This window comes from Triturus cristatus, chromosome 9 (assembly GCF_964204655.1).
Source record: "Triturus cristatus chromosome 9, aTriCri1.1, whole genome shotgun sequence".
In the NCBI taxonomy this organism is placed as follows: Eukaryota; Metazoa; Chordata; class Amphibia; order Caudata; family Salamandridae; genus Triturus; species Triturus cristatus.
Window position 1 is genome coordinate 1,053,858,213 of NC_140592.1, and position 144,179 is coordinate 1,054,002,391.

Here is a 144,179-nt window from a genome sequence, read left to right on the forward strand (position 1 = left end):
CTGTGCATTATGTATGAGGGCAAGGTACGGTTCCATACCTTCTACTGTCTTTACCATTAAATGGGCGCGGACTGTAGGCTTGCTTTCCTCAAGGACCGCTCTTCGTGTAGTCTCTTTTTCGAAGAACATTCTTTTAATTCTAATTTTGTCCTCGGGAATTATTGTTAGTGGGTTATAAAAAAGACCCTTACACCCTAAACTCTCCAGGGTGACCCTAACGTAATTCAGCCATGGTATGCACATTCCCTTATCCCTATCCATGCAGTCAGTGACTATTTGTCTACTCAGTCCCGCCTCTGGATTGGTCCAAATTTTTAGCCAGGCCATAATAGGTCTGATTTTGATCAGATCTTCCATGTATGCTCTACCCAATTCGTCATGACAAATATGGGCCGATGTACTTTGTGAGGTTTGGAGAATCTTTCTCAGAAATTTATTCTCCTCAATCTGTATTTGCTGGATACCTACGAAACCCCACACTTCTGCCCCGTATAATGCTTTGGGGCAACAGATTGAGCCATATAAGTGCATAACCTGCTCAGGGGACCACCTGCCCAGCCTGCGCCCATAACTCATTATGGCCCCTGTAGATACCGCTAACTTTGACCTCCGCTCTTCAGTTAAAAGTTTAAAATTTAAAAGCCCATCAAAAAGTATACCCAGATAAGAGAAGGTTTCAACCTTTTCCATTTTATGTGTGCCTATTTTATATGAAAATCTTTTACAGGGTTTGGACCCAGCCAGCATCACATAAGACTTGGTTAGGTTGGCCGATAAATCTAAGCTGGCCATGAAGCTAACGAACCCATCTAAGAGGCTTTGAAGACCTTTAGGTGTGCGGGCTAAAAGTACCGCGTCATCAGCGTACAATAGCACGGGAACTGGTCGGGAACCTAGTCTAGGGGTGTCCACATTCAATTCACACAGTGCTCGATCTAACTCATTTATGTACAGCGAGAACAGGAACGGGGCCAAGATGCATCCCTGTCTCACCCCACTTGTACAAGGGAAGGATGCTGTCGTATCACCCTCCAAGTTAAAACGCACTTTAGCAGAAGTGTTCCAGTGAAGTGCTCTTAGGATATCCACTAGGCCCTGCTCAACCCCTAATCTAATCATCAGAACCCAGAGCTTTTCCCTATTAACATGGTCGAAAGCGGCTGAAAGGTCCATAAACCCCAGATACACCGCCTGATCACTTGCAATAGTATATTTGGCCACTATTAAATAGAGGTTCAGGCATTGGTCTGTTGTTGATTTTCCGCTCCTGAACCCATATTGCAAATCCGTGATTGTCTGATGTTCAGTGGCCCAGTCTAATAGGCGATTCAAAACTACACGCCCCAAGACTTTAGCTGTCACATCAATTAGGGATATAGGCCGGTAACACTGCGGGTCGTCCTTTTTCCCTTTTTTAAAAATTGGAACTATTGTCGCCTCGGACCAGGATCGTGGCAAACCGGTTGCTATTCCTGCATTTATTACTCTTGTGAGGATTGGGGCCCAGAGCTCAACCCTACTTAGATAGAGGTCAGGAGGGATTCCATCCGGGCCAGGGGCTTTATTTTTTGTAAGACCTTTAATGCCCTCTACTATTTCCTCCAATGTAAATTCGATATTAGATGCCCATGGGCAAAGATTTCCATCGCCCCTCGAGTTCGCATTCGAGTGATTGTACAGTTGTTCAAAGTGTTTGGACCATTGCTCTGGGAGAATAGATGTGCCAATTACTGGGGCAGCGGTGTCCTGGAAACAAGGTTTATTAAATATTTTCCAGAATGCACTTGAATCTCTTCTATCAGCTGCATCCCGCAAGTCTTCCCATACCAACAATCAATATTCGCAGCCTAAGCGTGCTGTATATGTAGTGCTTGTTGCTGGGTCGCCGGTGCCTTCCCACATGACCTTCCACTACACGACGACTAATATTAGACAGTGAATATAGATTTCTTAACCAGATCCTCTATCAGCTCTCCTTTCGATAGCCGGAGGCCCAGTCAATGCCCTGCCAACTCCAGACAGCCCACAAGGGCAGTGGAGTGACAAACTACATTAGTTTCCATTTCTGCACCTTAGCAAGTCTTGTCTTCTGTGAAAGAAAAATACACTATTAGCATGGTTGTTGAGCATAGACTAAACCCTATATCCAATCCTAACACTAACCTTATTCATAATAAGCACTCTTTAAATTATCTTTTTGCATTCCTCACCATAACCAACACTAAAACCCTTGCGTACTATGATAATCTATGAGATTCCATGTAACAAAATTCCTGTTTGTAGGATTTTCTCTCATGATAACACTAAACCTACTTGTAGCCAATAGCCTATACCTAAATCTATTCCTAGCCACAAACTTAATCCTAACTCTAAAAATAATCAAACGTTTTGCCTTCTGTTACATAAAATGAAAATAATCAGTTGATCTTTATGTGCTTAAATGTGCTTTCATGACTTCCTTGAACTCTCTTTATGATGATCTTTCAAATGGCCACCTTCTTTATCCTGGGTTCGGGGTTGTACCTTAATCCTCTATATGAGAGTAGGGTGTGGAGTCCAGATGCGATCAGATCCCAGGATCTGGTGAGTAAGGAGCCCAGGAGCATGTCATTGGGGCTCAGCTGACTGAACAGAAGGTGGGTCAATAACCCGGATTTACTAGGAACAAATCAACAATTTAGCCAGTGGATCACGTTTGGTCCCTCTGTTAACTATTCGTTACAGAGTTGTAAACTCAAGCCCAAATGCATTCTAGATGGCTTAACTGAATTACGGGCCCTGATTAGAATTGGGTCAGTCTATCCCATTGCAGGTACAAATGGCACAGATGTGGAATTACAAGTCGGGCACAAATAACCAGTGCTGTAGTTTGTTCATGCAATTTGTGTACAGTAAAACCTACCACAAATCCAGGTGTTTCCGGTTTGCTCCTCCTAGATTGAGAGAAATTACTCACAACTTGCATGTAATTTCACATTCATGGGAATGTAAATTGATGCAAATTTCAAACATTCTAATTGCTGCATTCAACAGTAATTAGCAGGTTCGCATTTTGCAAACACAATGTAAGCGAGTAATGTAATCAAATCTGAAGGCGGTGACAGGTATGCAACAGTTTAGATTGAGACATGTGAGAATTTAAGAAGAGAGCTTGTTCTGCCAGTCCCCAGGATTGGTAGTGAGGATTCAGTCCCGATATAGTGCCTTTAAAGAAATTTGGATGTATTCGTTTGCATGAACTTCCATCAGCATTAAAGAAATCAAAGCGAACCTTAGTCACCCGTGTCATCTAATTGTCCTCATAAAAAAAGGTCTGAGTGAAACAAAGAAAAACAAGACACTCTGTGAAGTTATGACCTAAGAGTCAAACAGGCATCTGTGCTGCTATATATCATAAAGAGGGTGACTTCCTCAACATATATTTTGATAAAGCAGATATGGGTAGAACAGCTGCCAAATAACTCCTTGTTCGGCTACCTAGAGAGAGCTAGGGAAGAGTCCAGAGGGATTGCAATTGCATTTATATAGCGCACTGCCCCTGACAAGGCATAGGAATACTCTTCAGTGAGTAGCACACTACTCCAGAACCCAAAGGTGGATTTGAAGGGGGAAATATAAATTGTTTTTGGGAGAGGTAGAATAGGATAAAGGTTGGCTACAGGAGGTAAGAGTTAAGAAATGATGTTTAGGGAGTTCATAGCATTAAAAGAGGTTTGGGAGAAGTCACAGAGCCTGCTAGTTGAATGAATATGATAAAAGATGGATAGAGGGGGGTAGAGTTTGTAAAGTGTTATTTGGGGGTTCATAGTAGTAAAAGAGGTTTGGGAGGAATCAAGAGTAGAGGTAGGGGATATTTTGGAAGAGGAATAGGATGAGTGGTTTGGGGAGATTAGTTTTTTTCTCTATAATGGTAGGAGAATATAGAAATATGTAGATACATAACCACACATACGTATATATACACAGAGATTTTAACATGGTACACATACGGAAAATAATCAGGAGATATAAAATTGTACTAGATAAAGTTCCATTTGTGCATGCATGAATAAATATTTACAAACTCAGGCTTTCCATTTTTTGCTGTAAGTTAAAGGTTTTAAAATGTATTATTACGCTGTATTTATACTATGCTGAAAATTCAAATTGCCCTTTCCATTTAGAAGAATGGAATTGGGAAAAGAGCTAAAATAACAAACTCTTGTCTGAAGGTATACAAAGGCCTTGGCACCTAAGACTGCAATACAAAAAGTGAATGTTGTCCCTTTGAAGGAGAGCTTTCGTTGACAATATATCCATATTCACTATTTCTCTCAAGTCTGCAAATACCAAAACCATTGTTGCCAAATCGGGAAGGAGCCTGGTGGAAACTCCTGCGCAGAAGCAAGTTAAAACAGGAGCCATATTGCGATGGCAGAAGGATATACATAGAAGAACTATATCACCCATTTTCCCTACTCTTGCAAATCTCAAACAGGCCTGTAGCTAAATTCTGAGAAGTTCTGGATTTCACACACTAAGGGAAATGATGATCTAACTGCTGGTTACCCACCTGCCCTGGAGCAGTTGTGGAGATATATATATTGTAAAAGTACACAGATGTGGAGTTAGGTATAGAAAATCTATGCATACATAACTTTCAATATTGTTTTTCCGTTGATTTTATGTCTGCGAAAAATGAAAGGGGTGGAAAGAGACAACTATTGCTGAGGAGAATGGAATCAAGATTGATAATTTTAATGGGAACAGAAATACCAATGGGACACAATCTGGATGCAGAATTACACGTACACCTGTAAAATGGTTTCCAGTTGCAGTAGTTAAAACATTGAACTCATCTGGATTTCCGGAATTCTATTTGGTTGATGCTAGTTATATGAATTTTTAAACATCTAGAATATATAAAATATTGTTGATGCATTTCCACTTTAGAAAGGATTTTAAATTTCCTAAATAAGGAATAAGAACAAAAAATGAATTCGTTTTGTATGGAGAATAAAATAGAAAAGTCTCCATTCCAACTATATACCAATTATGTCAACTGTGAGGGCAATGTGAAATGTAATGCGTGTGCACTTTATAATATATGAAATGATGGTGATATTAAAAAAAACAAAACAATAATGAATAACTACTAGGGCACCAGCACTTTAGATTAGTACTGTCTGCTGCTTACATTGAATGAGATGAAGTTCCATTTGAGGACTTTTATGTGTTTTTGGCATCATCCTATGGCATAACTTGCACAACTTAGCTGCTGTCACACTTGCACTTTACATTGGGGAGGGGAAAAAGAAAAAATATCTCCTTCTCAAAGGAAGTCCACATATCTGGCTAACTGAACCTTAATAATAACACCCTCCTTCCTTTTTCACTCCTCTCATCTCTCTTCCTTAAATTAATCTTTTGTCCCCCTTGTACGTTCAAATGATAGAAGAAGTAGCTTATTACAGACTGTTAATTTGTTTGGTAACAATATTATAACATTGTATAAAAACTGGGTTCATCGTTTACAGTACTTCACTGTGATTTAAAATTGAGAGCATTCATATTTTAAACAAACGTTGTTCGTTTTATATACAATGACGGCAGGCAGAATGGGAAGAAGGAAAGAAAAAAAAGAAAGGACGGAAAAATAGAACGAAAAAGAGACAAACAAAGAAAAGAAAGAAAGAAAATTAAATGAAATCTGCCGCTACCGAAACAGTCCCGCAGGAGTTTGAAACCTGGGGAATAGGAGGCATAATTCCGGAGCCCATTTATGCACTGGGTTTCCTGCTGGCCTAAGGTATTTCCCCCTTGATATGCCGATTCTTGGAACCCTCCGCGTCTATGCTGCCCAGCCTATGTAGGCATTCCGCGCTCGGAAGTTCCTCTGAGTTTTCGTGGCCGTGACACCGCTGGCGTTATTTTGACAAGGTGAAACCGGAGTCTGTTTCCTATCACCAGCTGCCCTTCAATGTTCTCGGAAGGTTGCCTGTTTTTCCGAGAACAGCGGAGCCACACTGTGAGCTGCTCCCTTCTTGGGAAGTTGTTCCTGTTTACACAGATCCCATCACCCTCTTCGGAAGGTCCCGGAAGCGGCAATCCCTTCGCGTGGTGTTTTTTGACCACAAACCCGGATCTCGATTGATTTTGGCTCTCTGGTGAAGCCGGAAGTTGTTGGAAGAGGCTGCACAGTGGCGTCAGCTTGAGCATCACACCGACTGCTGCATGCAATGAAACAAGCCCTAGAAGAGCGCAATAATAGCCATATGTGAAGGATGCTCCTGTACAACTGCGCGGCACCACGACTGCTGTGTTGGTATCGACAATATGAGGGTATGTGTGTGGTGTCTCTCTGGCTTTTTCAGTTGACCGTGGCTTGACCCACCTGCTATCTTTCCAGGGTTTGTATGTATCATTCATAATCCCAGGGTTGGAAACATGGCCGATTTCACATGAACAGCATTGTGGCTATAAACATGCAGGGCCTAACTTGAAAGCAGAAGGGCTGAGGAGCACCGGGGCTGCCTAGTTTTGATTCCACCTCATGACTCTTTCTTACACTTTCATTCTCTTGATCTCTTGTGTGGGTTCTTAGTGCCAATATCGGCAACGCTCACCATCCCCCCCATACAGCAATCTCTTAGCGAAATAACCAGACAAGACACCTTTGAAGGGAAAATTGCTGCAGGTTTACTAGCATTACAACAAGGCCAAGATTGGTGGGTTAGCTTACGGGCGATCCCAAGGCAGGCAGCCCCTCGCCGCCTGCCACCTGATGAGCCAGATTACACCGTGGCCAATCCAATCAGTGTTAGTCAGATTTGAGGGAGGGGCGACCCCCCCCACCGGTGGACCGCCAGTCCACTCCCTTGCTCACGCCCCAGAGAGGGGCGGAGACTTCCAGGCAACCCCCGGTTGCTCAGGTCCACAACCGGCCGTAGGACTAAAGGGGCGCCGTCGCTCCCCCAGGGTCCAATGTGAGGACCTCCCTGGGGATATTTGGCTTTAGCACCCTTACTGTGCTCGTGCAGAGGGTACCCTTCTGTACCTTACAGCCTCTGGATCGCCCTGTAACTCCGCCACAGCTCTGGGTGTGGCCACCGTCACCCCAGAGCCCCCCCCCCACCAAGATAGCCTTCCTTTCTTACACCCTGCTGCCTCTAAGGCCTCCTCCAAATCAAGTAAGAACAGGTCCATACCAACTCTGGACAGGTGTACCCCCTCTTCCTCAAAAACACCCTGTGGCCACAGTGTGCAGTAGCCCATGCCTGATCAAGCCAAATCCCCTTTGCTCGGTGAATTTACGCATGGCACTGTTAGCTCTCCTGCAAGAGGCTTCTACAGCCTCCCCTGACTGGGCCCCTCGCCTCGCCACTCTCAACATGGGGTTATCTCCGACCACCATAACTCACATGCCCACAATTGTTGCTTAACTTACACCTGGAGAATTCCTTTTTAGCAGCACTGCCTTCCACCCATGGAAGTAAAATTATTGCCTTCCAGGTGTGTGACCAGGATGTAGGGAGAGGAGACAACTCCCACCCCCCCCCCCCCCCCCCATGTCTATGCCGCAGCTTCTTAAAGTAAAGCATTGCCATGTTGCTAAACACAATTGTAGACCAAACATCCGGTGCCACACCGGGGTGCCTTCAGTATACTTACAGGCCTGCACCTAATACGCCTAACCTGTCTTCCGGCCACTCCCCTGTGTGGCTTACGGTCAGCTGTACCTCTTAAAACCGTATGATTCCCATCGTACCCCCTTCAAGGTGTAAACTGCTGACAAGTCAGCCCTGACCGCTGTGGTCGCTGTCCCTATCCTAACAGAGTGACTGCACCAGCGCTTGTCTGGACCCACATTGCCTGACCTGATTAAGCATGCCTACATTCCCTGTACCCTGAAAATCGGAAAGGAACATACCAAGTATTCTTAATGCATAGTAGCCTCTATGTGCTTTACCCCTTGTTGCAGAGTGCCGGGGGGGACTAAGTAAATGCTGTGGAACATAAGAGCCAATTTACTCTCCTTATCTAAATATGACTGCAAATGTATTATGGTAGTAGTCAGCCTTGGTGCTCCAAACGCATATTTTCAACACTCTTGCAGCAACAGCACCTATCTTTGGCATGAAAATCTAACGCAACCCACCTGGCTGACATGGAGATCTAATGAATGTAGCCCATAAGCCAGCGTTAGCTAGAGGTATACAAGTATGTCACGCAGGGCCAGAGCTCCTGGCTGGTGGCGCCCTGGCGTAATAACACCCTGGAGGGGACACCCCCCCCCCCCCCCGGTCTGGCCGCAGCTATCTTCGGCAAGCTGTTCCAGTGCTGGCATAGGCCCCCAAACCAAAATAACTCAGAGGAGGAAACAACACATGCCTCCGTTTCCTGCATTCTGCCCCTCGTGCCACCCTCAAGATGCACAAAAGGCCATATACCCAACCATTGATCCTGGCAAAATAAAGAAATGCTGGGTTGCTTAACCCTTTTAATTGAGAACTGCACACCTATCGACACTCTCAGAACACCCTGTGGACTGGCAAGCTAAACTCACATGCCCCCAAGTAGCCTAGCTTACACATGGAGGACTTCATCTCTTGCAACAGATCCCTCTTCCCCAAGAGAGTCAAGTGGCTCATGGCTAGAGAAGCCCTGTAGTAAATCATCCAAATAACTTGCCTGCCCTCTCTCTTCGATGCAGGAGAGGAAAAGTAGGAGCACTGATACACTGGTAACCTGCAATCCCTTTTGATCAAGGGACATGGAGTAAGCCTATGAGTAATGCACCTGAACGCTCAACTCTGACTGCAAAGTGTGTTCTGGTAGTTGTCCGTATTAGTGCTCCATCGACTCCCTATCAACACTATCAAGGCAAACCACACCCACTTGGGAATGGCACACTCACGCCCCAGCTGACAGCAAGTGCCTATTCATGTGTAGCCCATAGCCTTACGTTTATCACTGACGGTATACCAGGAGTATGCTGAAACTTGGCTAGCTTTACTGCGGAATGCGTGTCGCACAGTCACCGGTATGTCATTGCCTATTCCGTTTCTGGCTGCAAAGTTTGATGACATTGCCAGCCCCATCCCAGGTGAAATAAAAGGAAGCTTGACTACTACCCATGTGAGCCACTGCTGGTGCTAATGTATGGCCAACCTACTCACAGTATGGCAGAGACAAGAGCGGCTGTAAATTTAAAGCCCATTGAGATGATAGTTAACCTGAGCAGTGTCCTGCAGTCCCCCTCATGCTTCCACTGGACACCTCTGCCTGATGTGGGTGACCTAGGTACATAGTCCCCTTGCATGGCAGCCTGCGAGTGAGATAATACATCACATACCCCATAAGTACCGCTACCTGCTTTCGCTAGAATCTTGCCTGGCATTCCTAGATGCCCAGACATACTAGGCGATAATGGCTGTACTCGGTCAATTGACCCGACCACACATCAAACCCGCAGAGACAAGATGCGGACCGTTAACCTGCCCCAAACTCTGAGGAAACAACAAATGAGCAGGATCTGACATAATGAGGGGATCCCCAGTTGTACTTGGAAATTTTTTTGTACTGCCCCGCGAAGACCCTTGAAAAGCTAACACACCCGCTTTGGATTTGAGCCTCACCAAGCACAAACTTTGATGCTAGGCCTACCTCCAACATGCCGTGTATTTGAGCGCGCTGTCCCCCTTGGGGTCTACCGTCTCTGACAGAGAAGTGACAAGATGAAGCATGCTAACCTGCCCCCAAACTCAGCAAAATACCCACATGTGCTAGCTTGCCACAAACATCTGTAAAAGCATGCCAACCCATATAGTGTTTTACTTCCCATAGCTCGGTGTGTGTATTGAACAACATGTGTCCTGGAAGTGCCTATGATTTGAGTACAAATGTCACTACTTCCTAGTACCTGGTGTGTTAATGAAACCAATAACAGGTCTAACAAATCCATCAGGCTTCCTCCCCTTACTTAGGCGTGTTGGATTGAGGGGATCCAGTGAAATATGGAAGATATCCCCCTTGGCATGCCATCCTTTTAGCACAACATTTACAGCTTTTAGGCATGTAACTTAAATCGTCCCCATCATGTGTTAAAGGCTAATTAGTTTGAGTTCTGCTCTTGACAACATCCCTTCTAACCGACAGTGTTGAGTAACCAGTCCTGTTTGTTTCTTGTACAAGTCGTTCCCGTTAGCCTGGCACTGTTATACCACATTAAGCATTAACAAGCTTCCTATCCAAAAGTATATCATGTTGCGCAACTTGGGACACTATTAATCCATCACAACGTGCATTCAGGCTGTTTCCTGTTGCCTCGTCATCCTTTTGTTGCATTCGCTCTCTTTCAAAGTCTAATGATGAAAAATAAGCCTGGTCTCCAAAATGAGCGCAAATCAATTGCAAAAACGTTGACAAATTAACTACCCATATGTTGCTGCAGCACTTAAAATGTCTGCCTCTGAACGAGCATGGATTGCTGACTCATTTATATGCAGGACAATTTATCCGTGGGGAGGGCGTCAATCTCTGCTCACTATCAGATCTCAGCTGTCTTTGCTGTCAATTTAACATTGAATGGGATTAGCTAAAAGTACCTTTTTTTTCTCCATCAGCAGGAGACGACCTCAGTGGTTCAGCATGCCAGCATCCAGTCAAGAAGCTGAATGGTGCACAGATGTCCCAGCACTCTCCTGTCTGCCTCCTGCCTTGTAAAGTGGGCACAACAACTGCAAAGTGGTCCCACTCTGGGACCTCAAAGAAATGTGTACAGTGAGCTTCTCTCCTGGATAAAGCAGACTTCACTGTGGAGTCTGCCTTAGAAGCCCAATACCAGTGCTTAGTTTGTAAAAAATAATAAGTCCCAGGGCTCTCACCAGGAGTCCACTGCTGGTTTCACCACAAATTGTCGCTCTCAGAGCTGCCAATGGCAGTACCAACACAATAACTTATCATCACACTCCTACAAGTGTGACAATTCAGCCTATTCCAGGCCCATAAAGGTATAAGAATAGCTTGGGCGGCAGTCAATCGTCATTGTTAATGCATATTGAATTAATAAACTGTTGTTGTGCTCATCTTTAAATTAGACAGACAGCGCCACCAGGTGGCAGACTGTTTCAAGCCCGGTGTCGACAGTTAAGAGCCAATGCCGAGCACCGGAAACACCTGGCTCAAATTAAGCACTGTCCGATACTGGTACGCGGTAGCAGTGCAACGCGGCCGGGTGAGCTCCCCGTTTATTGCCGGAGTGAGAAAGCCTTAATAGTAGAGGTGGGTAAGCCATGAAATTAACAGGGAGAGCCAGAGCAGAGCCAAGGGTCTGGTTCAGCTTTTAGAGCTTGTTTGTGTTCTGTATTTGTTGTGACATATGGCACAAGTTTTAGACAATGATCTGGACTGTTTTATTTCATATGTTGTTATGTGTTCTTCTGTGCCATGGAGAAAAAGGGTGTACAAAGCAGGCGCGCAACCCATACGGCTAAAAGGGCTTCAGCGCTCCTCCCCATTGTGCGTCTCAGCCCAGGTCGCTGCTGCTGTGGGCTCGGCTGGGCAGTGTCTGGAGTCTTATCTCAGGCACGCCTGAGTTTTTCACAGGTCTTTAAAGACCATTTGCATATTTACATATCTTTGTAAACTGGTTACTGAGGCTTACTCTTTCTTTCTGGTTCCAGTGCCCCTTGGGCACCCACTCTGCCTACTCCTTACATTTGCATTTTGCATTTACTGCTGTAGTATGAGAATGCATTTCATAATATAAAGTAGGGTTGCCAAAAGAAAAATGCCAGCCATGTGTTGCTTAAAGAGCCTGCAAAGACCTCATCTTGACACTAAATAGGGTTATATAATGTGACTTTTATCTCTTTGTTCCCTTTAATTATCAGTCATGGATCATTCAGGCAGCCCTAGAACACAATTAAAAGTGCTTTCTAGTTATATTTGCTGTTCGAAGTATACACAGATAAGTGCTGAAAATAGGGCTTTAGGTGACTGCTTATTTTTGTACCATCTGGGACATCAAAATAATGAGGTGGCAACCCTAATTATAAGACTGGAAGTTTGTTGCAGAATCAGCAAATTATTTCCTCCACCCTCAATTCCTGATTAATTCCATATTAGGAATAGTTTAACTTATATCTAAAACCCTACACCGCTGTCAATAACATGCTGAGCTACTTCAAGTGACAACTCACTCCTCATTCTCGCCCTTCACTTTCATTTATGCTCATCCTGCACTCACAGCGATCACAATGCACTCACAGCGATCACAATGCACTCCCACTGATCACCATGTACTCCCACCATTCACCCGCTCACCCTGCACTCACACTGATCACTCTGCACTCGCAATGCACTTGCGCTGTTCAACCTGTACCTCAACCTGCAGTCACATGAGCACACTACTCATCCTGCACACATGTGACACTTCACCCACCTGTCCCCCTCACTGCTTAATCTGCAATCTCACTCAAACAGGCCCACCACTAACCATGAATTCATTTATCCCACTCTGCACTTACATCCGCACCCAAATTCATATGGTCACCTCACTCACCCTGCGGTCACTCATCTTACCCTACTCTCACACTGTCACATCGCTTACGTGCAAGCACATGGGCACTCCTGCCACCCACACAGTGCAGAGGGTTAATGTGCCTGCTACAAAGAACGTGTACCATGCAGATCACAGAACTGAGTGTGAGTAAACTATGAGTGGCGCTATAAAAAAATGAAATGTTTGTCAGAAAGGTGCTAAAGAGAGGTGAGGTGCATTGTTGGTGAGTGGTAGTGAGGGAGTTTATGGAGAAGGGGGAAATGGGGGAGGAGTACCAAAATGACTGTTGCAGGGTGTGCGACCAGTGCTAGGGCCAGCCCTGGCTGGGAGTGTTAGCCCCCCTGAAGTTCGGGTCTAGTTGCGCCCCTGGTACAAACCTACAATGCCCTCAAACATTAACCAAGTTAGCCAACCGCCACCAAAACCTGTTTCTAGAATTCAAGCACTAGCTAAGGTTGTAGCCACACAGGCTCTCACTAAGAATTATGTGATGTTTTAGCCCAACTCATTCCAAGCAAAAAACGTAACATTCATGTTTGAAATGTGAGGCCATTGTCACCTCAAATGTATATCTGTAAGACAATGGCAGACATTTCTTAAGGATGTACGACTATCAAAGAGGCTTTCCTCCTATGGTTATTGTTTCCCATGCACAGATTAAACCAAAAACACTGTGCTCCATCACAGTGCAGAGTGATGTGTTGTACGAACTGGAGCAAATGGCACCGTGTAAGAGTCATCCACACATGACTTTCTTTGTTGCGCACCCACTAAAATATGCTGTATTAGTGCAACGCTAGAGGGTTGCACCATGTTCCAAAAATGAGTGACAGGTGCTCTATGTGAGATTTGTACTTCAGGCTCACAATCCAGAACACATTTCTAAGCGCCCTAGTATAAGCCACGTAAAAGTGTAATCACACAATGTTCATCTCGCCAGTCGCTTCCACATGGCTCCATTTGGTTTGGAGGTAGAATATCCCACCAAGACAAATTGCATCATCTTAGGCCTTGTGTAGAATCCTAGATGTATTTGTGTAGTTCCAGAGCCCAGTGGCGCCCAGTTTCCATGTATTATTAGACATTTCACTCCAAACAAGGTACTGCTGTTTTGGTACGGCGCCAATGTCAATTTTTGGTGCAAAAATCCTTTTGTGTTCTAAAGTTGATTGATGTTGCCTTTGCATCACTCTGCGTCACACAGCACAGCTTTGCTTCACATGAACACCCGGGCGAAAGTTGAGTGATTCTTCTCCCCAGGTGGGTACCATTTTTTTTAATTCTGGGACAATGTTGTGTCCTGTTTTTTTTTATTATTATTTATTTATTTATTTCGTGACGTACAGTAGCACAGGCATACACCATTGCTCGCCTACTACCCGGAGGCCGGCTGGTTCAATTCTTATAGGCATTACACATTGCAGCTTATCCCACATCCCGGGGGCCAGGCATCGCTGTCTTCCTATGCAGTAATATGGCAACTCTGTCATGATGTATAGCCCATCTCACCGTTCCTATGTAACCTGGTCCCATTGAGGGACAACAAAGTTTTATACTTAAATCCCCGCAAAAAAATGTTGTGTCCTGTTAGTAGAAGGATATCAGCTCAACCGTAGGAGGACATCAGTTTCCAATAACATCTATATGCCTGGGGCGTATGTGATTTAGAATTCCCATCTCTGGTATTGGCCATGGGACCATCATGTTCCCCTTTATGATGCTGGTCAGTGTGACGCAGCGGACATGCTTTCACAGTAGCAAATATCGAGGGCTGCTTTAAAGTCTAGGTCCAAGAGAAGGTTGTAATTGTTGCCTGCAGGCCTCAGAAATGCTGGCTGATGCTCATCATGAGTTAGCATTGGCATATCCTCCTTTCTGGTCCCAGTGATGCGTATTACAAACCGTTTATTTAAGTCGGAGCAGAGCTTTCTGGTCATCCCGTGCACTCCAAGACACATCATTTGAACCCGCCCTAAAAAAGACTAAATACAAAACATGCTCTTGTATATTAGGTAGAATTTATCATTAGTCATTTTCTGTGTCAAAGACAAATCTATCAAACTCGTGGCCAATCGATGGGCAATACGCCAATGCTGTAATAACATTACGATAATCTCAACATCTGGTATTACGCCTCAATTTAGAGTCCAAGCGGAAAATAAAGTGATCCACAACAGTGTAGAAAAGACCACAGCTGCTGTTCTAGGTGATACCACATTTACTTGTGCTTTACTACAACAAGGTTTTTACGGCTGTATCAACGCAGGATTCTGGCTGCCCTGTGGTAATAGCAACAAGTCTTCAAGTTTGTCTTCTATAAATATGCTTGCAAATTACACAAGTAGAAGGATGAATGTTGACCTGTTTTTTTTTAATGTCTGGTGAAGCCATCTCTTGTGTTCAATACATAAATGTGGGTCTTGGGACAGCCTCCTGCAAGACATTGGATTGCTAAGGTGAGCCACTTTAGCCATTGGCTTGAGACATTTTCATTTCTATCTTGGATCAGCTTGGAGGGGTATTTTAGTCTCACTGTCATGAAGTTAAGTGTTTTTCTTTTTTCATTTCAGAATTATTTAATTACATTTTCAACAAAAACAATGCAACATAAGTAATTGTCTGGCTTATTGGGGAGGAATAACAATTTTTGGGTTGACATAAATATGTAGGGGTAAGTATTCAGTATATTAAGCATGGTCATGAGAGCAAAATTGTACATAAACCCCAATTCAAATTAATAGTCTAGAAAAGAAAATAGTAGGTCACAAACCAAGGGATAGAGAAGAGAAATTTAGAGGACAGAGGTGGATAAGGAGTGTGGGACAGGTGGGAATGTGGAGAAGGGATATGTGGAGAAAGGGTGGGGGAGGGCATCTAAGGAAATGGAGGGAGTGTATGTGTGGGATGTGTTGTGAATGGGGACAGACGAAAGTATGTGAGCTACCGCTATGTAGGCTCTTAGCAGTTATAGGGAATGGGAAGAGTTTATGGGGGCATGAGGTTGTTGCAGGGATTCTGCTTATGCACATAACTATGCACAGGAAACAAGGACCTCAGTGAATTGCGGTGTACCAAAAACTCACCTCAGAACCCAGAACCCCTTATCCGACCAGCATCAGTGTCCCATTCGTTATCCGAGTTTTATCTCGGCGGTCCCAATGTATAGACAACCCAGAACAAGCGACTTAGGGTATTCTCAGGAATGGTGGGAATCAGAAATACCTGTTCGTAATTATTCTCATATCAGTCCACAACAGAATACACAGAGACACGGTAAAGTTTAAAGAGTTTATTTTATAAACCTTGTGTCCTAAGATGCAGTACTTTGGCTAACATAAGCAGACAAATGATTAAAATCAAAACCATCAGCATAGTTACAATACCATAGAAAATGAAAGGAGGAATCATACTAAAATGACACTGGATCTCAGCCACCTTCCTTTCATTAGCAAACTAATATTATTATTAGACTAGTAAAAGGTCTCTAGGCTTGAATGGGGAACCCCATACCGTAAAGATCAGCTCAGTGAGATCACATCACAGGATCAGCTAGGCTCTGCTCCTGGGAAAGCTCTTCTTCCGAATGTAATGTAAAACATGTAACACTGCAATATTAAAAGCACCCGACTTTCAGGTATTTGCAGCTGCGTGCGTGTTATGGCTAAATAGTGGGCCGATCAACCTGAACCCAACAACATGCACCGTCTAGCGACCCAGACTGTTTCTTTACACGATGTGCAGACCAAGGTCGCTGCTCACTGTTTGAGATGTGAACAACAGACAGTTCTCATCTGAAGCAAAGTCAAGCAAGCATTTCTCAATTAATAACATGTGACTACAGTGTCGTGTGCAAAAGCAGCAAAAGCGGCAAGATGGCTTTCTAACATCTAACGCGGTTGTGCTAACTTAGCATTGTACGTATATAGATAGCAATCTTCACTACACCCCCCCTTGATCGGACCATTAACCAGTAGGGGCGCACGTGCAAGAACGCAGAGTTCAAGTTTGATAGAATGGAACCAAGGGCATGAACTGTAAGTCCATATAAGGTAAGTGAAAAAGTTCGAAGAGAAAAAACAAAGAAAAAATAAAAAGAATTGAAAAAAGCCCATTTAAAGGATAAAAAAAAACATCATTGAAGGACGTATGACGAAATGAAAGTGCACAAAGGTCAATCCATCAATGTATAAGCACAATAAGTTGCAACAGCTTCCAAGAGGAAATCATTGGAACGTTCTGCAAAATTATCTGCCATCCAGTTCAGCACGGGGAAGGAACATACATGCTCCTCGACCACCGGAGCCTCCAGCACCATTCGAGGACAACTGGCGTGCTCTTCCAGATAACTTCTTGCTAAGAATTCAGTTGCAGCCGTTCCGATGTCCCAATTCCCAAGGACTCCATGTGCTGCTCCACAGGCCATAATCCCGACGCCAGAACAGTCCAACTCATGAGCCACTAAGGGGCTCATCAGCCGATCATAATCCGGGGCAGGAGACACCGAGTTCGACAGACATAAATCCAGAGCCCATTGGAATGGACAATCTAGGCAATGAACGACGGGCTGTACACAAGTAAAGTAGGGAAACCGGAAGGACAATCCATAGGCTATGCTTAAGGTCGCCAGTGGTAAAGTGCCATAGTATTCAAGCATCCGGTTACGAAGATGTAACAGCCGGGACCTGCTGTCGTGAGACGCAAGTTGTGCATCCATAGCGTAGTGAGCAGATCAACAAAAGTACCCCAGCTACGAGGGCGAGAAGCAAAGGGAGACCTCCGAAGATGCTGGAAAAAATAGAATGAAAAAATGCCGGGATCACACCACAAATAGTTTGAAAGGAGGTCACGAGGCCGGAGCCCACAATTTAAAAAAAATGATCCAGGCCACTTAAAGATAGTCTGAATCAGGGTCCCAAAATGAAGTGGGAGATCAGTATTCAAAAGTGCTTGCACCTAAGTGCGCGTGTTTGCTACGTGAAGGACAAATGTTTCACGGGATGAAGTCAACGCAACTTCTTTTTGAGACAATAGAGCCCTTATTCTGCTCATCTTTTTGAACTCTGCTTTCAAGGTTGGAATGGAAGGCCAGATGGATACATCGAGCCGTCCATGTGGGGGTGGGAAAAGGACGTTATTACAGCAAACCACTCTCTGTGATACAGTCACTATGTAGGGAATTCCCACTAACATCCCACAGCAAGCTTCATTATCTAATAGCAAATAACTACCGTTAGCAAGCAGCGTAAAAGACGGTGTTATAACTGGAACAGGGATCCCTTTCAGGACACAAGCTAAATTAGGAGCGTGCACATTACATGCACCATGCAATTGAATGTGCCTACACACAACAGAGTGATCCGGAGTGGAAGTGCACTCTTCACCTTTTAAGTATACCTCTGTTCCGTCTCTCACACATCTATACATGAATGGGAGTGACCAAACTTCGTGCAGGAAGGCAGAACCAAGTTTTTCATATCTGCCAAGGGCATAATGTTTCATGCACAAACTGAACTTAAACAGAGGGAATGGTAACGTGATCAACCCGTGGATAAGCCACAAAGCGGAATTTAATTCAGCAACAGAGAAAGGTAAAGGTTCTAACTTTTCAATGTGTAGCAATGACTAAGTCGCATCTTTCATGGACATGAACTGTTGTTTAGCTGTTAAATTAAAAGGAAGGAACAAAGATGAAGTATTCATGTAATCCCAAGGTACTTTCCCAGTCTTTAACGTCTGCAATGTCTATGCAAACTGCATAATAGAACGCAATTGATTCTGACCATGATATAAAACAGACAAATCATCCTGCACAATTTCTACCACAGATGAAAAAATATTATCTAAGGTATAAATTCTGGAAGACAGGGTGTTAATGCTATTATCTATTACAGCCAACACCTTTTCCATATTGGCTTGATCAATAGCACGTAATCTGGATGCAGCCTCAATTTGTGATAGCTTCCAAACGTCATTATAAACAGCATATACCTACCGCAGGACCCTTAACAAAATCATTCAAATCTATTTTGTCGTTTAATCGTGCTAAATGAAGTTTAACAGATGCCAAGGTGGAATGTTGCAGCCAGGATTGGCATAACTTCCCTACTGAGTAGGTAGTTACAGTGTGAGAAGACTCAAAACGGGGGTCTACACGAACTTGTGTATACCCCGGTACCAAATCCAGAAACCGATGTTGACAGGAATCCGAACTTGTTTGCCACACCAACCACCCTTCCGGATTCAATTCAGAAATATTGAAGGATGTGTTGGAAATGTATGACTGCAACGTAGCAAGGGACAGATCCGTATGATTACCCCAATTTGGATAAGCACCGAGACCCGGAATGGAGGGAAAATTTAATTTTTTAGAAGTAGCCAATCCAAAACAGGTGGTCTGAAAAATGGACGAATTTAAAAATAACATGTGATTGGGGATAAGACAGGCACGATGCAAAGCTTCTGTTCCCTGTACCTGCCACGGTTTAGAACCCCAAACCGATTTAAGATCGATAGTAGCTTTCCACAGATCATATCCTCCAATTGCCAACTCGTCCATAAAGGACTTGGAATACAACAATTTGGTGTGTGTCAGTCTAACTTTAGAAGCAGACTCAGGCGCAACCTTAAAATAAAAGGAGGCCGGATTTGACACACTGAAATCAGAAAAATATGTGAATTTGCCCACTAACGTGGTGGAGCTGCCCAGCCTAGGGGCGGGACAGTGTTCCCATTGTGTATAATTTATGAAATTTCTAAACGTATTTGCTTTGTGTAGGAAGTGCGTGCCATAGTGTTGATAGCAGAATTGCTCATCATAATTAGCAGTATCTAAATACAAATCTTCAGCATCAAATGCAGCATAATATTTCAAATCAGAAACAGTGCTTCTATTGCTTGGACATCCCAATCATCTGAGTGGATGTTCTGCTTAACTACATCACCCATAGAAACACGAAATACATTTGGCACATTGATTACTTCAGTGGGGCCATGTATTTGAAATTTTACAGCATCCCAAGCGATCCCATCACGTACAGGCCAGGCAGTAATGTTCACAAAAGTCTGGTCCCTTTTCATGATATGTGATGAGGAGTGGGGGGCCAAAGTTCCATCAATTAGTCGAATTGTAGATCTTTCTTTCAGGTAGTGTCCATTGATAAGTCTAAAAAACACTACCACAAAGCCAATGGACATAAACAAAAAAATACCTATGAGCACCAGCCAAATGTAAGTCCAAGGGCGAATTAAAAAATGTCTTTTGAACCAGGCCACAAAAATCGAAACTTTGGACGGGGCAATGGAAGTCATTGAATTAGAGTCAAAAGAGTATTGTGACTGGGTAACTGTGGTGGATTGTAAAACAGGCAATGGAACATCCGCAGGATAAGCATACTCAACATCTTCAGGTAGACCACCAGGTGTCGGTGGCAATAAAGGACCAGTAACTGTATGCATCTCGACGGCAACATCAGGCACGGTGTTAGGAGCTTGGGCCACAACAGAATTTCTCAGCATCGAAGGGCAAGAAACTGCTGGTGTCATACTAAGAAGAATCGGCCACTCGTTGTAGCTTGACATTGTCAATAGAGATGTACCTGTTATCCTTTCGACCAGAATGTGTAGGTAAAATGACTGTTCGTGTACCCTGTACTCTAAGCACTGGAACTGGTGCACGATAAGAGGGACCGAACTCCTTCTTGTTGTCCACCTTCTCACGGACCAGATCACCAACTCGAGGTAGCCAGCCGACTACCGGAATCTGAAGCGCAGCATCAGATGAGGAGGGTACGTGTTCCTTCGCTAGACTGTCTCTGGCTTCTTGAAGATTCTGTAATACAGCACAGTGATCATCTAAGTCAAAGGGTGCGGCCGACGCCGCCATGTCTACACCATCAAGGTCCGGGACAAACATTCGTATGCCAAAGAGCATCATGTATGGGGTCCTCCCACCCAGAGACCTTCTAGGGAGATTATTAAGCGCACGTTGCACGTCATATAAGTGGGCTAGCCAGATCCGGCCAGTACCTAAAACCCTGGCTGTCAAAGATTGCTTTAAGTCACTGTTCATTCGCTCCACTACACTATTACCCTCAGGTCGGTATAGAGACGAAAATTTGACTTGGACCCCCAAATTTCTCATGGCATCTTTGTACACCTTAGAGGCGAACGCAGGGCCCTGATCAGAATGAAAGGTACCACATGCAAAACTTCCAACAAAGACACGCAAATCCTTTATGATAGTACGGGCATCAGCACTCCTTTGTGGCCACACCCACAGAAAACGTGTGCACGAATCCACTGCAACCAAGATGTATTTGTACGCAGTATCAGAGGTAAATGGACCGCAATGATCTAAATAAACACAACCTAGTGGTTTATTAGATATGTACAACTGAGTTTGTGGTGGGCGCGCCGCAGTTGAAGGTTTTATCTGCTGGCAAATGTCACAATTAAGAACATAAGCTCGGGCTTGTTTATATAAACCGCACCACCAGTAATGTTGTTGTAACAGAGATACAGTAGATGCAACGCCGGCATGCGCAGATGCCATGCCCTCGTGAGATGCTAATATCAAAGATGGTTTGCAGTCTGCGTTGGGAATCAATCTGTCACCAACGTTATTAATCCTCACTAATGGGACGTTATCAGGACTTAAGCGATAATGGTAACGAGAAGGGAAACCTCTTGGAAATTTCGTTCCCTTCTCTGTAGCAGCAATAGCTGCCAAGATTAAGGGTGGGAGTAGTTCGCGAAGTAGCACTTCGCGAAGCTACGCAAAGTGAAGTTCGCACTACGCGAGCTACGCGTAGCACTTCGCGAACTGCGTAGTAACATGTTGGCACTGTGCAAGATGTTGTTTTCAATGATGCACAGTGCGGACAAGCAACCGGCACTGTGCAATCATAGAAAATGGCATCTTGCACAGTGCGAGCTGTAGTTTTCTGCTGCTCGAGTAGATTTTTACTCGAGCGGCAGCTTTCTCGACGCGAACTGGTAGTTTCTCATCGCGAGCAGTCGCGAGCATACGCGACCCCTCGCAATGAGAAACCTGACCTCCTCGCGTTGGGAATCTCGCCGGGAGGTTTATTTTCCATGCTCGCGATCGCCAACTTGATGTTGTTGATCGCGAACAAGGAAAAAGTCTCGCCGGGATGTCATTTTGCTTGCTCGCGGTCGCCAACTTGACATTGAGGACCGCAAGCAAGCAAAAAATGACCGCAGCACTACGCAACACTACGCTACGCGTGTTCGCACTGTGCTACGTGCAGTTCGCGTAGTGCGAAGTTGCGCGAACTTCGCAAACTACGCGAGCGTAGCGTAGTGCTTCGCCCAGGCTTAGCCAAGATGTCATCATCGATCTTACTTTTGGATCTTGTAACTGCTGCTACTAAGTATGTTGCCACTGCTGTTTTGCTGCCTCGTCAGCCAGGCTGTTGCCGACAGCATGGACACCAACTTGTTGGTGACCAAGAGTGTGAATAACATTCACGAGAGGCAGATGCTCTTTAAGTTCTGCCACTCGAACCCAAAGCGTTTTATGCTTAATCGTACTACCTTTGGAATCATGGTAATCATTCTGAGACCAAAAATGTAGATTTTCGTTGTATGATTGGACACAATAAAATGAGTCACTCACTATAAGGGTAGTGACTCGGGGATCAGCAAACTCTAGCGCTAGCACCAGAGCACGAAGCTCCGCCAACTGTGTGGTACAATCACCCAATGACTGCGTATGCACGACATCGGATTGGAAATCACCATTTACGTAAGTACCGACCACAATTGTGCAGGCCGCTGAATAGGCATGCTTTGATCCAGTTGCTGGTTGCGCAGAACCGTCAGTGTAAATGACACAATGGTAATCCTCGAGCGGGCGCAAAGACAGAGGAGCTGGATGAACGAATTCATACTGCAAAAACTCCTTAGTCTGAAGTGCCGCGTCAAAGGTATATGTGACGTCAGGCGATGTCAAGGAAGTGGCCCATTGTATCCACCTTGGATGCAAAGCCTTAGAATTTGGTACACTTGCTTTTGTCACCACCTCAAGGGCAGGATATGGTGTTACCACCAGCATGCGTTTTCCTTGCGATAGCGCTCGCTCTTTCAGAATCGCCATCTGTACCGCTGTCAGAACTTTCTCGACAGCGGAAAATCGCAGTTCAGCCGAAGTGTACAAGTGAGATTTGTAGGCAATGGGGACGGTGTCGCCCTCATTGAACGTCAAGTATGTGAAACCCACTGCGCCTGGCACAATTCTTATGACCAGGTTAGTGTGGTTATCACGCGTAAGGAAGTATTTTGAAGCAAGAAGATCAGCTTGCAATGATTGCAATATAGCTGAATGCTCTGGCAGCCAACATGATTTGGAAAAAGTAAGTTGTATCAAGGCATAAAGCGGCTTGATACGCTGGGCATAATCTGGAATGTAAGTTCGACCGAAATTCAGAAAACCCAGCAGAGATTGTAATTTCTTCAGTGTCGTGGGAGCACGTAGGCATGCGTATTTCTCTAGGAAGTGCGGAACCAACCCTCGATCTTCATTGTTGAGTTCGTACCCCAAGAACAACACTGTATATTCCGCAATGTGAGACTTCGCAAAGTTGAATTTCTTACCGAAGTCTGCAAACAAAACAATAATGCGATCAACGCGACTGAGATGCGGTCCCAACTCGTCATCTGTGAGATAAATATCATCCACATACGAGTATGCATCAGGGTCTATGCTCTCTAACAGAGAGACCACGCGAGCGGCGAAGACACCAGGGCTGTTTTTATAGCCCATCGGTAATCTTTTGAAATGTTTTTGTTTGCCACCCGAGGTAAATGCCGTCCACTCACTACTAAGAGAGGACAGATTATGGCTGTAAAAGCCATTGGAGATGTCAAGGGTGGTTTTAAACCGTTTTCTCACGAGACTATCGACGAGAGCCGAACTGTGGGTATTCTGTACTGCGCATGTCCAGCAATGAGAGTTTAAATGCCGGTAATCCAAAACTAAGCGGTACGACCCGTCAGGTTTCGTCACAGTGAATAAAGGATTATTCATTGGTGACACACAAGTTTCAATTACCCCTTGATATTCCAATTGTTCAAGGATAGCCGCGACGTGAGGTCTTGCTTCGCGATGCATGGGATATTGGGGTTGTGGCTGGGGCGTGGACCGCAACGGAATTTCATGGCTGGGGGACAATTTATCCCAGCCTACCTGATTACGATACAGAGCAGGTGCAAGCACCAGAGCCCACTCCTCGGCGAACATTTTAGCTTGGTCCCTTGGCACCGTGTGCGCAAAGGACGGGAGGATTACCTCCTCCCCTCTAGGAGCATCTAAAACGAAAGCCGGGGGCCAATCTGCCTCTGCTAATAGAATATCATATGAAGTGGTCAGATGATCCCAAAAAATCCCTTTAATCGTGCGTTGTATGTCACCCTCAATTAAAAGGACTATGTTATAGAGTCTGTCAGGGGGGGCCACTCTAGTGTCAGCAGTTTCTACAGTTATGAACGTATCAGTTGCTGTCGCCACCAGATATGGACGCAGTGCTTGTCGCACTACTGTAACTTCCGCTGCGCTGTCGAGCAGCGTTAGTGCCCATGTCAGGTTCTGAAGCTGCGTCCGCACCATCTGTGACATACCTTGCTGTTAGCGCAGCAACTTTCTTCTTCTGAAACGGGGGTCGTTGACGCGCAGACTCATCCTGCTTGCCTTTGCCGTCAGTCTGGTGGGGTTGCTTACGACCTTGGGCACCCCTTCCTTTCCCACGGTCTCCGCCACCGGATTGTGAAGCCGATGTTTCCTGTGGAGAACGAGGAGAGCGTTGTTCAGAAACCTGAAATCTATCAGGTGACTTAATACGAGATCGCTCGCGCAGATCATATGTGCGTTCACTGGATGACTGCACGGGCGATGCAGGACGAGACCCCTGTTTCTGTTGCTGCTTACCCTGTTTCTTTGCTTGCCAACTTTGTTTAGGAAAGCTTGGGCGTTCGTCTTTAGTTGACGAGCTCACCTTAGTTTGCTGTACTATATCAGGAATAATAACGGCTGGTTTAACACCCAACGCACTACAGCCAACTTGCCTGTAGGCTTGCGCAATTATTTTTGCGAACTCCTTGGGCTTGTCGAGTTCATCCACGCTGTCCAACTTATTTAGTACTTGGAACTGCATGGCATCGCCTTTGAGGTTGCCCATTACCATGGAAGCGACCACATCGAATACCCCGACAAGCCTCATTCCCAATTCAACAGCAGCCTCCGCACCGTGATTCTCTTGAACACGTCTGATGACGGAGGGTAGTACAGACATAGACGGAGTGCCGAAGCACTTCTAGTAGGTCGCGGCAAAGACCTTGCCCCAGTTTGTGCAATCAGCCATATCTGGGACCAAGTCTTTCGGCAAACTAATGGTGAGTATCCTGTGTTTCTCCACAGGAGTTGTATGTGGAAAAACCGCCTCCAGTTGGTCAAATTTCTCAGCAAGCCAATAAGGAAAATCATCCTTATTCTGTGGGCGCTTGCCCATAACCGAATTAACCATAACAGGACTGATAACCACCGCGTGGTGGTCTGTTGGTTATCCCGCAACAGCAGGTGTCCCCACCTGCACGTTGCGCAAAACGTACTGCACCAAAGCCCTATGGACTGTAATCAGGGCTGTGTGTAGTACTCGCAACTCAGCCACCACCACCGTGAGATAGCGGGGATGAGGCGTAAAGCCGGCCAGCACCGTCCATGTGGCCCCTGCAATGGACAACGGACCCATTCTTGCCGGTGCAACCGCAAGGGGAAGGGCGCCATTAAACCAAATGGTATGCTGCCAGGCAAAGATTGGAATTTCTTGTGTCCTATACGGGGTATAGACCGCAGGCAGCTGTGTGGGAGTAAAGGTATGAAATGTATCATCGTCATCCACTGGCGGAAAATTCACCCATGAGTAAAACAACTCATACAGGTAAGACGCATCAGCGCTCACCACAAAAATAACAGCCATTCCATCATCTGGCTCATACAGGTAAGACGCATCAGCGCTCACCACAAAAATAACAGCCATTCCATCATCTGGCACCCGTCATCAAATGACGGCGTAGAGGTGCATGACTATGCGCGGCTATGTCTACCGCCATTAGGACACACTAAAGAGTATCAACGATATCAACAGTAGCACTGGGGTTCAGTAAAAATAACCTTTTTAATGATCAAGCTTGAAGGAACCTATTAGTCGAAACACAGGTAGGTTAAACCGTCACTCCTGTCAACTGGAAACCAGAGTGTGGGAGTTGTGGACTAATATAAGCACTACTAAGGCGTTTCAAATCAATAGACCAAACGTTAGGTGCGCCATGTTGCAGGGATTCTGCTTATGCACAGAACTATGCACAGGAAACCAGGACCTCAGTGAATTGCGGTGTACCAAAAACTCACCTCAGAACCCCTTATCCGACCAGCATCAGTGTCCCATTCGTTATCCGAGTTTTATCTCGGCGGTCCCAATGTATAGACAACCCAGAACAAGCGACTCAGGGTATTCTCAGGAATGGTGGGAATCAGAAATACCTGTTCGTAATTATTCTCATATCAGTCCACAACAGAATAAACAGAGACACGGTAAAGTTTAAAGAGTTTATTTTATAAACCTCGTGTCCTAAGATGCAGTACTTTGGCTAACATAAGCAGACAAATGATTAAAATCAAAACCATCAGCATAGTTACAATACCATAGAAAATGAAAGGAGTAATCATGCTAAAATGACAGTGGATCTCAGCCACCTTCCTTTCATTAGCAAACTAATATTATTATTATTAGACTAGTAAAAGGTCTCTTGGCTTGAATGGGGAACCCCATACCGTAAAGATCAGCTCAGTGAGATCACATCACAGGATCAGCTAGGCTCTGCTCCTGGGAAAGCTCTTCTTCCGAATGTAATGTAAAACATGTAACACTGCAATATTAAAAGCACCCGACTTTCAGGTATTTGCAGCTGCGTGCGTGTTAAGGCTAAATAGTGGGCCGATCAACCTGAACCCAACAACATGCACCGTCTAGCGACCCAGACTGTTTCTTTACACGATGTGCAGACCAAGGTCACTGCTCACTGTTTGGGATGTGAACAACAGACAGTTCTCATGTGAAGCAAAGTCGAGCAAGCATTTCTCAATTAATAACATGTGACTACAGTGTTGTGTGCAAAAGCAGCAAAAGCGGCAAGATGGCTTTCTAACATCTAACGCGGTTGTGCTAACTTAGCATTGTACGTATATAGATAGCAATCTTCACTACAAGGTCAAAAGCATAGGAGTCCAGTTTTGCAAACATTGTTTGTTTTCCCTCAGGGGTCCTATGGACAAAATTGTTTAGGGAGTTGTCTGCACCTCTGGTAAATTAAGTCAACGCCCACCATGTATGGATTGATAGTTTGGATAGGTCTTTCCATCCGGCTAGAATGGACTTGAGACCTATCGTGACTAGGTTATACAGGAGGAGGAGTTCCTCTTTCCTTAGTGCCTTGGTGATTTCTGGAGGGGAAAAGACTAAGGCAATGAAGGCAAGGTCTGAAGTCCATTAAGTATGTAAGATCTGTGGCATGGTTGTGCTAAACTCAGTCCAGAACTTATAAGCGAATGAGCAGATGAAGAGCATGTGTTGAAGGTCACCTGTCTCCTTCCCACAGCTCCAGCAGAGATCACAGTTAAGGAGACCAAGTTTGAAGAGGTCCAGTGAGACATGTAATCAGTCCGTAGCCTGCATTGGGCCATGGAAGAGCGATCTTGTTGGTTGTTAGTTTAGTTCAGATGGAGGGCCAGTGTAGTGTTGTAGGAAGGTGGGCATAAGGGGGATTTAAATGCATCTCCCACTTCTTCTGGATTGGTTTTAATAGATTGGAGGATTTGGCAGGTAAGAGGGTATAGATTTTAGATGCTATAGGTCTACCGGAAGCCATTTTATTGAGTAGGCATGAAAGGTCTGATGTTTTGGGTGGTCTATGTCTAGCTGGGGTTACGCTGAGTTTGGGAAATTTAAAAAAGTCTATGTTGTCTACGTTAAATTTACTTTTAATGTAGGAAAATTGTAGAGGATTTAAGGGATTTCCCAGATGCATTATGTACAAAATACCTTGTTGAGCACAACTTTCAAAATAAACTGTTTTCCCATCTTGTTTGATGCTCTCTTTATACCATAGTAAGGCCGGGGTGTAATGTTTCATTTTGTTTATTGTTCATTTTCCAGAGATCCTGGGAGGTTCCAGCAAGAATAGGGGTAGAATATTCTACTCTTATCTTCTTAGTAGTAAGTACAGGCATAAGGGAGAGTGGTTCAATGAGGTTCTTCTCTATTGCAAGCCAAGTTGGTGAGAGGTTAGGGGTTGGGTAAAGCCAGATGTGGCATTGTCTTGCAAAATATACGGTTTGGATTCTTCCATAGTGCAGGAGTTTTAGTCCTCCTAGAGGTTTGGGTCGTCTTAATTTCTTGAGAGTGATTCTAGGTTTCTTGGATCTCCAGAGAAATGTGTTAATTAGGCGGTCAATTTTAGTCAAGAAGGGATCAGATAGGGGGATGGAAGACATGCTAATTAGAAAGTTGATAAGAGGTGAAATCATAATTTTGATTGTTTCAATTCGCCCCCACCAAGTAATCAATCAATCAATCATTTGTAAAGCGCACTACATACCCGCGAGGGTCTCAAGGCGCTGGGGAGGGGGGCCGCTGCTGATTGAACAGCCAGGTCTTGAGTATCCTCCTGAAGGTCAGCAGGTCTTGGGTCTGTCGTAGGCTCAGTGTGAGGGTGTTCCATGTCTTGGCGGCGAGGTGGGAGAAGGATCTCCCGCCGGTGGTTGTTCTTCGGATGCGCGGGATGGTGGCGAGTGAGAGGTCGACGGAGCGTAGCTGGCGGTTGGGGATGTAGAAGGAGAGCCGTCTGTTGAGGTAGGCTGGGCCGGTCTTGCGGAGTGCTTTGTGTGGTTGGTTGAGGAGCTTGAAGGATATCCTCTTGTTGACGGGGAGCCTGTGCAGGTTTCTCAAGTGGGGGGTGATGTGGCCGTGTCGTGGTTCATCGAGGATCAGTCGTGCCTAGGCGTTTTGGATGCGTTGTAGTCGTTTGATGAGCTTGGTCGGGGCTCTTGCGTAGAGTGCATTTCCATAGGCGAGTCTGCTGCTGACGAGGGCCTGGGTGACTGTCTTTCTTGTATCTGTAGGGATCCATCTGTAGATATTGCGGAGCATGCGGAGGGTGTTGAAGCAGGAGGAGGAGACGGTGTTGACTTGCTTGGTCATTGAGGGCGTTGAGTCGAGGATGATTCCCAGGTTGCGTGCGTGGTCGGTGAGTGTCGGGGCTGCCCCCAGTGCCTTCGGCCACCAGGAGTTGTCCCAAGCTGAAGGGTTGGAGCCGAGGATCAGGACCTCCGTCTTGTCCGAGTTCAGCTTCAGACGGCTGATCTTCATCCAGTCGGCGACGGCCTTCATTCCTTCGTGGAGGTTGGCTTTGGCGGTGATGGGGTCCTTGGTGAGGGAGAGGATCAGTTGAGTGTCGTCGGCGTATGAGATTATGTTGAGGTCGTGCTGTCAGGTGACGTGTGCGAGCGGGGCCATGTAAATGTTGAACAGTTTCAGGCTGAGGGAGGATCCCTAGGGTACACCGCAGATGATCTCGGAGGCTTTGGAACAAAATAGGGGGAGGCGGACGCTCTGGGTTCTGCCGGAGAGGAAGGAGGTGGTCCATTCCAGAGCCTTGTCTCGGATCCCTGCGGCGTGGAGGCGTGCGCGTAGTGTGCGGTGGCAGACGGTGTTGAAGGCGGCGGAGAGGTCTAGGAGGATGAGCGCTGCAGTCTCACCGTTGTCCAGCAGGGTCCTGATGTCATCGGTGGCGGCGATGAGGGCAGTCTCAGTGCTGTGGTTGCTGCCGAACCCTGACTGGGAAGGGTCCAGGATTCTGTTTTCTTCGAGGTATCGGGTTAGCTGTCCGTTGACGATTTTCTCGATGACCTTGGCCGGGAAGGGAAGCAGAGAGATGGGCCGGAAGTTCTTGAGGTCTCTTGGGTCTTTTTTGAGTAGGGCGTTTATCTCGGCGTGTTTCCAGCTCTCTGGGAAGGTCGTGGTCTCGAGGGAGAGGTTGATGACGTTGCGCAGGTGGGGTGCGATGGAGCTGCTTGCTTTGTTGAAGATGTGGTGCGGGAATGGGTCTGACGGAGAGCCGAAGTGGATTGTGCTCATGGTCTTGATGGTGTCATCGATGCTCACGCTGGCCCAGGCTAGCAGGGGGTCGTGGTTGATGGTGTGCTGAGGGTCTGTTGTGTTGCTGTCTGTTGGGGCTGTCTGGGTGTTGAAGCTGTCGTGGATGTCTGCTATCTTATGGTGGAAAAAGGTGGCGAGGGAGTCGCACAGGGCTTGCGACGGCGGAATGTTGTTGTGTTGGAGGTGGGGTTGGAGAGTTCCTTCACGATGTTGAAGAGCTCCTTGCTATTGTTTGCGTTGTTGTCGAGGCGGTCTTTGAAGGAGGTCCTCTTGGCCGCCCTGATGAGGTGGTGGTGGTTGCGGATGGCGTCCTTGTGTGCTGCGTGGCTGTCCGGAGTTTGCTCACTGTGCCATTCCTTCTCTAGTTTCCGGCAGGCTTGCTTGGAGGCAAGGAGTTCTGGGGTGAACCAGCTGACCCTCTTGCTGGTGTCTCTGTGGGGGGGTTTCTTCAGCGGGGCGAGGGTGTTGGCGCAGTCCTCGATCCAGCGTCTGAGGCTGTGGGCAGCGTCGCCGGTGTTGGAGAGTTCGGTGGGTGAGCTGAGAGCGAGGTTTGCATGTAGTTGGTCTTCGGTGATTTTGCTCCAGCAGCAGCGGGGGATCTGTTGGGTGCAGTGGTGTGTGGTGGGTTTCTGGAAGGCGAAGTGGGTGCAGCGGTGGACGGTCCAGAGGAGTTCGGTGGTGTGGCTGATGGAGACGTGCGGGCTTGAGGAGAAGACGGGGTCGAGCATGTGGCATTGGTGTAGTGACGAGTAGCTTCAGTCCGAGGTTGGCGAGGTTATCGATCAGGGTTGTGGAGTTGTTGTCGTTGTTGTTCTCAAGGTGAAAGTTCAGGTCTCCGAGGAGGATGTAGTCGGTGGAGGTCAGGGCATGCGTGCTAATGAAGTCTGTGATGGAGTCGCTGAACTGGGGACGGGGTCCAGAGGGTCGGTAGACGAGGGTGCCTCTGAGGGTGGAGTTAGGGTCTGTGTTGATCTGGAAGTGCATGTGTTCGGCGGTGCTGAGCGCGTCGTCGGTGCTAGTCGAGACCTTGATGCTGTTCTTGTGGATGATGGCGATTCCTCCTCAGACTCCGTTGGTGCGGTCTCTGCGGGTGATCTTGTAGCCGTCTGTGATGGCTATGGCGATGTCGGGTGCGGAGGAGTCGTTCAGCCAGGTCTCTGTCAGGAAGGCGATGTCCGGGGATGTTGTGTTGAGCAGGTCCCAGAGCTCGACGGCGTGTTTGCGTGCGGAGCGGGTGTTCAGTAGTATGCATCGGAGGTGGTTGGGGTCTTTCTTAGCGGGTGGTTCGTCAGCTCTGAGGCTGGGGTAGCTGCAGTTCCAGCAGGTGAAGGGACCGTGTGTGCGTTTCGGGGCGGCCTTGAAGCAGGTGTGGGTCCGTCCGGAGTTGAGAGCGTGCAGAGTGCTGGTGCCGGTCATTGTGGCGGGTGCGGGGGCCAGGGGTTCTGGCGCTGGGCGCGGTCCAGGCTTGGACGGGCGCAGACGGGCTTGCCTTGTGGCACAGAAGGCAAAAAGGGCACAGAAATACAGGAAAAACGAGTGGCACAGAAGGCAAAAGGGCACAGAAATACAGGGAAAAAACGAGTGGCACAGAAGGCAAAAAGGGCACAGAAATACAGGGAAAAAACGAGTGGCACAGAAGTCAAAAAGGGCACAGAAATACAGGGAAAAAACGAGTGGCACAGGTGGCAAAAAGGGCACAGAAATACAGGGAAAAACGAGTGGCACAGAAGGCAAAAAGGGCAAAGTAAAACAGGAAAAACGAGTGGCACAGGAGTAAAGAGGGCACAGAAATACAGGGAAAAAACGAGTGGCACAGAAGGCAAAAAGGGTACAGAAATACAGGGGAAAAAACGAGTGGCACAGAAGGCAAAAGGGGTACAGAAATACAGGGAAAAAACGAGTGGCACAGAAGGCAAAAAGAGCACAGAAATACAGGAGAAATGAGTGTCACAAAAGGCAAGAGGGCACAGAAATACAGGGAAAAAACGAGTGGCAAAGAAGGCAAAAAGGGCACAGAAATACAGGGAAAAAACGAGTGGCACAGAAGGCAAAAAGGGCACAGAAATACAGGGAAAAAATGAGTGGCACAGAAGGCAAAAAGGGCACAGAAATACAGGAAAAACGAGTGTCAGAGAAGGCAAAAAGGGCACAGAAATACAGGAAAAAACGAGTGTCACAAAAGGTAAACAGGGCACAAGAATACAGGGGCAGCTGAGAAACAGAAAGCAAAAACGGGCGGAGAGGCACGGGGGCAGCGAGGGGTACAGAAGGAAAAACCGGGCAGAGACATGGTGGCAGCGAGGGGTACAGAAGGAAAAATCAGGCTGAGAGACACGGGGACAGCGAGGGGAACAGAGGGAAGAAAACGGGCACGGACCACGAACAGGCAGCGGGGGAAGACGGAACAACAGCAGTCACAGACACAACAATGAAATACAGGCAATACAATGAAACAATAGAGCGGAAGATGAACAAACCTACGGCCTACCACTGGCCACCAGGGATGAGGCGCAGGTGGTAGCCTGCGGGTGTTGGAGGGCCTCAAACTTCCTCAGCGGCAGCTGGGGCAGGGACATACAGGCGGTGCTGTGTGGAGGGGGAGCGACCTACCTGGTGGGGTCAAGGCTCGCTCTCCTCACCGCTCAGCGGCCGGCATATATGGGGAGGTGGGAGGGAGGAGCAGCTGGGAGGCGGGGGCAGCGAATGGGCAGTAGGCAGTCAGGGGAGCGGGGCCACAGGGGACACAGCGGATGGGGCAGTGAGGGACGATGAAGGGAACAGAAGGCAAAAGGGCACAGAAATACAGGGAAAAAATGAGTGGCACAGATGGCAAAAAGGGCACAGAAATACAGGGAAAAAACGAGTGGCACAGAAGGCAAAAAGGGCACAGAAATACAGGAAAAACGAGTGTCGCAGAAGGCAAGAGGGCACAGAAATACAGGGAAAAAACGAGTGGCACAGAAGGCAAAAAGGGCACAGAAATACAGGGAATAAACGAGTGGCACAGAAGGCAAAAAGGGCACAGAAATACAGGGAAAAAACGAGTGGCACAGAAGGCAAAAAGGGCACAGAAATACAGGAAAAACGAGTGTCACAGAAGGCAAGAGGGCACAGAAATACAGGGCGAAAAAACGAATGGCATAGAAGGCAAAAAGGGCACAGAAATACAGGGAAAAAAAGAGTGGCACAGAAGGCATAAAGGGCACAGTAATACAGGGAAAAACGAGTGGCATAGAAGGCAAAAAGGGCACAGAAATACAGGAAAAACGAGTGTCACAGAAGGCAAGAGGGCACAGAAATACAGGAAAAACGAGTGTCACAGAAGGCAAGAGGGCACAGAAATACAGGGCGAAAAAACGAATGGCATAGAAGGCAAAAAGGGCACAGAAATACAGGGAAAAAAAGAGTGGCACAGAAGGCATAAAGGGCACAGTAATACAGGGAAAAACGAGTGGCATAGAAGGCAAAAAGGGCACAGAAATACAGGAAAAACGAGTGTCACAGAAGGCAAGAGGGCACAGAAATACAGGGAAAAAACAAGTGGCTAAGAAGGCAAAAAGGGCACAGAAATACGGGGAAAAATGAGTGGCACAGAAGGCAAAAAGGACACAGAAATACAGGGAAAAAACGAGTGGCACAGAAGGCAAAAAGGGCACAGAAATACATGAAAAACGAGTGGCACAGAAGGCAAGAGGGCACAGAAATACAGGGAAAAAACGAGTGGCACAGAAGGCAAAAAGGGCACAGAAATACAGGGAAAAAACGAGTGGCACAGAAGTCAAAAAGGGCACAGAAATACAGGGAAAAAACGAGTGGCACAGGTGGCAAAAAGGGCACAGAAATACAGGGAAAAACGAGTGGCACAGAAGGCAAAAAGGGCAAAGTAAAACAGGAAAAACGAGTGGCACAGGAGTAAAGAGGGCACAGAAATACAGGGAAAAAACGAGTGGCACAGAAGGCAAAAAGGGTACAGAAATACAGGGGAAAAAACGAGTGGCACAGAAGGCAAAAGGGGTACAGAAATACAGGGAAAAAACGAGTGGCACAGAAGGCAAAAAGAGCACAGAAATACAGGAGAAATGAGTGTCACAAAAGGCAAGAGGGCACAGAAATACAGGGAAAAAACGAGTGGCAAAGAAGGCAAAAAGGGCACAGAAATACAGGGAAAAAACGAGTGGCACAGAAGGCAAAAAGGGCACAGAAATACAGGGAAAAAATGAGTGGCACAGAAGGCAAAAAGGGCACAGAAATACAGGAAAAACGAGTGTCAGAGAAGGCAAAAAGGGCACAGAAATACAGGAAAAAACGAGTGTCACAAAAGGTAAACAGGGCACAAGAATACAGGGGCAGCTGAGAAACAGAAGTCAAAAACGGGTGGAGAGGCAGCAGTCACAGACACAACAATGAAACACAGGCAATACAATAAAACAATAGAGCGGAAGATGAACAAACCTACGGCCTACCACTGGCCACCAGGGATGAGGCGCAGGTGGTAGCCTGCGGGTGGTGGAGGGCCTCGAACTTCCTCAGCAGCAGCGGCAGCTGGGGCAGGGACACACAGGCAGTGCTGTGCGGAGGGGGAGCGACCTACCTGGTGGGGTCAAGGGTAATGAATCTAATCGTCCATTGTTCTAAAAGGTCTTTAATCTTAGATAAGGCAACTTTTCCATTATGGTCAATTGATTCTTTCAGGTCCCAAGTAAACCATATTTCTAAGAATTTTATTCTTTTTTTGTATCCACTTAAGACTTGTTTTTCCTATTATAGAGCTGTTGTAGTGGAAGTTGAGGGGAAGAATTTCTGTTTTGTGTTTATTGAAGATGTAGTCAGATACACTAGTATAATCACTGATTGTGGTTATCATATTGGGGATCGCAGAGTCTGCTTGGTTCTTGAAGATTTAGTTGTCGTCTGCATCCTTGTCTGTGTCTTGAAAAAGATTAAAACTATTTGAAAAGTTCCCATTCATATAAATTTCAGCTTTGGGATCTTTGTATAAGGCTAGACTCATCTCGGTAAGTTTGGACCTGGGTTGAAGGAAGTAACGTATGCTACCGGACAGGGGTGTTGGAGGGGGTTAAAAAAAAACACTTACCTTGGAACAGCCGGCCAGCCGTCTGCCACCTCCCCTGCGTCCTCTTCCTTCTTCCTTCCTGCAGTCCGGCCGGCAGCAGGAAGCACCTGACACCCAGGCTCCCCTGAGCCAATCACAATGCTGCAATGCAGTGTTGTGATTGGCCTGAGCGCCGTTGATTGGCACTCAGACGGGAACAGGGAGCCTGTGCATGTTCCTCACCAGGCTGTGTAATGCTGCCTGGTAGGGGGCATGCAAAGTGCGCATGAACTGTTTGGTCGGCCCAAGAGGGCCGGCCAAACAGTTCATTAGCACTTTGGGAGTTCAAATCACTCCTCCCCTGCTCTGGCCAGCCCCGCGCCCACCACACACTGCACTCAGGCCACTGACTGCATGCAATAGGAAAAATAAAATGACAATAATGATATATATTGTAAAAAATGTTTCCATTCTGCGCAGTGGGGCAACGCTTCTCCGCTTTCGCGGAGGAGCTGCCACTGGTTGAAGTCCATAAGTGTTGCATGGAGGAAAGGCCAAGATGCCTTTTCCAAGGCCTTTTCTGCATCCAGAGTGATCGCTCATGCCGGTTGTGAGAGAGTGTGTGTCTTTTCTATAGCATGACAAAGAAGCATAATATTGTCTGCGCTAAACCTACGTCTGACGAACCCTGTTGGGGAGGGATGAATAATTGTTTTGAAGACTGGCTCCAATCTCATGGCCAGGATTTTAGTGTAGATTGTGTAGTCTGTGTTAATTAGTGAGATTGGCAAGTAGAGTTTAGGGTTAGAGATATCTTTCCTTTCTTTTGGGATAACAATTATGGTGCCTTCCGATGCAGTGCCCTGTACTGTTCCAGGGTTTGCATAGTGGGAGAACAGGTTTTTGAGGGGTTGGATTAAAAGTTGGCCCCAAATGTGGTAAAAGGTGGCCCAGAAACCTTCGGGACTAGGAGCATTGCCAGGTCTAAGCAATTTTATGGCTTTCCATATTTCTGTTATAGAAATAGGTTCATCCAGGGTATCTTTTATTTTATTGTCTATTTTTGGGATTGTAAGTTTGTTGAGGCATTGTAAGCACTCTTCGTATGCACTGTGATCGTTTTTAGTGTGAAGTTTTCAGTAGAATTGTTTGAATGTAAAGAGAATGTTTTCCTCTCTGGTGGCGGGGACGCCTTGAATATTTATAATGAACGTTATTTTCTTTTGGTAATAATTTTGTTTGAGGCACGAAGCTAGCAATTCCCCAGCTTTGTTTCAGCCAATGCATGTAATACCCTTGTTTCTATTAACAATGAGATTTGCTTTGTTGCTTAAAATATTATTGCATTCGTATGTTAGTTTTGTCAAGAGGGTTAATTGTGCCCTGTCTGGGTTTTGTTTTAGTTTCTTCTGCCGGGATTTTATCTTATATTCTAGAGTGTCCAACTGGGTGTTATTCTGCTTATTTGTCTTGGACATGAGTTTCATCATATATCCACAGGTGGTGGCTTTAAGGGCATCCCATAGTATTTGTGGGTTGGGCCCGAGTTAATATTAAGGTCCAAATATTGTTTTATATCCTGATTGATCACTTCTCTGAGTGAAGGCTTTTCAGCAAGGAGGTTGTTCATTCTCCAAGATCTTGGTTTGGGGGTAAACAGGGACATGTCATAGGAGACTGAGATGCGTGCGTGACTAGATATGAGTATTGGTTCAATAGAGGGATTGGAGGTGTTAGGAACATGTGATTTGTCCACTAATATGTAATTAATGCGAGAAAAAATGTTTTAGGGGTGGGAGAAGAAAATGTAGTTCTTGCCTGTGGGATTAGTCAATCTCCAAATATCTATGAGTCAATGTGTATTGCATAAATTAATCCTTTATTTATGGGATTTGTTAGGTTAAATGGGATTGCTTGAGATTATGTCAAGTATACCGTCCCATGGAAGGTTAAAGTCACCTCCCACAATTAGTCTACATCCGGTAGGGTGGGATGAGAGTTTTTAAGACAGGTGGGTCCAGAATTTATGTAAAACATTGTTGGGCTTTATATATTTATGACAACGTTTTGTGCCATCTTTTTGCAATCTGGTAGTAAGCCATCTGCCTTCAAGGTCTATATCTGAGGAGATAATAGGGAGACCGGAGGATTTTGAAATCAGTGTGATGACACCATGTTTCTTTTTAATGGGTGGTGTGCATGTCAAGTCACTTACCCAGAGTTTGCGTAAAAGTATTGCTTCTGTGAGGTCCACTTTGGTTTCTTGCAGGAGTACGATGTATTCTTTGAGTTTGTGAAGGTAATCTAGAATTGTTTGGCATTTAGTGGGTTGGTTTGATCCCTTCACATTGAGGGAGAGGATCTTTAAGTCATGCATTTAAGGAGGATGGTAGTAGCTTGTGTAGCGGATCCAGTATGCAAGGTTGTCCAGTGTGTGAGGGACAAAGACCACCCTGTGGGGGACACATATAAGGGAGGTGTAAGATGGCCACAAGGAAAGCATAGGGGAAAGGGGCATGGGGCAAGGGAGGTTCAGGGGTAAGTGGGGAGAAATAGAGGGGGAGGACCGAAAAGATGGGGAAAGAAAAGAGTGTAAATCTAGAACTAAAAACCCACTTTGAGGAGAAAAGAACCCACCCTAGTGAGAGCATATGGTAAGGTGGTAGAGTTCACGAGGGGGCAGGCCCATTGACTACAGTGCTGAGAAGCTGCACCTTGGATAGTGATAATAATATTTACTATCCCTAACCAAATAGAAAACAAGGAATCAGGGGTATCAACAAGTTCTGTGGTAATGTTAAAGGTGTGATACACAACTCAGACTGTCAAAACGCATGCAGTAATTACAAATTGTGTACGTATCCTAAACCATGGGTCTGTAGCACTTACATATGAAGGAACAATAACTATTATTAGCATGAGTGATTGGTTTGAGGTTTACAGTTTCGAGAGAGGTTCTCAGAGAAATTACCTATGATGAAACCCATGAGAAAGGAAAGACCATTAGCCAGGATTATAAGACAGCAGTATAACGTAGTGGCATAACCATTAAAACATTTTCCCTATAGTGTATTAGGGTTCGACTTGAAATATTGTTAACTAGATTTTGTCAACTAGACAAACAGTGTCAGATTATCTACAGGACGATTTAAGATGGGAGTGGTCTTTCAAGAGAGTCATAGGGGATAATTGTGACGGGGGATGAAATTAGTAGTGACCTGTATTAATTGACAGGTCTTGCATTGGTGAAGCAATATAAAGTAGGGATTGTCATTAGTAGATGATATTATTAGTATGTTGGGTGTTAGCTAGTGAAGAGGTCGAAGTTGCATGGCAAACGGAGATGGCAGCATGCAGATCTCACGGGAATATGGTTGTAAGTGAATTAGTAGAGTTTCTGGGTGTATTAGTGCAAGTTACCGTATGGTGGTGAGTGAGCAACCAGTTAGTGCCTTACAAAGAGACAGTTATTGTCAGAAACAGTGGTCCCTGTGGAAAGATAAGGCCTATCTTGATAATAGGATGTACAATCGCAATGGGAAGGGTTAGAGTAATGTCAGAGGGAGAAGAGATCACATACACCTTTGGTTCAGTTTAACACAGTTAAGTTTTATGATTCACCAAAAATTATAGATATACATTGCAAAAAAAAGGGGGGAATGGAGAAAAATTGTGCGCAGTGTCACCAGTGAAAGCAGGAACCTAAGGAAATGGTGACAAATTTGTGACAGTTTTTACAAGGTTTCCAAACTTCCATAAAACTCGACCATTGTCAAATGTTTACAGAGTAAACAGCGACTATATACGGTGATATGCGCTGATTTAATGGTTCGCTTTATCTTTCTGTCAACGACGTTTCGACTCTCTGTGCAGTGTAGAGTCTCATCAGGACCTAAGGTTGTAGGGACATCTGGTAGGTGAACTGCGCAGCTGCGTGAAGAGTGTGTGCCACAAGTAAGTGATAGCAGGAGAAAAAAAGTTACTCACAAGGGAACCCAGCCGGGTACCCAAGTGAGGGTGGGGGAAGGCTGGCAGTCATGGGTAGCACAGCGCTGCGATTGAAGCAATGACACACCACACCATGTGTAGGCTGATAGTGTTCATCGAAGGATGGGTGGTTTCGCTAAGCAGGTGATGCTAATAGTTGGAGCCTGTTAAAGTGTGGTTGGGGTAGAGGATCCACTGAGGAGTCGCTACTCACCCTGCAGCAACATGTAAAGTAATTGAGACCAAAACGTCTGTAATTTCTCTGTAGTGGGGAGCTCAGGCCTAGTGTGGCTGAAGATACTTTGCAGCCCCTGTCTCCATCTTGAAGTCAGGTAAATAAGGTGAGTCATCCATTTAATTGGAGGGGGTAAAAGATGCGAAAAGCTAACCACACAATCGATGGTCTTGTGGAGAATTTGGGTATGCTGCGAGTCACTCCATTTTAATTAGTTGACGGGTGCACTATACGTTATGAAGCGCCATGGATGTGCAGAGTTGTCCCCATGCTGGCCATTTTTAATTCAGGCATCTCCGAGTGGAGTGCGTTTAGATCAATAAATTCCACCATCCGGTAAACAGTTAGGAAGAAGCGTGGCTTACAGGCAACGAAACATGTTCCAACTTCGGAATCTTAGTCCTATATGCAGAATCAGCACACGGTGTCATCGGGAGAAGCCTTTGAAGTTGCTGGCATAGCAGAGCTTAGAGGTCATCTTCCCGGGTGGTAGTCACGTCTCTTCCATGCAGGTAGGTGTTTATATGAATCCTTCAGCCTCCTAGGAAGTGCTTCAATTGGGATGCACAAGGGACTACTCTAAACCTTAAAAATATACTCAAATATCACATGTTTTGTCTTATTCATTTCTTTATCAAATGCATTCATCACACCCAAATAGCAATCATTTTTTTCACTGTAAGACTTATTACTACAACACAAATGAATTGCAAGAGATGACAACGGTCTGTTTCTCTGATGGTTTCCATTACGGGAACAACATTTTTCATCCCTAGCAACCACATTCAGCTGCCATGCCCATGATAAGATTAAACACACCAGCTACATTGCTCATCTGCTTCTACTTCTGGGCAGTTGTTGAAATAAAATTGCAGGACACCTAGCGGCTTTGGCAAAGCACGCCAGACCTAGTGGCCACGCCAATGCTTGTTTTGTCATCGGGGATCATCACCAATTTAAGGGGGGTTCAGCCTTGAAAATCATAAAGATCACCCTGCTACATATGAATTATTTGCAAATTACACACCAGGGTAGCAACCAAGATTTAGGGGTTGAGTGGCAATTGTAAATACTGCTACAATGCCACAAACATAAGACAAATGATGTTTTTGTATTTTGAAATTACCAAACAATGTTTATAAAAGGAGTCAATTAAAAAAGAATGCATATCTTTGTCTTAAAAAAACCTTTAAGTGTCCTATTTCTGTGCAGGTAAACATCTAATCTCATCTACATATTATGCACAGACTAACAAACCTTAAGAGTTAATGTTCTCCGAGAATGTCTCCCCATTAAAAGAGCAATATCTTCTCACATTGCTGCCATCCCTAAATGACTGGCATCATCACACCTAATTCTCTCCATCCACATCGTCATACACACAGCATGAAATACATTCACGTTTGTCCCCCACACAGGAGGCATACAGGTCTGAAACCGATGACAGTGATTGATCATGTTTTTAAATACGTTTGTGTGTGTTGCTTTGTGAGTGTTTTGTTGTAATTATGTAACCATGTGCATGTCCTGAAGAAGCGTACACAATAGATACAAGCTGAAACATTGTTGACTCCTGTAATCCTGGGGGTACTGCACGTTATGTGTCACTGTGAATGAAAAATTGTCTAGCAAGCGCGACAAAGAATTTTCAATTCTATTAAGGACACGGAGGCGAGGATTATGCTTCTCTTTGCTTTACTGCAAACAAACAGCAGCCAATAAAACAACTTTAAACATCAGCATACCCCGGAAGTACAACCCCCTCCAGTAGTATGCCCCAATCACTGTCCACACTATCACATATAAGGTCCAAATTACGCCATCACTTCCTCTTTCTTTGCATGACAAAAACTTTTCAACACAGTCCACCAACTTGACCGTCGAACACTGGACCACCGATTGCTCCATCGACGTGCGTCCAACCTTGAACTTTGAATATCCTCTCCGGAAAAGACGACAACTGTCCTCTGTCCAGATGAATTGACCCCCGATGAATCGAATCATCCTTGCCGATGCCAGACGTCCTGACCCTCAAGATTGTTTGGTCTGTTCTCCTGAAATGGAAACTGACATCGTGACACCCGTACAAAACAACTATGAAGTCACTGTACAGGATTATCGGGTGGGTACAACATCATAATAATTACATCAGTATGCCAACATGCCAACTGCTTGGGTGGGATAATCCTCGCCTCCGTGTCCTTAATAGAATTGAAAATTCTTTGTCGCGCTTGCTAGACAATTTTTCATTCTATGTCAGTCCACGGAGGCTCAGATTATGCTAGTTTAAAGTTGATTTACCACCACCGAAGCTACATCCACAATAGGTTTATGATAAAACGTTTTAAATGTGGAATCAGTCGACCAGTCCGCCACAGTCATGATGTCTTGCAACCGGGAACCCGCCCCCAAAGACTTAGAGGCCATAGCTCCCCTAACGGAGTGAGCTCCAAATATGGAAACATCCACCCCCGCAAGGCCCAGTAACCAAGTGACCCACCTGGCCAGGGTTGCAGATGAGACCGGGCGAAAAGGTCGCTGAAGGGCAATCAACAATTGTCCCGAAACATCAGATCGAAATTCCCTAGTGCAATCTTCATAAACCTTTAAACACTTTACAACACACAGCTTGCTATGATGAGGGAAGGCAGGGTACGTAATACACTGAGAGTGCGTCTTAGTACGTCTGGAAATCGTAAAGGAAACTCCCGAAGGAGTAAATACTCTACCTGCCAAATCCAGTGCTCGTACATCCGATACCCGTCTACATGAAATTAAGCACAGTAGGACTGTTAATTTTGCCGATAATTGTTTCCTAGAAAGTGCCTCATTATTTGGCCAATTCCTCAAAAAACGCAAAACCACCGACACATCCCAAAGTGCGGTGTACCGGGGTTGAGGAGGGTTCACCAAACGAATCCCTCGCACTACCTTGCAGACCAAGGGGAGTTCCCCCACTGGTCTGCCCTCCACATGCGGATGACCCGCTGAAATAGCCGATCGAAAATTATTTACCGTCCGGTACGCCAAACCGGACTTGGCCAATTCCGACAAGAAATTCACTATTAAATGAATATCGGATCCCACGGGATCACACTGTCGCTCACCACACCAACTAACCCACCGTCTCCAAGCTGATTCGTATCGCTTGTGTGTGGATGGAGCCCAAGCCTGGGACAAGAAAAAGAGAGTGTCTTGCGAAACTCCCGGCACCTGCCAACGACGCCTGAAAGTCTCCAGGCCATGAGGCCCAGTTGGTTCTGCAACACCAACGGGTGGCGCAGTCCCTGAGGATCCGTGAGGATGTCCGGAAACGACCGAAGCCGCACCGGAGGCGCACAAGCCAAGTTCAAGGCGGTTGGAAACCATGCCTGCGCCTTCCAACAAGGAGTAACCAGGACTACCTCTGCTCTCTGTCTGCGCACATGCGCCAACACTCTCGGAATCATGACAAATGGTGGAAAGGCATATAGAGTGCCCGTCGTCCACGAGTGAAGAAAGGCGTCCGATCCGACCGCTAGAGGGTCCGGCCGCCAACTGTAGAACCGTGGAAGTTGAGTGTTGAGTCTGGACGCAAACAGGTCCAGCAGACAGGGTCCCCACTTGAGATTCAGCGCTTTGAAACAGTTGGGATGCAGTTTCCAGTCGCTGCTGTCCCGCAAATGCCGAGAATTCCAATCGGCAATCACGTTGGACGACCCGGGAATATATTCCGCCGTCACCACTAGACGATGGTCCAGGCAATAATGCCAAAAGTCCTTGGCTATCTCCGCCAAGAGGCGAGAGCGGGTCCCTCCGAGGCGATTGATGTACCTCACCGCGGACACATTGTCCATACGTAGAAGAATGCAACAAGACACCTTCTGCGGGGCCAGAGTCCGAATCGCGAACGCTCCCGCTAGGAGTTCCAAGCAGTTGATATGCAACTTCAGTTCCTCCTGAGACCAACGACCCCCTGTCTCCATGGTCCCGCACCGCGCTCCCCAGCCCCAGCGACTCGCATCTGACTCTATCACAACATCCGGGCTGGAGGAGAAAATGGCCCTGCCGTTCCAGGCCTCCATATGGTCTAACCACCAATGGATCTCCGTACGAGCCTCCGGTGAGAGGGCTATCTGTTGCGCATACGAGAGACCCTTGCGTAGATGCAAAATTTTCAGTCTCTGCAGGGCCCTGTAATGCAAGGGCCCCGGAAAAATCGCCTGAATGGACGCCGCCAGCAACCCTACTAGGCGAGCCAACGTCCGTAACGAGATTGTCGGAGAGGCAAGCGCTTTCCTCAATTCCTTCCTGATCGCTACCCTCTTCTTCAAAGGAAGGAGCAACTGGCACGTGAGGGAGTTGATCTGAAAACCCAAGAATTCCATCGATTGCGATGGAAGCAGGACTGATTTCTCCAGATTCACAAGGAAACCCAACTCCTGTAGCAGTTGGAGAGTCCACGTAAGATGTCTCAACAAGAGTTCCTGTGATTGTGCCATAATTAGAATGTCGTCGAGGTAAATGATCAGGCGGACCCCTCGTTCTCTCAACCATTGGACCACCGGTCTCATTAATTTGGTGAAACACCAAGGGGCGGAAGACAGACCAAAGGGCATCGCGGAAAACTCGAACCATTGGTCGCGCCAGAGAAACTGGAGGAACCTCCTGTGTGGTGGGAAAATCGGGACCGCCAAGTAGGCGTCCTTTAGATCTAAACGAACGAGCCAGTCCTCCTCTAAGAGGATGTCCCTCAACAAATGGATGCCCTCCATCTTGAAATGTCGGTACACCACCCAAGCGTTGAATTCTCTTAAATTCAGCACCAAACGGAACCCTTTGTCCTTCTTCGGGACTAGGAAAATCGTGCTTACAAAACCCCGAGGATGGGGAATAGTCCTCACTATTGCACCCTTCTGGAGTAGTGCCTCCACCTCCCTGTCGATGAAACTCTGTTCTTGTAGGGAAAAATGTAGGGCGCCCGGTACCCGACTCTGAGTCGGAGTGCTGTAGAATTCTATGTGGAAACCCTGGACAGTTTGTAACACCCAGGGATCGGTCGTAATCTCCTGCCACCTGTGAAGGAACAACGCAATACGACCTCCCACCATGCATTCTGAGGCATTCAACATCGTTACCTGAATAGGAGCTATCTCCGGAGTTCTGCTGTCCTCGATAGGATCCCCTGTGGCCTCGACCTCGGCCACCTCTATTGCGGGAGGGGTAAAACTGCGACCTCTGACCTCCTCTGCCTCTTTGTTCCGCCCCTCGGGAGGTCTGGTTGTAACCACGGCCGGACCCTCGACCTCTAGCGCGTCCGGCCCTATCAAAAACACCAGTGTGGAACACTTTCTTGATGTTAGCCTGCGCCTTGTCTAAAGCTGAAAAGGTGGCCACGTACTTGCCCATCTCCTTGACGAATTTGTCGCCAAACAACATGCCATTGGCCAAAGAACCCGGTTCGGTCGTGGCCATCTCCGCCAATTGAGAATCTATTCTCATCAAGAACGAGCGCCTCCTTTCGGTAGATAGCGCCACATTTGCATTTCCTAGAAAGCACAGGGCCCGCTGGGCCCACTCCATAATCTCAGAGGTGTCCAAAGACACATTCTGATTTTTGGCGTTGACCGCCGCGTCCAGAATTTTAGTGAGGGGACCTGAAACATCCAACAGCTTATCCTGGCATCCCCGCCAGGCTCTATCTAAGCCCTTTTTCGGGTCTTTAGCGAATTTCCGCATGAATGTGGCCATATTAGGATCTAATTCCGGCGTGTCCGCCACCTTGCCAGTCAGGGATGGTCTCGGGCATTCTGAGCGCAATGTGGCCCGCACTTCCTTCTCGAAACCCTGTCGCAAGTTCACCCCTACATAATGTGCCACCTCAGGACAGGGAACCCATTCCGAAGACCGTGGATGAATAAGGCTCTGCGGGTCAAACAGCAGATTTTTAGGAGCCTGGCTGTCATCAGGCAAGTAAGCAGTATGCTTCACCTTATGAGATTTCTTTTTGGGTCTCACCGACTCGTCATCTGAGTCCGACGTGGTAGTAGTAGCTGGCAATGAATCATCCGTGTCATACGCAGCCATGGAACCATGGTCCCTCATTACATTCTTTGCCATTCGTGCCAAAACTTTGGCCGAGGAACGAGAAGTGCCCGCATCACTGTGTTTAGCCTTCATTTTCCTCTTGCCATATTTAAGGAGGGGCTTAGTAAAAGGCTTGAGGGCTTTAATTAAGGCCACATTAACTGAACCCTGGACGTGGGTATCCAGGGCTTCCACCAAATTCTCTTCCAAGTGTTCCGGTTCCTCATAGTCCTCATAATGGCCACATTCAACCCACTGGTCCTCCTCTTCGGCGTAGTACGCCATTGCTACAAGCTCAGAGGAGTTGGAAGAGATTCACGGGGGGGAGCAGCCCAGGGGTCTGACAGAACCTGCTCTCAACAAGGAGCACCAAAGAAAAAACTAAACTAAAGGTTCCGCCTAGGATCAAGGTGGAAGGAGCAACCCCAATACACTCCCCTAGAGCAGTGCTCTAATCCGGTCACACGCTCCGGTAAGCGTTCAGAACTTGAGGCCAGAGATGTATGCGGTCAGGTGGAACTGAGCGCGAGGAGCCGTTCGTTCAAAATGAGTGAAGAACGAGCTCGCGCGCTCAGCCAGAGCGTCCTGCTAACGACGCGACCGCTCTCTGTGCACGAGCGAGTCGCGTCTGCCTCCTCCTTCTCCACCGCCCCCTAACGCCCGCAGCAGGCTATCGACGCGCGCGCGCTGCGAGGCGCCACAACCTCAGCGAAAACGGAGCCGGGAACAGGCGTTCCGGAGCCGCGTCGCAGTCAATAACCAAGTTCTAACAACCATGAATACAGGTAAACATCGATAATATTAACCAACACACAATATCCCCACACTCTACCAAATATTGATAAAAGTAAGGGAAAAGCACTTATCTGCTGCTGCAGCAGCAAAGAAAGAGGAAGTGATGGCGTAATTTGGACCTTATATGTGATAGTGTGGACAGTGATTGGGGCATACTACTGGAGGGGGTTGTACTTCCGGGGTATGCTGATGTTTAAAGTTGTTTTATTGGCTGCTGTTTGTTTGCAGTAAAGCAAAGAGAAGCATAATCTGAGCCTCCGTGGACTGACATAGAATTCTAAGCATACTTTATGATATTAAGTGATACCACAAAAGGCTACTTTGTTGTTTTTCTGTACCCCATGTTCACAAGGAAGGAAACTATACAGGTGCTATTTAAATGCAACATGTTTTGCATACAATTCAAGGTGTGAAAAGACATGTACTTGCCTGTATGGGATCCACTCTGCACCCTTGACATTAGAGCTTCAGAATACAAACAATATAAGCGAATGACACTCTTTGACTCATGAATGCTCCCTGGTTAGTCGTCCCTTCATTGGTGACCCAAATTACCCACCTCCCATTGTCACATTTAATTGGTTTTCTTGAAATCAGCTTTCAAACGTAAGTGTTAGGAAATGCACCCGTCAGATGGTAACATTACAGAGTAAGGCCATACGCCCAAAGGAAAATCATTTTTGACAAACCTGCATGAAACGTTCCCAGAAATTTTACATGCATGAGATATTAAGGGTGGAGAGTATTGTGCTAACTGGTCATGAAAAGGAAAAGTGAGCTCAAACTTCATTCCAAACTTCAATCCAGACTCCAGCAAGGAATATTTGCTGAATAATAACGCAAACACTGATGCACTAAGCGTGGACCATAAGTTAGTGCTTGGCTCAAGTGACCATCCTTTGTGGTTTGTTATAACGCAGTCCAAATGTTTCTTAGAACATAAGTAAACGAGGGAAAAGTGTATAACTAAGTGGTACTTTGTTTGCAAATTTCTTCTTGAGTCAAAATTTAATCCGGGCTTAGATTCAGATTGGCTGTGAAAAGCTGAACTTCTTGGCTTCTACAGCCATGTTGAGATTTGTAAATAGGATTTCATTAAATATGGGGGCAATGTGGGGGCAGGAGGACTACCTCAAACCTACATGAGGGACAGAGCTGATCAACATAGCAGTGGACTCTGGGGCAATTTCGATCAGATGACCCATGACTTTGTTGTGCAGATTAATTTGCAAACGCTGTATGTCCTGCTATACTGATAATTCTGAATATTCTAAATATAGTACCAGAATTTACTAGTTCCAGTATGGACTGGTACCATAATGTCTGTAACATCCTGATACTTCATGCGGTCTATAGAAAAATCTTTTTGGCTCACTTATAACGTTGGCCCCATTTGAGGAATCTTCATGAAATGTTTCAGAAATAAAAAAAGCTTTTGTGCAAGACCCAAAAGTTGCATTTTTAATTCAAATGCCCCTGAGTACTTTTTGAATGCGAGGGTACAAAATGCTGGCTGAATACTATGCTCTGCAGGTACAGCAGGCATGGGCCCAGGACAAAGGTCATGCCCACACACAATGACCAGGACATGCCCCAGAGCCTATGTCCTTTTGGCCATACCCAGGATGTTCTGTATTCATAAATTATCCCATCATGTGGGAACACCTACTGGGAGGAAAGCATGGGGGAAAAGAATACACAGTGCCCAGTCTAAGTAGTCACATCCACTGCCCATTGGGTCTGTGGCAGTTATACTCAACACAGGCCACGATCAGTGGCTGCAGACCATACCGAAACGCAGGAATAGAGGGCATTGACAAACACAATGGTGTATGCCCAGTGAATGCTGGGCATGGCGCCAGACTGAGTCCATTGCCTACTACTGGCAGGAGTCCTGCGCAGAAGGCACGTCTATGGGATTCCCTGCACCCAGAATCTGCAGGGCAGGCTGGCTGCGGACGAAGGGTTTGATCACAAAACTCAAGAAAGTCACTGAAAATACTTTGTAACAGAGATCTTATGGTTTGTCACTAATATCTAATTCTCTCTTAAGTTATCAAAAATATTAGAACTGTAGTAAAAAAAAAAACACTTCAATTGGGCATTGTGGTTGCGAACCTGAAATACTGAAATCCTTATCTGGAATTCTATGCAACGATAATACTGTCCCCTTCCACCCACTGCTCATAAGTTCACACATGACATTTGGAGACGTCATCATAGATGCTACCGTTAATTATATTATTGGTGAAATCATTTTTATATCACCAATGGCATTATTGATGATATTACAGATGGAACATACACTTTTTTATATATGATGTATTGTGTAATTCCTTACAGTGGTATAATATTCAGTGGAACTTGCATTGACTATGGTATTCTGGGAACATGGCAGCACCTCTCTAGCATGTAACAGCTCTTCTTGGTAAAACATAAATAAAAAATGATGCCTTGGGTGATATGATGGCAGACTGGGGATGGCCTTTTGCATCCATCTAATCTCTGTAATTTCTCTAAAGACATTTGTTGGTTGTCAATGGAAGTTCAGCCTTGAGGTACTATGGAAACTCTCAATTTAATATCTGGGAGGCTATCAGTTGGCTGTCAGACATACTGTAACATTTCATTTACATATAATCTCTTTGAGGTCATTTGGAGCTTGGCTGGGGGAAAGATGGTTACATTTCATATAATATTTATCATAACATCTGTTGGCTGTCAGTGGAATTGCAATTTATGTTCTACAGGTAGTCTCTAAGAGGACTTCTGTTGGGCGTCTGGGAGTTTGTAGCCTTTCAGATGATGTAATGTTTTATGTCACCAATTCTCTTATTGATGCTTTTTGTAATGTCATCTGTGATGAAATAAGGGGCGTCTTCAGAAATATATTTACACGTCACTATGAGAACATAGTCAACCATCTTTTCCAATTTGTTTTATTTTTTAGGTTTCAAAGCTTAACCAAGGCAACTCTTCATCTGACATGTATTCAGGGAACTTCTAAGATTTGTTTTGTTGTTACAAGGGTTAACACGTAATCATAGTAGTTAAAAATAACAATCTTTTCACCAAGCGCTACAGCACTACTTGATGGTGCTGTGCTCTTGCCTATAACTTTCATCATACATGTGCTGATTATGATTAATATAGGATTGTTCTGGGAGTGCTGCGCTCGTGAAGACACAGGTCGACCAGGAAGTTGGGAAAGACTGACGCTTTTCAAGAGCGGTACTGGGAAGAGGAGCCACGAAAGGAAGAGGAGGTGCAGCGGCCGCGCGCACCCCGAAATGGCTGCTTCCGGAACAGGAGAGTGCAGAGGGAGCGAGCCGTCTCCGTATCCTTTTTGATGGTTTGCAAAGCGTCCTCCACATGCTGGCCGAATAAAGATTCTCCGTCATACAGCATGTCCAGAATCTTGGCCTGTACCTCCTGACGGAACGAGGTGGAACGAAGCCAACCCTGTCGTGTGGATCGACTGACCTGTTCAGAGTGGTCAGAGCGCGCTGCGCAGTTTGTTGACGTCCTGCCGTTTGTGAGGCGCTTTTTTAACATTTCCCGTTTTGTATTTATTTTTATTTGGTTATTTTCTTGGCCCTTGTTCTTATATTGTGTCCACTCACCTGCACAATAATTGTGATTTCACCGCGCTTTTGCGGGTCCTTTCCCTGCTATTCGCGACTTTGGCGGCCATATTAGGGGAGTGTAGGACGACTGGAGGCGACATCTGATTGGACGGTGGAGCGTCACAAGGACGCTTGTCCTCTATTAAGGAGGGTAAACCTTAGGGTCAGCCTTGCCAGTTGATCGACTGACCTGTTCAGAGTGGTCAGAGCGCGCTGCGCAGTTTGTTGACGTCCTGCCATTTGTGAGGCGCTTTTTTAACATTTCCCGTTTTGTATTTATTTTTATTTGGTTATTTTCTTGGCCCTTGTTCTTATATTGTGTCCACTCACCTGCACAATAATTGTGATTTCACCGCGCTTTTGCGGGTCCTTTCCCAGCTATTCGCGACTTTGGCGGCCATATTAGGGGAGTGTAGGACGGCTGGAGGCGACATCTGATTGGACGGTGGAGCGTCACAAGGACGCTTGTCCTCTATTAAGGAGGTCATGCGGACGCGCAGCGGACACGCGCAGCGGTCACGCCGGATCACCGCCGGAGTCACGCCAGAGTCCAGCCCGTCTGTGCCCGTCCGTGCCCAGACGGGCTTAGGGCCAGGGCCCTTGGCAGAGGTGCCTGAAATAAGGATTACTTATTCACGTGAGGATATCCTGTCATTACGCCCCCCGAAAGAGACAATATGTAAGTTTATTCATAAAGGTTTAAAACTGTTCCCGGGTTGTAGGATTTGTCAGTCGACGCAGTCAGCGAAGGGCATGAATGCCCTGTCTATGGCTCTGTTGAATTGTAGATCCCTCCCTAGTCATTCCTTAGAAATCAATTTTCTTATACAAGATTTTGAGCTAGATATTCTGGTTTTGACGGAAACCTGGATCACATCTTGTGCGGGGGTGGATATAGTTCGAGCCCTCCCCCCAGGCTTTCTAATATACCATCTGGATAGACCTGTGGGACGAGGGGACGGCATTGCCATTCTATACAGAGATACTTTCGTGTGTAGGGCTCAGCCTGGAGGGGTGCTAGAATGTGAAAGCTGTCAGTTTTCCCTGCGGATCTCACCTTCGCTGTCGGTGTCAGGTCTATTGGTTTACCGCTCCCCAGGTGGTGTGGGCAATTTTGTTAGTTCACTGATGGAAACAGTCATGCCTTTGGCTGCCTCCACGGCCAACTTTTTAGCGTTAGGAGACTTTAACCTCCATTTTAATGATCCGGCAGATTCAATAGCGGCAGACTTGCAGGGTGATCTTAAAGCTTATGAGTTGAGTTTAATCAACACGGGAGCCACGCACATTAAGGGTCATTTGTTTGACCCCATTTTTTCTAACATGCCCCATCTCAGATCTTTGCCCCCTTCTCCTCTCCCGTGGTCAGATCACTTCTTGGTGCCTGTTACGTGGCAAGTGGAGCGAATGGCGATCCCTTTCCCAAGGGTTCATACTCTGGAGAGAGCCTGGTCCAGGCTTGCGGTGGATAGCTGGAATACTATTCTTGAAGGTATGCATCCTTCTCCAGTCGCGGACCCGGTATGCGCAGACGCGAAGATCAACCAGTGGCTGACCAGCTCTTTTGATGTTATCATTCCTAAAAAGAGAGTGTTAAAAAGGGAGAAAAGGTCGGTCTCTGCCCCTTGGTACACCCCTGATTTGAGAGGTTGGAGAGGGCATGGAGAAAGGAAGGTGTTGAGGCTAAGCGATTGGAGTATCGCACGGCAATCAGGGTGTACAAATCTGCTCTTCGTCATGCTAAGGCCCAATTCTATGAGGAGAGAATAAAAAGTTCAGCCAATTCCTCCAGAGAAACGTTTAGAGTGGTAAATGAACTTCTCAAAGTCCCCGAGCCCCTGGTTACCCACGACAGTCCAGGTGAGAAATGCAGGGAGCTGGCAAACTATTTCAATATGAAAATAGTTAATATTCTCAGCGCCCTACCACAGGATGTCCAAAGAATAGAGACGGGTAATCAGTCTCAAGGAGTTTCTGTTCATTTGGATACCTTTGGGCCAGTCTCAGTTGATGAAGTCCGTAAGGAACTGGGCTCTTTGAAAAGTGGTTCCCCTAGGGACCCTGTCCCTATGAGATTCTTGAAACAGGTAGCAACCACTATTGTGGCTCCGGTTACGGACCTCATTAATGCATCTTTTGTTCAGGGTTTGGTGCCACCGAGCTGGAAGAGAGCAGTGGTAAAGGCTCTTCTGAAAAAAACTAATTTAGACCCTCCAAATTTCAGGCCTATCTCCCTGCTTCCCGGCTTCGGTAAGATTGCGGAAAGGCTGGTGAATCGGCAGCTGTCACACTTCCTGGAGTCCAACGGCTTGCTGCGTGGCTCCCAAACCGGATTCCGACCAGGTCAGGGCACTGATACCGCTCTTCTGGCAGTCGTTGAGGAAGCTAGAAGCATTTTGGATTCAGGAGGGTCAGTGGCAGTGATCCTCCTGGACCTTAGTGCGGCGTTTGACACGGTAAACCATCAAGTGCTGATCCAACGGCTGGCAGACATAGGGGTCACAGGTGGGGCCTTGAAGTGGCTTAGGTCATTTCTCTGTGATCGGACTTATCAGGTTTGGGAAGGTAGTGAGCGGTCGGTATCTATCCCCCTCCAGTGTGGTGTGCCACAGGGCTCTTCTTTGAGCCCTACATTGTTTAATGTATATATGGCCCCCCTGGAGGACGTGGTGGCCCAATTTGGTATCAAAATTATCAGCTATGCTGACGATACGCAGCTGGTGGTCACCTTATCTCAACTTGTGGATAACCCCGACTCGCTGCACTCCTGCATGTCCAAAGTTCACACCTGGATGTGTGAATCAGCGCTAAAGCTGAACGGTTCAAAGACCGAACTTATACTGATAGGACACAAAACTCCTTCTCTTCCTTTGACTAGCTGGCCTAGTTGTCTGGGAGCTCTGCCGAGCCCTAAAGGGGAGATCAAAAGCCTGGGGATCTGGCTGGAACAAGATCTTTCTTTCAGGACCCAGGCGAAAAAAACGGCAGGAGTATGTTTTAGTCTTCTTCGTTCAGCCCGTAAAGTTCTTCCCTTGCTGGCTTGGACATCTAGGAAGTTACTTATTCAGGGGCTTATTGTATCTAGATTAGATTACAGTAATACCATTTTCCTAGGTGCCCCCGAAGCTATGTTTAACAAACTGCAGCAAGTTCAAAATGCTGCCGCTAGGCTGCTTATGGATACTCCAAGGATGCAGTCAGCTAGACCTGCCCTGAAGGCCCTGCATTGGCTTCCGGTGCGGGAAAGGGTCCAATTCAAGGCTCTTTGCACCGCGCATAAAATTCTTCAGGGGAAGGGACCTCCTATCCTGCGGAATTTAGTTGTGCCCTATAAAGCCAATAGGGCCCTGCGATCTGACCAAAAACATCTTCTTCATGTCCCCAGGGTTAAAAGGGCGTGGGCCGGTGGGCGAAGATATTTGGTCAACATAGCTATGCTGTGGAACAGACTTCCCCTTAGTTTGCGCTCAGAGACGTGCATCTTACGGTTCCGGAAATTTCTCAAAACTTACCTTTTCCCTGCCTGACGCTGCTGATCTATTTGCTTTGTATGGTTGTCACCCTGGACAAGCGCTCTCCTATTCATTCATTCATTCATTTCTTTTTTTGAAGGACCAAGACATTTCATTCAAATTGTGGATTTCATCTTGCACAATTGAACTATAAAACCCTGATAAAACAAGGAAAATACATTGCAGCCTTGCACCAATCAGCTCACATATAACTATGCATGATTAAAATGCTACAATTTAATACTAACAATTAAAAATTGCTGCAAAATAGCACACTGGATATAAAAGGGTGGATGTAGTTGATGAAAAGACAAAATTGAAGAAGGAAAATATTGTTTCTATGCTGCAGATCAACTCACTGTGTACAACATTTTGCCCTTGCATTTTAATTTCCCCTCTCCTGTGGATTTTGAGTAAGGCTTGTACAGTTCTACATGGGAATTTGGTCGCTATTTTAGATTACTGGAATATTACATTGAATGTTGCATGGCGTAACACACAAAGAGAGATATCGAGAGAGCATGAGGCTCCAGAAAGTCCCTGTTGAAAACCCTTAAGATGTTCCTCTTCTTTTCACCACAAGCTCAGAGGAAATCACCACTATACACGAGTAAGTATATTCATACAGTGCCTTTGAGAACACAGTCCCATCTAGGCAATGTTACCCACATTTAAGTTGTTTATAGTGGGGGATTTCTCATACAGTAACCAGCCATAGCCAAAGTGTGTTGTTGTCCACCCTTATAGCTTAACCTTTATAACATTCTGCTTCTAAACTATTACTAGACTTCCTAAATCTATCACAGGACCGGAGGTGAAGCTTATGCTATCTACTGCGCATGGTAGAAGAAACAAACCTAAACTACCACAAATAGAGTTTAATAGCAAAATCTATAAGCATGAATCCCAAACATCCAACAGTATTTTTAAAAACATACTTTATAGATTTATTGAGCACATAGGATACTGTACAACACAAGCAAAACACTTTATTCTCCCACCCAATACCACATATGTCAAACAGTATAAATTGTATCCCAGGTTCAAAAAGTGGGAGGTCTGTGTCCAGTCTATGGGGACCCCGGTCAAGCAGCGGGAACCCCAGGGGCAAAACCATGTAGAGGTGGATCAGTATGTGGAGTTTATCCACTACTGCCAGAAAAACAACAATTGAAATCAATAAGAAATAACACAAAAACAAAGAGAAACCAGTTATAATAAACGACCTGATGGGGTAACATCCAACAGTATAATATGAATGCCCAAACAGTATCCCATCATCCTCTTTCTTTGCTGCTTAGGCAGCTGAGCCAAGGGTCCCTTTTCCATATAGATCTGCGGTGGGAGACACTGTTAGGGATGGAACCAGGCTCTTCGCGCACTGCTCCAATTGTTCAGCACCTGATACCTACGGTAGCCCTTCAATCTAAGTCGGCAAGACAGATAGAAGGACATAATAAAATATATCAGTTACTACTAGAGGAGGAGGAGGGAAAAACTATTTAGAATCATGAAACCTCACGTTAATATTTACACCATTAATCTATTGAATTGTTCACGCAAATTATTTGAAAAAATATGTTTACAAAGGGGTATTTGTAAAGAAAATACTTTCTTAAATTATTGATCGCTATGCTAAAACATGCTAAGACATTCACATAGAACTGAAATATGTACACCAGGCGTTGAGAGAATTATTATTTATCAATTGTGCACAGCTACTCTTTGGGGTGCCATAACCATGGTACAATTACACATCTGTTTGACTTCAGGATGTCCATCTTAAACAAGATAGATTCAGCTCTCCTACATTGTAGATCAGGCAACAGGTTGAGATTGCAATTTTATGTACACCCATCTATTTGTAATAACCTTTGTGAATTCGTCTTTATACCATCTTCAAACACTACTAGAGCCCTAGCAAATTCTGCACATTACCCTGTATTTTAAATGTTGTTATTCCGTGTCATAAATTGCATATTTAGCCCGATTGTTCAAGCAAGCGTAGCTAGTTTTGAATTTGGCATAGCCAAGTGAGACGTGAAGATTTAGTGAAGTGAGCTTTTATACAAGCTTGTTGCATTTTCATTTCAAGGCTTTCTCACATTCCTACCACAAGAAGAGCCAGGCACCTGCTCATTAGTGTCTAGCTGGATTTTCGATTTGATCATGGTTTCAGTCCTCCGCTTAATATATTTGAGACAAATTGTATAAAAGTAGTGTGAAACAACACATGATTTAGCATTATGTTCTCCAACTGATCAGATGATGGAGCACTGGTCTGTTGTGATTGCAAATTATTATATTTAATAATTGCCTGATATTTTAGCATTAAACATGTTAGATAGACTCCCAAGAGCTCTTCTGAGTGCCTGATTTCCTTCACAATGTTTTTCATAGATTGTATACTCCTCTCCTTCAGGGCTAGATAAACTACCCACTGAGAAAGTAAAAGTGACAAAATAAATACAAAATATATAAAAATGATAGAAGGAATCAAAAATCAGGAGATCTTTTGGATACAAAATCACAAATCACTATCCTCAAGGAAATGTTAACCATTATCTCGATATATCTTTACAAATACTGTATTGAATTACATCATGCCTTTATTCACTCTTAAATGGTCCACAAAGTTTTGAGCCAAAGGCACCCTTGGTCTTTTGAGTGGAAACTGGCCCCTAAGGTTGTGAGTGCTAAGTGCAGGCTAGGCACTACAGTCCCATCGATAGGGAGGTGAAGAACCATCATCAGGAGCTGTGACCCAAGACCTCTATTGAGGGCAAAGTGTTGGTATGCCTGAATTGGATAGAAATGTGTGGTCTTTCAAGGCAAACTTCTCTAAGGGACTCAAGAAGGGTATCGACAGGTGCTGGCAAGTATATCAGGCAAACTTCTGATATGTCAGGCTCCTCACCAAGATTTGGGAGATGGGGAAGACTGCAAAAGAAGCAGGGAATCAGATTGATTCAAAGGTACTTTCTGTGAGGGCCAACTAGGCCCAAGTGAAAAGCACCTTTTTGATGAGATAGAAAGAAAAGGGCCTACATCCGGTGATCAGTAAAATGCACTTACAAGACCCTTATCTGTTATTGCCCATGTACAAACCTCAAAAAAGGTTTCATCAGTTTCTCTGAAAAAGGCAGGTGTTGGAACTCAAGGTTCGGCGTTTGGAGACCAACACCAGAGAATTTACAGATCAACATGTTTCTTCAGGACTGTAACTTGGGGTTGAACTATTCACTTCCTTCATCCATAATGATTCCACGAGTGGTAGCTCAGACCAGGAAACCTCGTCAGACCTGATTCTGGTAGTTCCTCTCTGGGGGCGCAGGCATGGTTTCCAATTTTGCTAGTTCAACCCAGCTTCCTTTGTTCCTAAAAATTCTGCAAGGTCCACATGGTTCAGTGAATCACATGATAGGTGATGACCTTTTTCATCTCATGACCAGGCACATTACAGGATTGTTGGCAAGCACTGGGAATTTTAAAGAAGTCTGCATTCTTTAGCAAGCAGTGTTGGGCAGCCGGCAGCCAGAAGACAAGCAGACTTACTTTGGAACACTGGGTGTAGTTGGTGTCTGGCTTTTATGGAAGAGTTGGATAAGGAATACTTTGAATTAATGCCATTTCGCAGTTCCAGCAGGGCATTCGTTGGTGGCAGATAAATACATTGTAGAGAACCTTTGGTTTCTAGATTCCTGAATGACATGAGATTGACTTAATACCGAGTGTAAATATTCTCATCTTTGCATGTCAATAAGGTGCCAGATCTTGTGTCTGACTGAATATGTAAAAAGATCTTTGCAAAACTGGCTTTGTTGTTGAGCTGAATTTCATATCACTGAGTGTCAGATGTTAGAGCATTAGGTTAACATGAAAGTCATTTACTCCAGACAGAGTCCTGTTTAGGGTGTCCAGGAGAATGAAATCCAATACATAGGTGTTTCGCTTGCCCTCTGTCCCTGACCATCTAAAATAGCATGTGGTGAAATGATTGTGAGAATACGAGAGAGCGACAAGCTCATTACTCCCTAGAGGAGTAAACAAATACCATGCCATCCAGGAAACTGTTCAGGGTAGTTTTATTTTATGTTTTCGGCAAAAGGGGTGAAATGGACGATGCAAGAGGCAGACATTGATTCTTTTTCCCTTGATAGCGCGGTCTTCTATGGCACCACTCAATGGCTTTCAAACCCTTTGCACTGGACGCCAGGTTGGAACATCTTGAATGCAAAGGACTGACCCTCAGAATCCACTTGTAAGAAGTTTTATTCCAAGCCATTCTCTGATTTTTGCTGCCTTGGTAATCAGTAGGTTTTGAACTAGCAGAATCCACGCCTCCAGCCTTGATGTGGCATTTAAAATTTCAAAGCTATCGTGAAGCAAAGTGACAATTCTTTTAATGACACGGATGCAAAAATGATTTTACCCCCTCCAATATTATAGGTATAATGGCACCCTCCCTTAAGTTATTATTGATGATATCATCATTATTATTATTATTTGAAGTATTAGTAGTAGTAGTAGTAGTATCATTATTATTGTCATTATTGCTACTACTATTCAATGCTAATGCAATTTTTTCAGCGTTGTGCTCCATTGTGATTGCTACATAGATGACTGCGTGCTTCATAATTGATGTAGATGTCATAGGTCTAGAAGATGGTTCCAGAATTCTTAAGTTGTATTGCTAGTTCTGAGTCCTGGAGAAGAAACAAACTTAAGGCGGGATGAGGATGCACGAAGAATGGCCTTGAAGGAATTTGTTGAGCTGAAGTGTGAGGGAAGAAGACAATGGAATACTGTTTGGCCATTTTGCGGGGATTCATTATATTCTATTGGATGTGTGGGTTATTTGTGATATGTAGGCCCAGATCTAATAAGGATTAGCATTGTTCTTGCGTGACGCAAGTTATCGCAAAGCAAAGCAAGTCCTTGTCTGATATTTATTATATCAGGCAAAGCCACTTTTGTGGCTTTGCTAGCATTTAGTAAATGCAAAGTAAGGCAATGTAGCACACAGCGCTGCCTTGCATTACTTTGCATCAGGGAGGCATTCCATGAGTGAAGCATGGACGTTTCCATGCATCCACCCATGGATTTTGACGCAATCCCAGATTTTTTAAGGTCAGTAAACCTGAGATTGTGACAAAATGTATTTTATAACAGATCAACTCAGGAGGAAAAGTGCCTCTAGGCACATCTAAAAACCCTGTTGGAGTGTCTTGAGAATGCAGGTCGCCTCAGCTACAGCCATATTGCTTAACAAATTGGACCTCTTCTGTGAATCACATTCTTGCACAATACAAACGAAAGGGGATGTCCCGAATGACTATTTTTAAAAGTAAAGCATTAAGGGCCAAAGTTATCAAGGGGTTGCGCAACATGGTGCATGCACGATGCACACCCTCAAATGCAATTTATCATGCCACACAAGGCCACTTTGCGTGGCTCTGCGTGGCTTGATAAATTAGGAGTAGCGCAATGCAGCACAAATCGCTGAGTTGCGTTATTCTACCATGGGAAGGCGTTCCAATAGCATTGCATGGGTGCTCCCTCGTATCTCCCATGGATTTTGATGCATTCCCAGATTTACCATTAGTTGTAGTTGCATCTCAGGGAAGGCGTAACGAGGAAAATATCTTTATTTATCCTTGTTACTTCCTTGTTCTATGTGTGCTGCATTCTGCAGCACACATAGATAGAGGAACATGCCTCTCAGGATTGTTTTATGCAGGAAGGTGCTCCTTCATGCACAAAAACAATTCTGCAAGCAACGCAGAAACCCTTGCACAATGGTGCAAGGGTGGCTGCGTTGGCACTAGGCATTCCATTGTGCGCCAGCAGTGGGGAAAGGAAGGGAATGTACCACATTGTAATAAATATGGGGCAGTCCTGCCCTTTCCCTGTAATGCAGTGCAGCAAGGTGACTTGCTGCGTTGCGTTACAATTACATAAATATGCCCCTAACTATCGTGTCTAGCTCCCTGTGCATTGAAACAAAAGAGAACATGTATTGGAGTATGCTTCAATAGGTATCCATTATGCGGTAGTGCAGCCATCAAACTGCCATAATGTATATGATTGATTAGACACTATATATATGCTAGTCAGTGTAATAGCAACAGTCTTTATGTTTTTCAGCTTGGCCTGGGGCTAAGGCTGTGCTCAGAGCCTACTGGGCATGCTCAAAATTATTTCCTATGTACAGTGAGGGCAAGACAAAAGGCACATTCCAGACACTTGTTGAAGTATATCATAACAAAAGCCACAACATTCCAAAAAAATGTTATACCGAGTGGCATCCCAAGATCAGTAGCTCAATGTAATAAAACAAAATGAAATGCCTTAAAAACGTTCAGTTAAAAGAAAAGTTATGATACCAAATCTAAAAAAGTCTTATATTTTCCACTTCTCTCATGCTATACATCGATACCACATGCACAACTCAGGTTCTCATATATAATGCCAGAGACAACATTGCAAATGCATCATTGTGAGAAACTGGGTTGTTGGTTGAGGGGTGTGATAGCCCTTCTCAAGCAACAGCCACAATCCTTGTCAGGGTGAACTACAAAAAGACACAAAATTAACCTGTGCTTAACAGTCTGGTAGATTGGCACAAAAGCAGGGTGGTCTAACTTAGAGGCAATATGTAAAGTATTTATGCAGTACTCCAATAGTAATAAAGTAACAAGTATTGGCATAGCCAATAGGTCTCACCTTTGGCACCTTATAAGTGTTTAGTCATGCAGCACATTATCCTGTGTGCTGTGCCACCAGGGATTGAAGAGCTATGCAATTGCTGCACACTGTGTACTCTTTATAAGCAGTAGCCATTTGCAAATGGTCTGATTTACCAATGCATTTGTGGTACTAGTAGCATCAGACAATCAATGTCAGGAAGTGGCAATGATATCATCCAAATACTACCACTGTGAGTAATTGGCAAACATAACATCCACTATCAGTAGATGGTGCAGGTAATATCCCCAGACACTCATTGCCAGAAAATAGAACTTTCAACACCCCAAAGCATGCACAGTCACATAGTATCACTAATAATACCATTGTCAGCAAGTTTAATGCGTAGCACGCAACATCTTGCACTGCCAGAAACGGAAAAGGTCGCTTGTAACAGTACAAGAAAGAATAGCAATCAGTGGAAATGATAACATCGCAAGAAATCAATTTTTAGAAAGTGCTACGTAGACCCCAACACAGAGGAACAGCGAAAACCGTAGATATCCAATGTTAGAAATGGGCACTGGTGACATCCTCAATATCTAATTTCGGAAAATGGCATGTACACTACATGCATTTACTCTCTAGATATTTTGCCCACAATATTATGGCAGGATGATAATTTTGACATACATTCCCCAGAGGTGTGGATGGTTCGTTTTTGGTTCTTTAACTTTTGGCATCTATAGTTTTGCTCTTCACATTATAAATTAAAGCATACCAGTACCAGAGTTAAAGAAACAGGACAGAGTAAACTACACATGCATGACATGTTACTATTAGTACCCCCATCCCACCAACCCCAAGTACTGGAAAAACAGCCAAGGAGCTATACCGCATGCAAGGCCGGTGTGTGACAAACCAGCAGTGGAATCCAGACACCTCCTAACACAGACAGGCATAACAACCACTCAGTGCTCTACAGTAACCCAGGCTGCAGCCAGTCGATTTCAGCAGACTCCTGGCCACACTTATCTAAAAAGAAATCTCTGATATACATCAATGACTAAGAAACTCTTCCCAGAAGCAGTAAGAGAACCACACATCCCCCACTGTTGATACAGATTTAAAAGGCAATTCAGATGGTGGTCTGGGTGAAATCATCAAAAAAAGGGTTGCAATTTACCCAGACTCGTAAGGAAAGGTGGAACATGCTTCAATCGTCAGCCATTAGCACAATGACACACACAAAGGCCAATCCTAAGCACAGGAGGAGTCAGACCCCACAAAGCACATACAACAGATCGCCTGACAGCGCAAGCGCTGTTTAGGATCGACCTAAAAACACCATTCAAGAAAAATCCAACACCAATTTAGAAAAATAGAGTAAAATATAATAAATTATTTGAGACCAAAATGACAAAAATTCAATCCACCAGAGTTATGATTTTTGTAAAATTAAAGTAGAAAATAGTGCCTAAAAGATCAAAGCCGCCAAATGGAGCATATTTAGTCATGCGAGACAGGGCAAAGTTGACAGTTAAGGCCGACCGCAATAGAGCGCAGTTCGGTTATAGAAAGTGGATTGGTCATGGTCTCAGCTTACCTTCGGACTTGGAAGAATTTTTGAGAAAAATGTTTGAGAATACGTGGTGAAGATTTCTACTTTCAGACTTAATCTCTTTTTTGGAAGTTGAAAATCTCCAGGAGGACAAAACTTCAGGCTGTAGCCGATGAGGACTTCAAGGGGCCGGTTACCCCTTCTGCGAGGAGTCACTGATCAGAATTAGCAGAGAAGAAGGTAGCAGGAGCGACTGCGAAGTCAGGCAGACCGGCGATGCACCAATAGGCGGGTGAGCAATAAGGTAGGTCCTGATGTTCTCTTAGTTCACAGAGCACTTTTTTTGGCTAAAGAAATGTCCCATGTTTTGGATCTGGGCTATCTGGACACCTTTAACACCACTACTTCAAAGGGTCCAGGACTGGAGGGACACCACTTGGAGGGTCAGGACTCACTCAGGTTGGGTCCAGGTGCGGATTCAAGATGGTTGAAGTCCTTTTTGTCCCTGAGGCTCGGATCAGGAGGCCAGCCAACTTGCCCTTGGAGTCACTCAGGAAGTCCTGGGTACAAGCAGAAAAGCAGGTTTCAAGCAGCAATGCAGTCCTCTGAGGGCACGCAAAGCAGGCTTCAAGCAGCAGGGCAGTCCTCTGAAGTACACAGCCGGTCACAGGAAGTAGGGCCATCTTCTGAGAGTCCTTTGCAGGTCCAGGAGTGAACTGAAGAGTGGGTCTGAGGGTTCTAATTTTATAAATGTGTCCAGTGTTGAAATGGAAGACACTTCTGGGTTTTTCTCCTCACACAAGTGTCTGGAATTTCCTTCCTCCCTGCCCTGGTCCTATAATGTCTAGGCCCTCAAAGAGCTGGTGTGAAGTTCTTTGTGTGTGGGCTGAGGCAGCTTCTTTGAAGTGCCAGTGAGGCTGTGTGCAGCTCTACCTGTCTCATCCTGTCAGGATATCCCATTCTGCTAGCACCCAGTAGCCCCATTGTGTGACTGTCTGGGAGAAATACTCAAACTGCCAACTGCCAACTACACCTAGTCACATGACCCAGGAAATAGGCTACAGGCACCAAATGATTAGGATAAGAAAATGGCAACTTTTAAGAGTGGCATTTTCAGAATTGTGACTTAAACTGAAAATCTGACTTTATTATTAAAGAGGATTTTAAATTACAATTCCTTAGACACCAAACACGAGAATCCTACCTGCTCCCAAATAAAAGTTATCACTTATTAAACGTAATAAGGTAACCCAAAGTTATCCTATGGTTGAGGTAGACCTCACAGTAGTGAAAAACAAGTGAGGTTTTCACTACCAGGACAAGTAACACCTAAAGGTACAATTCCAACCATTTAATTATACTGCACTCTGCCCTATGGGTCATTTATGGTCTACCTTAGGGGTGACTTGTATGTGCTAAAAAGGGCGGACTGAGATCTGTTTTAAGGGGCTACTTAAGTGGGTCACACAATTAGTGCTGTAGGCCCACTAGTAGACCTGGTCTAGGTATCCGGTATACCACCTTGCTAGGAATGTATAAGTAAATTAAATATGCCAGTCACGTATATTTAATTTACCATGTTTATGGAGAGAGCACAAGCACTTTAGCACTGGTTAGTAGTGGTAAAGTGCACAAAGTCCTAAGTCCAACAAAAATGAATTCAGCAAAACAGGATGGAAGAAAGCATAAGTTTGGGGAGGTCTACCCTATGAGTGACAAGTTTAAAACAACTAGCTTGTATAGTGCCTGCTTTATGGCGGTTTGATGAGAAGTCAGCATCTGAGCTCTGCTCAAGCATCTGTGGTTTCTGATGGCCTATTTCTGGCAGAACTCACTCAGATTGTCACTTGAGAGGATTCAGAGGTTGTCCCATGGCTGTTATGCACTGTGGTTAATATCCCTTATACAGAGTACAATGTGGTCTGTCAGTGTGTCCTTCCAAAGTGTAGTGCCATGCGGGCTTAGAGCAGTGTTGCAGGTTAATGACCTTGGGATGGCGTATACTATGCTGGACTACTGACCTGTTGATGCATAGTGCCATTAGAGAAACATCGCATTTACTTATCGTAGCAGCAATTAAATGCTACATTTATGTATTCCAGTGGTGTTAAGTGTAGTATTACCATGACTTACCATGTCAGCCATGATGTTTACATGTCAAGACTGAGCAGAAATCACACTGTATGTTTCCACCCACTTTTTATGCATTTACATGTTTGTGGCACCCCTAAAACGTCATTGATATATGTGAATTTCCTTTGGATAGATACACCAGTGTCCCATTACTTTGCCATCTCAGTTGCAAATTGTTCTTACACCACTGGGTCATGTTTGTGGTATATATGACTGCAAAACTAAATAAGTAAATCCCCAGAAAAAGTTATTTTTTTGCGGCCTTTTACATATGACCCTTTTGTTGGATACATATTTTTTTAAATTTAATTTAATCGATCAAAAACATGATCATACACATAGCATGGAAACACAACACATATTAATAAATCTCAGTACATAAGTTCATCAATAGTATATACAAATAGTAAGAAGAACATTAAACAACAAGCATCAGGCAGTGTCTAGACCTCAACCACCAAGCATATAAAAGATAGCTAGATAGAGTAAAAACAAGCCATTTGGTTGTGTCAGATCTAAATACACGCAAGGCATCTGAGGAACGGGAGAATGACAGCACCCGGCATGCAGGAATAATCAATTTTTTCTCAGTGTAGCATATACAGGACAGAAAAAAAGATAATGATCAATGGTTTCAGTAGCAAAGTTACAGGACGGGCACATAGAAGTAGTAGTCGAGTTTGTCCATCTGCTTCTAATAGCATTTAAAGGAAAAGTGCCAAATCCGAACTGTATATAAAGTGCACGTGCTTGCGCTGGTTCTACATCATCCATGTACATTTCAAGATAAAAACAGCTTTTAGTATTTAAAAAGTGTGTCGTTAAAGTGCCTAGTGACCTGGATTCAGTGCAACCAGTATTAATGAAATTCCAATACATTGTTATTAACCCCTTCAGCGCGGCGCGGATTTCCGCGCCACGCTGAAGATTCCGTGCGCGGGCGGGGCCATGACGGAACGGTTCCGTCATAAGCACAGCCCAACCGACGTGCATGACGGAACCGTTCCGTCAAGCGCGTCGAAGGGGTTAAATGAGGAATAATTTATTTTGTTATTGAGTGCGGGTCAACCCACAGATAGCCCAACCCTAATTTAAAGAGCTACTGCTTAACTTTTCCAAACCAGGGCAAAAGATCTGATTTCCTTTGGAGAGATAATAATTCTTCCACAGCATCTTTTACTGGTACTTGGGAGTTATTGGTCCAGAGTCTCACCCAGAACATGAGCACTTTCAGGACAGCACAGGGGGGGATGGATTTAAACCCTAGGTCGAGGCGTAGTGGCAGTAAGGGTATGTTCTTTGGAATATTTAGAAGAGCTCTTAAAAATGTATTTTCAGCAACTTCTAACTGTTTGGTATCCTCAAGACCCCATAGTTCTGCCCCGTAGAGTGCTGCCCTTTGGCCCTTTGTATTTCTAATACGGGGGAAATAGGGTGAAAAGTTGAGCGTTTAACTCTTTTCACTATTGCACAGTCCACTTGCTGGAGTGTCAAAACACTTTTCATGATTTGGGGGGACCATGCCAGGTTGTAACTAATTCTAATGCCAAGGTAGTCAAAGGCCTTAACCTGTTCTAATAATTGGCCTTTCAACAGCACTTTTCCCTTGGCAGATTGATAGGGGTTGAAAACCATGTACTTGGTTTTCATACAATTGATTTTCAAACCCCAGGATTTGCATGCTTTTGAAAATCTGGTTAAAACATTCTGGATACCCATTAGAATTTTAGATATAAGTAATGTATCATCTGCAAACAGAAGTGATGATATTTGCTTGCCTCCCAGTTTCGGTGGGTCGCCTCCACAGTCGCACAGCACATGTATTAGCTCATTCATGAATAAGGTAAACATAGTTGGAGCCAACACACACCCCTGGCGCACTCTTTTCCCAATTACAATATTTTCAGACAACCTCCCATCTTGATTCCATCTGACTCTGGCATAATTATCGTGGTGTAGCCTGGTTAAAAGGTGAAGTAGTGCAGGGGAAAGACCCATGTCCCTCAGAGCAGTCCAGAGCCTAGTACGATCGATGGAGTCAAAAGCGGTTTTGAGGTCAACAAACACTACATAGAGGTGGCCTTTCTTGAGTTTGACCTCTTTCCAAATGAGCATTAGGAAACCAAACACTTGGTCTAGTGTGCTAGTAGCAGCTCTGAACCCCGCCTGCAAGTGCGAAAGTATGTTGTTGTCCTCTGCCCAATTTTGGAGGCGTGTTAGAATTAATTTGCTAAAAATGTTTTGGGAAACATCTATAAAGCTGATGAGCCTATAATTTGCAGGGTCGCCTTTATCCCCCCCCTTTTTTTTTTTATAAAACTTTTTATAAATCAACACCAGATTATCAAGTACATTACAGTGGAGCAATTAGGCAGGCCACAAGACGACAATAGGTAAAGTCAATCAGTTCAAAATATAATTCGGAAGGTTTAGGGCGAAGGGGGGTCATCACTAATGGGGGAGAGGGGTGGCTGGCATATATCCCCACAATAGGAATTCCACATGCCCCACACACAAGTCCACTTCTTAGGGCAACCTCGGGCCACATACACCGTTTTTTCTCTGAACATTGACCAGTCTAAATCTTTCTTCCAGTTGCCTACCTCAGGAGGCAGAGACGCTCCCCACCGCTGCGCAATGTTTCTCTTGGCGAGCATGAGCCCCAGAGTGACCCATTGTATTAAGCAATCATTCAGATCCGTCGGTTCCCAAATATTCAGTAGACATCTACGAGCATTTAGGCTGAGTTGTGTGGACAAAACCGTGTTAATGACGTCATGTACCTTACGCCAGTAGGGTTGAATAATGTCACAGTCCCAAATTATATGCAGAAAAGTACCCAGCTGGCCACATCCGCATCTGCAGTCCCCCCGTTCATTCTCCCCATCTGTATCAGCTGGGGTCCTGTTACATATATCCTATGGAGTACTTTGAGTTGGACGAGTCGGAGGCGTGCTGGTATTGCCACGACTCTAGGCGAGGACACGGCCTCCTGCCATTCCTCGTCGTCCATATCGATTCCATCACTGGACCACTTCTCCCTAAGCGACAGGAGGGGGTCTGGCATATTGTTTATCAATTTTTTATATATCAAGGAGATGGTGTTGTCTGGGACGTGACCATCTAAGACTCTGTCTTCCAGTGGGGATGACTCGGGAAGTGCGGTACCACGCTGCAGGTGGGTTGTGTGTAATGAAGAATTCCGAGTTAGCTAGTTCGAATTGCTGCTGCAAGGTGGCGAATGGCTTAACATCATTTTTGTCCCAAAGATCACGTATATGCGAGAGCTCTATAGGGTCCCATTTGTCGAACCGTTTGCTTTTCCACAGGCTTCCCAATTGTTCAGAGTCCCATAGCTGTGTCGCAAGAGTAAGTCTGCGACTCCATCCAAAACACTTAGGGCCTCATGTAGGTAGCCAAATACCGGTCGGTAACGGACGATTTTCGGTAATTATACCGTTACCGACCGGTATTTTGGCTATTGGTATGTAGGGGGTCAATTTCTGGAATCGGAATTTACCGATTCGGTAAAACTACCGAATCGGTAAAATTACCGAATCGGTAACGTTACCGATGTGGTAATTTTACCGATTCGGTAATTTTACCGAATCGGTAAATTCCGATTCCAGAAATGATATGTAGGGGGAGTGTGTGGGTGTGTTTAGGAGTCGGTATTTACCACCAACTTATAGTTGGTGGTAAATAATTAATGTATGTGTGTATGCATTTTGAAGCGCGTAGCAGTGTGCAATGTGGCATACATACATGCCCTTAGGGCATGTATGTGTGCCACATGTGCACACATGGCCGATTCAGGGGTGCAACAGGGTGTCAATGTGACACCCTGCCACCCTTGCATGTTCTCCACCATTACCGAATCGGTATTTACCGATTCGGTAATGAGGCATACCTTCCCCTCAATGGGAAGGTATGCCTCATTACCGAATCGGTAAATACCGATTCGGTAATTTCCGAATTGTAACGAATCGGTAAAAAATACCGACTCATTACCTACATACGAGTTACCACTTCTAAAATACCGATTCGGTAACGTTCGGTATTTTAGAAGTGGTAACTGGTATGCTACCTACATGAGGCCCTTAGTGGCTGTGTGCCAAACACGGACTGAGTGTTTGGTAGGACATGTGAGAGCAAAGCGACGTGGCTTGGAATAAAGGGCTCTATTATAGTTCCCACCTGATAGAAGCCACCTATCCATGTTATAGCCTGGATTCCCGGGACGCGTGTAAGTGCCATGGTTTATGGCAGCTAGATGGGCCGCCCAATAATACTTTTTAATATCAGGGAGGCTGATGCCTCCGTCATACCAATTCAAAGTGAGCTTTTTAAGAGCAATACGTGGCTTTCCACAACACAACAAGTCCCGCTGGAGACCCTCCACCTCCCCGAAGTAGGACGCTGGGACCCGGTCTAAGGAATTCTGCAGGGTATATAAGAACCGAGGCAAAGACATCATTTTGAAGAGTGCCGCTTTTCCCAGTAGGGAGAGCGGGAGTGATTTCCAGTTGCTTATATCCTTACACAGCCTAGTCAAGGGGGGGAGTAAGTTCTGGGAATAACGGAGCCTTGGGTTCAGGGAGAAGAAAATCCCCAGATATTTGAAGCCGTCTGTACATAATTGTATTGAGTATCCCTTCGGTGGGACGGGCAGCTCCCCAGCCAAAACAAACCACAGAGATTTACTCCAGTTAATAGAGTACCCAGAGAACCTACCGAAAATGGCAAAAATATCTAGGACAACAATCAGGGACCGCCTTGGAGAAGTCAGATAAAGCAGGATATCATCCGCGTAAAGCGAGATGCGGTCCTCCCAATCTGGGGACCAGCGCAGGCCCCGGATCATCAGGTCACTACGTATCCAGACCGCCAGCGGTTCCAATGCAAGGGCAAACAGGAGGGGGAATAGCGAACATCCTTGCCGGGTCCCCCAACCCAACTCAAATGTGGCAGATTTTTTGTTATTAACCACTACTTGTGCGAGTGGCTTAGCATACAAAAGCTGCACCCATTGAATGAATTTCGGGCCAAGCCCAACTTCTCCAGAACTGCCCAGAGATATGGCCATTCAATGGTGTTGAAAGACATGGTAGCATCTAGGGAGACAATTACAGCTGGTTCTAGAATGGAAGTAGCTCTGCCCAATACTCCATGCACCCTATGCAAGTTAAGCGCCTCATTACGATGCGGAATAAAGCCAGATTGGTCTGATTGGGTTAGAGTCTCAATCACTGTAATCAAACGGTTGGCCAGTAGCTTAGCCAAACTCTTGGGCTCCTCATTCAGGAGGGAAATCGGTCTGTACGACCCACAATCAGTTCTAGGTTTCCCCTCCTTGTGAATAGTGATGATGGTAGCCTTCCTCTGGTCTATAGGTAGAAACCCTTTTTCCCTGGAGTCCTCATACATACCCCTGAGATATGGGGCCAGCCTGTCCGGTTTAAGTTTGTATAGTTCAACCGGGAGCCTATTAGGGCCGGTGGCCTTTCCCGATCTGATGGACCTTATCGCCTTCACAAATTCGTCATTGGATATTTCACTATCTAAAAAGTCACGGTCCTCAGCCGAGAGCTTGGGCAGCGTTATGTCCATTAGCATCAGACGGGAGTCCTCTACGGAATAGGGAGCTGCCGATGAGTAAACAGTGCAGAAGTGTGTGGCAAATTTGTCAACAATATCTTGGGGGTCTGTAATGGGGCTGCCTCCTTCCCCTCGGAGTTCAGGCACTAGACAGCTTGCCCATTCCTCCTTGTCCAACCACGCTAGCAATTTCCCGGCCTTGTCACCTACTTCATATATCCGTCCCTGCACGGCTCTTCCCAAGGCCTTCGCCTGGTCAGTTGCCAGTGCTCTGTACTCATGCTGTCGGAGTTTTAAATAGTGGAGTTTGTCTGGAGTGACCTCCGATTCTAGGTCATTGTCTAGTTGGCTAAGCTCTGCCTCAATGGCCACTATATCTCTGTGGTGATCCTTCTTCTTACCCAAGATCAGGGATAGGGCTTGACCCCGAATCAACGTCTTGAAGGCTTCCCATAGTACCTGCAGGGAGTCAACGGATCCCTCATTGTCGATAAAGTAGTAATCGATTGCTGTGAGGAGAGCTTTGCGAATTTTGGGATCCCTGAAATACCACGAGTTGATGGGGGCCACCCGTCCCACCTGTTCATAGTTAAGAACCACGTGAAGCCAGACTGGCGAGTGGTCGGAGATACCCCTAGCTAGATGTTTAATCTCGTGGATGTGTGCAACCTGAGATGCGGGGACCCAAAAATAATCTATACGTGCGAGGCTCCTGTGTGCTCCGGAATGGAAGGTGAGTTGCACTGTGTTTGGGTGATAAGTCCGCCATCCGTCCACCAGCCCCAAGGTATCAATCACTTCAGGAAGCCAACTTGCAGCAGGGCTCAGCACTCGGGGATGTCGATCCAGCTCACCCGAGACTACTGAGTTGAGGTCCCCTCCCAGTATCAACAGACTCTCTGGAATAGCCAGTAATATAGTCCCTAAATCCCTAAAGGTAGTTGCCTGAAGCCCAGGCGGCACATACACAGACAGGAGTGTGATGTGGTGTACTTCCCATGTGCCCGAGACCCCAATATACCATCCCCGGTCATCTATCCAGGTTGCCTGTACCACAAGGGGAAAGGACTTCCTCATCATAATACCCACACCCCGCGAACTGGAGGTGAATCACGCATGCGCCAACAATATGTATCCCCCTCTGTGTAGGGCTTTGCATGCATTGCCAATGAGATGGGTTTCTTGAAGCAATACAATATCAGGGGCCTGGCGCTTGATGTACTGAAAAACGACACTGCGCTTGATCTTGTCCCCTAGCCCATTTACCTTCCAACTTAACACTTTAATTCCTACGTCTCTCTGTGTAGCCATGACTGATTAGGAGACATCTCTGCTCCCTTTACAGGAGTAGTGGCGTGAATTCCGACCTCCTCTGCAGAAGTTACTATAAATGTCGCTGGTACAGTGAATATAACCAAAACACCCCCACCCAACAACCCACCTCCCCGCTTCCCTGCACTCTGGGCCTGGAACTGCCCATTGAAAACTTGCAGAGTGCCTGTCGCCCTTGAAAAACTAAAGGTAGAGGAAATGGAGGAAATAGAGCGATTCGCCTCCCTATCCCCAACAAGTCCAATGTACATCCTCATCTAACTAAGTGTGCCAGGTCTAAAAGGATCTACCACAATAAAGGATCACCTTAACGTACTCCCACCCAAAACCCACCCCGCCCCAGGCCCAACATACTCAACCCGGAAACAAATGTCAATATGGCCCGCTCCTCAGGCCGGGCGAATGTCCTCGCTCTCTCTTCCGACGCGGTCGCCTGGGCTCCTTCCTCCATGGTACTCGATCCAGTCTGCCACCTCCTCAGGGCGCTCAAAGAACCAAACCTTTCCGTCTGTCTCAACCCGAAGAAGCGCTGGAAATAGCATTGCATATTTCAGACCTCTGTCTCTAAGCACTCTTTTCATGGAGAGAAACGACCTCCTCTGTTTTTGCACCCTCTGCGGGAAGTCCGGGAAAAAGGTTATGTCCGCATTCTCATAACGGAGGGGGGCCCCCGCACTGGCGTTTGGAGGATGACGTCTCTGTCCCGAAAGTTCAGAACTCTGGCTAGAATCGGCCGCGGGGGAGCACCCAGCCCAGGACGGCCGCCCGGGACCCTATGTGCCCAGTTGATGACAAAGAACTTACTATGGCCTTTGGGCTGGAGATGCCTCAGGATGAGATCCCCGACAAACAGGTCAGGGGACTACCACTCCGATTTCTCTGGAACGCCCAGGATGTGGAGGTTATTGCGCCGCAGGCGGCCTTCGTAATCGTCAAGTTTTAGGTCTGTGAGTTTGCGGAAGTCTTGTAAATCTCGAACTTCCCCCTGGAGCTGGGAGGCGTCTCCTACGAGACTCGCAGCAGTGATCTCCACCTGCTTGACCTTCTCGTTTAGCTTCCCCAGATCTGCCCTGATGAGGTTTACTTCGATAGCCATCGTGTCCATTTTATGTTCAAGGGAGGTTTTTACTCCAGTGATAGCCTCCATGACATCTTTTAGGGACAATTTCTGTCCCTCCTCGCCCGTGTCACCCTGGGATGCCCCTCCGGATAATCGGCTCTGTTGTGAGACAGTGTATCGGTCCAGCTTATTGGTTTGTGCCATCTTGAGTTCCCGGGTCCCAGAGCCCTTGCCCCGATCCATGGCGCAGCTTGGTTGGTGATCAGGTCCCTCTAGATAGCACCGGGTAGGCGTCCGCCCAGGCCACAGGATGCACTCCACCAGCCGGTGAGTCAGCGGATCCACAAGCTCCAATGGCACAAGCGCAGGAAGAGCCAACACAGCTTCAGATACCCCACGGGGAGCCCACCACCAGGCAGTGAAGCCACGAGGGCAGATTCCAGTTCCAGGGTCAATATACAAGCCTCACTGGGCCCGAAGCACCCTCTCTCCCGGGCCGCCACCGGCCCTCAGCCCTGTGCTCTTTCCACCTACAAAGGGAGTGCGCCCCATTCGCCCGTCCCAGTGGCGATGATATTCAGGACCGCCTTTGCCCCGGCTCGAACTGCCACCCACATGGCCACTACTCTTCCCAGGTCTCTACCAGCGTTTTTCTGCGCAGTCACAAAACAGTGGGCCCCCTTGCTCCAACCACAGTGTCCATTATCCCAGATTGCCGCAGCGGGTGGGGGGATGAAAATATTGCAACACCAGTCCCCGCAGTGCCGCCCCACCGCTCACCAGGTCGCGGCCCCAGCGCGGGGATGGTAATGCAGCTGGGCCCCTCCTACCACAAGGAGTGTCGTCACCGGGCCTCCTCCACCGCCGAGACACTGTTGGGTGCAGTTAAGCCCAACGCGGCTTGCTGGCTCCAGAGGCGGCGAGTCGATACAGGCCCGTGCCGGCGCGGGGAGTCCTGGGCACAGTGGAGCCGCGCCCCGGATCCCCGCTGCACTGTGTGTCCCGGCTTCAGGCTGGAAGGTAGGCCTCTCTGCGCCAGTCTCCGCAGCGTCGGCTCCGGGTGTCGAACAAGTCACTGCGGGGTGTAGTTACGCTTGCAGCAGCTTGCTACAGCCAGAAGCGGTGAGTCAATCCAGGTCTCACCCCAGAGTGGGGAGTATCAGGCACAGTGGAGCTGCACTGCGGCTCCTCGCCGCACTGTGCGTCCCGGCTTCAGGCCAGAAGATAGGCCTCTCTGCACCAGTCTCTGTAGGGTTGGCACCGGGTGTCGAATGTGGGCCGACGAGGAGTCCCACCCTCGGGTGGTGCGGATAAGTGTGCCAGATAAGCGGAGTTCTGCTCTACGCGGCCATCATGGATCGCTGCTTGGCCACGCCCCAGCCTTTATCCCCTTTTTTAAAATATTGGGATTATTTTGGCTCCCTTCCATGTGCCGGGGATAGCACCTCCACGAGTAATGGCATTAAAAACTAAATGGAGCAGAGGGTTCCATTTATTGGGTTCCGATTTATATAGATCTCCGGGGAGTCTATCTAGCCCGGGGGCTTTGCCATTTTGGAGAGAAGTAATTACATTCTTAACTTCCATGAGGGAAAAGCTCACTTCCTCAATTCCAACAGAAACATCACTGCAATCCCTGGGTTCCTCCCCTGCAGCACCCACAACCTCACCGTCCTCCTCGGAGTTTAGTGCCTGAAAATACTCTTCCCAAATATGCGGCTCTATGTGGAAATCGGAAATCTTTCTCAGTGACCTGGCGGATTACCCCCATAGAAAAAAAATGCCAGAATAGCCTGCAAACCTTTAGCTTAAAGGCCTCAACTAAGGTGCACCAACTCTCTATTTCCCAGTTACGTTTGGCTTCCCTTTAAAAGCTCGTATGGGACTTCCTTTTGTTGTATATCTTGGCCCTCATCCCTCCTTTACTGCCTCCATAAGTTCAACTCTTGCCTTCCTGCATTCCTTATTATACCATGCAGCATTTTTACGTATTCGCGGGAGTGATCCTCCCTGGCTTCTAAAATAGGGCAAGGTATTATTCGAGAGATTTTGGTAGCTGGCTAAAATAGAGTCATCATTTATGGTGGCATTAGACATCTTCACAAAAAACCGCGTCACCTCTTTATAAACTTCATGGAGAAGTTACAATCAGCGACTATATTGTCCCACTTGATTCTCCTATTGTTGTTAGTTGTTACTGCCTGAGCCTTTGATAGATTTTGCTGGGTCTTTAGAACCGGTAACCCAGAGAATCTTAAAAGTAAGGTGTTGTGGTCGCTATCATTTCGGTTAAGAATGGCCATATCGCTTACTTGTGGCCAGAGATCAAGATCAACCAAGATATAATATATTCTGCTTCTGATGTTCCCTCTCTTGAATGTGTGATCTGCACTAGGATCTGAAATAATCCTCCCGTTACATGCCCGCACCCCCTGAGCAAGACTAAACAATAAGACGTTATTTTATTTATTTATTTATTTATAGGTTTTTATAGCGCTAGAATCGACTCCAGCTGGAGTATCTCTGCGCTTTTTAGGCAGGTTTGTCCTTTATCAAGAGTGAAACAAAAAGGGAGGCACTAAATCTCATTTTTGAACAACAAGGTTTTAAGTTGTTTCCTAAACATCAAGGGGCAGATTTATGTTCCCTGGCGCATCCCTGCAAATCAGCAGGGATGCGCCAGGGAAGATGCGTCACGCAAGTTTGCCCTTGCGCCACCTCAGATGCGCCACATTTACAATGCGGCGCATTGTGGCGCAAGGACAAGCAGATACGTGGCGCATCTGCCGGCGTAAGGTTGGCGCAGTGCTGAAGTTGCGTCGCAAGCGCGACGCAACTCCAGCACTGTTCCAACCTTTCCTATCACTAACATGGTGCGTCAAGCCTTACGCCTGCTTCAAGCAGGCGCAGGGTTTTGACGCATCAGCGTTGGGAAAGTGACTCAGTGAAATCTTATCGATTTCACTGAGTCACTTTTCAGGGGCGTTCCTGCGACGGAACGCCCCCCCTGAGTTGAAACGCCCACATGAAACCTGACGCAGGTTTCATGTGGCGCAGGGATTTACACCGTGACGCATCTCCATAGATGCGTCACGATGTAAATGGGGCGCAACATGGCGCAGGGTTTACGCCGCCGCTGCGTCACAAAAGTGACGCAACAGCGGCGTAAAAGTGGCGCAAGTCCGATATAAATCTGCCCCCAAGTGTTCAGAGCATGATCGAATAGTTACAGGGAGACAATTCCACATTTTGGGCTACACTGGTGCATCTTTTGAGTGTTGGTATTTGGAGCCTTTTGATGCCTCTAGCTTCTTCCTCCTCCAGGACTATTTCCTGCACATAATCCACAGGCTCATACATTGTGTTAAAATCTCCGGCTATGATGAGGGGGCATTCTATAATGTCGGTTTCAAGGAAATTAATTAACATTGATATAGTGTCTGAGGCCTTGTGGGGGCTTTTAACCCCTTCGCTGCTAGGCCTTTTCCCCTCCTGTGCTAAGCCTTTTTTGGGCTATTTGGGGTAGTGCGCGCTTAGGCCCCTGTAACTTTTTGACCACATTAGGTATCCACGCCAAATTTGCGTCCTTTTCTTCCAACATCATGGGGATTCTAAAGGTACCCAGGGTTTGTGGATTCTCCTAGAGGGTTCCCAGAAATTAGTCAAAATACAGCAACATTTTGGGTTTTTTGTGAAAAATGGGAAAAACTGGCTGCAAATGAAAGCGTCTGGGTTTTTCTCTGCAAATGGTATCAAAAAAGGGTTTGTGGGGCTGAAATCACCATTTCTCCAGAATTTAGGGAATGACAGATGTTTGTCAGAAATCCAACATTTTTTACACAGTTTTGACATCTTTCTGGGACATACCCTATTTTTGCTATTTTTTGTGCTTTCAACCTCCTTCCAGTAAATGGTAGAAATGGGTACAAAAGCAATAATGGATCCTGGGAAGCTATACATGTTTGATGTTAAATATAGGAAAAATTTAAAATTAGTTGAAAAAAGCAGCCTTTTGTGTCAACGTTTTCACCTGTAACTTTTTCTAATTATGACATCTCTTTGAAAGCAATGTAACGTTACATCCGCTGGACCTTCCTGGTTGTGGGGATATATAGGACTTGTAGGTTCACCAAGAGCCCAACGAACCCAGAGTAAAAAACTGAGCAGCATTTTGTAATGTTTTTTTTTTTTGTTCCGGGTATATAGCAATTATTGTGGGAAAATGTATACATGGAAAAATTGGTATGAAAGACACCTATGTATTTCTGAAATGGGAACAAATTACAGAGTTTAGAAACAGTGCATATTTGCACATTTTCGAAATTGGGAATACTCATACTAGCATGAGAATTATTGGTCATTTTTCAAAATGACTTTTTTTTTACACAATGTCTTTCATTTGGAAGGGAGAAATGCATCAAAAACCAATAGGTAATAACAGTTGCTTTACAAATCTGAACTACCCTAAGTCTCCGGATAAAAATGGTACCTCACTTGTGTGGGTAGGCATAGTGTCCACGACAGGAAGTGGCTCAAAACCTAAGGTGAACACACCACATTTTCACAATGAAAATTTACACATTTTTTGCGAAGAGTCTAGCTGTAGTTTTTGAACCCTAGCTCTGCCGGCACCTAGGGCAACCTAGCAAACCTATACATTTTTGAAAACTAGACACCCAGGGGAATCCAGGATGGGGTGACTTGAGTGCCTCCCACCAGGGTCTGTTACCCAGAATCCCTTGCAAACGTAAAAATTGACAAAAAAAACACATTTTCCCCACATTTCTGTGATGGAAAGTTCTGGAATCTGCGTGGATCCACAAATTTCCACCCAGCCCGCGTTCCCCAATGTCCTACAAGAAAAATGGTACCTCACTTGTGCGGGTCGGCCTAGTGCCCGCGACAGGAAATGGCCCAAAACGCAACGTGGTCACACCTCAATTTTGCAGTGAAAAATGACCCTTTTTTGGCAAAGTGCCTTGCTGTAGTTTTTGAACCCTAGCCCTGCCGGCACCTAGGGAAACCTAGCAAACCTATATATTTTTGAAAACTAGACACCCAGGGGAATCCAGGATGGCGTGACTTGAGTGCCTCCCACCATGGTCTGTTACCCAGAATCCCTTGCAAACGTAAAAAATTGACAAAAAAACACATTTTCCCCACATTTCTGTGATGGAAAGTTCTGGAATCTGCGTGGATCCACAAATTTCCACCCACCCCGCGTTCCCCAAAGTCCTACGAGAAAAATGGTACCTCACTTGTGTGGGTCGGCCTAGTGCCCGCGACAGGAAACGGCGCAAAACGCAACGTGGTCACACCTCAATTTTGCAGTGAAAAATGACCCTTTTTTGGCAAAGTGCCTTGCTGTAGTTTTTGAACCCTAGCCCTGCCGGCACCTAGGGAAACCTAGCAAACCTATATATTTTTGAAAACTAGACACCCAGGGGAATCCAGGATGGGGTGACTTGAGTGCCTCCCACCAGGGTCTGTTACCCATAATCCCTTGCAAACATAAAAAATTGACCCAAAAAACACATTTTCCCCACATTTCTGTGATGGAAAGTTCTGGAATCTGCGTGGATGCACAAATTTCCACCACCCCGCGTTCCCCAAAGTCCTACGAGAAAAATGGTACCTCACTTGTGCGGGTCGGCCTAGTGCCCGCGACAGGAAACGGCGCAAAACGCAACTTGGTCACACCTCAATTTTGCAGTGTAAAATTACCCTTTTTTGGCAAAGTGCCTAGCTGCAGTTTTTGAACCCTAGCCCTGCCGGCACCTAGGGAAACCTAGAAAACCTATATATTTTTGAAAACTAGACACCCAGGGGAATCCAGGATGGGGTGACTTGAGTGCCTCCCACCAGGGTCTGTTACCCAGAATCCCTTGCAAACGTAAAAAAGTGACAAAAAAAACACATTTTCCCCACATTTCTGTGATGGAAAGTTCTGGAATCTGCGTGGATCCACAAATTTCCACCCAGCCCTCGTTCCCCAAAGTCCTACGAGAAAAATGGTACCTCACTTGTGCTGGTCGGCCTAGTGCCCGCGACAGGAAACGGCGCAAAACGCAACGTGGTCACACCTCAATTTTGCAGTGAAAAATGACCCTTTTTTGGCAAAGTGCCTAGCTGTAGTTTTTGAACCCTAGCCCTGCCGGCACCTAGGGTAACCTAGCAAACCTATATATTTTTGAAAACTAGACACCCAGGGGAATCCAGGATGGGGTGACTTGAGTGCCTCCCACCAGGGTCTGTTACCCAGAATCCCTTGCAAACGTAAACAATTGACAAAAAAACACATTCTCCCCACATTTCTGTGATGGAAAGTTCTGGAATCTGTGTGGATCCACAAATTTGCACCCACCCCGCGTTCCCCAAAGTCCTACGAGAAAAATGGTACCTCACTTGTGCGGGTTGGACTAGTGCCCGTGACAGGAAACGGCGCAAAACGAAACGTGGTCACACCTCAATTTTGCAGTGAAAAATGACCCTTCCTTGGCAAAGTGACTAGCTGTAGTTTTTTAACCCTAGTTCTGCCGGCACATAGGGAAACCTACCAAACCCATACATTTATGAAAACTAGACACCCGGGAGCTTCCAGGGAGGTATGGCTTGCGTGGATCTCCTAACGTTTCCTTACCCAGAATCCCCTGCAAACCTCAATTTTAGCTGAAAAAATCACTTTTTTCACACATTATGGTGTGGGAAAGTTGTGGCATCACCGGGCTCACACAAATACCACCAACCAGCGTTCCCCCAGGTCTCCCGGTAAAAATGGTGCCTCACTTGTGTGGGAGGCCCAAGTGACCCCCCTTGCAAAACCAGATTGTTTAGACATAATTATTGGTTTGTTTCTACAGCGTGAGAATTTTGGAACAATATTGCAATGAAAATGTGACAGACATTTTGAGGTTTGCAGGACATTGGGGATAAAAAAACTTTTTGAATTCACAAGAGAGACATCACCATGAACTCCCAAGGGTTTTCGACAATATCTACAGTTGGTGGGTTATTCTTACATGGAAAGTACACCTTGGCAGAGAAACTAAAGACAAAGATTCCTGCACAACCATCTATTCCTCATACACACACACATACTGGTTGGATTTGGCACAAGGGCGAGTCATGGTTCAGTGTATTAAATTTTATTAACAAGAGATTTCACAAAAATGAAATGCACTGTCAATAATTAAATTCACAAAAAACCAAACCAATGACTCGCAGCTCGTGAGCTGTAAAGCCACTTCAAGGCACCATCCACTTTACAGGCCATTCACACACCTTTCATACGTGGTACAAACAAGACCATTCGCACCACCAGGCACAAAAGCAACACATTACAAAATTCACAAAAGGGGACAAGGTACACCCTGCTTCAGAAAGACAAATATTACTGCACAGCCATCTAATCCTCAAGCACACACACATACTGGTTGGATTTGGCACGAGGGTGAGTGATGGTTCAGTATATACAATTGTATTAGCAAGTGATTTCACAAAAATGAAAAGCACTGTTAATAATTGAAAGGGCGAGAAACTGAACCATTGACTCACAGCTCGTGAGCTGTAAAGCCAAGACAAGGCACCAACCTCTTTACAGGCCATTCATACTCCTTTCATACGTGTGAGACATACAAAACCATTCACACCGCCAGCCGCGGGCCCATCACATAACAAAACTCACACCAGCACACAGCGCCATTCAAGGGCCCATCACTTTCACACGCCCACATTCCTGACACAGCAACTACACAATCTGATGGATTGCGTGGAGTGGCACTTAGCTAGCAGTGTGTGTAGTGACCAGCAGCAAGTCACTACTCACACACAGCCAGCCGAGCGCCAGTCCACACACACCGCTAGCAGAGCGCCAGTCAACGCACACCGCTAGCCAAACACCAGTCCACGCACACCACTAGCCAAGCGCCAGTCCAGGCACACCGCCAGCCAATCGCCAGTCCAGGCACACCGGCAGCCAATCGCCAATCCACGCACACCGCCAGCCAAGCTCCAGTCCGCGCACACCACCAGCCAAGCACCAGTCCACGCACACCGCCAGTCCACACACACCGCCAGCCAAGTACCAGTCCACGCACACCGCCAGCCAAGCACCATTCCACGCACACCGCCAGCCAAGCTCCAGTCCACGCACACCACCAGCCAAGCACCAGTCCACGCACACTGCCAGTCCACGCACACCGCCAGCCAAGTACCAGTCCACGCACACCGCCAGCCAAGCACCATTCCACGCACACCGCCAGCCAAGCTCCAGTCCACGCACACCACCAGCCAAGCACCATTCCACGCACACCGCCAGCCAAGCTCCAGTCCACGCACACCACCAGCCAAGCACCAGTCCACGCACACCGCCAGTCCACGCACACTGCCAGCCAAGTACCAGTCCACGCACACCGCCAGCCAAGCACCATTCCACGCACACCACCAACCAAGTGCCAGTCCACACACACCAACAGCCAAGCACCAGTCTGCACACACCGCCATCACATTTAGGATTTTTTTAAACAAAAATAAAAACACAAACAAATCGCAAATAGATACAAATCTACAAACACAAAATCAGCAACTAAATACATTGCACTAACGCTAACCTTGAAACAGAATAAAATGTTCAAAAGAATACAGACCAGGCAGTTCACTTTACCACTCATGAATGCTCCCAAAAATTATTTTGCCTGTGGTACGCTCTAAAACAAGCAGGGACACACAGCCCAGGTTTAGAAGGACAGTCGGGGCAGTACATACGAATCTCCTTCCGCGTACCTCTTCGCCAGCAGACTCTACATATCCTACTGGGAAAATGTTTTGTGGGTGTGGGAGGAATGTGATCAGGAAAGTGGCGATCTCTCAATCCAGCAACATCCTCCACCACTCCAACTCTAGGAACACTTGCCTGTTCCACTACAACAAGGCTGCCTATTACAGACTCCTGAATCTTAGCAAAAGTCATCTTTGACTCAGGGCAAGAATCCTGGAACACAACAAAAGCATTAAAGATTGCCAAGTGGAAAAGATGGATAGCCAACTTCTTGTACCAAATGTAAGCCTTACGAAGAGCAGCGTAAGGTTCCAACCTCTGATCTACTCTGTCAACACCACCCATGTGCCTATTATAGTCTAAAATGCACACAGGTTTGCGCACTTCAGCGACCTGACCACAAACAGTCACAGGTGCAGTGCTTTCATCATGGATGGTAGTCAGCATGTAGATATCGCTCCTGTCTGAAAACTTCACAGCAAGAAGCTCCTCGCAGCGCAACGCAACGCACTGCACTGTCCCCGCACAAGCTTTTGACAAGCAAGTTCTTTTGGGAAACCTTTACGGTTAGAGCGGATTGTGCCACAAGCAACAGTGTCCACTTTGGCCAATTCCCTGAACAACCGCACACCAGTGTAGAAGCTATCTACATATAAATGGTGGCCTTTGTTAAAAAATCCTCTACCAAGTTCCCAAACAATTTTCTCAGTCACTCCAAAAGTGGACGGACAACCAGGGGGGTTAATCCTGGATTCCTTACCGGTGTACACCCTGAAATTAGAGACATATCCAGTCCTACTGTCACACAGCATATACAGCTTAATTCCATAGCGTGCCCTCTTACTAGGAATGTATTGCCTAAAAACCAAGCGGCCCTTGAACAACACCAAAGACTCATCCACTGCAATTTCTTTCCCAGGGGCATAGATCTCAGAAAATCGATCAACAAAGTGATCAAGGACAGGCCTAATCTTAAAAAGACCGCCACATTCAGGGTGATCTCGTGGCAACGCTAAACTATTATCAACAAAATGCATCATCCGAAGCAGAAGCAAATACCTGTCACGACTCATGACTGCAGGAAAAATATCAGTTGCCATCAAGGGACTAGTAGACCAATATGAAGACATTGATGGCTTCCTTAGCAAGCCCATCAAAAAAGTTAAACCCAAGAACTTCTTCATCTCTCCAAGATTTGTGGGAGTCCACCGGGTAGCTCTAGAGTGTGGCTTAAGACTGGCACTGTTGTCCCTCAAAAGCTGTTCGGCATACAAATTAGTCTGCTCAACAATCTCTGCCAAAAACACATCGTCCATAAACAACTGAAAAAAATTTATCGGCAAAAATGTTTCAGTATTCACTCTACACCCTGGAACACCAGTAAAGTCTGGCAATGCCGGCTGCACCATGCCAGGGGCAACCCAGAGGTCATCACTTTCAAAAGGAAACCTTGCAGCCCCAGTCTGCAGCCCAGATAACGCTTGCCGCACTACACCAACGGGAAGCCTTGCAGCCGCAGGCTGCAGCCCAGGAGCCTCATGCCGCACTACACCAACGGGAAGCCTTGCAGCCCCAGGCTGCAGCCCAGATGCCTCTTGCCGCACTATCGGCACATCAGTCTCCTCCTCTAACACAGGCACTTCATCCGCACTAAGAGTATCTTCATCATCCGATGACTCCATATGGAGAGAAACCTCACTGCCAGAATCGTCCCCTGCCTCCTCTGCCTCAGATGCAGAGTCAGTCTCTGAACCATGGTCAGAGGAAGACTCAAAAAGCAAAACAACAACCTGCTGAGCAGTAATCCTGCGGCTAGCCATTATACTTACTAAGATAGAAGACTGCACAAACAAGTCAACAACAACCAACAATGTGCAAACCAAGTAAGTAAAGAAATGTGTACCTTTATCACAAAGATCAATGTACTCAAAAACTATACAATTCAATTACAAGAGACAGCTACACTCACCAGAACCTACTCTGCAGTGACACAGTAAAAACCAACGATATCCAACTAGAAAGAAGAAAAAAAAAAATGTACTCACAAGACAACAAAATACACATCGAGCACAAATGCAAACAGATTTTGACACTCAAAAACCAAACATACTGCTATTATTACACCATTTGCAAAAAACAATTCATGCAGAGAAATCAAACACATTTACATTGTACAAAAAAAAGTCTCTTACCAAACTACACAAACAGCAGAACCACCAGTAACGAAACCGCAAACTGGAAAGAGCAAAAGCCTTCACCTAGAACAAAATAGTTAAAAAAAAAAAAACATTAAAATTGCAATTCACAAAAAATATAACAATAAACATTATAACATGCTATGTTACTACCCAAATGGTAAATCGGGTTGTGTGCCAGGTGGGGCAGAAAACAGCAGGAAAAAAAACAGGCTAATCTGTCCCTGGCCGGGGGGGCAAAATACATATTATAAAAAATTGCCCCCTGGAAGCGACCCCTGGGGTCACTTCCATTTTTATTTAAACTAATTCCCTGGTGTCTAGTGGGCTTTTCTGCCCCCCCCCCCCCGGGACCAGAAACGGCTACACAAAAGACCGATCTGCCCCCGGGGGGGCAGAAAAGTCTTAATAAAAATCTGGGCCCAGGAAGCGACCCTTGCCCAAGGGGTCGCTTCCTTAACGCTAAAAAAGACATCCCTAGTGTCTAGTGGGCTTTTCTGCCCCCCCCTGAGTTAAATCCATCGTTCTTTTGCCCACTACGCCACGAAGAATGTTTGCATTGTCAGCATTCCGTCCATCATTTGTTTGCTGTACCACTTTTCGCCCTAAGTGGGGGGTATGCCCAGACGTGGGTCCCTTGCTCACTGTGCCACTGGATTTAAGCTAGTCTAGCTGAAGAAGGGTGACATACCCTGAAACCGGTCTTATGATGCTTGTTTCCAGTTCAGGGAGGGCCTGGCCTGGCAGTTCGGGCTGGACTGTTCCCGTTGGGCACAGGGTCAAGACTGATTTGCATATGGCTGGGTCCAAACTGGAATGGCATGGTGATTAAAAAACACTGGATTTAGACCCAGATCACTGTACTGGGGTGAATGTATGACATTGTTCTGCATTCTGTCCATCAATTGTTCTTTTTGCATTTGTCACCCGGAGTGGGATGGGTATGCCCAGACGTGGGTCCCGTGCTCTCCATGCCACTGGAGTCAAGCTATCCTGGCTGATGAGGGCTGAAAGCCCGAAACCGGTCCCAGGATGCTAGTTTCCATTTCAGGGAGGACCTGGCCTGGCAGTTCGGGCTGGACTGTTCCCATTGAGCACAGGGTCAAGACTGATTTGCACATGGCTGGGTCCAAACTGGAATGGCATGGTGAGCAAAAAAAGATAGATTTAGACCCAGATCTCTGGACTGGGGTGAATGTATGACATTGTTCTGCATTCTGTCCATCAACTGTTCTTTTTGCATTTGTCACCACGAGTAGGACGGGTATACCCAGACGTGGGTCCCGTGCTCTCCATGCCACTGGAGTCAAGCTGTCCTGGCTGATGAGGGCTGAAAGCCCGAAACCAGTCCTAGGATGCTTGTTTCCAGTTCAGGGAGGACCTGGCCTGGCAGTTCAGGCTGGACTGTTCCCATTGGGCACAGGGTCAAGACTGATTTGCATATGGCTGGGTCCAAACTGGAATGGCATGGTGAGCAAAAAATTGATGGATTTAGGCCCAGATCTCTGTACTGGGGTGAATGTATGACATTGTTCTGCATTCTGTCCATCAATTGTTCTTTTTGCATTTGTCATCCCGAGTGGGACGGGTATGCTCAGACGTGGGTCCCATGCTCTCCATGCCACTGGAGTCAAGCTATCCTGGCTGCTGAGGGCTGAAAGCCCGAAACCGGTCCTAGGATGCTTGTTTCCATTTCAGGGAGGACCTGGCCTGGCAGTTCGGGCTGGACTGTTCTCATTGGGCACAGGGTCAAGACTGATTTGCATATGGCTGGGTCCAAACTAGAATGGCATGGTGAGCAAAAAAACTATGGATTTAGGCCCAGATCTCTGTACTGGGGTGAATGTATGACATTGTTCTGCATTCTGTCCATCAATTGTTCTTTTCGCATATAAAAGAACCCCAGCGGCATTATGCCTTTCCCCTGTGCTGGACCCCTTCTGGTAGCATTACTCCCACTCCTAATTATAGACCCCGTAAGATCCGGACTTCGACAGTTTATAACAACACAATCTCTGTTGATGGGCTTGTGTAGGGGATCAACCCATCCTACTCTTCTTACCATCAGGATGTCTTTATAGCTTGAATTATCATACTCCGTGGAGTGAGATAGCCAGTGGCAAACCTTGTTTTTTAGCTGGCCTGTGGATTCTTGCAGATTGGCCTGGAGCAGGGGGACATTAGTGAGTATAACGACAAAAGGACAGCATTCGGGTGGTAGATCCAGGGTAGCCTCATGTGATTGATTAACAGAATGGGCCAAAGCATTTGTTTGGCATGGTGGCTGCCTCAGTGGGCCATTCCCCTTTTGATAAAATTTGGAACTCTGGATTTCAAACCTAGGCCTACCACCATTGACTTCGCAGTTGTTTACATGACTGGTATACTCAAAGACCCTATTTTCGCAGTTGGCTTCCCCCAAGGTAATACCTGCCACGCCGACTGTGCTACCGGTATGTGCAGATTATTATAATTCCCTTTCCTATTTTGAGTGCCTACTGGGCCGTGAGACCCCCCCATACTAGTGCTGTCCGGTTGTTGTACCATGTCTTTTCCTCCCCTTTCCAGTACACATGTAATAGATTTTGTTAAAAGTTCCACATTGCGCTATAGCTTATCAAGTCTAGACAAAATTGGTTTGAGGTTTTTAGTTAAAAGTTCTTCCAGCCGATTTAGAAGAATGTCTGTGTCATATGGTGAGCAAGGTGAAGTGACTGGTTCATGCGCAATAACAGGAGCTGGATGGGCGCTGTTAATCCCCTGCGATAGGTCCTGCAACTTTTTCTTGGATCTTGTTTTAGCACCAACTAAGGGTTCCAGATGTTTCAACTTCTTCCTTTTGCCAGGAGGACCAGGAACCACGGAAACAGAATGATGGGGGGTGATATCTCGGGAGGTGGCAATGGCTCAGTTTGAGAAATAGCTTGAATCTGCAAGCTTTCCGAGGCTCCTTGTTCATTAAACTCATGCACCCCGCTGATCAATAGATCTTGATTTAAAGGTACAAGGGAACTCCCCCCTAAGAATAACCGTCGTTCAACTGCCAGAATTTCTTTGTCAATAGCTGAGGCAGCCTTTATTAAAAAGCAGTCGAGTGTAGAGTTTTGGAGAGACTTCGGGATCTTAGGGGTCCCATCCCTGGTCCCCTGTTGCTGTGGAAATTTAGCTTGCAAACTGAACATTATCTGCGCCATCTTGCCTCTCCCCAGCGCCACGCACAGCGAATGCACGGCCGCCATTTTAGGCACCCCACTCTCTCCCCGCTCATTCTCGATCGCCAGCGCTTTCCCCTGGCGCTGCGAGCATCCCCCTCGCGCCGGCCACCCCCGCTCTCTCATACAGGCCATAAACCCTCTCCTTCTGCGCGGCCCTGCTACGGAACCACATCCGACCGACATCCCATACATGGTCATGCCGCTCCTTTGATAACCCCCTTCCTCTGCGCCCCATTGTCCGAACTGGTCCCAGGCCACCACCTAGCCCTGCGGATGCAGTTTATTGCCCCTACTGTAAGGGAAACACCCCACATCAAAGGGATTACAGTGGATCAAAGCCCCTACCCCCTGAGACCCGGCCGTTCGCACGCACCCCCGGGAATTGGCGGAATTCCCTGCTGCGCGATAGCCATCTCCTACTGCGGGTAAGGTGGGAACTTCTACTGTAACTATGTGTGGGATCGGATCTGAGCCGGGGGCTTCAGGGGATGTTCTCTCATGCATCAAGGGAATCTCAAGAATGTACTATGTGTAATAAAGCAATAAACCTGTGTATAAGAGACCAGGTCTCAGAGATGCAGTTAGAGCACCTCGTGACGATACCTTGCTGTCTGATCTGATGTGTTCTGCTCCGACGGAATAAAACTTTGTTTCCTGCCTTCCAGTCTCCGGCGCCTGCCTCTTTCATTGGTAAATTATCGAGTGGTATGAGAGGCGATTACCGCCGGGCAAATACTTGAAAGGTTATCGATTGAAACTGCCGCTACCATTTAACAATTGGCGTCCCAAACGTGGGGCCCATCAGCGACACGTGGATCCAGTGGGAGAGGTCCCGACGACAGAGTGAACGACTGCAACGATCGGGAGAGCTCCTGCCCAATAGACCCTCGTCTGGCAGCCGATCATCCGAACTTCACTGGTTCCGAGCAGACCTCTCTCGAGTGATCTACGGTCCTGACTGGGAACCATCAGGAGTGCCGCGGCAAATACGGAGAGTAGAGGACGATCGGGCGCTGGAGGCGGAAGACGAGAAACTGTCCACGCGGTCCGGGTAAGGTCGTGATACACGACAAATTGCGAAATAATTGATTGATTGTCTGAAGCTTTGGAATACTAGTATTGCTCATTGATTGTGCTCATTGATTGTTCTCTTTGAGATATTCGCTGTCTACAAACGGGGAGGAGTAGAAATACTCTCTCTCTCTCCCTTTGCAGATAGTGAAGGGTAGGTAACGCAGACTTTTGTCCCCGTTGAAACCCGTCGTGCCTATCTTTATCTCCCCACTGATTGATTGTCCGAACATTGATTGTTTTGAAGAATAGTGCTCTTTGAGATATTCTCTGTTTGCAAATAACGTAGAATAGAAATATTCTGTCTAGTCTTTGCAAATAGTGAAGGGTAGGTAACGCAGACTTTTGTCCCCGTTGAAACCCGTCGTGCCTATCTTTATCTCCCCATTGATTGATTGATTGATTGTCCGAACACTAGTTGTTCGATATTGGTTCTTTGGAGGTATTCTCTGCTTACAAATAACGAGGAACAGAGATATTCTGTCTAGTCTTTGCAAGCAGTGAAAAGATAGGTAGTGCTGACTTTTGTCCCCGTTGAAACCCGTCATGCCTATCTTCTCCCCACTGATTGGTAGTTGGTTCTGCCCGGACCGCTTATTAGAGGTGAACCATCCGGCCCCACTGGAAGGCACCCCTAATAAGGACATGTTCACTAAATATGGACTAGTCGCCGTAGCTTATACCAAGCTATGGCATAAATATACAAAGAAGGACCCCGAGAGTCAGTGGCCACTGATGGGATCCTTCGACGACCATAAGATAGAAGTGCTAGAAATAGCTCTGCGTAGCAATAAGACGACGCCTACTATGCTTGACAGTATCGGCATGTGGCGCAAAGAAGCAACGCAACGGAAAAAGAGGGAAGAAGTAAAAGCAGAAAAGGAATTACGCAAAGCAGCTCACCTTGCCGCTAGAAAGTTAGAAGAAGAAATAAAGGAGAGAAGGGAAACTAAACTAAGACAGGAGCCCGAAACATCAGGCCAGTACGCTGTTAGGACCCCTTCTTTGCTCTACCCTGAGTTATCCTCTAAACAGCGAACGAATGATGAATTACTATTAGGTCCCCCGATCATTTACATGCCCCCTCCATACGCACCCTCCCAGTCAGTAGTGCAACACCCACCACCCCCAAACACGAGCGAAAGCAGTACAGGGGCCTCGGTCCTCACGGCCTCCGCGCCGGCCGAGCCTCCTGTACTGAACACGTCGGCAATAACGTTGGATGACCCTGAGATGAGAAAGAAAGATTCCACCAGAATGAATCGACTAACGAAGGATGAACGAGCAGGAATCGACAAAATAGTAAAGACTCTAGTGGAGCGTAAGGAAAGTGAGGAGTATATAACAGACGTATATAACTCGTATGCAGACAGCCGCAAACGACACTTTGTCGTACGACTTTGTTATCATGCCCTAAATGCATATGAGGATAGGTACCGCGATAAAGGTCCCGAAGGCTTAGCGACCCTATATAGGAAGGTAGACATTGGGGAAGAAGGAGAGGGCGATGTAACGAACCTCTTCACTCGTACACTCGAGGTCTATCGACACCTTAGAGAACACAGGCAGACCACCAAAGCAGAAACCCCCATAGCGACTAAGCCCCAGGAAGGAAGGGCTGATGCCATGATGCCCATCAAAGAAGCTGCCCCCTACTGGGTCCCCCCGCGAGGTCAGGGAACACATGACGACATCAACCACCAAGATGCGAAGGGAAGGGTTGTATATAACTGGGTCTACCAGCCGTGGGACCGGCAAGATATTTTGACCTTTAGAAAAACTCTACCCGACTTGAGAAAGAACCCGACTGCCTTCTACACTGAACTGGGTACAGCCTTAGGTTCTATGATAATGACTTTAGCAGATATCGACTTGTTCTTTGGGCTATGTCTGCCGGCTGATGTGTGGAAGCAAATCCGGAAAGTTGACCACGCTGAGCCGTTCGGATATACCTGGGTACAACTCGATACCATAGATAAACAGCGAGAACCGGGACAGAAACCCCCGAAAGCCATATTAGAGCTCCCAGACAAGATTGTACTTAAGCTGAAGACTCTAATCCCGGAAAGAAAGGTAGATTGGTCAATAGTGACGGCTTGTCGCCAGAAACCCCAGGAGGATGTGTCTGAATACTTCTCCCGATTCGAGACTGTGTTTTCCGACTACAGTGGCCAAGACATGACCACCGCAACCGGACATCACCTCTTTGTCCAGAATTATGTGAAGGGTCTGTCACAAGAAGTTTCCCAGAAACTGCAGACCAGCGAGAGTAGTTGGGCAGCCTCAAAACCCGCAGCAATTCTCCAGATGGCCCAATACTACGAAAACCAGAAAAACGAGAACGATAGGGCGTCAGAGAAGAAGAAAAAGGAACTAAAGGAGAGGGTAATGATAGCACAGTTGCAAGGGGTGACCATAGGAAGGGAACCCCCGAAAGAGAATTACCAACCAACCGCCCCAAGAAAGCTACCCCCTAGAGACCATACCCCTACACCCTACAACGGACGGAGAGACTTAGATGGGAACCAATGTGCGTTCTGTAGAGGGTTCGGACACTGGAAATCCCAGTGCCCGGTCCTTCTGGAACTTAACAAAAATAGGGATCCCAGAAACACCGCATATGACCCCAGAAATAGAGGACAGGGACGAGGGCACACGAACAACGCAATCAACGACAGGCCAGGCAGACCAAACACCTTTGATCGCCCTCGACAAAACCAGTGTCAGCAGTCCGACTACGAAAGCACCCATGACTTCGCATAGGACCGCCAGGGGCAAGGGAAGGATCCAGTCGAACTCCGTGTTGACCAGCAAGGTCCTTACGTCACTGCTAAGGTCTTGGGCACAAAATCTCCATTCCTGGTAGACACTGGGGCGACACGTAGTGCGTTATCCAAACGACTGATCCCTAGGGCACCCTTGTCTGGCTCACATGTAACCTCAATAGGCTTCGATGGAACGCCCTCCACTAACCCCTTATCAGCACCAATCTCCTTTGACTTAGAAGATAACACCACTGACACGACCTTTCTGCTCTCCTCCAACACCCCCGATGCTATTATGAGACTTGATTTGCTAAAACATTTTCGAGCTACCATCAGATGCTCCCCAGACGGAGTCCGAGTCATCCTACACGATAACCCAGATCTGTCCAGACCCTGTCACACACGGCGTATGCTCTCTATAACCGATGCTGACATGTCCCTACTCAACACATTACCTTCACATCTATGGGCTAAAACCGACTCAGATGTAGGGCGCATGGTGATTGACCCAGTACACATAACCGTCCGACCGGACGCAGTGCTCCCAAAGCTTCCACAGTATCGGATATCACCCGAAGGCGAGAAGGCATTGGTGGAAATCATCGAGTCCCTAGTCGAGGCAGGAGTGGTAGAAGAAGTAGTCAGTAATGTTTGTAACAGCCCTATCCTACCCATTGTAAAGAAGCAAGGCGAGGGAGATGAGAAAGCCTACCGTTTCATTGTTGATTTGCGAGAGGTTAACAAAGTAGTCATACCCCAGTACCCCGTGGTCTCAGACATCACCACCATCCTCACCCTGATTCCATCCACTGCCACCACCTTTACTGTTATTGACCTCAAAAACGCATTCTTTTCCATCCCCATCCACCCAGACAGCCGTTACCTGTTCGGCTTCACTTTAAAAGCCCGTTCGTACAGATTCTGCAGGGCACCCCAAGGCTACACTGAGAGTCCCAGTATTTATAGCCAAGCCCTCAAGAGGCAGCTAGATGCAGTCCAACTACCCGATGGAGTGGTGTTGATACAGTACGTGGATGACATTCTTTTGGCGGCCGACACCACTCCACTTGCCGTCACAGCCACCATTCACCTCCTCCGCTTCCTTGCGGAGAACGGTCACAAGGTCTCCAGAAAGAAATTGCAATTCTGCCAGCCCCAAGTAACGTATCTAGGCCACCTACTATCCAAAGACGGGAGGAAACTTACCCCTGACCGAATTCAGACCATCCTAGAAACCCCTGTTCCCAAAACTCAGAAGCAAGTGCGGTCCCTACTAGGCCTCACCTCCTTTTGTCGACAATGGTTGCCAAACTTCAGTCTTATCGTAAAACCTCTACTTTCCCTGCTGGCTAAAGATGTCCCCTTCCCCCTCCCCTGGACACCCGAATGTCAATCCTCCTTGATAGAATTACGAGACGCCCTCTGTTCGGCCCCAGTCCTAGGAACCCCAGACTACACTAAACCTTTCTCCCTCTACACCCACGAAAGGGAGGGATGTGCGTTGTCTGTCCTAACCCAGTCCATAGGCCCTAAACAACGCCCTTGTGCCTACTTCTCTGCCACTCTTGACCCTGTAGCCAGAGCTTTGCCCGCATGCCTTCGAGCAGTAGCCGCCGCGGCTATCTCTATCCGGCAAAGCGAGGGGATCGTACTCTCAAACCCCCTCACAGTATTGGTACCCCATGCGGTTGACACCCTCCTGAACCAAACCAAGACTCAACACCTGACTAGCGCACGACTGACCGGTTACAAACTGACTCTGCTTGCACCCCACATCACATTGAAACGATGCACCACTCTGAATCCAGCTACTCTACTTCCTCTCCCTGACACTGATCCCAATGCGTCCCCTATACACGACTGTGTGACCCTCACCGACGAACAGACCAAGAGTAGGGTCGACCTCCGAGATACTGCCTTCCCGGACCCTGACGGAGAACTGTGGGTGGATGGCTCATGCATCAAGCTCCCCGATGGCACCACCTCAGCTGGCTATGCAGTCACCACAGCCCGAACAGTTGTTGAGACAGCCCGCATCACACAGCGATCCGCACAGGCGGCGGAACTAATTGCTCTCACACGAGCCTGCATCCTGGCAGCAGGGACAACCGCAAACATCTACACAGACAGTCAGTACGCCTTCGGGGTAGTTCACCACTTTGGGCTCTTATGGAAAGAGAGGGGATTCTTGACTTCTCATGGCACACCCATCCTGCATGGAGATCTAGTCTCTGCCCTGACCGAAGCGGTCCTCCTCCCCACACGGCTGGCTGTGATCAAATGCCAAGCACACAAGAAGGTGACAGACATTATAGGACAGGGAAATGCACTAGCTGACATTACTGCCCGGACCACAGCCGAGAATAGGTCCACGACCCATATGTACGTGACCAGGTCACAAGCTGAGAAATGGAAGGATGCTAGGGAAACGATTAGGGACATCCAATTAGCCAGTACACCACACGAGTTAACTGAATGGGCACGGGTGGGATTGAAGGACGATGATGGTTGCTGGCGGACTAAAGACTCGAACAAATGGTTGCTACCAGACTCATACTTGATCCCCATGCTGACCATGGCACACTCCCCCGCACACATAGGGTCTGCCCCCATGATCGAACTCGTCTCCAAAGTCTGGCACAACGACAAGATCCCAGACTCAGCCAAACGTCTGGTCCAACAATGCCTAGTATGCCTCCAACACAACCCTGGGAAAGGAACTGCTGTACCCCGGGGAGGGTTTGGGGTCCCCAATCACCCTTTTGAAGTCCTACAAATGGACTATGTCCAGTTAGAAAGGTGCCAAGGTTTGAAGTACGTACTTGTCGTTGTGTGTGCCTTCAGCAAGTGGGTGGAAGCCTATCCAACCCACGACAACACCGCCATGACTACCGCAAAAGTACTACTGAAGGAATTCTTCCCCCGATACGGCCTTTGTCGAATTTTGTGGAGCGACAACGGCCCTCACTTCGTAGCCGAAGTTATCCAACTCATCTTAAAAGGGTTGGGTGTAAAACAGAAATTCCATGCGGTCTTCCATCCCCAATCTGCAGGCTTGGTTGAACGACACAACGCCACCTTGAAGCTTAAGATAGCAAAAATAGTCGCCAACACAGGACTGAGATGGCCAGACGCTCTCCCGCTAGCATTGCTATCAATGCGTTCCACCCCCACTAAACACCACTTAACCCCCTACGAGGTCGTTTTCGGGCGGCCCATGAACCTTTGGGCTGCTCCAAAGCCAACATCCATCCACGACGTCCCGGACGTCCTCATGTCTGACTATTTGTATAACCTAACTAAAACGTTGTCTGTTATCCATCAGCAGGTGCTGCACGCCATTCCCGATGTTTCCAGGGGCCCCGGACACGACATCCAACCTGGTGACTTCGTCTTAGTGCGTAACTTCCAGCGCACCAAGAGTCTGGAGCCCCGGTGGACGGGCCCCCTGCAAGTCCTGATCACCACCCGAACAGCTCTTCGAGTGGAGGGGAAACGCAATTGGCTGCATGCACACCACTGCAAGAAGGTATCACCGACCCTGACAACCACGGACAACATCACCGCCCAAGAAGAACTTCTGGACAAAGACCGACCATCCCTGAGCCGCTGCCCAGATACAGAGACACTCGAGTTAGTAAGATACCCTGATCCCACCGTGCCATCCAAGGAAGGGTATAACTTGCGACGAAAGGAGAGAACTTCGGCTAAGCAGACCACAGGCTAAGTGGAAACCTCAGAGCGGTAGCCTAGTCACCTCAAAGGCCACCAGGAGAGAAACTAAGCGAAGTCTGTGGTTCTGCCCGCTACCGAGTCTCTTGAAGGTGATGGAAGCGCCCGACATGAAGATGATGGAAGCAACCGGACGTCCGAAGATCCACTACAAAAACCCAAAGACTGACCGAATGCACAGCTTAAAGACTATTGCACTTTTCACTACCCTTCTCTTTTGCCTTCTTCTCGTGGTCACCTTCTGGATCATGGAGGAGGGCACACCCGCTCATAAGATATTGCTGACCACCGTTCAACCTACCACCACGAAAGAACACCATCTGATCTCACTTTCACCCCAACTCCGAGAAAGGCGTAAGGAGTTCTGGAATAACTCTTTTGTGCAGTTGCTCCACCAACACAATCTTGCTGCCAACGCCACTAATTGCTGGATCTGTGGATTGCTACCACATGCCACTGGACACTCTATCCCTTTCATCCCTTCACCTTTTTCTGTCCATGGTTCCTGCCTCGCCTGGCTAATCCTCCTGCAAGAAAGCTACAGGGACAATGCCACTTCCGGCAGAACCATGTCACATTTCTACCATGGGTTCTGGCTGAACAAAACTGGAAGAACTTCTGCCCTCTTCTGCCCTCTGAGATCGAACACTTCCTTTCACATGGACATCCCTGCCAAAGAACGAGTTGAAATGCAAGTGTTCAACAACCCAGCCAGACCCACCTTCTCTTACCTCCGGAAACGGACGGCCGCCACCCTAACAGTGGCCCTGTCCGTCATCAACATCACTGGATTTGTGTGCCTCGAAGGCCTGGGGGCACAGCTGGTGGGCCACAGCTCCTGCCTCATCACCCGAACATTGGACTCAGTTGACCCACCCTCCTTTGTTGCCTCCCCGAATATGTACTTCGTCTGTGGTACTAAGGCCTACACCTGGCTTCCGAAAGGTTGGGGAGGCACCTGCTACATCGCCTTTGTCCTTCCTCCGACATATGTGGCTCCAGCAAACCATCACCGACAGAAGCGGGCCAAAGACATTGTGCAAGCCGACTCCGCCGGAGCACAGTTCATGGACGCAGTGAAAGGCCTCGTTCCTCTCTGGGGTCCAATGGCAAACAGCCAAGCCATCCGCCACTTAACCCAGGCAGTCGAAACGGCGATGAACATTACGGCTGGCGCCCTCGCCAACAACACCGCCGAGCTCCAGGCCGTCCGCTTAGTGGCCCTTCAGAACCGCCTCGTTCTAGATGTGGTTCTGGCTGATCGTGGAGGAGCATGCCGCATCATCGGGTCCAGCTGTTGTACCTACGTACCGGATAACTCACCCTCAGTCTACAAAGCAATTGAACACCTCCACAGACTGTCCGCAGAGGTCCATCAAGAGCAAGAAGAATGGTCACTGGGGAGTTGGTTTTGGGACACTATTAAAAGTTGGGGATGGAGGCTGTTTTCATTTATCCTCATACCAATTGTGATACTATGTGGATGTTGCTTGGGGATTCAGTGTCTGCCACCTTTATGTTCGCTTTTTATGAACTGCATCTGCCCTAAGACTTTGGACTTTGAAACAGAGCGAATGAAAGCTCTGTATGAGGTGGAAGTTCGGAGTATTATGGGGATAGATCCGAACTAGGCAAGCTGGCGAGATATGTTAAAAGGGAGGACTGTGGAAATTTAGCTTGCAAACTGAACATTATCTGCGCCATCTTGCCTCTCCCCAGCGCCACGCACAGCGAATGCACGGCCGCCATTTTAGGCACCCCACTCTCTCCCCGCTCATTCTCGATCGCCAGCGCTTTCCCCTGGCGCTGCGAGCATCCCCCTCGCGCCGGCCACCCCCGCTCTCTCATACAGGCCATAAACCCTCTCCTTCTGCGCGGCCCTGCTACGGAACCACATCCGACCGACATCCCATACATGGTCATGCCGCTCCTTTGATAACCCCCTTCCTCTGCGCCCCATTGTCCGAACTGGTCCCAGGCCACCACCTAGCCCGGCGGATGCAGTTTATTGCCCCTACTGTAAGGGAAACACCCCACATCAAAGGGATTACAGTGGATCAAAGCCCCTACCCCCTGAGACCCGGCCGTTCGCACGCACCCCCGGGAATTGGCGGAATTCCCTGCTGCGCGATAGCCATCTCCTACTGCGGGTAAGGTGGGAACTTCTACTGTAACTATGTGTGGGATCGGATCTGAGCCGGGGGCTTCATGGGATGTTCTCTCATGCATCAAGGGAATCTCAAGAATGTACTATGTGTAATAAAGCAATAAACCTGTGTATAAGAGACCAGGTCTCAGAGATGCAGTTAGAGCACCTCGTGACGATACCTTGCTGTCTGATCTGATGTGTTCTGCTCCGACGGAATAAAACTTTGTTTCCTGCCTTCCAGTCTCCGGCGCCTGCCTCTTTCATTGGTAAATTATCGAGTGGTATGAGAGGCGATTACCGCCGGGCAAATACTTGAAAGGTTATCGATTGAAACTGCCGCTACCATTTAACAGTTGCTTCCCTTTAGGCATTTTTAGTCACGAAATTATCTTAAGCTGTTAAGGAACAGGGGTTAACAACTCAGATAGTGCAAGGCAATACGCAGAGAAAACTCAGGCAACTTCAGATAAGAATTGATAGTAGCAACTGACATCCCATGGAGCTCTCACAGGAACCACGACAGGAACGGCAGAGACAAGAGAAAGGGCCCAGACCAGTCTCATCCGGGCTCTGACGGGCGCAGACGGGCCAGGCCCGGGCACGCCCACGTGCGTCCCACGCTGCGGCGCCCTACTGCAAAATATATGCGCCTCTGGGTGCAGAGTAGATGCAGTCATGGCCGCAGGTACTGCTGGGGCACGAAGTATTGGCTGCCCCCTCCTTCGCTGCTTCAAACACGGGCTCCCACGCTGCGGGGCCCGACTGCCAAATTTATGCGCCTCCGGGCGCAGAGTAGATGTGGTCTTGGCCGCAGGGACTGCTGGGGAACAAAGTTCTGGCTGCCCATCCTTCACTGCTTCAAACACGGGCTCCCGCGCTGCAGGCCCGAATGCCAAATTTATGCGTCTCCTGGCGCAGAGTAGATGCGGTCACGGCTGCAGGGACTGCTTGGGCACGAAGTCCTGGCTGCCCCCTCCTTCGCTGCTTCAAACACGGGCTCCCACGCTGCGGGGCCCGACTGCCAAATTTATGCGCCTCCGGGCGCAGAGTAGATGTGGTCTTGGCCGCAGGGACTGCTGGGGAACAAAGTCCTGGCTGCCCATCCTTCACTGATTCAAACACGGGCTCCCGCGCTGCGGGCCCGAATGCCAAATTTCTGCGTCTCCTGGCGCAGAGTAGATGCGGTCACGGCTGCAGGGACTGCTAGGGCACAAAGTCCTGGCTGCCCCCTCCTTCGCTGCTTCAAACACGGGCTCCCACGCTGCGGGGCCCGACTGCCAAATTTATGCGCCTCCGGGCGCAGAGTAGATGTGGTCTTGGCCGCAGGGACTGCTGGGGAACAAAGTCCTGGCTGCCCATCCTTCACTGCTTCAAGCACGGGCTCCCGCGCTGCGGGCCCGAATGCCAAATTTCTGCGTCTCCTGGCGCAGAGTAGATGCGGTCACGGCTGCAGGGACTGCTAGGGCACAACGTCCTGGCTGCCCCCTCCTTCGCTGCTTCAAACACGGGCTCCCACGCTGCGGGGCCCGACTGCCAAATTTATGCGCCTCCGGGCGCAGAGTAGATGCGGTCACGGACGCAGGGACTTCTGGGGCACGAAATCCTGGCTGCCCCCTCCTACGCTGCTTCAAACACGGGATACATATATTATATAGGGAGTATGAGGTAATCAAAGGTATTTTTACTCAGCTCTAAAGAGGTAAAAAAACATTTACCCAACCTGATGCATTTCTTCATTAAAATTACCTAAATTATAGTTCAAACAATTACAGAACAGAAAAGAGACACATTTTGTTAAGTAACTCAAAACCCATTAATGCAGTAAAGTGCATTTGCATTGGAGCGCAGCCTTCCAGGCGTATGACTTGTGCTGGCAATGTGTTAAGTAGTTACAAGAGCTAAATAACCAGAGGCCATGAAGCCATAAAAGTACAGAAGACAGTGATGCATTATAAACGGCATGCCTCCTAAGGAGAAATAAATAGTCATTAAGTATCAGAGCAAACAAAGGAGGACGAGTGGCGTGTTCATTGATCTTTCACTCTGTACTTGTTACGTCTGTGACTTCATGGCCACCTCAGTGCTGAAGGACCAAATTACTTTGCAGGGTCCTGTGGTTACTGTGGCCAAGAAGGAGCTGTACAAAGCACGCAGCTGTGGGTTAAGAGAGTCTCTCACCTGGGCCTGTTTCCCCTTTTACTTGTGGGCTCCTGCTTGCTGCTCCTTTTCTCTTAAACTACAAAATGGCAATCACCTACCTGAGGGTTTACAGCTGCCTTTTAAGGCGACTCTGCTGCTAGTCTATTTTAGGTTTTTGGTCTCTTTTCTTTTCCCTTTCTATCATGGCTGTTCTTACCTTAGTTTCTTCCTGACTTTTTCAATCCATTAAGTTTCCTGTCATGTGGTGTTTGATGTATTTTCCTTTACCTGTTCTTTTACTATTTAAAGGCCTCAGTCTGGTTGGAGAGTGTGTTGCAACAAAACTGTATTCCTTTGCTTGTTTCTTTGCACCCTCCACTTGCTGATCTTAACTCTTTGCCCTTGGGTTTTCCTTGCCTGGATTCCTCACTCCTGGTTATCGCTAACACTGTGCAGACTTCCTCAGCAAGGAGGTTTTTATACCTTTGGCTTTTTCCTTCTGAGAAGGTGGTAGCTTCCAGAGGGATCTTCCCTACCACATATTCCGGTGTGTGGTGACATCTTGGCATGTGGAAACAGTTGCTCTTACCTCGGACAGCAGAAACCTAGATCTGGATTACGAATAAGCATCCAGCAGTCAACAGGTTGCAACACCAAAAATGTTTGACTGTTCCCGGCATGGATCCTGGCCACTGTCCTCCAGGAAGAAACCCTAGAATTGGACAAATTGATGACAGAGAAAACGGTTCTTTGTCAGGCAATCCACTACAGGTCTTGTGGTCTCTCTACCATACCTTAAACAAAATCCAACACTGGTTCCACTCCAACCATCTCAAACTTAATCCTAAGAATAGTGAAATCATCCTCTTCTCCCCTAAAAACAACCGACTCCCCATCCAAGCCTAGATCTCTGACCTTAATGCACTCAACTGCTCGCTCTCTTTGTCCACTTCAGCGAAATCACTTGGTATTACCGTTGACAAAAATCTAACCCTTAACGACCACATTAAAAAAATCGGCTAAAGGAGCACTCTTCACTCTCTGTCACCTAAAGAAAATCAAACCCTTCCTCCCCCTCGAAGACTTCAAATAGGTCGTCCAATCATTGGTACTCTCTAAAATCGACTATGGTAACGCCATCCTCACAGGAACCCCCAAAGTCCACCTAGCCCCTCTCAGATCTGTGCTCCACCTTGCAGCCAGGCTCATCACTGACTATAAACGCCTTGATCACATCTCCCCAGCCCTGAAGGCTCTTAACTGGCTTCCCGTTGAAGGTAGATCCTCCTACAAGACAGCATGCATCACACATAAAGCCCTACACCAGAATGTCCCCCTGTACCTCACAAATAAACTCAAAAAAAGAGGGTGAATCCAAAATGATGAGGAGCACTAACACTTTCCTCCTCGCCCCCCCCTTATTCAAAAAGAAAACCACTCAATCTCGCGCCTTCTCTGGAAAAGCACCGATCTTCTGGAATGCCCCCCCAAAAAGGAACTGTGTTGCAACTCCTCCTGCCTTGCCTTCAAAAAAGACCTTAAACTGCACCTCCTCTGCAAATACTGGGGACCCTAATTCAGACAATGTACCTTTTCTGTCCCTATCCGCCTCCCCTTCTCTCTCCCCTATCACTTCTCCCCCTCTCTCTCACCCCTTGTACACCACACCCCTTCCCTCCACCCTCCTACTCCTCTTCCTCTTTCCTCCTTCCTCTCAACACCCCTCCCAACTGACCAACCCCCCTCTCCCCCAAACCTGGTTTCCCCCTGCATATCCTTCCCTAACTCCTGCCTCACCTACAGCTCTGCCCAGAATTCTGTTCCCACCGCATCCATTATATATATAAATGGAGCTGCTTTAGCTGTATATCTATTTATTAGTCTTCAATTGGAGTGTTTGTATTTACTTATCGTTATATTGTACCCTAGAACTTTTTCTGTAATTCTTGTCTTTGCACATTTCATTGGAGTGTTGTTTTTTACCACTGTTATACTGTGCACTTGAACAACTGCTGTAATCCTGTCATTGCACATGTAAAGCGCTCTGATATCCCCTGGTCTAGCCAGCGCTATATAAAACCTTTCAAAGAAAATAAATAAACAAATAAGACACTCAATGTTAAAGCATTCTAGAGATGAAACTGGGTTGAAGGCGTTTTTGGACAGCCTGGTGGTTTATTTTGCTTTTAACCAGCACAATTTTACTTTGACCGATCCAAAGTGGGATATTTGATTGGTTTCTTCACTGGTGCAGCTCTGGCCTGAGCAACCACCCTTGTTGCTGAAGATCCTTACCTGAAAATTATGCAGATTTTTGGGAAAAGTTCAAGAAGATGGCTGAGAGAACAGATCATGAAACTTCCGCCGAGGACGAACTGTGTGAGATCTCATTCCGAAGTACTCACCTATTGCACTCAGTTATGCAACTGCCAGGCTAGGTCCTCCCTGGACTGTAAACAAGCATTTTGGGACTGCAAATCAGTCTTGACCCTGTTCCCCATGAGAACAGTCCAGCCCGAACTGCCAGGTCAGTTCCTCCCTGGACCAGAAACAAGCATCCTGAGACAACTGGATTAAAACTAGCCTCGCTTATGAGGGGTGATGCCCAGAAAACAGTCCCAAGATGCTTGTTTCCGGTACCGAGAGTACCTGGCTTGGCAGTTCAGGCTGGATTTTTCCCATGAGGAACAGGGTCAAGACTGATTTGCATATGGCTGGGTCCAAACTGGGGTGGCATGGTGAGCAAAAGAACGATGGATTAAACCCAGATCTTTGTGACTGGGGGTGAATGTTTGCATTGTTCAGCATTCCATCCATCAATTGTTCCTTTTGCTTTTGTTGCCCTAAGTGGGAAGGGTATGCCCAGACGTGGGTTCAATGCTCACTGCGCCATTGGATGAAAACTAGCCTGGCTGATTAGGGGAGATGCCTCAAAACCGGTCCCAGGATGCTTGTTTCCGGTCCCGAGAGGAACTTGCTTGGCAGTTTGGGCTGGACTGTTCTCATGAGGAACAGGGTCAAGTCTGCATATGGCTGGGTCCAAACTGGGGTGGCGTGGTGAGCAAAAGAACAATAGATTAAACCCAGATCTTTGTGACTGAGGGAGAATGTTTGCATTGTTCAGCATTCCGTTCATCAATTGTTCCTTTTGCTTTTGTATGGAGACGCAGCATCTTTAAATAGGAGAACTTTAACTTTTACAGGTTCGGCCACACCATCAATACCTCTAGTTTCTGCTGAGCATGCAGTAAAGAGATAGCAGACAAAGTTGCTGGGCCTTTTTCATTTCACAATCTGTCTTGTTTTCTAACTCACATCTCCGACATTCAAAATATTTGTTCTGATGCCTTGAAAGACATTATGGCTGAGCATTCTGAGACTCCCTCACAAAGCCATCTGTCTGTCAAGGTCCTTCTTACAGCATGTGAGGGGCATGCACTCTGAGATCTCTCCGGAAGGCATTGATGCTTTGCAGAGTCAAGTGCCTATGTCTACCGCCAGAATCTATATTAGTCCAGCAGTCCTTATTAATTGCATCTAGGAGTCTTCAAACCGAGGTTCTGAAAATGTGTCATCATTCGGCAGTAGTAGGCCACTATGAAAGTAAATTCACCTTAGAACTTGTCTTGCTTTCCTTCTGGTGGCTTACTGTTTGTCAGGATGTAAAACTCTATGTCAAGTCCTATCCCATCAGCACACTTTCCAATACAGTCCATTAGAAGCCCAATTAGGTGGAAATCAAGTGATCATGGTCACTGTGGACCATTTTTTTAAGATGGTTCACTTTTTTCTATTTTGAAGGCATCCCACTGTTAATTTGATAACCTGGTATTTCTAGAAGGTGAGTTTATCACCCCTAAGGTTCACAAGGTGCTGGGGGGACGTTTTGGAGATTGTGCAAACTATTGCCCAGAGTCACATGGTGCTGGACTGAGCTGCTGCTGGCGCCGGGGATCGAACCGTGAGCCCCGTGCTCTGGAGTCAGCCGCCCTGGCCACTGCGCCACATAATTCATCTGTATGGGCTACCTGACACCATAATCTATGACAGGGCTTCTCAATACATTTCTAGGTTCTGTTGATCAAGTTTCTCAACGTTGGGTACCCATCAAGCTTTGTCCCTAGGTTACCACCCACAGTCATATGGTCATACGGAAAGGGTCAGTCGGAGCCTATGGCAATAGCTGATATACTTCTGTAATGCCATTGAAATTAATGTATCTGTCTTTGATCGCGATCGCTTTCACTTTCGCGGGCCGCGCAGCCGTGTCACTTTCACGGCCGCGCGGCCAATGCTTGTTTATTAAGTGTTTAGATGTTGACTCTGTCCTGATAGTGACATGGAAGCGGTCTTGTTTGCAGGTTCACTGGTTCTCTTTATATTTTTATAATGACACTGTCTGACCCCCACATGGGGTACTTTGGCTTAATGGGCTTTACTAGCTGTGAGTGGAATACTTTGTTGGCATAGAGCTTCTTGGGACGTAGTGGCAGGGAGGCCAACATTAACTCTCATTCGCAGTCACTATAGACGGCGCGGTCAGCGCTCTAGTATCTAAAAGCATAGGTTTATTTCACGTCCCGGATTATTTCCGGTTCAGACGCAATCCTGGATCTTTGTTTACATGAGATGCGTACTCTGCGTGCATTATGTACGGCACAGTTAGCGCACTGGTGGGAAAGAGCACGAGGTGAATATAACGGCGGTAGCGCATCCGGGTTACTTCCGATTTGGACACAATCCTGAAAAGTCGTTGTGCTGAAGGAGCGTACTTGCTTAGGTAAGTGTTACTAGACCCACAGATGTAGGTTGCTTTGTTTAGCCACTGTTGGTGGGTTGAGCATCAGAATACTTGGTTGACAGTATAGTATTCTGTCTCATTATATTTACAGAATTATTTTCTTGTTTTTAATCTTTCGCCTTGGCTGCGTTTGCTTTGAGACACGCGCGACTTAAAAGCGATATTTACGGGCGCATAAAATGAAAAAGAATAGAGGGTACCCCGCCCCGAAACCTCATCCCGTTTCACGCCTGTCTGTGGTTTCTTTCTTTTTCTTTTTTTTGGGGAACTTGTTGGAAGCACAGTAATTTGTATTATTCAATACATCTTAATTGGTGTGCCTTGTTTATAGTATTATTTGAATAAAAAAAAAAGTTTATAGATGTTTGCAAAATATGCGCAAACAACACGAAATAGCTGAACCCAGGCCTTTGTGTGTGGTATGTGTTGGTTTTCTTTGTGTGTGTTTTTTGTTTACATTGTCTATCAGAGTATTCATAAACTAATTGTTAAACTGCGTTTAAATGTTATGGGTTAACCATTCTTGTCTCAATAAGCCATGTCATTAAATCTCCACCACCTGTTTCAAAGCACCTAGTGTAGGTGTATTTGTCCATCCACCACTTCAATTGATAGGGGGGCATTACCTTTGAAAAAATTTACTGTTAAATGGAAAGAACTTCCCCCAACTGTATCTGTGCCGAAAAATTCTTAGAAAGCGAAGCACACTTAGTTTACACATGTTCTCTAACTTGACGTGCAGTGTCAAAGGGAGCGCTTAACACCTAAGGCACTACCTTCATTTAAATGCAGTTCTGTATCACTTATGCAGTACTGCACCCATAGACCCGTGTTGTTGGGCCGTCTGCATTAATTATAACCAATTCATCTTTGTTTATTATCATGGCATGATCCATTGAGATAACCAGGCAAACGCAATAAGATGATGGACGGAGTGCTGAAACTTTTCATATTGCTGGGTCCAAACTGGGGTGAGCTGGCGAGCAAGATAGCAGTGGATTATACCCAGATCTATGACTGGGGGTGAGTGTCTGAAAAGTTTCGACACTCCGTCCATTTTATTTTGTGATATTACACTGGAATAACCAGCCAGTAAGTGTGTATATATAGTATGAGTTTCTTCTTGTTTGTAATTTTAGTCAATTTAAATTGTTTTTAAACATAATTATTCTTTAAATTTGAGATGACTTTTTGGATCGGATTTAGTATTGCTGCATCTCAATCTGACCTTGGGCTGCTACTTACCCCCGAAACTGCCTTGGTGAAGGCCAACAATTTAAGATTCATAGTTATCTAGGAAGGATCTGCCGTCTTTGTTCTTGATTTCCGCTTGGCATTTGAAACCGTGCTCATAGTGCAGCAATCTCGAATGCCATTCTTCTTAGCTGACATAAGCCATACTCCCACCTGCCCCCCCCTCCCCCTTTTAGGTCTCGCCTACGCAGTGCGCATGCTCTGCATAGGACGACCTTTAGCCGTCGTTCAGCTCTTTTTGGAAGCACATACTCGTGCTTTTGGCGGCATACAGCTTGCAGGAGTGCGCAGCGGTGCGCCACAAGCACGCGTATGTGCTTCCAAAAACAGCAGACTGCGCACGCACGCACCACTCCCGGGCTTGTCACTCTCGCGCGCACATCGCACACACTTTAAGCAGCACTGCCCTGCTTTCCCCTGTAATCCAGATTTGTTTGTCTTGTGATCCGTCTCTCTTGGTACGGCATCAATGATACACAACGGCAGTATGATTTAATGTCACGCTGCCCACATTGCATCGTGTATGCCTTCCTTTCGATATCCGAAACCTCGCTGCTGTAATCTCCCTCAGCTGCAACTTTTCGTGCCTTATTTTAAACACTCACTTTTTCTTCCCCCCTTGCTCCAGTGGGATCGCTAAAGTACGATTTACATTCACTGCAAACCTAGGGCTGCGCTTTCCACTGGCTCTCTGCTGCTCTGGGATTTCCAACTTATTGCTTCTGTTTTATTTCTAAAGAATGGTGCCATGTCCCTGTAGATGTGGGTCCGTACACAAAACCTGGCCTGGATTCAGGGGCAGTGTGGGCTATTCTGAACAGTTTACGTCGAATTAGAAAACAGCGTTAGCTTTTGCAAGCTGTGGTTCACGTCAGAAATATTAAACATCATTCTATTTGCCTAATAGTCCGCAAATATTAAAAGAACTTCTAAAAGCATTTGCAAAAAAAAAATAGCTGTCTATTACAGACATTTTCCTGAAAATATGGCATGCATCTGATTAATGTTTTAGTATGGACCCACCCCCTGCAGCCTTAGTGCTCCCCTGAACCCCTGCCACCCCTATGGCCTCAGTGCTCCCCTAACCTGTGGCCTACGGGCTCCCCGGACCCACTCCCTACAGCATGAAACAGTACTCCTGAGGCGGAAGCCGGGAGCAGAACCTATTTTTAAAAATTTGAGTGTCACTTGTTGATTGTATTTTGTTTAAACTTACCTCATTTGAGCACTTGCAGAATAATACCCTCCCTTGACTTCGCTGCACAGTGGACTTAACGCTGAGAGCGGACTTGGGACAAAACAACTTTCTTCGACGCCATTGCCGGCGTGCACCGAGGTCACGCCCCTTCGAGGCCACGCCCCCCGCATCAGTATAAAGGCGCTGATTACTAGCGCGCTTTAGAAACAGTACTCCTGAGGCGGAAGCCGGGAGCAGAAACTATTTTTAAAAATTTGAGTGTCACTTGTTGATTGTATTTTGTTTAAACTTACCTCATTTGAGCACTTGCAGAATAATACCCTCCCTTGACTTCGCTGCACGGTGGACTTGGCGCTGAGAGCGGACTTGGGACGAAACAACTTTCTCGGACGCCAATTGCCGGCGTGCACCGAGGCCACGCCCCTTCGAGGCCACGCCCCCCGCATCAGTATAAAGGCGCTGATTACTAGCGCGCTTTAGAAACAGTACTCCTGAGGCAGAAGCCGGGAGCAGAACCTATTTTTAAAAATTTGAGTGTCACTTGTTGATTGTATTTTGTTTAAACTTACCTCATTTGAGCACTTGCAGAATAATACCCTCCCTTGACTTCGCTGCACAGTGGACTTAACGCTGAGAGCGGACTTGGGACAAAACAATTTTCTCGGACGCCATTGCCGGCGTGCACCGAGGCCACGCCCCTTCGAGGCCACACCCTCCCAGTGCTCCCTCTCCACCAATAAATATGTGCCTTTGGCGGAAGCGCAGCGGACGAGCGCAGCGGGCGCGCCGGCGGCGCGCCTAAGGCAAGCCCGTCTGCGCCCGTCCGCGCCAGGACGGGCCTAGGGCCTGCCATCCTGGACCGTTCCTATCATGCTAGTCTGTCATACTCCAGGGACTCCCTGCTTCGACTGAACCAACCCCTACAGCCTTCCTGTACCAACTCCCTCACAGGTGAGAGCCTGTGCACTCACTGTCCAAACTGTCCTTTCAAATTCACCCCAGCTGCGAAGAACCAACTCCCACCGACAATCATTAAAATGGGCTTGTTAAATTGTCGATCCTTACCCAAGCACACCCAGGAAATACATATGCTACTAGAAGAGGAGAAATTTGGGATCCTATTTCTCACAGAAACGTGGCTCAGACCAGAATCGGACTTCGACATTGCCCAGGCCCTACCTCAGGGTCTTTTACTTCAACATCTAGACCGAGCGAGGGGTAAGGGAGGAGGTATCGCGATTATTTATAACAATCAATTCACATGTCGTTTTTACGACAGCCCCCTATCGAACTGTGAAAATATACATTTCAACATCCAACTGTCCCCTTGTAACTCCCTCTCAGGAGTCCTCATTTATCGCCCACCAGGGCCTTTAGGCCAATTTTGTAGCTCTCTACTAGAATTTTCAACTGCTCTCTCGAGCACTTCATCTAACATGATCATCCTAGGAGACCTCAACATTCATTTTGATAGGGACAATGACGACACTGCAGTAGAACTACTGGCAGATTTAGCAACTCTCCAGCTCCAGCTCCAGAACAACCTACCTACACATAGGCTCGGACATCTTCTTGACCCTATCATATGCAATATCGATGATCTTAAAACCAACGCCCCGATCCCTCTGCCATGGTCGGACCACTTACTCATCCCCTTCAGATGGGAAATACCTAACATCTCCCCCCCCAACAAGCCCTCTGTCGCTCCCTCGCGTCCCTGGGCCAAACTAGACATTGAAAAATGGAAACTAGTCTTAGAACGCCATAAACCAATCCACGAATTAGACCCTATAAGAGCTGACACAAAATTTTCCTCCTGGATCGAAAATTCCCTTAATACGATCCTCCCAAAAAAACCACACCTTACCTCCCGTAAAAGAAACCCCAGCCCCTTGGTTTACACAGGAGACCCGCCACCTAAAAAAACTCTGTAAAAAAGCTGAAAGAGTGTGGCGGAAAGACTTCGACCCTGAACGTAAGAAAGACTACAGACTGTCCATTATTGCGTACAAAAAAGCCTTGAAAAATGCACAAACCATCTTTTTCCAAGAGAAAATTAGTGCGGCATCATGCTCATCAAGGGAGACCTTTCAAATCGTCAAACAACTTTTAAAAACATCAGAACCGTCAGGATCTGTCGATCCCTCAGATAACCAATGTGACAAACTGGCTATATTTTTCGACCCAAAAATCCAAAATATCTTACAAAAACTCCCCCCCCCTTTCCAACACGGATCATCTTCCTGTAACGGCAAAACAGATCAACGTGCCTAACACAGGACTTGATTCATTTACCCTCTTAAGCCCCGACACTCTGGCGCCGATTCTCCAGTCACTTAAAAGTGGCTCACCTTCAGATCCTGCCCCAGTAAAAATCTTAAAACTTGTAACACCAACTATTCTCGAACCACTGGTAAACGTAATCAATTCCTCTTTGATCAATGGTACGGTTCCCCCCAGCTGGAAGAAGGCGAAGGTTAGGGCTCTACTAAAAAAAACGAATTTGGATCCCCTTAACCTTTCTAACTTCAGGCCAATCTCCCTCCTCCCCTGCATTAGCAAGATAACTGAAAAATGTATAAACTCTCAGCTATCCAACTATCTTGAGACCAATGAACTACTCAAATCTTCACAGGCAGGCTTCCGTCCGGGTCAGGGCACTGAAACCACGTTGCTGACCGTGGTTGAGGAGGCCAGAAAGATCATGGACACAGGAGGAACAGTGGCAGTGATCCTCCTGGACCTAAGCGCGGCCTTCGATACGGTCAACCATCAGATCCTGGCCCAGCGACTTAGCGATCTTGGGATTTCAGGCCTCGCCTTATCCTGGCTAAAATCATTTCTGCAAGACCGCTCATTCCAGGTCATAGAGGGCAACTACTCATCCAAGGAGACCCCTGTACGCTGTGGAGTGCCTCAGGGCTCTTCCCTGAGCCCTACACTCTTTAACGTATATATGTCTCCCTTGGAACAGATAGTCACCCCACACGGCATAAAACTTCTAACATATGCAGATGATACACAGCTGGTGGTTTCCCTCTCCCAGCAAAAAAATCCCAACATAGACCTCTATTCCTGCCTGACTGACATTGTCAGCTGGATGGACAGATCCCACTTAAAGCTTAACGGCGACAAAACGGAGATCATGGTGATGGGAAATCACGCCCACCCCCTCACAGACTCCCTCTGGCCACCTTGCATGGGTAAACCTCCAACCCCCAAGCCAGAGATTAAAAGCCTCGGTCTATGGCTGGACAAAAACCTCACCATGCAAACCCAAGCAAGAAAAACTGCCGGAGTCTGCTTTGGTCTCCTGCGATCCACCAGAAAAATCTTACCTTTACTCCCTTTCCAATCAAGGAAACTTCTGATACAGGGTCTCATCCTATCGAGGTTGGACTACGGCAATGCACTCTACCTTGGTGCACCTCTAAAAGTCACTACTAAACTTCAGGTAGTTCAAAATGCTGCCGCCAGGATTCTGACCAACACCGGGAACCGCTGCTCAGCCAAACCAGCCATGCGAGCACTGGACTGGCTACCCATCACAGAAAGAGTGCAGTTCAAGTCACTCTGCCTTACACATAAAATTTTGAATGGCAAAGCCCCCCCCCATACTAAGAGATTTAGTTATTCCCTACAACACTTCCAGACCTCTCCGATCATCCAATGCCAACCTTACTAAACTACCCAAGATCTTTCGAGCACGTTCGGGAGGCCGACGCTTCTCTTATACTGCGTCCAAGATGTGGAACTCCCTCCCTCCTGGCCTCCGCGCCCAACCTAATCTTCTGGCATTTCGAAAATCCTTAAAGACATGGCTGTTCCCATAAGCTTCCTTCCCTCTTTTTCCATCAGTACTTGTTCAGCACTGGGACGCTCACGGGCAGCTATGCGCTCTAGAAATCCGATAACATTACCATTAACATCAGCGCTTGTTTTATTCTGTAAACGGGTCACTCAAAAGAAGCTGATTTTGGCTTGCGGGGACTTATTTCTATATCTTACTTTTTTAACAGATTTGTTTTTTGTTTATGGCGTGCCTTAAGAACCAGAATACACTTATTAATTGAAAACAATAACAATATCAACGTGCTTAAGCTCAGCCTATCCCATACAGTGCAGCCTGGGAATAAAATTGATTATCTTTGATAGCATTTTTGTGTATTTTTAATTTATATCAGATTGCAAACACTTTGCTCCTGCGCTCTTTTAAAAAATAGGCTGGGGCTGGGGCTGGAACAGGTTGTCGTGAATATGTGCCAAAGTTTAAAAAAAAAAACATGTGTCTGTGCCAAACACAAGCACACACCTGCACAAATTAAGCACTGGTAATCGGCCACAGACAACTCTACAGCATCTCTGAATGCAAACATATTACCACCCTCAATCTCTCTTCACATGTGTTTCTGCCCACAACATATCTCTCAACCTTTTAAGGTTTCGTTCCTCTTATATTAAAGGCGATGGTTCTATTTATTCATTCCCTTGTGCCTTGAAGTATAATTTGGAGGGTCAAGGCATGACATTATCAAAGAGTTGTACATGTTAAGCTACATATTTTAACGATGTAAATATGTATATAATATGTGTATGCATGCATACATGTAGATTTATACAGTGCAAACTTAACCACAAAACAACAGACCGCTGCAATCATACAGAGGAGGCATATTCATGGGAATACACTTATTTGTGTATGTTTAAAGCAATGAGTGAACCTACAAACACAAGCATGCTGTGTGAATATTTAAAAAAATACTCATATAGGCTAACATTATAAGTGCATGTACATGTTCATTGGCATGCTGAAACACAAATTGAGGCATGCTTAAGCTGCTTAAGTTGTTTTTATTTGTATTACAACCTATCTTATTGATGCCATGTGTGACGTGGTACATTACATTTGTAATCATGTTATGTTATACTAGCGTTTAAAGTAGCCTCCTGAGTGCTGTATAAACATAACACATGAACTAAATGCAGAAATGTGGTATGAACATTTAGATTTTATCAACTCTAAAGTGTGTGCAAATGGTTAGTTTAGCTTAAAAATGGCTGTGCTTTCCCTAGCAGTTTGTATTTTTACAGCGCTGGTAAGGATTTGATGTTAGTGCCTAGGTTAGGGGGAGGGGTGACCTTTACTTATGCTAATCACTTAATTTATCACATTCATATTTTCCTCAACAAACAGGCACTTGCCAACGTTAAATGGGTGTGTGGGATGAATGAGCTTCGCCGCCCCATCTATCTTACCGCCCCAGGTACATCTCAGAGAGTGTTATATTAAAGGCGTGCTCCTTGCACCGTTATGTGCAGTAGGGAGATGCGTTCCTGTCTCGCTGCTCACCAAACGCTACCCCCTAGCGGCCAGTTATCAGCGCTTCCACTTTGCCACCAATGAAGACATTTTATCAACGGACACCGAGTCCTGTCAAAATCACCGAATAATGTCAAACTATGGCTGAAAGGAACAAGCACTGGCATAGCCAATAGGTCCTGCCTTTTGGCACCTTATGAGTGTTAAGCCATGCAACAGTTGATGTTGTTGCACCAAGGATATTGTGCTGCATAACTAAATACTTATAAGGTCCCAAAAGCGAGACCTATTGGCTATGCCAATGCTTGTTTACCGCTGTATTGGATTTCATGTGCGGTGACAGTTAAAGATGGAACTTGACACACTCTAATGGGACGGAAATAAAGAGAAGGTGAAAAGTTCCACACCTTAGTTCTCCATGATTGTCATCACAAGGAAGCTGAAAGAGCCGCCCACGGCCTGCTTCTCTGTGATCATGTGCATGCCTAACAGGACAATCAATATTGAGAGAAACATCACTCTGACAGTGGATAATTTAGGTGCTAAGATGAATTTTTCTGATTCTGATTATTCTTCTGATTATTCTAAATGCACCATTTGCTCATAAATTAGTTCTCAAGGTACCTCCCTATATAATGAGGGTTCCTCATGCCACACTACAGAACTGGGAAGAGCTCTGCAGATGTTATACAATATTTGGCAGTAACTGAAGAAGGGCTACTTTTGAGAGGTAGTTGCGTAGTGGCTCCCTGGAGCCTGAGCCTTGCATCCTGAAGTTGATGGAAGTGGGCAATCAAGGCATTGTGGCAAATACATGTAGATACTTTATAAATCTGCTTTCCTGACATCAACAAGCAGGTAGCAGCCAGGGGCCGCTCCTCCACGTGGGCGGAGGAGCGTTGCCCCACTGCTTTTTTGCTGTGCGAGAAGCAGAAACATAAAATGGTATTATAAATACAATTTTATGTTTCTGCTTCTAGCACTGCGAGAAAGCAGAAGAAAGGTTTGGTTGGGCCAGTCCTGTTCGAGGGCAGGGGAGGAGTGGCTAGCCCAATGTTGCAGGCCCTGACTGTTTGGTTGGCCCTCTGGGGCCGACCAAACCAGTCATGCGCACTCTGCATTTTCTCCATGTAAGCAGCATGCAGCCTACATGGAGAAAATTGCCTCCCCATAGACGCCTGTACGGTCGGCGTCCCAGCCAATCACAACGCTGCCATTGCAGCATTGTGATTGGCTTTGGGGAGGGGAGGGAGGCTGCCTGCCTCCTGTTCCTGCGGAGGATGGAAAGCAGGAGCAGACTCAGCAGTAAAGACGCGGGACCCGGGACAGGTACGTTTAAAAAAAAATTGTATTATTATTTAACCCCCCTCCCAGGCAACCCCCCCTTCCCTCGCGAACATTCACCCGTACCCCACCGCATCCACCCCCCCCCCCCCCCGCCCCGTGAGCCATACTGGCCGCGACTGGTAGCAGCACTAACAGATGGTTGTCTTCCCTGTCAGGCAACTGAGCAAAGTGAACTATCTAATCTGAACATTACAGGAGTCATCTCTGCTACTCCATTGATCTGAGTGAGTGCTGATTTTGCAAGTCAATGCTGATGAGCTCAGTAAGTATCGAGGAATGGAGGTGCTTCAGTCAATTTAAGTTGATGAAATGTAATTTGGAGAAAATCCACCTTGAACAAGGAATTCCTGCGGTGATTAGGACAGACAATGGCCCACCATTTAAAGGGAAGGGATTCCTGCCCTCTCTTCAATCTCTGAGAACTGCCCAGAGGAAGATCATGCCTCAGTGGCCACAAGTCAGTAAAAAGGTGGTGAGGTTCGTGAGAACACTGAATAAAGTCCTATGTTATGCTTAGCTTGAACATTACAAGGTAGAATGGGCCACCTATTTTAAGGGGGTAGTGCAATATGCTCACTGCTTCCACCCACAACACACCTTGGGTAGACTATGAATGTAGATTTTGAGATGAAGAATAAGGAGGACTTAGCACATGAGCATCAGGAGGTGATCTACAAACTGGTATCGAAGTGGACGACAAAATCCTGCTATATGGTTGTGTTCTGCTTGGGTTTTCGGATCAGATAGAACCCGCTCAACAGAGCCTCTCTAACCCAAACCAGAACGTTACCCCCTCCCTAGGGCCTATTTACACCTAAATAACCACATATATGTACCACCTAAGGACAGGGAATTCCTACTATATATACCAAGACCTACAAGTCACAGCCTCGCGGTCCCAAACGGACCCAGGACTTCCTGCCCAGACGGCAGCCACAGCCTCGCGGTCCCAAACGGACCCAGGACTTCCTGCCCAGACGGCAGTCACAGCCTCGCGGTCCCAAACGGACCCAGGACTTCCTGCCCAGACGGCAGCCACAGCCTCGCGGTCCCAAACGGACCCAGGACTTCCTGCCCAGACGGCAGCCACAGCCTCGCGGTCCCAAACGGACCCAGGACTTCCTGCCCAGACGGCAGCCACAGCCTCGCGGTCCCAAACGGACCCAGGACTTCCTGCCCAGACGGCAGCCACAGCCTCGCGGTCCCAAACGGACCCAGGACTTCCTGCCCAGACGGCAGCCACAGCCTCGCGGTCCCAAACGGACCCAGGACTTCCTGCCCAGACGGCAGCCTTAGCACGAGTTCATCCTATAATTACCACGACATACAACAAGGGAATCAGTGTTACTATATATCAGATCACACAAAGACAGCTAGTTGAGCACAACTTGTTCCCCAGTTCGAGGGGCTCCTTTCTCCCTTATTCAGTTACCACCTACCTGATCAGGATTAACATCTGTTCATGTTAAGTCACAGCTGACTAGAAGAATAGGCTACCCTCTTATACAAGAACACGCAGTACATGTTGATTCACTATAATTACCAGGACATACCACAAGGGCACACAAAGACTGCTGGGTGAGCACAACCTGTTCCCCAGTTCGAGGGGCTCCTTTCTCCCTTATTCAGTTACCACCTACCTGCAAGTCACAGCTGACTAGAAGAATAGGTTACCCTCTTATACAAGAACACGCAGCACATATTGATTCGCTACAAACTGAATACTTTATTTAGTTACTACATACACGCTCACAGAACATAATACATATCACATAACCTGCAAAGCTACAAACTGAATACTTTATCTAGTTACTACATACACGCTCACAGAACATAATACATATCACATAACCTGCAAAGCTGCGAACTGAATACTTTATCTAGTTACTACATACACGCTCACAGAACATAATACATATCACATAACCTGCAAAGCTGCGAACTGAATACTTTATCTAGTTACTACATACACGCTCACAGAACATAATACATATCACATAACCTGCAAAGCAAAGTGGAAGATTAAGTTGTACACTCTAATAGTAAGGGGTTGACATCACCTTGGTCGTATGTAGCCTGCACTCAATGGTCATCTAGGTTCCCTTCTCGTCTGCGCCTCGGCTTCGCCTGGAAGTCACACCTCCGCAGTCACAGATCTACTCCCTTCTCTTTTCTCCGAGTCACTAGGACCTCTTCCTCATCGGCTACTCTCTTCTCTTTGGCTATTCTGTTAGAAGAATATCTGTCTCTCGGTTTTTCTCCACCTTAAAGTTTGTCAGCTGTCTTCCCTGGAATAAGTAGTAGCTTTCCTGCTAACGGCCAGGTGCCGCCTACGGACTAAAAGAAAGTGCCAGTATCTGCCTCAAACTTTTACTAATATAGATGTGCATTTCCTCATGGAAAATTCCAGCCCGTAACCTGCCGCCCACCAAATTCTTGTACCTCCCCGTGCCAAGGACACGTTCCCAGCCGGCCGGCCTGATGTAGTGTCTTCGGCATGAAGAAAAATACAATCCTTCGATAAGGGCCGGCCTGAACCGGTTCTCTCCAAGCGAATAACACCTCCTAACTAAAACACTGCCTATGACCTAGAAACATCCCAAGCTGCCAGAGCAGGAGGAAAGATGGAGTCTCTCCCGTTTAAGGCCTACCAGGCCTGAATTCAGCACGGCTCCATGAAATACCCTCACTACAGAACAGATTACCCCTAATGCTAACGAATCTATCCCCTAGGATATGTATGCAAACCCTGATCTATGGGGAAGAACACAGGATCATGTCGGAGTGCCTAATAAATAGGCTCTATACACTACTCTAACCCTTAGACTTGAATGAAAAGAGACTGAAGTCACATTAATAGCAGTACATTTCACCCTTGACTTCAGTCTATTATACATAACACAGGATCATGTCGAAGTGCCTAATAAATAGGCTCTATACACTACTCTAACCCTTAGACTTGAATGGAAAGAGACTGAAGTCACCTAAATCACCCTTCAACACAATAAGACCGGAAAAATCGAGCAGTACAGGTTGTCACCCATGATCAAATGTAAATTGCAATCTAAGTCTAAGCGTTGGACTGTAGAATCTCCTGAAAGGCGACTCTGGAATTTGCTTGGAGATAGGTGATGGTGAGAGTGGCTGACCAGGTATGCAGGAATTTGTTTCATTCCAAAACATTCCAAGATAACTTTGCCTGGTCTGATGGCTCTGAGCAACGTAAGATATCAGCTGCTACAAGTTCAGATGATTGTCTGCATCACCTGTTGATGGTAGTCATTGTAGGTGTTGGGATCACTGGTGAGTTGTCTTTTGAAGTTGCTGGATCTCCTGAACTGTTGGACGACTCTGGCATGCACAAAATGGAACAGGGTCATGAAATATGCTGGGAAGACACCTGCCATCTATAGATATTTTCTCTCCCTTTTATGACAAAGATAATTTGGACCATGAGATATTCTACAAATAGCCTTCAAGTTGTCCAATAGCTTTTTATATCAGATTCTTGATGTTTTAGTTAACATAATCTTCTGGCTTAGATTCAAATCAATATCTAATAAGGTTTTGCATAAGTATATGAGCTACCCAAGACAATCTTAATGCCCCCTTACAACTTAAATATTCACAAACCATGCAACAGAATGAGACATTCAGGTGAATTCATAATTTAACCCCAAAACAAGAGATTTGATAGATGTATTATGGATGATATTTCTTACATCTGATTCCATTTATACTAAATTTAAAGATGTAGATTTCAAGAGATTGTACACAGATGAGAGGCACCCCCTATTTAGCCACCAAAAAGAGCCCCAGCTCCCATCTTTGCCCTATAAACCTCAAGAGGGATAGATAAAGGGCTATTGTCCAGTCTTCAATGGAATCTGGGCACTCTTCGCTCGATGAGCATGTCACATGTCTGCTAAATCAGGCCAAATTGATCAAAGTTGTTTATATTCTGGATTGTGCTGCCATTAAGCTTAAAATAGTTTTCTAACATATTTACTTGCTACATTGAGAATTTTACATTAGATTCATTAGGCTCCAATTTTTCCATTTACAGTATGTTTCAAAAGTGGACAGAAGTTTGAACAGAATGAGTTCAGTTCTAGCTAGTAACAAACCATTGTCAGCGTATGAGAGACATAGGATGGAATGGCCATTAATTAATGGACAGTCCCCGTTAATGGGCCTACAGGCAATAACAAAATTCCTTTTTGAGCTTAAAATAGACCAGGTTCTCCTCATAAGTGCCAAAATTGACAATAGTAGTGCTCCTCCAGAACAAAGCTGAAAAAGTGCATCTATTATACTTCCATGAATCCTAGCAGGAATAAGGGCCACCCTCAGCCAAACGGCATCCACTCTGTTGAATTTCAGCTTTACAAAGGCTACATAGAGTCCACCGCACATCGATGCAACATATTTCATCATTAACATTGAAAGGTCAGAAAAAGTGTTCCACTGTCTCAAGAGCTGCTTGAGACCCTGCTTGTCATAGTACCAAAACGTTATTCTCTTCCAGCCGTCCAATGGTATTTTCCAATAAAGTTTGAGATGGGCTGATAGTTTAGCAGGGAATTCTGTCAACTTTTTTTTAAATCTGGCACAATATTTGCCGAATTCAACGAAGGGAAATGTCAAATACATTTGCATCTCTTTCTTCCAATCCACTAGAAAGCTATGGTATTCAAAGTACTTCTCCCCGACTACATCAGTGGCCTATTCTATTTTCCCTGAAAAAGGTACCAATATTAATAAATTCAAAAGGTCCGCTTGGTTCACTTCTCTATCCCACGAAAGATATCATTGGAATTTGGAAATTCTCAATACCTCCCGAAGTTGAAAGAAGTCTACAAAGGTAATTTAGTTACCTACAAACAGCAAATAAGCCATTTTCAGGGCCTGAAACTTTTATTAATCATGCACGTCACATCAGCAGATGATAAACAGAATAATTATTTTAAGTATTAGAGATTCACATTTGGCATCACTGCCCCCACCACCAACTCCCTCCCTATGTGCAATGACTGGCTAATTACTTCAATGACAATACATGACAAATATGAACTTCTATATGAGACAATCTTTCCAATAACACTTACGTAAAACAACACATTACTACTTCCTTGCAGACACAATCTAATCGCAAATCCATTTCCTTGGAAACCCTACTCCGAACCTTCATAAAATATATATCTGGATTTCTTCTTGCTCTGTTCCTATTACCATACCACAACAAAATATTCTGGGTCACACGATGGATGAAATGATCAACCTCTCATTAGCATCTGGTAATGTACCAGTAGAACAAAATCAAAGTTTTGCGAAGTCATGTCTTAAAAATCCGCATATGGACCCTAACATCCTCTGTAGCTAAAGACCCTAACAGCTGTTTCAAAGTATCTAGACAACTTTGAAGCTACACATATATTCTAGAGGATAATATGTGCTTGGAGGATGCACAAGTCATTTTGTGCCCAAATCAAAGTACCATACTAGCCATGACTGCTTCCTTAGATGGTTTACATATGGTGGCAGATTTAATCTGTCAAGTTCCCTAATTTTGTTAGATCTATCACCTATGTTTGATGGAGTTGACCACACAATCCTTCTCTCAAGACTTGCCTGTGGACTGACAGGGGCTGCACCCTACAAGTGATTAGCACTGGAGTACCGTATGGCTCCATCTTGTCCCCTTACTAATTTAACATTATGTAGAATCTCTCTTCCGGCTAGTTAGAGGATTTAGGTGATATACACATGTGGATGACACAAAGCTGGGCTATGAAACTGTGTCTCTGCAAAAGAAGAGCTCAGATAGGCAGAACCTGTCTGAAAAGAACTTTGACAAAACATAAGCTCTGGTGGTAGGAGACACCCCTAACACATAGTCTTCTAATATGTGGCAGCATTATAACACTCTAAAAAGTCTGGAAATTAAAGGTGACCACAAACTTAAGATGGATGCCCAAGTATCTGCTGTTATCTCTGCCTGACCTGTTCACATGTGTAGAATTAAACTAATTATCACTCTATTGTCCACTGAAGGCAGAAAGCAATCACCTCAGCCTCAACTGGCTCAAAACTAAACTATTTCAACACTCTATACTTAGGCATTAATAAAACCGTCTTTTGACTCTTACAACCAGAATCAGACTCATGCCTCCAGACTTATCATCTGAGCACCATGTAATTCTAAAGCAAAGATACTACTTTCCCAAATCCACTGGCTCCCTGTGCGCACTAGAATTAATTCAAAAGGTTTATGCATTGGAGAACATAAAGGAGAGGTCCGTGCACAGCACTACAACTACCAGCATGCAACAGTGAAGCATGATGTGTGAGATACTACTCAAGCCAGAATAAAAGTTTTGGCAGCGTCCTCAATGGGCCGGGGAGACGTGGTATCTTGACATAATTAATGAGTAAGTCTAAAAGTCTCCACATTCACTTGTGCCATTGCAGAATGATAAAAATACAAGCTATGGAGTTTAGTAAAAGAATCTTAACCTTTGGGTTTTAACAGAATGGATGAAAAGCGAGCTTGAGCCCAGAAAGCGGGTCAGCCCACGTGGGTCAAGCCCAATCCCTTTAAAAAAGAAACAATGTGACTTTGTTGCAAAATCTAAATTGACCTTTTGGAATTAGGAACACACGCAAACAAACAGGAGTGTTTGCATAATAATTAACACATTTGTGTAGCTACAGAAATATTGAAAGATGAGAAATGGTGGTTTAAACAAGGGCACCCATTTACGTCAGAACACCGTATCGTACTTAAATGTTTCCCTGAATATAACCAAAATGCAAAAGAGCCCATATGCTTTTTATCCAGTCACTGCTCTATGGTTTTATCCAGTCACCGCTATGATACAATGCATCAAGTCTAGTAAATATTGAAGCTGGAGCTAAAACTCTTTAAAGTATGAATTAATCTACAAGCACGGGACACGCGCTACTTTAAAAAGAATGCATACAGAATGATTGTAAATCAGTTCCAGCTCTGAACAACAGCTCGGCAGATACATGCTCGCAAATTAACAAAGGAAATGTTTTGCTAGCTAGTGAGTGGCAAACAAGAAAAAAGGCAAGTTTCAATAAAATGAATGCTCATTTGTTTGGTAAAGGGAATATACTGAATATTTGAGCCTGAAGGAATTATAAATAAGGTCTGTATGATATCCTGTAACAAAAGGTGAACCAGAAAAACGTGAGCCCAGCACAAATAGCTTTGTTTCACTAACATTAAAATCATTTTTGCACAATAACAACCTAAAAAGGAGAATAGAAGGAAGTTGATGAAATACGACAGAAGAACTCTTATAAAGAACAACGGATGTCTCCTATCTAAGAGAATGAGGTAACCTAGCAGGCAAAGTGTTTGAAGTTAAAATAGTAAAAACAGAAGAATAGAAGGAAGTGTATCAAAGTGTATGTATCTATTCTTCCACAGCATTTAATCAGTCAGGATCCTGAGGAGAACCCAAAATAAATAAGAGGTTAGAAACGCGTCGACGGACACACTTGGGGAGTGTCTTACTTGGACAAAAATCATAGAGTAGATAACCAAGAAAAGACTTAAAAATCAATACAGTCTATTGTAACAAACTGAGCTAGAACCCCCAAGGTACAGCAATAGCAAGACGGTTACTGCATAAATGATAGTAGCAATTTTAAATCTCTGCATTCTTGTACATTATAAGATTGGTCATCCAAGCACAATTTGAATTTTTTTTTTGTGTTTATGCAATCACGGTATAAGTTTTGCTAAAGTCATGTATAGTTCCGTAGACTGTAATAATATATTTGTCTGAATGTGGTCTAACGGACATGTTTAAATGTATTTTTCAAAAATGCAGGAAAAACCAAATGATTGGAAATAAATACATAGGTCTAGACAATTAATTTACTTGTCCTAGAATTTAAAGCGTTCTTGGAATAATTTCAGTTAGGATATATGGTTATATATACTTCAAAGGAGGCCCAATCGAGCTGTTTAAAATGGCCCGAGCTCCAAATACACAATTATTAGAAAGTTGGAATTTTCCTGCCTAACCATTTGGTGCCTGTATCCTGGCTCACATGACTAGGTGTAGTTTGCAGTTGGCCTCCCAACATCTCCCAATGTATTCCTCCCAGACACTATCACAATATAGAGTCTGCAGGATGTTGTCAGGATGGGCCATCCTGACTTAATGGGGTGGGTGGGCGAAGCTGTTCACTAACAGACTTGCGGGCCTTATTTATAGTCTAGTGAGCCAGTTTTTACTGTTGATTTACCTGGCATTACCACTACCATTGCCTGCAGCACATACAAATGCATGCTGCCTCCCCTGCTCTAGCATTTCCTTGTATGCTCAAAAATGCCCCAATTTGCAAACATAGGCCACTTTTTTAGCTATCCGATTTGCTAATGGGGGCTAATTTTATTTTGGTGCTCGGGTCTATTCTCTATTCCAGTCCGACCCTGACTTTGTTTGTCTTCTTCTTGTAAACTGCCCATGTTTTTATAACTCTGTCTCATGATGGCAGTAATGCGGACTCTGCTTTGGTACAAGACTCTTAACAGCAAAAACCATTCACAAACATCAAACATGAACCTTATACAGAACACTTCTCGTGCATCCAGCACCAACTGCAGATGTGCAAAGTCGTTGGCCACGAATGGGTGCCTACCGTATTTTCCACCAAAACATAGGACAACCAACAAACACATTAACCCCCATAAAGCCAACACTGCACATATACATCATATTGTTGGCTTTCACGACACACACACTCAGCAATGTTGCATTTCATACTACCCCTCACAGAAAGAGAAGGGAACATATAAACTCTTACTCTAACTTAAAACTAGCACACCCATAATATTTGACACACATCCAGCAGAGCATAAACCGGACACAAAAGGCCTATCACATTGCTATTTACTGTTCCAGTCTGTTTATGTTGTTACTTAATGTTCCAATCTATGTGAGACATCATTCAACTGCAACAATTATTTTTGCATAACTTACCACAAAGACTCATTCAATTTGTTTCAACATATGACTCAACATTCGCATCTCATTAACTGTGTAGCTGACATTCAAATCTCAAACATAGGTTTTATGGGAAACAATGTTCCCATGCTTTTTAGGTCTAGCCTACTCAACAGAGAATGTGCTATCTGTTGTGAGGCATATTGTGGCATACTATGAACAAAGAGGGGCTCACAACCCGCTGCTGCTTATCATTGGTTGGCTTTCCTTTTCACTCTCATTTGCCTGATTCTTATTCATGTCCCAGTTGGTCAGTCTTGTGTTTGTCCCTTCCATGGAGTATTGACTCTTTACTATGAGTTTTTAATGTGATGTCTGTGATAAGTGCTAGATAACTACTTTTTTCTTTTTGTATGAGCACTCACAGTGGTTGCATGTGTTTTCTACACATCTCCCTTGTGTATTTCTCTTCCTTCTAGTGCAACTGTATGTCTCTGTGTGCTTCTCCTGATCCCTTCCCTGTTGTGTTACCCCATGCGTTTCCCTGTGTTTCATCTGCTCTCTGCTCCCCCTGTGCTGCTTGTGTGTCCCTCCACCGTGTTGCCTCAGTGTCTTCTGCCTCCCCGTGTTGCATCTGTGTCCCTCACTTTCCCTGTTTTGCTTCCATGATCCACGTCCTCCTCTGGGTTGCTTCCAACCCCACCATAGCTTCGCTTTTGCACTTTTTAGATCGAGCCTAGGCAGCACATGCGCTGTCTCTTCAAGACATGCTGTATTCACTCTGTGTGCTTACGTCTCCAGAGGCTTGCTACTTGCTGGCACGCTTCTATTTTTTTCATCCGATATGTTGATGGCATGCATTTGTCATGCCTCTTCCTCTGTTTATCGCTCCACGAAAACAGGAACCAAGTACAATAAAAATCCACAACAGGCCTCGAAAAATCAAATCCACTCGCCCACTCTCAAAGTCGAGTGAGATTTTAGCAGGTCGAGCTATTTTTAGCATTTACTCGACCTTGCTGGCAAGTTAATTTAAACAGGAAAGAACAGGTGTTCTGTTCATTGAGAAAGTGAATGAGCAATAAAGAGGCCTTTAAATCTTGTTTTTTTTCTTGACACATTTGCTATCTGTTCAAAACAGAGGTCAAATGTCAGTTTGTCTTTTTACGAATTGATGCTTATCTGTTCCTGGAAAATGTTTTTTTCTCTTATTATAGTTAGTGCTTTTGTCAAGTGAGTTATCTGACAATAATTGTAAAACAAAAGGCTCAACTTTTGTCAGTTTTTTTCTAACATGACATTTATACAGCTTGTAAATGAAAAATAAAACTATTTTAAAATATGTCGGGAATCATGAAAGAACTTAATTTTGTAATTCAGAAGTGTGATGGATACAAAGTTTACATAGGAGCAAAACAAATCACAACACTTTACTTGGTGATGTGCAAATGACAAATATTTGCAGAAATTCGATTTCAGACATTGTACACTGTATAGTTTTGAAACCACGTCTGTGGGCATTCCAATGTAAAATCTGCTGATTATGACAGTGCACTGCTACTTTATGCTTTAGTCAGGTATTTATTAAAAGTGACAGGTTTTAAACACGAGTTCAGAAACATTCTTGCCCCTGCACTGATGACAAGGCGGTTAATGAACTGAGGCAAGTCAGTGGTCATGTGTATCCTATATGTGGCTAGATTTGTATTATATATGGAGCAAAAGTATAGTCTATTAAACTAAACAAGAGTTTTCTGTACAGCAGTCATGCCAAACTCGCATATTTGAATGTGATCTCATCTGATAAAAAAGAAGAAAATGGAGTCTCAGTGAATTAAAATACTTGCCCAGGATCACACAATTTGAAATCACTTCATGGGTCAAGAGCATTATAATTAGGTTAAGTAGATTATTCAAGTCACTAGACCTGCAGGTCTAGTAACATTTGTAGGATTTTTAACATCTGTTTGGGGCTACTTTTTTCGTTTGCTTTGAGCTCATGTTCTAAGTTTCTGGAGCTCTGATGGCCCTGTAAATCTTGCGTGCCTTTCGTTTAGCAGCACACCACCACCTTTGATGGTTCGCCATCATGCGCCTTTTATTTTAGCTGCACAGCATATGGCAGTGTGTGTTTGTGCATGTGCATGCCCTTACAGACTAAGGGTGTGTGTTCTGCCCACAGATGCTCCCTCCCAGCTGGTGAGAGGGAGGCAGCCGATGTGTGGCTGGTACTCCTCCTCTCTGTTGTTGGTTGCTACCCCAGTGGCTCTCACTACAGAGGGGCTGCCTCTTCTACAGGGTGCTTGTTGTATGTGTGTAAACATGGCGGCTCTTTGCGCAGCGCTTGCGGATCCTTACTGATTGCTACTCTCACTGCCTGTCCCTGTCGCCCTCCCCCAGCAGCGGCTAAACACACCTTTCGCCCACTCCTCAATTGCTACTTTGTTGACATTCACAGGGTGACGTCACCCCTGCCAGCATTGCCAGGTTAAAAATGGGAAAAGACCGAGAACACAAAAACCGCCTTGTTTGCCTCATTCTATTAAAAAGAAGTTGAACTTCGTAAAAAATATTTTTTTCTAGTCCCTTTTCAGATCCCTTTGTAATGTCTGTCTATTTCAAGGGCATGCAGATACTTAGCTCTAGAGTTGAGCAACTTTTGAGGGACATTTGCCTAGACATTTATAGCAATTTCTTACTGCAAATGCAAGTTTTGTGCGTGTAAAATGCTCCTGCACACGTCAACACATTGTGGATGGATGTGACTTTGCGGCTAGATCTGCCTACTTTGGAGCTGCAGAGCTAGCTCTGAGTCCTGGCGTCGGCTCAACAGCCTATGATTCTGGGCAAATCATTTAATCTCCAAAGGCCTAAAAACATGAATCCACACAGGAATGTAACTAATGCTCAAGTAAAGTGCTCCAATGACCCTGCACCAAGTTCATACTATATAAAACTGCCAGAGTAAGAAGAAGAATTGTTCAAAAGCATACCATAGCAACGACATTTGAAGGAGTCCGTGTCTCTTGTAAAGCCGCTGTGTTATACCATATAGTATAATATTCTTGATTAAATCAATAAAAATTCTAGCATCCTCCAGCGTTTGGATTTTAGACAGGACTACTAAAGTGGGAAAACTCAACATATGCCTCTGGTGCGGGAACAAATGTCCATAGATCCAGAAAACATGCTGAACTTTTCTGACTTTTAAAGATTTTAAGATTAGTAGAACTGGTGAGCTGCAAGACAGAGGTCCCAGAGGAGACCATTTGAGTTAATACTATGGCTTTCAAACTCAGGCTAGAACCAGTGGTGGCTGGCTTAAATGAAAAATGGTGGGGTGAGAAGGCACACGACATAAATTCCAGAGTACGATTGGTGCAGCACTTCTGTTTGCTATCCACGAGCAGGAAAAGGAAGGACTTCCTTCCTGCAGGTGAAATGCAACTCCAACCAATCCTGGAGCTGCTCTCATGCTGTGAAAGCAGCTCCAGGACTGGTGGGAGCAGGTTCACCCAGCGCTCATTTAAAGGCTGGGGGCCTGTGCCAGCAATCCCCAGGCTGTTTTACAGGCTTTGGATTGCTGGATCTACAGTGTGCGTGTGGGGCTGGCCATCGCAAGACAGGCGGCAAATCCGACATGCACACTGTAGGCCAGTGCTGTCATCCTGAATTTGCAGGATTCATCCCCACCACCGACCAGCGGACTTTACACTGCGTGAGTCAGTGCAGTGGTAAATAAATCAAATGGCTTTAACATGCCATTTTGAGGTAGAGCCTAGAAGCACAGCTGTCAGGTGATCTATTGTAGGTACTTTGTGGGATCTAACTCCTCCCACACTTTCGACTGACTTTTGTGTGTGTCATTTAAAAATTGAAGTGTGCAAGTGGCTGACGGTTGGTGCATGCCCCACCTTTTCTCAGAAGTTAATTCCCATGGAGTATTGCCGTGGGAACAAGCAGGGACGCACATGCTGCTTGAGTGCAGGGACGCGCACGCTGCTTGAGTGCCTTTATGTGCTTGTGTTCATTTGTTTCTGGCTGAAAGCGCTTTGTGTACAAAACGCGCTAACCCAATGTGAGAATACATGGTCATTATTTGATAATGTATTTGCTTTTTTTTCCTGTCTTTGTGCGTGCATTAAAAAACATTTTGTAACAATATTTATTGTACATTTCATGTGTTTCCATGTTATAACACTGTTGCATGCACCGCAATAATGTGGGACATCACGAAACCTTCCAAAATAAACACACACCGACAGACGTTTTAAGGCATGGACAAAGTGGGCTCTAGCGTTTTTGTATCAATTATTTTTAATGTGTGAGTCTATTACAGACATTTTGCAGACAAAATATGTTTGTTTCATGCAACATCGATATAAAAAGTTTCTTTTAGATGAATACAGGACCTCACATATGAGAAATGGGAGGGTGCAACAGAGATTGCATGCAGTAATATCAATGAACTTTTGCTGTGTTACAATAGTGGAAACACTCATCACTAGGCCTGAATATCAGATGTACACACTTTTAGAATTTGACCAAAGAGGGCATGAAAGAGCTGAAACTGGATCATAAAATCAAAGGTATTCGAACAGAGGCCCCAAAATACATTTGGCCCAGGTCCCCCAAAATCCTTAAAACGTCCCTGCACACCGAACAAGTGATTGACCAGGCAGTCTCCTCCCATAGCTGGCATTTTCACATTCTGTGCTGTGCAAGCCCCTCTTTTTGAGAGGACAATGTGTTTTCCCACCCCTCATGCAACATCACCGCTAGCTGTGTTTTTTGTTTTTATGGGAACGGTTCATTAATTCGCTGTTGCATACACCGCAATAATGTGAAACATCCAAATGTGACACATCATGAAACGTTCCACAAGTGATTTAAATTCCCTTAGGTTGCTGGTGGCGTTTTCAGACCACCCTTCGACTGCAAAATAAAATACATAAGAAACGAAAGACACGCTCCCATTCAAAGCATATAACAAATAAACAACTGTAAAAAGGACACACAACCTTTCATCTTGTATAGCCGCACGTTGATTGTCCTTTAAATGCAGTGGTAATAAAATACGAGAACCTCGTGTTTGTGCCTCTGCTGTAGCAAAGTCCAAGAGTGTTCTTTTAACTCTGCCGCACGTTAACTTTTCACTTTTGAAAAAATAACCTAGATATAAAGAACACAACATAAGGCTTAATAGCAACACCAACTCTAGTTACAACTTGAAAAGAAGGTTCCTTTCTCGGTGTAAAGCTTCCTAATCCTGTAATTAAGGGAAATCCACTGAATGTTATGTTCCCAAAACAGACACAAATGCAGGTCACAAGAGCGACAGCGATCTTTAGGGCTATGTCAATGTTCACTTTGAAAGTGCATTGTTGACGCATTACATAACACAGCTAGAAATGTTTCAGCCCTCTCCCACAACACCAGACTTATTGTTTCATCCTTGCCGCTCCAAACAAACAAAAGTCTGCCCTTCACCATCAGCTGGCGTGTGGATTATAGCCTAAAGGGTTGAACACGCACAAAAGTGCTTGTTTTAACCACCTGCAGCAACTTCCAATACAAACCCACACCACAATCATGCACTACACCCCAAACCAAATAGACATTACACAACATAGGTAAAGCTGCAAAATATACATGAAAACGACAATAGGCTAAATATTGGTGGCGCTGAAGAAAAAATAAATTTGGTCTGTTGGAGCGCTCCCTTGTATTTATTCATGGCTGTTTTTGCCTTTTAGAAGTGCAGTGCAATTTGCTGTCTCAATTGGATCTGGAGCATATTGTTTTGTAAGTTGTTGTATGTTTTTTATGTAAAATTTTTCTTTTGGTCAATGTCGCAGTTGCGAGTTGAAATGATGTAGTTGTTTAGGAAAAAGTTAATCCCACTCTTCCAAAAGATCACACCACATATGTGAAGCTGGAAAACATCCAGCAGTGCTTTCTTTTCAGCTTTGCCTCTCGGCACTTACATGATGCATTGTGTGATTTATGCAATCTCTTATGAAAATATATTCTACAGCACAACTTCACCTCAAACAATCGTCACCTCAACACTACACTAATTGAACAGAACTCAGCACCACCTTAGCACCAACTAAGCACCACCTTAACACCACCACCACCACCTCACCATGCCTCACCACCACCACAGCATCTCTAAGCATCACTGCAGCATCACTAAGCACAACCTCAAATTTGGAACAGACATGGAGAAGTTGCCAGCATTGGAAGGACAAAACAACTACAAGACATTAGTTTATTCTTTTTTTAATTGGATAGTTCAGTTGTACATAATGTCTTCTTGGTTATATATAAGGTAACAAAAATGCTTATAACACTTTTTACTATAACATTTTAACATACTGCACAACAGCCATGCTGCTCACAACATAGCCTAAAAATATTGGCAAAACCATTAACTCTTGCTAAACACTTATAAGGGCCTAAAAGTGAGACCTATTGGCTATTGGCTATTTATTTGTGTTTTTCCAGAGAGCAAATGCAGACCTTCCTTTTCAGGCTCAGCTACAGACAGCTTTTCTTTTCTATATCACGTCCAGGACCATTATGGTCTTATAGTGTTCTTATTGGAAGAGCGGTATATTTTCAGCAGTACATTTTTTATCTTAAACACTAAGGGGCCTATAAACAAACTGAATTTTGTAGGATGTTTAATAGTACTAAAATAGTCCTTCTAATGTACCATAGAATGCCGGGTCTGGTGGCTCAGTGGACTAAAGCAGCCACTGCAGGAGCCTGTGTTTGATCTCATGGTCACAGGTTCAAATCCCAGCGGGTCCACTCAGCCTTTCATCCTTCTGAGGTCAATAAAATGAGTACCATTGAGTTGGGTAACAATAAACATCTGTTATTCAGTGGCAAGACACCTACAGGTAATCGTGTGCTTTACAAATACACCTGTTATGTTATTCACAAAGCTACATGCTGAAATCTCTGCCTTTCCAATGTTTTCTATGCAGAGATCTTCACTTCGAAGACAGAGATCACTGCACACGTAAGAATACCTTTTAGCAGTAAATGTGAGAGGAACTGGAAAACGGGGAATACTTATGACTAAAGGGGAGGGGTTAAGGCAGGAGTAAGGAGGGGTTGAGGGAGGATTTGGGAAGGGTTTTAGGAGAAACATGTACTCATCCACAAAAGAGTAAGCTCATTCCTTTTTACAAACTGCACTTACCTCAGCCAAAAAAAGGATGCAAAACAGTTGCTCAGAGCTGCAGTATGTCCAGCACTGCACATACAATTTAAAAATTTTGAGGAGCACATTGCGATTCTTTCCAAAAGACTCTAAAAAGGAAACTCTTATAATTTACAAAATCTGTACACTACACTTTTTTAGGTCAAAAAGATAACAAAAGACTTTCATTAGTCATATAGCACAAATGTTGCATTCACAGTTGGATTGTTTTTCATCTTCTTTATTCTTTAATTAATCAAGATTCATGATAAAACAGAACGACAAGTCCATGATGGAAACAGTCTAAGTGTTTCGGCCCTTTTCGCATGGGACTTCTTCAGGGCAAAATGTAGTATTATGGGACCTCTTTTCTTCAAACAGACCACGGACGCTTCATACTCCTTATGTACTACACAAACCTCGCACATTTCTTATGTAGAATCATTTTTCTTACCAGCCTTGCTCGAGACAACGGTGGAAGCGGACGGCTACAGAAAATAGGAGGCATTACATGCCCCAATGAAAAATACGGAAAAGGCTGGTAAATATTGAGGCCTGGAGAAAAGAGGACTCTCTTGAGCAGAACCCTCACATGGTTTCATTACAAGAAGGGAAAGAAAAATGGAACTCCGTGCTTGAGACTGACTATGCTGTAGATGTGCCTAACAAGCAGTGATTCTACATAAGAAATTTGTGAGGTCTGCGTAGTACATAAGAAGAGGGTTTGGGGACAGACAATGGCCCCAGTGATACTGTGGTTACTGTGAAACCGATGCGTGAAGCTACGCCTCTGTATGTTCCACTGAAGAGTGCGGGAACAAATGACAATAAATCTTTAGATGATGCAAAGGGATATTTTGTCTTTAATTGGGTCTATACTCCGTAGAGTAGAGCAGATGTTATGGCTCTTAAGGCTGCTTTGCCCGACCCGCGGAAAAATCCAGCCGCTTTCTATGAGAAAGTGGAAGGAGCCATTGGCTCCTGCACTATGACCTTGCCAGATATCGATATGTTTTTTGGACTTATTTTGCACCCTGATATGTGAAGAACAATTCGGAAAATAGATGATAATGTAGCATGTGAAGATACTTGGGTACAGTTAGAAGAAATAGATGTAGCTAGGGAGCCTCTGCAGAAACCACAACAGGAGATATTAGATCTTCCCAAAGCTATTGTAACTAAGTTAAAAACTCTCATACCACCTAAGAAAATAGATTGGACAACGTTAGCGTCTTGTAAACAGAAAGCGGATGAGTCAGTTTCTGATTTCCTTACATGATTTGAAGAGACATTCCATGACTTTAGTGGGCAGTCATTGACAGATGACACGGGTAAGCATCTGTTTGTCGACAAATTTGTCGCCAACATGTTGCCAGCAATATCTAGTCGCCTAAAGGCCAGCGAGAGTTCATGGACTACATCTTCCCCAGTCCCCCTTTTGACTATGGCCCAGTATTATGAGCATCAGGAACTGGAAGCAAAAGTCATAGAGGATAAGAAAGTTAAGGATTTAAAGACGAAAGTTATGTTGGCTCAAGTATATGGTCCACCATTTAAAGGTGGTGGAAGAGGCGGACATGCAGTATATTCACCTAGTGTACCCCCTTTTTCTCGATCAACTTTGTCTTTTGATCAGTGTGCTTATTTTAAAGAGATTGGACATTGGCATTCTGAGTGCTCCCTTTTGCGAGGTCATCAGTATCAACGGGGTAGAGGAAGTATGAGAGGACGCCCAGGGAATTCAGGAAATTGGGGAGGAATAGGAACTCACCCCGATTTGAGGCAGTTGAACACGGACCAAATTATTCTAATACCTTTGATAGACAAAATCAATATCAAATGTCTGATTATTCGGTCACTGGTCTTGCAGATTCTGATTTTGCATAGGAATGCCTAGGATGGGGTAAGGAACCGGTTGAGGTCCCAGTAGATCAGAAAGGTCCTTATGTTGATGCAAATGTCTTGGGCTCTACAGATCGGTTTCTGGTTGATACAGGAGCTACTTATAGTGCTCTGTCTAAAAAAGTGGTTTCAAGGGCTCCCCTGTTTGGCGCAATATAGGATTCGATGGGACACCTACATCCAGCCCACTGTCACAGCCACTTGCATTTAGTCTTGATAAATTCACTGCAGCATGTCCACTTTTGCTTTCCCCTACCATGCCGGATAACATTGTGGGTATCGATATGCTCAAATATTTTCGTGCTACAATACATTGTTCTCCAGAAGGTGTGCGTGTTATCTTAAATGATAACTATCCAATGGTTGACAGGTCTTGTCTCATTAAAGAAGATATCGCTTTGGCATTATTACCTAGTACTTTATGGGCTACATCAGATACCGATGTGGGACAAATGGTTATTCCACCAGTGCATATTCAAGTGAAGGAAGGTGCTTCATTGCCTCGATTGCCCCAATATAAAATATCTCGGGAAGGCGAGCAAGCATTGACGCACATTGTTCAGGGTTTGATCTAGGTGGGGGTTGTGGAAGATGTCCCTTATACCATTTGTAATAGCCCTATCCTTCCTATTTTGATGGTGATGCAATTTCCAAAATGCACAAAATAACCACTGAAATCCATCAGGATTTCAGGAACTTGGACTTTGACTGGATGGCTATGGAACATGTTTAATGTATGGGGATGGAAAATTCTGTCAGACCTATGTAATAATTTTTGCAATTCTTTTCACTTGTTGCCTATGTATTCAATGTGGCCCAATGCTTTGTTCCCTATGTTTCTACTTGCACCTCGTGTATACCGACTAAACAGAATGTTAAGAATGTAAATGCTCGACTAGCAAGTGATCAAGAAATTTGTGAATTAATGCAAATTGATGTTAGTGATATTTTTCGTATTCCTTCGAAAACATAGGAAGATGTCTTCAGCTGATGCTCAAAGAGTTGTCTGTGGAAATCGGAAATAATTTCCGTTAGAATAAACTGAAGCCATCTTGTTTGTGGCATCCATTTTGTTAGCTATGTAATTCTTCTGTCTTCACTGTTGCTTGCCTTTCTACTCTTCTTGTGTCATCAGCCTTAGTTAACTCCTTCTGTACTGAGCCAAAGCAATGTATATGCTGAGAAAAGGCATATAGCTGCTGAAATGCACCTGGTTAAAGATGTAACTGTCAACTGTTTTCTACTGTAGTAAACAGTTCTGTTCCCCCTCTCACTTTGCTGACTAAGTGATTACCCATCTGCCCAAGTCTAGCTGTAACTATTCCTGTGTATGCTTGTACCTTCTATTTGTAACGACATGCACCAAACTCTGTATATAAGCACCATGGTCTTTGTATTCCATGTACTACCTCAGGCAGCACTTGAGAGTGCTGTGTGGACGTAGTCCCACTCATGAGTGATTATTAAACTTGTTATTTGAATTCCAGCTTCAGTGCCAATCTCTATTTTGTTGGTCTATGGACCAGTGGACAGAGAAGGGTGACCCCTGCACCGGCTTGCTCATTAAAAAGCACATTTCCACAGTGGTACCTCTTGGCAAAGGAGAATTGTTTACAGATCATGGCGAGCAAGTGGGGTGGTACGTACACGCTGAGAAAATTGTAGTGTTTCACCTCTAGGAGCCTTCATATCCCCGTAAAGCAGCCTAGGTTGTCATTAGAACAGTTGGTCTCTGTCATGGGGAGGGATTTGTGGAGTATTTGGCGTGTTTCAATACTGCCAATCCCTTTTTGCGGTCCAGGGCCTGTTCAAGTTCCAGGACATTAGGGAAAACATCATTTTGTCTGGGCTGGGTCATGTACGGGCTGGAGCCCCTGTGTGAGTGGTCATTGCCTCGGCGACTAATGTGCAGACTAGAGGTTGTGATGGTGAGCACAAGCTGTTTCTGTTGCAGATCACGGCTTAGCAAAAAAAAGCTGGCTAAAACAACAATCAAACAGAAGATCAAACTAACATCCCTCCCCAACAACACCCTCCTTACACTTCCTCACCAGAAGAATCTGTCACCTCAAACTTTCCCATTAACAGAACTCATAACCAAAATGAGACAAAAACACAACAGGCTTTAGAGTGAAGACCCCTCCAAGCCAGGATCATCTTGTCATTCTTCCAGCCATTTTGTGTAGGCCCAGGACAAACAACAGTAGTCAGGGGGATAAGCTCAAGAGGTCTCCTCCTTGCTGCCCCCCCCCCAGGTAGGGTGGCCTCACTGACAAAGGTTATCCAGATCGGGGGTATCAAAAAAGTAGGATTAAAAGAGGACTTTGAGACGTGCCAGGAATATAAACATGTAACAGAGGTTCACGGCACATGGAGTTTTTGTTTGAAGTCCTCGAAGGATTTACGTTACCACTGGACCACCCAGGTATAGTCCGGAAAGATCATAATTCGAGATGACTCATAGTGGAGGTCTCCTTTTTCTCTTGCCACTCAGAAGATCGGGCTTCTGTTCTTGTAATTCAGAATCCTGGGGGGCGCCGGTGGAGGACTTTGTATCAGGAAATGGTACATCCTTTCAATTGCAAAACACCTGGACAGGTGATACGGAGGTTGCTAGGACACAAGATATGCTTCCAGGAAGGATTCAGTGTTCTTAATCTCGGTCTCCTCAGAAAAACCCACACAGGGTATGTTATTCCAGCACAATCTGTTTACTGCATATTGTGCTTGTGCTTCGAGGGCATTGGTAGTGGACATCAGGTTGGAGCCGTCATTTTAAGTGACACCATTTCATATTCAAGAGTTGAGACCATGTCCTCGGCTTCGGTTACCATGGATGCCACATTCCGACAATCTTGGCACAGGAGAGAGATTTCCAATCTTACCTCCCCTATTGTTTATTCCACCCCTTCTGGGAGTACCAGATGGCCTGTACAATGTTTCGGAGATCTCCCAGTTCTGTGGAAGCAGGACACCTTTGCGGGTCTGGGCGCACCAGAGGAGAGAACTGTGTTTCTGTCCATTTTAGATTGGGCGCCTGGTCCCTTGTCGTTACCCATGATTCCGAACCCACCAGTTGTTGTCCCCTATGGCAAGGAGGCAGCTGGGTGATGGGATCATTTAGTGGATTTTTGGGATCCAGCGGAAGGAACCCTTTGGTATGTAGTATGTCTAAGACCTCTTCATTGCCCCCCCACCCCCCGCAAGGACAACTAGGTCAGCGGTTATCGCATGAGTCTCCCTTTAGAGGTCTGTGGGGCTGTAATCGTCTTATCACACAAGCTCTGCTGTGGTGGTCAAGATTTACTGATGCCTCGCTGCTGGCCTGCTTACTTCCCCAGGAGGTCTTTGGGGGGGACAGCCAAAATAGCCAGCAGCCCACGTTAGTGTGCTCTTTGTTGGGGGAAAGGGTGGTCCTTCCTCTAGGGAATTCATGATCCAGCTGTTTGTGTCTCCAGGGCCAAGGTGGCTATTCCTGGCATGATGCTTCTAGTGGGGGGTCCCCTGTTCCCCAATGTATACAGGGCATGAGGGCCTTTGGTAATTGCTTCTGGGGCCCCCGGCTTTATGGCCAGTGTGGTTCTGGTGTAGGCTGTCTCAAGGATGGCAGATGTGACCGGGAATGAAGGGTATCAGTGGACCTGGCGAGTTGGTGCCCCACTGCCTGGTCGCTCACCATCAGGAGATCTTGAGGAGGGGGGCAGCACAAGTAACCGTCAGCTGCCTGCCATGTGTGTCTTGCCGGGAGCAAGGGATCAGCTCATACCATTGGGACCGCGGCCTCCGTAACTAAAAGTTTCTCAGGCCAGCATAGGCTGTGTCCAGTTACGCGATCCTCGTGGGTTTCCCCCCACCATTGGGCAGGAGGAGATGCGAGGCCATAGCAGAAAGCATCCAAGGTCCCAGCGGTCTCTCACCCCTCACGGCCACTGTGTGTGTGGCTATTGAGCAAGCTGATTCAGCTGCACTGGAGTACCCCTGGAGGCTGGGTTGGTGTTTTCTTCCCCGCAGTCTCCTTAATGCGCCAAAGCCGCTCTGGTCCTACCCATGGGACATTGTGGGCTGCCCGCCCGGTCCAGTCAGGCATCCCGAGGAGTCTAGGTTGAACCCTCCCCATAGCCCTGTCATGGGGATCTCTTGTTGCCGACAGGTGTGGCAGGGAATGAAGGATGATGATAGATTTAGGAGGAGGCATGGAGCATTCTAAAAGTGTGTTCGCCATCTTGGCCGACTCAGCCATGCCCCCCATAAGCAATTTATTTAGTTCCTATCGGAATAATTTCACTTCTATTGACACAGAATCAGTGCTGTTCTGGAGTCTTTTACTGCAGACAGTATCACCGTTATGGCGGTGGCTCTGAAGGTATGACCACATGCCCCAGACATTGTGTTTTCTTTACTCTGGGTGGTATTGGTGGCCACAAATTTGTATTTTTCCAATTTGCTTTGTCATGCTTGTCAACTGTTTCTGTCTCACACCACATTTTTTAAAGTGATGGGTGCAGTTACAGTGGGAGCACTAGAGGGGCTAAGTGATATGGTCCAGATTGTATCTGCCAGTATTTGAATGATCAGTTTTTCTTCACCCCTCGCACTGTCAGTGTCACACCACCACCAATCTCCCGACTTTGATCCTCAATCCCACAACATCAATCAACCATAACAACACACTTACAGCAGAGCTGTTCTGGCAATTCCTCAATGAAGAGTAAGTCCCTGCAGGCACTACAGCACTGGTAAGCCTGGTGTTGTTTGGAGGGCGATTGTGACCTAGGCCCCCTTGCTCCACTTTTGTGTCAGTGCTGTACATATCCTAGTATTCTCTAGAAATGGTAGGGTGGCCTGTTGGTCTGCAGGGGCAGGCCTGGTCACAGATTTGTTCTTGTGATAGATTGATTAGAGTAATGGGAAAATGAACCTTTCCCAATGAGTCCGTTGGAAGTTGTAAGAGTGGACACTCTAGCGAAGCAGATTTCCAGCACCGTGCAGATTGCACATCCAAGTAAGACAAAGTTAACCACCTGGTTACCGGAATCCTCTGAAACTAGTTTCTTTCTGCTCCCTACCTCCATTCAACTGTCCTGCTCCCTGCTTCTTGAGTAACTTACCATCAAAGTATAACTATGCTTTTACTGCACCCATCTGCATGATCCCATAACTCCCACTCCACTATCACTCCTACTATGCGCTTCAAGCATCATCTTGGCACAGGTAACAACATGGCTAACAGGCCCATCAGGCACTCTCTTCTTAACCCATGCCTACATGTCAATGTCACCACCAACCATTCCTGGATGCAAGGCCTTGAAAACTACTATACCCCTTCCACTGCCCCCCTGACATTCAAATAGTAGGCAACCCCGCCCTCCATGTTTGTAAAGTAATTCATCTTTCTAGTGCAATCTTACTCTGTCTCTTACCTCTTAACCTACCAGATGACATACCTAAGTCATCTGCTTCTCCTCTGATTGCACTCTCAAGCCCAGACATGTATGTCTATCTCCATTATGATACCCCATGGATGTACACTGCTCCAGTACTTTGTAGTGAACTTCATGCTTTATAGGCCATAGACACATACATACAAGACCCTTGCCTGGGAATACCACTCTACAGAATGGGACAGGACAAATTGCAGTTAGCACTTTGATAAGGCCTGTTTCTCCAAATAATTGCAAGAAAAGAAATGGCCCTGAGAATTGGCAGGGGACATATCACAATGGCCACTGGATACTACCAATCATTTGCACAGATCAAGCAGTCCCCTACCATCTATCCTGGACGGCTCCTTTTCCCTGTCCTCCTGGTCTGCAAGGAGCAAGCCTAGATTGTTTAATTCAAACATCTTAGATCAATACATGTGTTGGTTCCCTTAGAACTGGAAATGGATGGAGTGTTCCTTCACTTGGATCCACCGGTCTGCAGTCTCTCTCCCACATGCAGCCTTTTCCCATGTCCTATCTAGTGGTTGACCCATAAAGAGGGATGCTGCAGGAGCTAAAACAAAAAGTAGGACAGATAGCCTGATGAGAAAAGAGCCCAAAGAGACAGGTAGAATCCTTCTACTGCCCAATAACTGACAATTACAATCAGATTACCTGAACAACATTGTATGTGCCTCTATTTATAATAGCTGTATGACCCTAAAATGCCACTGGCAATGGTCTGGGTGCCCCCTGCTCAATAAAGGGCTGTCATTTCGGACTCCTAGTGGAATTGCACACTGCACCTATGGTGTGTAACACCAAATAAATGAGAATTGACACACATTTGTGGCATCAGGTTTCTTTAGAGAAAAAGCAAGTGCAACAGTTCCTTGGTAGGTAAAACTCAAGGTTGAGGCACTACGTTATGATTTACAGAATGTAGAGATTGCACATAAGAATGCCCTGCACTGCACATATTCACACCCAAGACCATTAGAACAAAACTCTAAAACACCTCAGGTTCCACAACTCTGATTCCTATCTTAATGGCCCAGTGAGCTACACCCCGCGCTTTTGCCGTCACTTGAATTAGGTGTTCATTGCTGCTCATTAATCACAACTCTGACCCAAACCGAAGTTCAAGGACTCAAACTCATAGCTTCCCTTTCCATTCACACCCCTTGCCTAACTTGCCGTTGGAGCTGAAAAGTGTCAGGATCACCCAATCCCGACATCGTGAGCCATCACTTAAAGACCTTCCAGGACTATCTTTCCATCATGAACAGTAGTTTCTAACCTGAGGCACACTCTATTGTTCATTCACAACCTTTGCTAATCCTCGTGGAAACCAGATCCAGTCTTGATTCTGTTTCAGGGTTTACTTATCAACTACAGATACATTGTGTAATGGGTACGCCTTGCCTGAAGCTAAGAGCTGAAGATGAGCTTTTCATTGAATATAATTATCTTTTTAACACTGTGTTACTACCTCCAGCATGACCCTGTGCTCATTTGCATTAATTCCTTCTATGTCCTGAAACAAGATTCATGCTATGTTCCATTCTAGAGTTCACTTCTGTCCACCTGCTGCTTCCAGGAATCTCCATGCACTCCATCTGGCAGAGAGCTGGAAGAGGGGCTGTGGCTGTGGCTGCTGCAGGTAGCTCACACCAGTCCTGTGTTTCAGTCAATCTCAAACTGTATGGGTGTGAGGTGCAAGGAGGGATTTAGGGCTGTTTTCTTTCTTCAGAATTCGTGCTAACCACTGTTGTTTCCTTGAGCTCCTGCTTTCTACGCCAGTTGTCAGCACTGGTGATTGTTGGAGAACATGAGAAGAATCCTGAATCTTGCTTCTGCTTTTGCAGTTTCATGTGGTTACCTTGTCCGGCATTTTGCATTTTCTCTTTCTTCCTCGCTTCACAGTCTCGCCTTGGTTTTGCCTTTCCTTTCTACCCTGATATCCTGAATTTCTGGATTTTTCCCGTTGGGCTTCTGAACACACATTTGCTGAGTTGGTAGGGTTCCTTGTTTTTGTTACTTTTGTCTGTAACCTAGTTCTTAGATCGTGTGTAAATTCCATGTACCAGCAGGGCAGTAGTTGTTCCAGTGCTTGTTGTTGTGTACATCCTTGTGTTCCATGTTCCAGATCCTTCTTCATGTATCCATGTACCAACAAGGCATCTATCTTGTATCCTGGTTATTCTCCCCACTTTGTTTTTCAGTACCATTTTATAATCAGAACACTGTCTGTTGAGGCCTAATACCCATTTACAGTGTGGCCCCAGGTTTGGTCTCTGTTCTGATCAGGTAACGGAAAGACATTAGATGTTGCACCCAGGTCCTTTAGAATCTAACCTGTCTCAGTGTTGTTTTCAGTCTCAGTCCACCTGAGTACAACAGTCCCTGTAACAGTAGGTCCAAACTGTGACTTTGCTATATGACTGTTGTTAAGAGCAAAGCTGTTCTGGCAGTTCCTCAATGAAGAGTAAGTCCCTGCAGGCACTACAGCACTGGTACGCCTGGTGTTGTTTGGAGGGCGATTGTGACCTAGGCCCCCTTGCTCCACTTTTGTGTCAGTGCTGTACATATCCTAGTATTCTCTAGAAATGGTAGGGTGGCCTGTTGGTCTGCAGGGGCAGGCCTGGTCACAGATGTGTTCTTGTGATAGATTGATTAGAGTAATGGGAAAATGAACCTTGCCCAATGAGTCCGTTGGAAGTTGTAAGAGTGGACACTCTAGCGAAGCAGATTTCCAGCACCGTGCAGATTGCACTTCCAGTTAAGACAAAGTGAACCACCTGGTCACCGGACTCCTCTGATACTAGTTTCTTTCTGCTCCCTACTTCCATTCAACTGTCCTGCTCCCTGCTTCTTGAGTAACTTACCATCAAAGTATAACTATGCTTTTACTGCACCCGTCTGCATGATCCCTTAACTCCCATTCCACTATCACTCCTCCTATGCGCTTCAAGCATCATCTTGGCACAGGTAACAACATGGCTAACAGGCCCATCAGACACTCTCCTCCTAACCCATGCCTACATGTCAATGTCACCACCAACCATTCCTGGATGCAAGGCCTTGAAAACTACTATACCCCTTCCACTGCCCCCCTGACATTCAAATAGTAGGCAACCCCGCCCTCCATGTTTGTAAAGTAATTCATCTTTCTAGTGCAATCTTACTCTGTCTCTTACCTCTTAACCTACCAGATGACAGACCTAAGTCATCTGCTTCTCCTCTGATTGCACTCTCAAGCCCAGACATGTATGCCTATCTCCATTATGATACCCCATGGATGTACACTGCTCCAGTACTTTGTAGTGAACTTCATGCTTTATAGGCCATAGACACATACATAGAAGGCCCTTGCCTGGGAATACCACTCTACAGAATGGGACAGGACAAATTGCAGTTAGCACTTTGATATGGCCTGTTTCTCCAAATAATTGCAAGAAAAAAAATGGCCCTGAGAATTTTCAGAGGACATATCACAATGACCACTAGATACTACCAATCATTTGAACAGATCAAGCAGTCCCCTACCATCTATCCTGGACGGCTCCTTTTCCCTGTCCTCCTGGTCTGCAAGGAGCAAACCTAGATTGTTCAAGTCAAACATCTTAGATCAATACATGTGTTGGTTCCCTTAGAACTGGAAATGGATGCAGTCTCTCTCCCACATGCAGCCTTTTCCCATGTCCTATCTAGTGGTTGACCCATAAAGAGGGATGCTGCAGGAGTTAAAAAAAAGTAGGACAGATAGCCTGATGCGAAAAGAGCCCAAAGAGACAGGTAGTATCCTTCTACTGCCCAATAACTGACAATTACAATCAGATTACCTGAACAACATTGTATGTGCCTCTATTTATAATAGCTGTATGACCCTAAAATGCCACTGGCAATGGTCTGGGTGCCCCCTGCTCAATAAAGGGCTGTCATTTCGGACTCCTAGTGGAATTGCAAACTGCACCCATAGTGTGTAACACCAAATAAATGAGAATTGACACACATTTGTGGCATCAGGTTTCTTTAGAGAAAAAGCAAGTGCAACAGTTCCTTGGTAGGTAAAACTCCAGGTTGAGGCACTACGTTATGATTTAGAGAATGTAGAGATTGCACATAAGAATGCCCTGCACTGCACATATTCACACCCAAGACCATTAGAACAAAACTCTAAAACACCTCAGGTTCCACAACTCTGATTCCCATCTTAATGGCCCAGTGAGCTATACCCCGCCCTCTTGCTTTATTTGAATTAGGTGTTCATTGCTGCTCATTCATTACAACTCTGACCCAAACCGAAGTTCAAGGACTCAAACTCATAGCTTCCCGTTCCATTTACACCCCTTGCCTAACTCGCCGTTGGAGCAGAAAAGTGTCAGGATCACCCTATCCCGACATCGTGAGCCATCACTTAAAGACCTTCCAGGACTATCTTTCCATCATGAACACTAGTTTGTAACCTGAGGCACACTCTATTGTTCATTTACAACCTTTGCTAATCCTAGTGGAAACCAGATCCAGTCTTGATTCTGTTTCAGGGTTTACTTATCAACTACAAATACATTGTGTAACGGGTACGCCTTGCCTGAAGCTAAGAGCTGAAGATGAGCTTTTCATTGAATATAATTATTTTTTTAACACTGTGTTACTACCTCCAGCATGACCCTGTGCTCATTTGCATTAATTCCTTCTATGTCCTGAAACAAGATTCATGCTATGTTCCATTCTAGAGTTCACTTCTGTCCACCTGCTGCTTCCAGGAATCTCCATGCATTCCATCTGGCAGAGAGCTGGAAGAGGGGCTGGGGCTGCTGCAGGTAGCTCACACCAGTCCTGTGTTTCAGTCAATCTCAAACTGTATGGGTGTGAGCTGCAAGGAGGGATTTAGGGCTGTTTTCTTTCTTCAGAATTCATGCTAACCACTGTTGTTTCTTTGAGCTCCTGCTTTCTACGCCAGTTGTCAGCACTGGTGATTGTTTGAGAACATGAGAAGAATCCTGAATCTTGCTTCTGCTTTTGCAGTTTCTTGTGGTTACCTTGTCTGGCATTTTGCGTTTTCTCTTTCTTCCTCACTTCACAGTCTCGCCTTGGTTTTGCCTTTCCTTTCTACCCTGATATCCTGAATTTCTGGATTTTTCCCGTTGGGCTTCTGAACACACATTTGCTGAGTTGGTAGGGTTCCTTGTTTTTGTTACTTTTGTCTGTAACCTAGTTCTTAGATCCTGTGTAAATTCCATGTACCAGCAGGGCAGTAGTTGTTCTGGTGCTTGTTGTTGTGTACATCCTTGTGTTCCATGTTCCTGATCCTTCTTCATGTATCCATGTACCAACAAGGCATCTATCTTGTATCCTGGTTATTCTCCCCACTTTGTTTTTCAGTACCATTTTATAATCAGAACACTGTCTGTTGAGGCCTAATACCCATTTACAGTGTGGCCCCAGGTTTGGTCTCTGTTCTGATCAGGTAACGGAAAGACATTAGATGTTGCACCCAGGTCCTTTAGAATCTAACCTGTCTCAGTGTTGTTTTCAGTCTCAGTCCACCTGAGTACAACAGTCCCTGTAACAGAAGGTCCAAACTGTGACTTTGCTATATGACTGTTGTTAAGAGCAGTCAACTGGCATAAATCCATAGCGCGTTTCTTAAGCTACCAGGAGACCCCTTGTCATATACCAGTACACCCCTTACGTTTCCCAAACCTTGTTATCCTGTACTTTTGCTTCTCTCCGGTCTCTCTTCTTGTCTCTGCTTACAAGTAGCTCCTGCCCTCTGCAGTCCTGCGACCACAATTTCTTCCTTTGAGCAGCCTGGTATTTACCTCGACCAGTTATGCAGCTCAGTATTACCTCTTGAATCACATTCTCTCCCTGACAAAACACTCTTGGTGAGTCATAGGCATCTATACACAGTCACGAATCTATTGGGAATCTTCTTTGTGAAATGTCATCACTGATAGAGGGCACAAAATGCTTATCTTCCTCACCAACCTTAAATGTGACCACGACTTCATCATCAAACACCTCACTTCACAATTCAGACATCTAAAAATGATGGCATGAAAATGCTTGACCCAATGCTTCTTAAACAGGTAGAGATTCCTCTTAGTAGCAATCAATTTCACCGATTTTAGCTGGTCTGTGTCATTACTAAAGTGGGGCTATGGGATCAATCACCAGACTTGGCTCAACCCAGTGACATATTCTATTTGAAAGTGCTATACCAATTCCTTTCTCCAAGGGAACACAAGTACCTCACATGCATTTGAGCATGTTTAGCCTTTAATAGTGAGACACAACTTGAGTCTTTATGTACAGTGAGCTTAGAAAACATTTCACTACTTAGGGTGACTCAAGGAGGCAGACAAAAAGTGATGGAAGCTAATTCCTAAGTTAACCTTTGGGTAGCATTCCATTCCACCATTTCGAAGATTCTGTGGGCCGTTACAGAGGGGGACTATCATCAGTAAATCCTTTTTGACCATGCCCCAGAGAAAATGTCCAGTCTTGCTTGATAGGCCCTAGGCCATCTGAATTGGAAGACAAGCAAACCACATACATTTCAACCTTAGTGGACCTCATCAGTGATGTACAGCTTGAGTCCATGCAGCTTGAGTCCTGAGACACAAGGATTTTGCAAGCAATGTCTGGACAAGCCCCTCTCACTTCCAGCAACGCAAACACTACTACAAGTAACCTCATAAAAGGAAATTGCTCCATCCTCCCAAACAACATTCTACTAAGCCAGCAGTTATATTCAAGTCACTCTTCAACTTCCCAAAATAATCACAACAAACTACAATATTGTGCATGAAAACTCTCATGCTACAAAGATATCCATATCTATGTACTCTTCTGCAACAGATCTCTATGCTATTAATTGCAATTTCGTACACTCATATCTGATTTCATATCAGTAAGAACAATATGATTTCTACTGCTTAAAGGCTTCAGCCTCTGAGCATCTTACCACAATCAGGCATAAAATATTTCAACCCCTTACACAGCTGGTTGAAGACCCCATCAACATCCTTTGCCTAATATTTCTCAAGATCTGTGTGAAAAATCATCTGGATTCGCTTGCCTCCCACGAGACAGGCCACCAGTCTATCCACTTCCACCTACACTTTTCCAATTCCCAATGTAATGCAACACAGGCAATGGTGACACACTGGATCTGACCTCCAAAAACAACATTCTCCCTACTTTTACAAAATGCCATCACTAATATTAAGCCTCTCCAGAAGACATACAACATTCCCTCCAAAATGCCATCCCTATGACAGCTAGGAATACAATTCAAAGCTTTTGGAAGCCACAACACACACATGCAAGATTTAAAAAGAGAGATGCAAGGCTTGCTTTAGCTAACAAAGCTCAGACCCTGAAGGGTCCAGGTGGAAAGACATTTCAAAATGTAATAAATGTAAAATTTCTTCTTGCACCAACATACGCCTCCTGAAAGAAACAAAGAAGAATTCCCTAGCAGACCGCATAGAAGCCAGCACTAACTGCAGCAAGGAGCTCTTCACCATCATGAATGAGCTCTCCAACCCCACAGCCACCGTAAACGAAATCACCCCCTCCCAAGAACTGTGTAACAACCTAGCGGACTTTTTCCACGACATCTCAATCATCTACAAAAACTTCAAACCCCCAACTGTCACTGACGGCATCAGCTTGCTTACACCCACCAACACAACCCCTAACACTTGCTCATCCAATGGGACCCTCTCACAACTCAATCCACAATATCCATCATGAACTCCATGCACTCAGGAGCACCCATGGTCCCCAGTTCCCACCAGTATGACATACAAAAAAGTTAACATGATCAACTAGTGGCCAATACTCATATAGACAATACCTTGCAAGGCCATCTGAAACTCTCATTATCATGGAAAGCAAACATGAACTTTCTGAGATTATCGTGTGGCTTATTTGATGTGGGAAAAATACAGTAAATTTGGAAACATCATCGAGCCAACCAGGCATGCCGGTTTTGCACATATCACAGAGAATCAAAAGCCCATGTTCTCTGCGTCTGCCCCACCTTTGCACAAACCAAACCATGAATTCAAACGAAAGTTCACTTCATAAATGTCAGTTACTCTTTTTACTGAAGATACAATCAGAATGTTTATTTTAGTTTCTAAGGCTGTCAAAACAAACAGTGACATATAGTACAGTGAAGTAAGTGCTCAGTGACTGTGGTGATGTGAACGCATTATATATGCAGGTGTGGGTATAAATTATTTGCAAACGATCAGACTGGATTTACAATTGAGGGAAAAAGGTCAGAACAAATTAAATCAATGTCTCCGGTATAAGGCAAAAGTGCTCATTATTCTAGACCATGAGACTTGGTGTAGGTGAGCCAATGTGTAATGCCGATGTTTCGACCCTGACAACAGCCCAATTCATAGATGTTATGGCGGGTCTTCTTCAAGGCTAGGGGGTAGTAGACAGCCCAAATTGAGGGATCAAATCCCTCAGGGAAACCTCTTCCAATCGAGGCTAGCAGGTGCCTGATGAGAATCAGGGACCAACGTTGTCCTGCAAGCAGCCGCGGTCCGTTGAGGGAGTTCCGTGGGGCGAAAAGGCGGGTTGGGGGAGGGGCAGGGTGGGGGGTACTAAACACCGGAATATGGATAATTGGAGGTAAGTAAACAATTAAATAAATAAAATGAATTTCGTAGCGTGTGCTGCATCGCATTTTGTGGTTCAGCGCGCGCTACGAAATTCGTTTTATTTATTTAACTGTATACTTACCTCCAATTATCCATATTCCGGTGTTTAGTACCCTCCACCCTGCCCCTCCCCCGCCCCACCTTTCCGCCCCACGGAACTTCCTCCACGGACCGCGGCTGCCTGCAAGTCGCGGTTATGGCAATGTAAATGAGGTCTTGTTTAACAGTCTCAGGTAACCTTTTCCAGTTGAGGCTAATGGTTGCCTGATGAAAATCAGGGACCGACGTTGTCCTGAAAGCCGTAATTTTAAAGTTGTAGCTGAAGTCCTTGTTTTCAGCCACGGGAACAAAGTAAATTGTCCTCCCTGGAAGGCGTTCAATTTCTAATGGCTGCCGGAGGACGTTCCATTAGAAATTATTACCCGAGACTGTTAAACAAGACCTCAGTTACATTGCCATTACCGCGACTTGCAGGACAACGTTGGTCCCTGATTCTCATCAGGCACCTGCTAGCCTCGATTGGAAGAGGTTACCCTGAAGGATTTCATACCTCAATTTTTGCTGTCTACTACCTCC